The 118,962-nt window shown below is 38.3% G+C and overlaps 1 protein-coding gene across 3 annotated transcripts; it reads left to right on the forward strand.

Annotated features, from left to right (window-relative positions):
* Positions 1 to 244: 244 nt before the first annotated feature.
* Positions 245 to 66,140, forward strand: GNAT3 (G protein subunit alpha transducin 3). Of its 3 annotated transcripts, none has more exons than XM_070264317.1 (8): positions 245 to 571; positions 35,685 to 35,727; positions 41,213 to 41,354; positions 47,631 to 47,788; positions 52,022 to 52,150; positions 61,673 to 61,802; positions 61,991 to 62,144; positions 64,007 to 66,140. In XM_070264317.1, exons 2-8 carry the CDS (start codon positions 35,723 to 35,725, stop codon positions 64,195 to 64,197), a joined length of 909 nt encoding a protein of 302 aa, XP_070120418.1. In that variant the 5' UTR covers positions 245 to 571; positions 35,685 to 35,722; the 3' UTR covers positions 64,198 to 66,140. The 3 variants fall into 3 exon arrangements, with proteins under 3 accessions (XP_070120418.1, XP_001487984.3, XP_070120419.1); XM_001487934.6 differs by lacking the exon at positions 245 to 571 and adding an exon at positions 17,632 to 17,883; XM_070264318.1 differs by lacking the exons at positions 245 to 571; positions 35,685 to 35,727 and adding an exon at positions 40,881 to 40,918 and having other exon boundaries at positions 64,007 to 65,096.
* The last annotated feature ends 52,822 nt before the right edge of the window (positions 66,141 to 118,962 follow it).

Here is a 118,962-nt window from a genome sequence, read left to right on the forward strand (position 1 = left end):
AGTGCAGGTTTGCTGGAGATTGTGTTGCAGATTGGGGGGGGCATTCCATTTTCTCATGAGGCATCTCACTTTATGTGATTTCCTGGGAAGCCAACTGTGAAAAAGCCTTTTGTAAAGAAAGCTCAATAGGGTGTGCTCTCAGGATCAACTTCTGCGGGGGAAGTAAAACTAGCAGAATGAGGCCGAGGGAGAGGCTGGGCTGCAAGGCAGTAAATAAAACATCTCAGCCGACCTCGCGGGGAGCGCTGAAGCTGGGGTAGCCCCTCAGATTGGTCCTGACTTGAGGCACCAGTCACTGGATGCAGTCCAGCCCCCTTGGAGATGTGTGACCTTGGGTGAGGTAGATGTTTTCGACTGAGGGAAATTTCTCGAGGGAACTGACAGCTGAGCTGTGAGGCAGCAACATTCTTGCAAGTCAGGAGGTAGGTCCTTCAGTCCTGGCGGAGGATGTGGGTGGCTAGACCCAGCATCCACACAGGATATGCATGGAAAATCCTGGTAAACACGTCCGTGAGGCCACCCACAGGATAAAGAATTGTGGCGGAGATATAGTCATCTCTGGTTACCTTAGGTGAGTGCTGTCAGAACGTCTCTTTTTGTCGCAAGACCGGGAAGAATATCATTTTTTTTAAACCGCCATATGCAAGGTACTGTTCTAATATTCTCTCATGTGTTAGTTCCTTTGTTTTTGACAATAGACTGATTTTAATATCTTGACTTTTAGAGAAGAAGACTCAAGCTCAGGGATATCTGCCTGACTTTCCATTCCCCTGTGTTGCTTCCTGAGGCAGCTTTGATAGCTTGATCTTTAGAGGGGAGAATGGGTCTGAATTATAAGATTCTTTTCACTGAGAGAGATTGGGAAAAGTGTGCCATTTGGAAAACGGGAAGTTCTAGGGGCCCTCTAAGCTTTTAAGGAAGAATGTACCAAGAGATAGAAGAGAAAAACTCTCAAAATGGTGGTAGAATGGTGAAAATAATGATTTCACTCACTTCATATCAAGATAAGAATTGGTCTCAGGTCAAATAAAATTAAGCCAATGATTATTCAGTAATGTTGACCGCCCAGTCTAGGTAAATGTCATGGTGGATAATAAAGTCCTTTCTACATTCCTCCAGTGGTCCACTACTGAGAGATGTTAGGGTTTGCATTACTTTTTAAATCTAAGAAAGAGGAAGGACAACCTGATTCTTAGTTATTTTGCATCTGACACAAATTGTTTGAGTCAACACATATAATACAAATGCAATCCCCTGAATGCTAGATCTGTGTTCCCTAGAAGAAATTTTCTAATTTACATAGCACATATTTCTGATTTTAAAATGAATACAACCAAGATATCCTGGACATGTGTGGGATTCATGATGAAAAATCACATAGAAATAATTTCAGGGAACAGTGAGATCAAAGAAAGAGTTTGTTTTAAGGAACATTGAAAAGTCCTGAGAGATTCTGCCTTGAACAGCAAACCTACAGAAATGTGGTGAGATATGAGACTAAACAGAAATATTGAAGCCATATAACAGAGAGATGAGAATAACAAGCCTTCAAAATCAATGGGGATTTTCAAATGGGGCTTTGGAAAATATTCTGAGCAGCACTGTGGAGAATGAAAGGGAGAGGTGAGAATGGCTGGCTGGGAAACTTGTTACCATGGTCTAAATAAGATGCCATCAGGGTCTGGACTCAGGGATGGAGAGGGGTATGCTCATAAGCCACACAATTGTGTATCACCACAGACCTAGATTTCATCCTATAGTTCTAAAATATCCTCCATTTTCAAAGTAAAATAATAGTCTCTTTCTTGATTATTGGTCATGAATTTTCAAATGCCTGTTACAGGTGGCCTCCAAGAGGTCCCTGGGTTTAATGCCAAATTAAATGAATAAAATGTTAGTCATATTATTTTCTATTTCAAATATGCTGTCATTTTTTCCAGATTCTGTTCATTTATATTATCATCCCAATTCAGAATAAAAAATGTCTTATTATTCCATCATATTATAACCACAGAGCAAATTCACTGCTATCATTACTTTTATTTCACAGATGAGCTAAGTGAGGCTCAGAGAGATTGGGTGTATAATTCAATTCACAAAAAGAGTGAAGGCAGGATCTTGAGCCCAGCCAACATGGTGCTGGTAGGTTTCTGCTTGTAAAATGCCACTTCCCCTTGGCTACTCCCTTCCTTAAGAATATTTATTGGCTCCTTCCACTCGATACAGTAAACTCCTTACCTTGGAATGCAATGCTCTTCACAATCTTGTCTCAATCTATCTTTCTAAACGTGTCTCCTATTGCTCCCAGACGCACAGAGTCCTTGAGCCACACTGATCTGTTCCTGGTAACTCACCAGCCCGCATCTTAAGCTCACCTGTGTCTGCGGGGGTTCCTGCCTCTCAGGACATGCCATGTCCTTCATCAGGGAAAGTCATATATGCTGCTCTGTATTGAACTCCAACGATCCTCCAGGCACTATGTTGGGAGTTTTACAGACATTATTTCTAATCTTCAAAAGAATGTTGTAAGTCTCTCATTTTACAAGCGAAGAAAATAAGTCCCTAGGGCCCACCAGGTGGGGTCTGCGTAAGTTCATGTGCTCTGCTTTGGTGGCCTGGGGTTCTCAACCCGGATCCTGGGCGAGGACCCACACACGGCTCATCAAGCCATGCCATGGCGGCATCCCACGTACAAAATAGAAGAAGATGAGCACAGATGTTAGCTCAGGGATGACCTTCCTCACCAAAAGAAAAAAGAAGAAAGAAAATAAGTCCCTAAATATTAAGAAATTTGCACAAGGTGACACAACCACCAAGAAAATGCTATGTCTGCCTATAAATTCCATGTCTTTTTAGTATTCTATACTGTGTTCTGAAAGCCTTTTCTTTTATCAATTTGAAATTTTACCCCTAAGTCAAAGCATAGCTAAAATCATAATTGCTTCGTATAAATTTTTTTATGTATAAAAGCATACAAAAGCCACAGGTCTCTCTGAATTCCTTGAATCTCATTTGTGTGTGTGTGTGTATGCAATTCTTTTGACATTAAGTGTAACCTCTTGTACCACAGTTGTCTTTTCGTGTATACTTGCATTGTTGCCCTAACCGTATTTTATATTCTTCAAGGGTGTCAGTCTTTTGTATGACTATAGTTCAGAACTTCAGAGGAGATATAAGTAGGGTTGAATAGGCAGACAAATCATTTGAGGATTTCCTAGGGAAAAGATCCTTCAATGGACACATGAAATTATTCTTCAGCTAGAACAATGAAAGGAGAGAAAAATGCACAGTGATTAAAACAGATTAATTTCCCTTTCTGCTGCCATCAAGCAGCTATCGTGTAATATCTAAGAGCCACTAGCTACTTGTAGCTATTTAAATTTAAATTCAAAATAATTAAAATCAAATAAAATTTAAAATGTACTTTCTCGGTTGTACTAGCCACATTTCAAGTGCTGAATGGCCATGTGTAGCTAGTGGACACTGTATTCCACTGGGCAGAAACAGAACATTTCCATTCATTGCAGAAGATTCTACTGAACAGTGCTGATTACAGCAAAAATAACATATAGTATTTTTTTAGATTTCTCTGTCTCCAAAGCCTATAGCTTATCAATTTGTATGGGCAACAAATCAGATATATAAATAATTTAAATAAACAGCAGTAAGTTCAATGAGTATTGCAAAAGTGGTCTCAGTAAAATTTTATATTTTTCAGAGAATATATAAACAGCTTTCAGGTTTGGGTGGCATTGGAAGTAGCAGATGCAGTGACATTTGAATTGGGCATTAATAAATATTTTGAGCTGAGAAAGTGCATTGCAGCAACAAAAGCAGCAAGAGGTTAATGATGAAAATCACGAAGGCTGGCAAAATGTGTGGAAAATAGTGATTCATTTCAAGTAGGATTTAGAACAAATATAGGAAAGAAACGTAAAATTCAGGAGAAAAGTGGATTGAGATCAACTAGCGTAGGTTTAAAAGTCTGTTTTTAATTTAAACAAGGGACGGGTTATAGGGGTGTTGCCATTTGTTCCTTGGGAAGATGAACCTTCCATTGCTATGATGCCAGATGGAAGACGAGTGTAGTTGAAAGAAAAGAGGAAGTAGTATTCTTCAGAAGAATCAGGGTGGGGGAAGCCTGAGCCTGGATAAAGGAGTTGTCAATGGAAGCAGAAAACCAGGGAAGGGCTAGGAAGCACTTTTGAGTGCCACCGAACCTATGCTAGGTGTAGAAAGAGAGGGAGAGCCAGAAGAGACTCAGATGTCAAGTGAGGCACAGAGAGAATTATGCTGCACAGGGAATGGGGAGGGCTCGGGAGGAAATGCAGTGGGTTTGGTTCCATTCACGTTAATTTTGAAGTGATACAGGACTAACCACAAGCTGAGGGTGGTCTAGGTGGAGGTAAGCGTTTGGGGTTCATCGTGAACCCTCAAGAGGAAATGAGATGGCCTGGGGAAGGAGCATGGGGTTTAGAAGACCGAAGCATGAAAGAATCTGGCTTCAGAAAAGAGGCACAGGGAAAGAGTTTAGTGAGGACGGAAGACAAGATGTGAAGGCAGAAAAGGATGATAGCCAAAGCGGGAATGCCCCGTGAGAGAGAAGCTTCAGAGAGATGAGTGGTTGGCAATCTCCAAGTTCACAAAGAATTCAACCCCTGAGGGAAGAAGGACTTGGTGATCTGGAGAACCTGAGTGACTGTTAAGACGTCTTCAGGAGAGTGGATGGGTGGGGTTATATGACGATATAAATGATTATGTAGATAGGAGTTGGTAAGGAAGTAGGTAACCTTTCATTCTTTCTCTTTTCTTATCATATCTCCAACACTTCTTCTCACTCTTGCTTCTTATTTCCCTGAGAAAATGGAAGCAATCACAAGAGACTTTTAGATGCTTCCACAACCACACCTAACAGCTGTCTGCTTCTGTGTCAATTTACTTTTCCTTCTCTCTTGTTACCACGGATGTATTTTCTGGTCTTCTACTCACAGACAAATGTCCACTTGTGCACTGCATCCCCCTCCTTCTCCCCTACTCAAGGACATCACTGCAACTGTAAAGTCCCTTCTCTATTACACTTTATCAAACTGTACATGTTTCCTCTCCACTGTATCTTTCTCATCAGTATATACAAAAGCATCCTCTTTGATCAACTTCCCCTACCAGTTACCCTACCAGCCTCTCCCTTCCTTTACAAGAAAGACTCTTGGCAGCAATGTCCACTGCCATGTCTAATTCCTCTCCTTCCTACTTTTTCACTTTTAATGCTGCCTTATAACTACTTTTATCAAGATCGACATTTCAGAATTCTGTGCCACCTCTAGATTCAGTCGAGGGCAGACTCTTCCCTGGGCCCCACAACTTAGAAATCCGTGCTCTGGCCCTTTACTGGCTAAGCTCCTCCCCTATTGAGCAAGGAGTTCATGAGGCCAGGGAGAAACACCAGCCGATGCTCCCCTCCCAGACCACATTCCGGAAACCAGGACCCCCTGGCTTCCTGCTAAAGTCACTTAAACACACTTCAGGATCTGCATGGGCTTCTTTCCTGAGTCTAACTCCTCGAGAGTAGTTCCCAGCACTGGTATGGTTAACCCTAGTCCAGAGGCATTGACAAAAAGCAGCTGTGTGTAGGGGTGTTAACGGAGCTTGGCCAGAGCTTGCCATGCAGGAGTTCTGTCATGTCAGAGCACAGAGCTGATAGTGGGAAGAGAAGAGAGCAGGATCCTTCCACTGTGAGACTTCAATATTGAAAAGGAGTCAGGGTGCACTGAATCTGAACATATCTTTTCATTGCATGATGAATTTACTTTTCTTTTTAAAGGAAAGAACATTTTTTTTTAACTGTGCTAGCTTGATCTATAACATAAATATTTACATGTGTACTATGTGACTTCCTCATGCAAAACTCCGTCTTAGATTCTGTTCTCAGGAAACTTAATCTCAGAGAGTTGGTCCCAGGAGTGGTCCTAAGAAGCAGACTCTAAAATGGGATGTTAGAACTAGATGCCTACCCTCTACCTTCAACTTCTAGCCAGCTGGATGGTTAGAATCCCACTACAGGTAGTAGGTATGTTACTGATAGCCCCTGGCTTGCAGTAGCACTTTAGTTCTTAAAGCTTTCACTGGTAGTGACCTGAGATGGGAGATGGGATATCACTGAGAGGCAAAGTTCAGGTGGGCAAAATCTCGGTGTTTGAGTCACAGAAATGAGAAATTGTAAAGACTGTGGCTGGGAGCTCTCACTTCCACAGAGAAAGACGGTGGCAGGCCAAGAGTGATTAATCACCAATTTAACGCAAAGTACGAAAGCCAGAGCTTTTCCCTGTGCTGTGTGAGAAGAGACTTTCATGTCCTGCCGTGGAGATGAGAGCAGAAAAAGTGATGATCAGGTTCAGGACTTAGTTACAAGGAGAGGAGAGTTCTAGGGAAGATTGAATGTTTAACCTTGGCAAAACTACTACATCAAAGTCAAGGTCACCATCAGAAAAAAGTGGGACCCAAAGTCAGAATAGTAATGCCTGGGTTGATGCATCAAAAAATCCTGAATCCTTAGATTCCACTTGGACCCTCTGGGTCGGGCAAAAGTGGTACACTTACCCCTTTGGAAGGCTGGCCCTGCCCCTTCTTGAAGACAATGCAGAGCCTTTGTCTTGTAAGATAACATTCAACCTAGTGAGGATCTATACCCACTGCTCCTGGAGAGCAGGTCAATAACTATAATCTACTGATGACATAATCTGGCCAGAGAAGTTCTGGATCTGTTACAAGAAAGAGCCCACGTACCAAAACAGCTCCAGAAACTGACACGTACTTGCAGGAGCTGGAAGAGTATGTACATACACACACACACACACACACACACACACACACACATACATGAGTATAAATAAATAAAATTGGAGTGAGAGTGCTAGGCCAAAGGAAGGTGCAACATAAAGTTGCATAGAGGAGAGGCTTATGAAAGCCTTTCCTATGATACAGGGTGCCAACACCCCTGGAGGTGATATTTACATGTTTTATAGGATGGCTCTTGGCAAACTGGATATAGTGTTGCCGCATGGCAAATGGCAGAGGAAGGCAACAAAAGGCTCAGAGAAGTTGGCATCCCAGATTGGGAAACATCAGACTTTAGGAAATCACCAAATAGCTTTCCATGTGTTAAAATAATCAAGTAGGCACTACTAAGGGGATTTCAGCTTTATTGAGGCAATTCTTTATAGGCAGAGGTTGATGATAGAGAATGCAATTACATACCTAGGCTTCCTCAAGGCAATGGGAATAATAAGATCCCAAAATAATAGAGACCAGGTGCCAGCATTTAATTATGAAAATCAACATAGCTGTAATATTGTAATGAGAGTAAAGGGCAAAGTGACAGCAGGAGATTCTGATGCACAGAGACCTGTGGAAAGAATTAATAGAAGAGAGGATCTTAAAGCCAAAAAAGGAGCAGGTAATATGAGTATTGCTCAGTTTAAACAACCACAAGAGTCAAGGGTGCTCATTGGGAAGATGAGGGTGGTCATCCTTGAAAAATGTTATGATCCCCTGTCCTATTTCCAGACCTCAGCTCTTTCTCAGAGCCAGAACTTAATTACTGAAAGGTCCTCATGAGGGAGAAACTTTTAACACCATGACAAATGCTTAGTGCGAAGATTCACTAAAAACATCCTATGAGTGGATCTTGATACCCAAGGACCAGCAGTAATATCACAACCCTCATGCTAGAGTGGAGACATATGGGAACTTGGTAATAAATGGCATCCTGGACCATATCAAGGTGACAGTGGATCAAGGTGATTCATAGCCCCAGCCAGTAGTCATTTCTCAAGTTCCTGAATGTAGAATTGGAATTAATATATGTGGCAGTTGGCGGAATCCTCATATCACGTTTTGGGCTGTACAGTAAGAGTTAGCATAGCGAAGAATATCAGATGGAAGCCTCTGTTACTGCCCCATCCAGTCCCCAGCTGTTGTGGTCCTTAAATGGGGGTATACTGATTCAGTCTTTGTTCTTCATTTCAGTATAAATCTGAAAGACTATCTAAGCTTTGGGGCTCCCCATAGGATTGGCTGAGTCCTCTGTTACAACTGCATTGCAATACAATTTCTCCTTCTGCCAATATTGCTTCCTTCACTCACTTACATGAATTGTTCCAAAGGACACTTTCTAGTAAACTTCCTCCATGCGTTTTTTATAATAAAGTCAGTTTTCATGGAACTTTATCCAAAACAATTGCCTTTTCAGTTAGGTCTTCCCTGGACACATTATACAAAATTGTAGGGAGTTTGATCAAGATGTCAGCATAGGTGAACTCTGAACTACCTCCTCCCACAGATACAACAAATTTAGAAATACTGTTGGAACAATTACCCCTGAGAGAGACCTGAAAACGGAGTAAAAAGAACCCCCACAACAAGGGACAGCCCTGACTGAGGTGGAAGAGACAGAAATTCCTTCTGGAGAGAAAAAAGCCACCTTTGCGAGCTGTGGCACTTCACAGCCAGCTGGGAGCAATCCTAAGGTTCTCAGCCTTCCTTGGATGAGTGGGGTAGCCAAGCAGGGGAGCATTACCATTGTAAGTATCCTTTGGACTCAGCACACCCAATACAAGGGTCATAATATCTGGCTGTGCTGTCTACTAACAACAGGGAATACCCCTAGAAAAACCACCAGACATAAGGAAAAAAAAGCCTGCTCTTAAAGGGCTCACACACAAACTCACCTGTTTCAGAAAGCAATCTAAAATCTCAAGAAAGAAAGGTGCCCAGTCCTTTGGTGAAAAAAGACTCACCGGATAGGCTCTGGGTGCATCTCACTGAGAGGTGAGACCTCTCTAGGGACTGAGACATTGGCAGCTGCCATTACTGTGACCTAGTACAGGGGTGCTGACACAGATGTTGGCAGATGCTATTGGAATTCTTCTCCTGGCCTGTTAGCCCAGAGTCTGCCCCACCCACTAGAGCACTGATATAATCCAGCTAAGTCAGAACTGGCAGCCCACCCTAGGGACTGACCCATCCAACATCAAGCCCTCAGGCAACACGTGGACCCACATAAGCAGGGTGCCTGGAACCTCTGCAGCCCAGTGAGCCCACCTCTGTGGAGCAGGGTGTATGTGAGGAGCAGATGGAGTGTGTGGGACCACTGCAGTAGGGTGACTGGGTTTGCTTCAGTGTGTTGGGGCATACACACAGGGCAGGACCGGTTTGATGGGTGTGTGGCCCTGTAGGGGGTGGGGTGAGCAAGAGAAGAAGAAAGGAACAGAGCAGAACTACTGAACACCTAGAAAAAAATTTAAAAAATAGCAGTAAGTACATTCTTATCAATAGCTACTTTAAATGTCAGTGGACTAAATGTTCAAATCAAAAGGCGTATGGTGGCCAATTGGATAAAAAACCAAGATCCATATATTCTGCATACAAAAGACACACTTCAGACCTAAAGACACTCATAAACTGAAAGTGAAGGGATGGAAAAAGATGCTTCATGCAAATGACAAAGAAAAGAAAGCTGAGGTAGCAATATTTATATCAGAAAAAATAGACTTTCAAACAAAAACTGTAACAAGAGACAAAGAAAAGCACTGCACAATTACAAACAGAACAATCCAACAAGAGGACATAACACTTGTAATATCTATGCACCCAACACAGGAGCACCTAAATACATAAAGCAATTATTAGCAGACATCAAAGGAGAAGCAGACAGTAACACAGTAATAGTGGGGGACTTTGACACTCCACTTCTATCAATGGATAGATCATCCAAACAGAAGATCGATAGCAAAACATTGGCCTTAAACGACACATTAGATCAGATGGACTTAGTAGACATATATAGAACATTCCATCCAAAAACCACAGAATACACATCCTTTTCAAATGCTCATGGAGAATTCTCCAGGATAGATCACATATTAGGCTGCAAAACAAGTCTCAATAAATTTAAGAAGATTAAAATAATACTGTGCACCTTTTCTGACTATAACAATATGAAAGTACAATGATATGAAAGTAGAATTTAACTACAGTAAGAAAATCAGAAATCGACAAATATGTGGAGATTAAACAAAATGCTACTGAACAACGATATAGTCAAGGAAGAAATCAAAAGAGAAAACAAAAAAATACCTGGAGACAAAGGAAAATGAGAATATGACATGGTAAAATCTATGGGATACAGCAAAAGCGGTTGGAAGAGGGAAGTTCATAGCAATTCAGGGCTACCTCAACAAACAGGAAAAGTCCCAAATAAACAATCTAACAGTGCACCTAAAAGAACTGGAAAAACAAGAGCGAAGTCCAAAATCAGCAGAAGGAAGGAAATAATAAAAATCAGAGCAGAAATAAATGAAATAGAGACTAAAAAATAAAATACAAAAAGAATCAATGAAACTAACAGCTGGTTCTTTGAAAACAAGCAAAATTTACAAACTTCTAGCTAGACTCACCAAGAAAAAAAGAGAGAAGTCTCAAATAAATAAAATCAGAAATGAAAGAGGAGAAATTATAACACACATCTCAGAAATACAAAAGAATATAAGAGAATACTATGAAAAGATATATGTCAACAAATTGCATAATCTAGAAGAAACCACTAAATTCTTAGAATCACACAATCTTCCAAAACTGAATCAAGAATAAATAGAGAACTTGAATAGCCCAATCACCAGTAAGGAAATCAAACCAGTAATCAAAAATGAAAGTCCACGACCAGACGACTTCCCTGGAGAATTCTACCAAGCATTCAAAGTAGAATTAATATCTATCCTTCTCAAACTCTTCCAAAACATTGAAGAGGAGAGGAAGCTTCCTAACTTATTCTATGAGGTTAACATTACCCTGATACCAAAACCAGATAAGGACAACACAAAAAAAGAAAATTACAGGCCAACATCACTCATGAACATTGATGCAAAAATCTTCAACAAAATACTAGCAAATCAAATACAGCAATACATTAAAATAATCATACATCATGATCAAGTAGGATTTATTCCAGGGACACAGGGATAGTTCAACATCCACAAATTAATCAATGTGACACACCACATTAACAAAATGAAGAATAAAAACCACATGATCGTCTCAATAGTTGCAGAGAAAGCATTTGACAAGATACAGCATCCATTTATGATAAAAACTCTAAATAAAATGGATATAGAAGGAAAATATCTCAAAATAATAAAGGCCATATATGACAAACCCACAGTTAACATCATTCTCAATGGAGAAAAACTGAAAGCTATCCCTCTAAGAACGGGAACCAGACAAGGATGCCTATTTTCACCACTCTTACTTAACATAGTATTGGAAGTCCTAGCCAGAGCAATCAGGCAAGAAAAAGACTTAAAAGGGATCCAAATTGGAAAGAAAGCAGTGAAACTAGCATTATTTGCAGATGACATGATTTTATATATAGAAAACCCTAAAGAATTCACCAAAACAATTTTAGACATAATAAATGAATACAGTAAAGTTGCAGGATACAAAATCAACATACAAAAATCAGTTGTGTTTCTGTACACTAACCACAAAGTAGCAGAAAGAGAAATTAAAAATACAATCCCATTTACAACTGCAACAAAAAGAATAAAATAACTAGGAATAAATTTAACCGAAGAGGTGAAAGATCTGTACACTGAAAACTATAAAACATTGTTGAAAGAAATCGAAGAAGACAAAGAAATGGAAAGATATTCTGTGCTCTTAGATTGGAAGCATCAACATGGTTAAAATGGCCATACTTACTAAAGCAATCTACAGATTCAATGCAATCCCTATCAAAGTTCCAACACATTTCTCACAGAAACAGAACAAAGAATCCTAAGTTTATATGGAACAACAAAAGACTCCTAGCAGACAAAAGAATTCTGAGAACAAAGAACAAAGCTGGAGCTATCACACTCCCTGATTTCAAAATGTACTAAAAAGCTATGATAAGCAAAACAGTATGGTACTGGCACAAAAACAGACACACAGATCAATGGAACAGATTTGAGAGCCCTGAAATAAACCCATGCATATATGGTCAATTAATTTATGACAAAGGAGCCAAGAATATGTAATGAGGAAAGAATAGTCTCTTCAATAAATGGTGTTGGGAGAACTGGACAGCCACAGGCAAACGAATGAAAGTAGATCATTATCATTCACAAAAATTAACTCAAAATAGATTAAAGACTTGAATGTAAGACCTGAAACCATAAAAATTTTAGAAGAAAACATAGGCAGTACACTCTTCTACATCAGTCTTAGCAGCATATTTTAAAGTACCATGTCTGACCGGGCAAGGGAAACAATAGAAAAAAACAAGCAAATGGGATTACATCAAACTAAAAAGCTTCTGCACAGCAAAGGAAACCATCAACAAAATGAAAAGACAAGCTAACAATTGGGAGAAGATATTTGCAAACCATATATTAGATAAGGGGTTAATATCCAAAATAGGTAAAGAACTCATACATCTCAACAAACAAAAAACTAACAACCCAATTAAAAAATGGGCAAAAGATCTCAACAGACATTTCTCCAAAGAACATATACAGACAGCAACAGGTACATGAAAAGATGTTCAAAATCACTAACTGTCAGGGAAATGCAAATCAAAACTACAGTGAGATATCACCTCACGCCGTCAGAATGGCTGTAATTAACAAGACAGGAAACAACAAGTGTTGGAGAGGATGTGGAGAGAAGGGAACACTTGTACACTGCTGGTGGGAGTGCAAACTGACACAGCCACTGTGGAAAACAGTATGGAGATTCTTCAAAAAGTTAAGAATAGGACTACCATATGATCCAGCTATTCCACTACTGGGTATTTATCCAAAGAACATGAAAACATAAATGTATACAGACATATGCACCCCTATGTTCATTAGAGCATTATTCACAATAGCCAAGACTTGGAAGCAACCCAGGTGCCCATCAAGGGATGAATGGATAAACAAGATGTGGTGCATATATGCACAATGGAATACTACTCAGCCACAAGAAATGATGAAATCCGGCCATTTGTGACGACGTGGATGGACCTTGAGGGTATTATGCTAAGTGAAATAAGTCAGAGGGAGAAAGTCAAATACCATATGATCTCACTCATAAGTAGAAAATAAAATCAATGACAAATAAACACATAGAGACAGAGAATGGATTGGTGGTTATCAGAGGGGATGGGGGGGGCGAAAGTGGTGATTAGGCACGTGTGTGTGGTGATGGATGGTAATCAGTCTTTGACTGGGGAACACGATGTAGTCTACACAGAAATCAAAATATAATGATGTACACCTGAAATTTATATAATGTTATAAACCACTGTTACCACAATAAAAAATAAATAATTTTTGAAAATTCTAATCTCTCATCCTCACTACCATCCCCATACTCGTTATGTCCAGTCTGCTTTTTTTCTTAACACTTACCACCATCTGTAATTCTATATGCTTTAAACATTTACCATGTTTATTGTCTCTGTGAACCCCCCACACACTCACCGGCCAGAATTTAAACTCTTTGTGGGGAGGTGTCCGACTAATTTGTTTACTGCTGAATCTCCCATGCCTGGTACATAACAAATGCTGAATATATCAGTTGTTGAATAAACGAATTCCTGCAATTCTAGAGGTAATATTTCACACTTGGAATCATTTGGGAAGGAGAATCGTGCATTTCCAAGATGGAGAAAAGAGCTTCAATCACCATATATCTATCAATCACCCAATTATTTCAGTCAACGGGATTTTCTTCCATGTCATCCCAGTTTAGAGCCTGCAAACAGGAGAGAACCAGAGGGTGTGGTCACCAGAAAGTATCTTGCCTAGTTAATGAGGAAGGACAAACTGATCAGCCACTAATTCCTCTTAGGAATTTGGAAAGTAAAGAATCACCCAATGGATGGCAGTCGATGTGAAACATAGTGGAGAACGTACATGTTAGGCTCTTTCTTAAAGATTAGGCATATGGAAAAAAGCTGTGGAAGAGCAAGATATTCCCAGTGAAGAGTGAAAGCGTGAGTGAAAGCTAAGTCGGGAACCTAATTACAAAAGAGAGAAACACCCAGCCATAACAGAGAATGTGTTATAAGAAGTAATGGGAAATATATTTGGATGGTTGGGAGGTACTATCTAGATTATTGAGTGTCTAGTGGCAAGACTAAGATAGGAGGCATAACAAGGTGTTCTTTGTGTTTTCAACAAGAAAAGCATCATAATGAAAGTTGGGTTTGACAGGTTAGATTGGAAAAGGGCAGAAACTAGAATCAGGAGAGCTGAGGAGGAGGCGGTTGCAATAATCAGGACTGAAGTTACCAAGGAATAAGTTAAGGGAGTAAGTGGAAACTTTGTGTTAAGGAGACACATTAAAAATTATCTTAAAGAAAAGAGGATTTGGGACAGGAAGGGTCTCTTGGGAAATAATTATGACTCATCTTCTTTGTCATTTAGGATTGTGATATCTTTTATTTCCAATAATTATTCTATATAATCATATCCTAATCTGTAAAAAAATTATGTAGAATAAGTAAGGGTAGAAATCAACTCCAATGAATAAAAATACGTATTTGTATTACCTCAAGACATAAGAGCTGTTCAGTACTGGCATCGTAAACTTATTGCACCATCCGACTGTACGTGAAACAGCGTGTTGTGCCCTATTCCCCAAGATCAAAAGACTGGCCTCAGGAAGTCTCCGGAGACAGGAGCTCTCTGGAGGAAACACCACGCACAGAGCTCCCACAAGTGCACACTGGAGCACCATTAGTAAAGGAAGGATGATTTGCCTCAAACTTCATGGGAATATGCAAGGATAAAGGTCATTGCTAAGGCAGCCAGGACTCAAACCCCCCAGGGACCCCATGCCTGAAGTCAACACCTCGTGCAAGATATGGAAACAAAATAAAGACCAGTACAGTTGGCAGCCATACAGATGACAGTTTCCAGAAGGAGCTGAGCCACTGAAGTCAGCCACGTGTCACATTCTCAGGGGAAATCCACCTTGATGACTGCAGAAGCCCAGGTAATACTGGCAAAAGGGACGCCTCCAAAAACGTAGGTTGAAATCTCAACATTAAAAGCAGGTGGGAAACAATTGCATGTCATCTCAAGCTAGATGTTGAATTATAACTGTAAAATGTCATTACTCAAACTTTTTAAAGGCCATTGGCCCCTTCTGACGATTCCACAGAGACCCTGACAAAGATTAGCAAGAGGAAGAATTATTCACACCATGCCATCTGGTGGCATTTCAGTGACCTTTACGGCTCGCTCTGGAGCAAGGTTTAACAAAAGAAGGGAGTGTGCTGTGTTATTTTTAAGGCTGAGAAAACAAAAGTGTAACTGTTGGGCTAACAGTTGTAATTACATATATCAACACTATTTCAGACTAAAACTGGGCTTTTTCATTGAATTTTTTAAGTCACTCTAAAATTTCTAGGGTGTTGAGATAGACCCACTATGACAATGAACCTTGGAAAGAAACCCTATTTATATTATCACCTCAGCAGGACACAAGAAAAAAGACTAGGTCTCTATCAATTTATTAACAAGAAATAATTTTTCAATACTTCCTATGGCCAGCCCTGTCCCAAATACTGTGGAAGACATCCAAGCTAATAATACATTGTCTCCATGCCAGTGAAATTTACTATTTCATTTTCTGCACTTTCTTAGGTCCAAAAAGCTATAATCCTAAGTGAGGCAACATGGAGCTGTGTTAATAACCACAGCTCATTAGTGACTCTGTGTCCCAGGGACCCAGGGGAGAGGGCTCTCCCCAGCTGGCCTCCCCTAAATACAGACACACCTTGAATTTTATGTCAAGACTATTTTAGTCGCTGATGAAAAAGTCACTAATCTCACAAAGCTGATGACAAAACATTCTGGGTTACACAGAAAAGTGGAAGCTCATCATTCTATGCAGGGCAGAAAATGCACCCTTCTACTCCTGAAAGAGCTGGTCAGTTTTAGTCAGTCACCTGACTTAGGAAGTCTAAGGGAAACACACACCCTTTCAAATCCACGGTATGTCCCCACCCAAAAGCTATGGGGTACATTTACTTGAATGGGAATTATACCAAAGTATCTTGTCAATTCATAATTGCTATGGGACATACAAGAATCTTGTGTATTCGGGGTACTGTGTATATTCAATTTTGATATGAAAACAATAGGCAAACAGAGATTTATTTTAATGTTTGTGTTCTTTTGTGTTTTGGGGTGAGTGTAAATAAACCAGGCAGTGCAAATCTTGTTCCTTTGGGCAGGCCCTTTGCATTGTAAAAGCAATACCACGTGATTTGCATGAACCTTGCATGTCGACCTTTCCACGTCTTATACTGTCATAGCACGGCTTTGGAGGGTTGAAATCCAGAAAGTTTTGACAATGCTTACATATCTACAGCCTCATATTTTATGTGCAAAAGTAAACAAAGCAGGAATATGTATTTAATTTGGCAGCCTATTTCCTTGCTGTATGAATATGCAAAACCCCACCTGTTCAGACTTTGCACACAATCCCACAAGAACAGCACTGAAGTGTTGAAGGACTGAGTGTATGCCAGCATTTCCTGGTCAGGCACATTCACAAATCCCAAAATTCGTGTTGAAAGATTTGCTTGAAGCCACAGGTAGCCAACTCTGTTTATAAGGAAAATATTGATCGACCAACTCACAAGTGTTTTATGCTTCATATAAACAATAGATGTACAACATAATCTCTGTCCCCAAGCTGGCAGATCTTCAAGAAATCAAGATATCTGTGGAGGCAGTTGAAAGGCATGAAACACATTTAGATGCATTTACTCTTCGTACTTTTCAGGAAGAACCAAATTACCAACTGTTTCAAAGAAGATTGCTTTTTATTCCCTTGGCACCAAATCAATAAAAGTCCTTCCAGCACAGCAGCTGTTGCTTAATGGCCCCAAAGAGTTAATGCATTGTCTCAGGTCAACACAGTGCAGTGTCTACACTGAGTGGGCCATCAGTTAATGTTGATGGATTCACTTTCTCACAAGCAGTAAAAGCTCAATTTATAGAGATGGATCCTCTGAGACTAAAATCAGTAATTTAAGAGCCTAGTGTGTTGAATTCTATGTTTGTGGCAATACCGTATGCATAAATATAAGAACTACATTCATGTTTCCATTTTTTAAAAAAAGACGTTTTCTAGTTAACTGACAGATAATAGGAGATTCTCAATAATTTTGAGTCATAATCTAAGCATAGCGAGGCTATGCATTTGGATGATTCATTATAAATATTCTGATAGTGACATTGGAGTGATTATGAAGAATTTGGAGACTCAAATATCTGAAGGTAACATGCAAACTTGTTGATTAGTAATCATAACTTTAAATCACAGTAATAGAGATTGACTACCAGTGAGAAACATTCCATTTGAGCTGTTCATTGTAGACGATCTTTGGTGTATAGATTGTGACAAGTTTCTACGGTTTTGCATGCTATTCTTTAAGGAAGAAGAGCAGGTTTTGGAAGATGTGTCTAAAGGGGCCATCTAATTTGAAAGCAAGATGAGTTTCCTCTTTAGCTTCCAACCATACAACCGTAGGGTGGTGTGGTTTACCCTTTGATCAGGTGACAGCTCAGAAAGCATCCCCTTAGTCAAAGCAGCATCTTAGCGAGGGAGGGAGTAGGGTGTTGGTACTTCAGCAGAGCATTGCTCCTGCATCCCACGTCCAAACCAGAGCTGTGCTCCACGTTTGAAAAACTCTGAGCAAATAAACTGACGGGTATCTGACACACAAGATGGGGAGCGGAATTAGTTCCGAGAGCAAGGAGTCCGCCAAAAGATCAAAAGAACTGGAGAAGAAGCTTCAGGAAGATGCGGAGCGAGATGCAAGAACTGTCAAGTTGCTGTTATTAGGTAACATTTATTCCCCCACTACTTTCAAAAGACTGATTTTTTTTTCGGTCGTGGTATATTTACTTTTCTCAACCTTTAATTTCAAGTGGAATACCATGCGAGAGATTTATTGTAAAAATGTGTTTGGAAACTTAAATAGACTTTATGTGCGCTCTATAAATACTCACCAATATCTTTTTTGTTTAGTATTTTATTATGTGTTTTTTGGTTAAACAGAGAGACAGATATTTATTAGACGATTCAATTTCTCTGTCAATAATACGAGTTACTATTATTAAAAGAAAAGTCATATACATTTCTTATTTTATTGCATCCTAATCATTTCCTGAATGTGGCTTTTTAGTACTGAAAACAATCCTTGAATTACAAGTTATAAAGATTTGTGTTATTTTGTTTGAACAGAAATATGTTGAGCTGTTTGATATCAAAGTTAATGTTAGTTAATTACTTGTGCTGTTAAAATTAATTAGTCTCAACTTATTTAGAGAGTAATGATAAGGTACTTTAAATTATATTAACAATATTATTCAGGTTTCTGAAGACTGCCTGTAATATTGTCTGAATACTTGAAAAATACTTCACTTAAATCCCTTTAGGCTATTTGTATTCATTCTGGTCAAGAACTATGTCTCTGCTCTCTTTTCATTCCCGCAAAACTCAGCACAATGTTCTACCAAGACTATAAATTCAATAAATATTCAATGAATTGAAAATAATCTATATATCACACATTTTTCTAAACATAAACAATTTAACATGTAGTGGTCTCTGGAAGATAAATATGTTTTTGAAATAAAAACCTATAAAAAGAAAACAAAACAAAAACTTTAATGGCAGTTGTGTGTTCCTCCTGCTCTTAGTAATACACAAAAGGACTTCATTTTATTTCAGAATCTTCCACGCAACAAAATGCCCTCATTTTTTTTTTTTTTTGATGAGGAAGATTGTTGCTGAGCTAACATCCATGCCAACCTTCCTCTATTTTGTATGTGGGTCGCTACCACAGCATGGCTTGATGAGCGGTATGTGGGTCTCTGCCCAGGATCCGAGCCTGTGAACCCTGGACCTCCAAAGCAGAGCGCACGAACTTAACCACTATGCCACTGGGTTGGCCCTGTCCTCATTTTCTTAAGTGCCCCTTTACTGTGCCTAATTTGCTCCCAGAGGCAAGTGTGTCTCAGAAACCAGCTGTGGGATTCCCAGCACCTGCTCCTCAAAGGGAAGGAGATGCGCTTTCCCTCTGCGCACAGGCTCTGTGGCGCATACCTGCCCACAGCACAGGCAAGTACCCACCTGGACAGAGGCAGGTGACTCAGAAAGACGTGGGCCAGCTGTTATGAAACCAGCAAACACTCTTTCCCCAACACTCTAGAGCATTCTCTGAGGCTTTGATCAAGAGCGAAAGTAATGTGGACATAGAAAAAGCAAATAAAAGGCAAGAAGGAAGGCCAAACACTCCTATAAATGCATTCTCTGTCCCTCTTGTGCTAAAAACAACCGTACAGGAGAACAAAAAAGCACATTAAAAATCCCATGTTTGAATAAAATTCCAAAAGAATAGACATATTTTCAATACACTAATTATTTTTAGGTTAAAGTGGTGGGTTAGATCAAGAAGAAAGCGTTACTTTTTGTACCAGAGATATAAAACAATCATTCGTGGCACTGTTACGTCTTCTACTTTCCAAGACAATCACAATTACACAAATTCAGTCCCCAAGTTACCATATCATACGCTTGGATTTATTTGGTTCCAACAATATATGCACCTAACTTCTCAGTCACATCGTATTTATACAAAATAAATCAAATTCTCTTAAGCTCTTCCTATCTCAATTATGTTCCAAACACTTGCGTAAGGCTTCCCTTCTGGACGCTGAGCTCTGTGCTTGATGACCCGATCGTCGAGTTTAAATCAGCAAAGTCTTGTAACAACTCTGCTTTGATTCTCGTCTTTGAATTGAACTCCAGTTCTCTAAACTGTAATTTTTATATTCAACTTGGCCTCATTAAGACATAAAAGTATTCACTGGACCTAAACTAAACCTCCCCATCCAATGAAGAAATTGATTTGATTTCTCTTATCTTTGAAACAATGATTCTCATTCATTAGTGTGGTCTGAACAAGAGTTTGTATCAACAAGCACGTGTCATGTTAAACCCTAGCAATGATCAGACCCTGAGTCTAATTCTATTTTTATAAAAGTTAGAAATCAAAAAAACATTTGTGGCAGAATTCACTCTTTATGCTTATCCTCTTATTATCTGACGGATTTCTAGGTGCTAAACATAACACGACTTTCCAAATTTCACGTGTACTGTAAGTAGATGGACCATTTGGTATCATTGGACACAAGATTTCACCGAATCTGAAGAGCTGATGAAGTGCTACTTTGCAGAAAAAGGATCACCTTGCAGACATGGTCCTCCTTTTTATGGCTTTCAGACATTTAGTAAAATCACAGAAGAGATGCTCAATCTTTTTCTTTACCAAAAAGCTGGCTTCTAAGAAATGTTGGCGATGGCTCACGTACTCCTGGGACATTTGATAACTGCCATCAAGACAATAATGTCATGTGCTTAAAAAAAAAAATACCCCGTAAAGATGCCCTGGAAAGAGTACATTTAATAAGAAAAACAAATTCTAATGAATAAGATGTTCTTTTGCAGACTTCCTAAGTTAGTTTTTTGACGTCTTAAGTTACAAATGTTTGGTTAAACTTTCATTCTATTCAAAAGAAACGTCTGCCATCAAATTGTGGGATCAGTATGATAGTGTTTCCATGTTTCCCACATCTCCTCTTTTTATATTTATTTCAAATTTCAGTTTGAATTTATTTATCTTACCACATTACTTTCTTTTTTTATCTTTGACAAATTTCCATCACCTAAGCTGGCTCGGTTCAAAGCTTTACGGGAGGCATAGGGAAAAACTTAGCTTTGTTTGTTCTTCGTGTTGGAAACATTGCCACTCGCTCCACAGCTCTCAGGGACGATGTTGTAATCAGCTGCCGCCGGTGGTTTCCAGCCATGTCACAGATTGTTAGTCGTCGGTGCTCTTTTCCTTTAGTTCTGAAATTTTTATTCTTTATTTTTCTGTGTGCTATATTGTAAACATCACACTGTTATTTTTTTAATGGTGCCATCTGAGTTTCATTGTCTTAAAGTATTATTCTAATCATCTGACTCTTAAAAAGATGAACTTGGATGGAGCCTAAAGATAAAAGAATATCTACTTTAAATGTTTTTATTTTTATTTACTCAGCTAATCATCATTTTCAGATGTCGTAAATGGTCCCACTTACTCAACAAATGGATTTTTGAAGCTGTGTCTTTTTCTACTATGACAGTAGGAGAATTATAATGATTCTGACACTATCTAAAAGCTTGTTACAAAATAACCGGTAAAATAAAACTTGCACAGAATTAGCTAAATAGGTTTATCCACCTGGCAGACTGGGGAGAAGACAATTTAATAGTCGTGGAGTAGAATGTGTTTTTAAGCCCTTTGAGGTAAAAATTAGTTTGCTAATACTTTCAACAAATGTTATGCTTTTTTCACTTCTCTGAGTGAAACGAGAGATGAGAAGAGTAACCACAAAAAGATTGAGTACCAAATGATGGGGCTAGCCATGTGGCCTCAGAGAAACCACGGGTGTCAGAGTGTTGTGTGAGCTGTAAAAATCCAGATGGATGTGGTTTATTCTCGTTGTGTAATAGATTCCTAAATCTGAAATAAATCAAAAGTCAATAAGGTATACAATTTTTCTTCCTTTTATGTACACCTAAGAGAAAAGAGGACATAAGACTGAGGTTAAATCAAAGTTCTTATTTTTATTCTGTTTTTAAAAAATAGGTCTTTATTTTTTAGTTTTAGAAAGAATCTCTAGATATGAGTAGAAGAGAATGCAGAGAACTGGAGATGGCCCTGATTCGCTGCCTAGATTATAAATTCATCAAGTGTAAGAAATTCTATTTTGAATTTCCATTACACCAATAGAGTCAGAGCTTATCTATGGATGTGATCAGATAAACAGATCCCCCGGAATAACTACATTAAGATTAACCAATACATTGCTTTCTGATCAACTAGTGATAGAAGAATCTTGTGGAAAACATGTAGGACATATTCCTAAGCAATGTTTCCAATTTTTTATTTTGCTTTATTCATCCAAACTAAAGCCTTTCTTTCCTTCTTCTAATAATAACACATTTTCGTTTTAAAATATTATAAAATAATTTATTTTATTTTCTGTTTGTAAAAATATCCCGTCTTGGGGAGACATGAATACATTTAATACAAATGTTTAAAATTGCTTTTCAGTAAAGTGGAGAGAAAACAGGCAAAAAGTTCTTCCTGGAGAGTTTCAAATTGTCTGCAAAGTGCAATGGACTGTTTGCGCTGTAACAATTTAACAGTTCCAGAGACAAAGACAGATATTTATAATGGCCCATTTATTTATAAAGAATGTCAGAGGGCAGCATCCAATAGCTTTGCTGTTTAGTACTTTTAACACGTCTTTCTAAAGTCCCTTTTTTCCAACAGGCAAAAGCGTGTACACAAATGCTTTCCATGTGTTTGGTTGTCTTATCTCAAATAATCAGCACATCTTAAAAATAGACTCCAAGTCTCTTATGTGAAAGATGCAAACCGTTTATTGAGGTACATTCCCTAGTCTGCCAGATGATGTTACTTGTTATAATGAGATTAAAGTTCCTGTCTTGCTGAGGTGACTCTTGTCAACCGTAATTTAACAGAACCTCTCTAGTAATATCACAGAATATTTTAATATTCACTTTTTCATTCATACCCTGAATTATCAATTCAGGAACAGTACTGCACCTTTAAAGACATTTATATAAGCAACGTGAGCAGTTAATACAAAGCTGTTTGCCCCTCGGTGCTGTTAGAAAGGAAGAGGGCGGTGAAACATTGGATAGTGTAGACTCCATGATGTTTCATATAAAATGTAGCTCCAATTAAGATTTTAGGCTCCGATTCAGAATCCAGCTCCCTACTGGAGTTCCCTGCAAACACTGATGTGTAAATACATCAATGTGGAATTTGAACCGGAAGAAGTAGGATTCAAGATGAGACTGAGGGTGAGACTCATCCAGAGATAAAAAATACCCATTCAGGGGCCAGCCTCGTGGCTGGGTGGTTAAGTGCACACACTCCACTTCTGCGGCCCAGGGTTTCACTGCTTCGGATCCTGGAGGCGGACATGGCACCGCTCATCAGGCCATGCTGAGGCGGCGTCCCACATGCCACAACCAGAAGGACCTACAACTAGAATATACAGCTATGTACCAGGGGGCTTTGAGGAGAAGAAGGAAAGGAAATGAAAGGAGATGAGCAACAGATACTAGCTCAGGTGCCAATCTTTTAAAAAAACCCCAAATACCCATTCAGTTTATTAGCTCCTGATGCTTATAAAGTAGAAGACGTGAGTTTAATTCCTGCCTCAATATTTTATGTTTAAATAGAATAAATTTGCTACTTTGAATTGTTCCTTTTTTTAATCATGGTAACATTGGTTTACAACATTATATAAATTTCCAGTGTACATCATTGCATTTTGAAAAATATGCCCACTACCAGGGTCCTAACCCCAGAGATTGATTTATTTGACCAGAATCAGATGCAGGTGTGATATATATATATATGCATATATATATAAATTTTTTTTTTTTTTTTTTTTTTGGTGAGGAAGATTGGTCGTGAGCTAACATCTGTTGCCAGTCGTCCTCTTTTTGCTTGAGGAAGATTGGCCCTCAGCTAACATCTGTGCCAGTCTTCCTCTATTTTATGTGGTACACCACCACAGCATGGCTTGATGAGCAGTGTGTAGGTCTGCGCCTGGGATCCGAACCCAGAACCCCAGGCCACCGAAGCAGAGTGCGTGAACTTAACCATTATGCCACTGGGCTGGCGCTGTTTCATTTTAGCTCTGTTTCTGATAGAATGAATCTCATATTTCTCTCCACTGCTTCTGTTATTGTTTTCAATCTACAAAAAAAATTGTATGAAATAGATATCGTTATTTTCATTATGGAGAAGAAGAAAATGAGAACTTAAGATTAATTCTGTTTCTAAGACCACAAATTAGTTTACAGGAAAACAAAGCCTCATGTTTTTATCTGTGTCAGTTTTAAATTAGCATCTGCATTTGAAGCTCTATGAAACAGAGAACACATCTGCTTTGCTTTTCACTGAATTGCCCTGGCTTAGCAGGAAAGCGTGCCTCGTGCACGGAGCAAAGACAGAATCAGAATCTAAAAGGTTTCTGAGAGTCGTTCATGGTAACTAAAGCACAGACGTACATTTGGCTCGTGGAAATAGAGCTAGAAAACAGCCATATGTGCGATTCCATAAGGAGTTTGTTTTTTAAGTCACCAGGAACACATTGATGGGTTTTAAGAATCTAAGTGAGAATGAGAATACTTGGATTTCTTTGTCAAAGACCATCCTGGCTACACTGTGAGACAAAGATCTCATGAGGATGTTTGAGGTAGCGAGGCCAGTTAGGAAATTGTCACTACTATGCAAATATTTGATAAGATTGTAAATGAAGACAGAAATTACGAGTTTGGAAGTAAGATTTGAGGGACATTAGGAAACAAAATCCACAGACCTTGATGGCTGACTGCATGTGGGTGTCAAGTGAGAGGAATGATGATGGGCAGAATTGGGTATAGTGATTATGTTATTCATCGGTGTGTGAAACTCAGGACAAAGTTTAGGTTGGGGAAGAAACGAAAGGAGTAACAATTTGGGACATCCAAATTTGTGATATTTGTGGCACAATCAAAAGGAGATATCCATTAAATAGATAAACATATGGGTCTGGAAATTAGGAAGGATAACTTGAGTGAGAGCCATAGATCTGATATAGTCTATCCTCTGTGTTCCTTTTCATCCAGTGTGTGTGGGCTGAACATGTAATCAACAAAGGCCTTTATTCGAACCTTAATTTATATAAAACATTGTGTACATAGCTGCTCCCACAGTTATGAACACTTAGACAAATATCAGTTTATCATCTATGTTTCTATCTAAAATAGGCCTATGTGAGAAAAATCACAAAATTCTGTATTTATTTTCCTCCCTTTTTAGGTTAAAAGGTATATTCATAAGCTAAGAAAGATGACAAATTTGTTAAAATACTCCAAAATCCAAGAAGACTTACATGACGTATTCAATATTATCAGATTTTTTAAAACAAGTATAAAATTGGAAATATTCAGATGAAATTTCATTAGGAAAGAGTTCATAGCCACAACATTCTTTCCCACAAGTGAAGCATGCTGGTTTGGCTGATGAGGAATTTTATGGATTCACGATGCTTATTATTACTGTGTCGCAGAAGGAGGTACCCAAACATACTAATAGTCGTAGAAATATATCTGACACCACATGCCTACTGATGTGATACACTGAAAAAAACCAGTATTATTTATACCATATTTATGCTAAAATATTTAATTGAATCTAATCATCAAACATATACAGAATTGGACATTATGTAATAAATTGTCCTAGACCTTAGAAAAATGTCATGAAAACAAAATAGCAACAACAACAACATGACAAGGGAAATGTTCTAAATTAAAAGAGTTTAAATAGCATTATAACCAAAGGAAATGTATAAACTTTGGTTGGATCTTGGATCCAAGAAATATAAACGGTATGAAAAGCATATTTTGGAACAATCAGACAAATATGAATATGGAGTGTATATTAGATAACATTTTGGATTAATATAAATTTTCTTAAGCCTGAAAATAGTATTGTGGTTTAGTATTGAAAAATAGCCTTATTCTTAGAAGACATATTCTGAAATATTTATGAGTGAAGTGTCTGATTGCTTTCAAAGTGTCAGCAGAACAAAGCATATGAATATATACATGCATGTGTGTGCAAGTTTATATCTATATAAAACCTGTATAATACATGTATAGGAAAGAAGGCAAACACAACAAAGCACCAATAACTGGTAACGGTGAACGTTATAAAATGCAAGTTTCTAATGTACTATTTTCTCAAACTTCTGTAGGTTTTAAGACTATCAAAATAAAAAGTTTGGGGAAAAGGAGTGAACATTAGGATATTAATTATTTTTCTGGTAAAAGAAAGTATACAAATTTATCTGCAAATTCATCCATTTAGCTTTACAAATGAATTCTACCAAATAGCTCATGAATAGATCATTTAAAAATTACATAAGCTTTTTTTAGGAAATTCTTCTCAGTGTATTAACTGACAACCTTGACAACAAATTTTGAAAAGACGATAATCACAGGCCAATCTCCCTCGCAAACATAGATACAAAAACCAAAGCAAAATGTTAGCAAACTGATTCCAGCAATGTATAAAATGTAAACATAAATTAATTAAATAGTGTGGGGGGGTATCCCAAGAATGGCTGGTTGAAATACTAGTAGAACGTTAATTAATGTTATTCACCAAGTTATCAAAATAAAGGAAAAAAGCATCACGACTATGTCAGGACACGCACACACAATGTAGATAAACTTCTTTCATCCGTTCACGCCATTGTTGGTGGCGAGCGTTTAGCGTTGTTGACTACAGACAGTAACAAGGACTTAGAATGATGGATGGGAGTGACGCACTTTCCTGCCCTTGACCTTCTCCTCTTCAATGCTCTTCTCAGCGGTTTGGGTGAAGGTGGATAAGGCAGCATTTCACACGAGTAAGATTCAGGGTTTGGAAGGATATAGTAACAGATAAAGTTAAAATTCCAAGTGATCTCAACTAGCAGAAACGCTTTGCCCGAATAAGTAAGATGGAATTTAATAGATACTGTTAATTGAGGTTCAAAATCAATTATACACACGTATGTGGGAGAATCTGTTTGCTAAGTGGTGATGTGGAAAAGAGTAGAAAAAATTTAACTACTGCAAGCCCAATATATGATAAAGCTACAAAGAATAAAAGAAAGCAGACAAACTAATCATGGTCCTTATTAAGAAAAGTGTTCTACGTATTTAAAAACAAGTACCAGGCCTGAGGCCAACCTAGGTTGCATTTCTATCCTGCTCCATCAGAAAATCAGTGCTGTTGATAAAAGACCTGGTATATGGCACAATTTTCAGTTCCAGAGTTCCAGAAGGGCATCGGCTCTTGCATGGAGTGTGGTTCAGAGGGTAAGGGTCAAAAAACCACGTTCCATGAGAAAGGATTAAAGGAATGGAACACATTAATACTTAAAAAGTCTCTTAGAAAAGAGAGAGCGCACGCTTCAAATAACAGAAAACGTGGAGAGCTCACTGTATGTTAGAGTGTGTCCCAGGCATTTCACATCTGTCATTTAATCTGCCAAAACGCCAAGAGGTAGATATTAATAACCCAATTTTATAAAAGAGGAAACCGACTCTCAGAGAGATTAAATCTGATCAAGACACTCCAAGTCAGAAATGTGTGCCAGTTCATATTTATTTAATTCCAAAACATGAGAATGCCTACTGCATTTTCCTGCCTTCTGTCTAGACTGTTTGAAGTGCTGTCGGGAGGGAGAGACTGATAATCTTGTTGTTGCTCCATGAGAAAGAGGAATGGTGAGTGGAACAAAATGAAGTTGGTTCAAAAAGGGCTACTCTCAAACTATTACATGCCAACAGTCTCCCAACCGATGACAAGCAGACACTGCATCCCAACATGTCTACGAAAGCACAGTGCTTTCATATTAATTCAAAATAAGTGAATTTAAAATAATGTATAAGTGTTGCAATCATTTTGATGTTGACATTACTAGCGCATAGTTAAAAAGAAAGCAACAGCATAGCATTCACGTGGGAGTCAGGAGACAGTTTGTTTCAAGGTACATCTGGGACTTGGGTGACTATCATAATCTCTACTGGATATATTTTTCTTGTGTGTAGAAGGAAGAAATGTGCATAGCTGGTTGCTTTCTAAAGTTTCCTCCTTCTGTACAATTATGTGATTTTTAAGACCAACTCCAAAACACCTTCTGCATAACCGTTAGTCAAAGTGTTTATTCTCTTTTTGTTTGTTTTAACAAGTTGTACCAAATAAGCAATGAAGCCTTGAGTGTGTTCAGTTGAAGTTTAGTTATAGGTGTAGATATCATGTAGCTTTAAAATCGTTTTTAGTATTTGTAAATTAAAATGTGGACTAGAATCTCTAATTTATTCTTATTAAGAATGAAATAATTTGAGTGTTAAAGTATGAATTAAGCACAAATTTAAATATTTAACTACTTAAGGCACTATCTACTTCAAAGAAATAAATGCGTATCTTGGTAAAATTCCCTTGGTGCCCCTTGACCCAGATAATAACTTTAGTGATGGCCGCAGTCTTGAAGGAAAAGATTATTTGAGGACACCCACGGCCCGTGTGAACGTGCTGTTCGAGGTCTATATTTGACTCTGGAACATGATCTAATCTTACAAGAATGGAATGATTATTGTGAACTAAGACCTAGAAACATTGTGAGAATGGGCCTCAACGCTTTCTGAAATAACTTTGCAGTGGAGTTCCAAACAATAAACGAGATTTTTGGAGAGATTGCTTTTCTTCAGGAATTTTCCCGTTAGTGCTGTGTTTGACTATACTGGAGCTTCGTATAGAAAGACTGAAGTCGCTATGTAGAGCCAGGAGTGATCCAGAAACCTTTTTTAAAGGCTTCCAAGGGAAAGAAGTAATGTTTCATTATAGTTTTATAAAAATCTACATTTTTTAAAGCAGTTGATCATTCTGCTTATCTGAGACACATCCTTCATGACCAGCTGAGTTATAAAGACTCTTTATGTAATAACGTACCCACTGGCGTCAGAAATAACTTTGGAAACTTGCCATGTCGTAGTGTCATCTGTATGACTACCGGTTGGCCACATTTGTGAAGCCTGAAAGACGATTTTGAATGTACATTAACTCTCTGACGTTGTCTAAAAGTCACTTTTTTTCAGATTTATGATAAATTTTTTGCTAGTCAGTAATACAGAATGAATATAATGAAATTGGATTATGATTATTTAACAGTTTTAATGTATTCAATACCGGTTCTTAGTGGATACTGTATTCGTCCATGATGTATATGCTGATACAATTCGGAAAAATTCTTTACACATTTTTTTTCATTATTCTCAAGGTAGATAATTTATTTAAGTGAAAATTCTCTAAATTTCTTTCACTTCATGTAGAAGTCATAGATATTATAGAATTATTTAAAGAAATGTTTATTGATAGAAACGAGACATTCTTTTCTCGGTCTCAGATTTTCTCGGCAGTTTCTCTCCCCGATATTTCCACTCTGTTTGAACAAAATACAGCACTAAATACAGCGGAGCGGACAAGTACTGGGGTTCCTATTGGGCCCGTCGGTTTTCCTCCCACTTCCCCGTCACTCAGCGATTTTCCATATAGCAAAATTGAAAAAATATATTTGAAGAAGTGAGATATTCTCCAAATCCATCACCTGGCTAGGATGATGATATAATTTCTACCGTCCACGTCTATTGTTGGCGAGTTTAAAACAAAAACCATCAAGAGCAGTTTTATAATCTTGTTGGATAACTTTCCTTTCAAAGTGACACACATCCTGGAGCAAAATAGCTATTTTTCTAAAGCCAGCAAAGCAAGATATTGTGCAAAGCTCACTGATCTGCTCTTGCCACTCTTGCAAACAAGCAGTGCTCAGCTTTGTAAAATAATATAGCCAGTCGTCTTCTGAAAATGGGTGAGGTGATATTTTAGTGTGATTTTTATTTTATTCTCGAATGTTTCGTGATTGGACATGGCAGCCTCCATTCAACGAGGCACTCGTGCCCAATCTGTCACTTTGCGTTTATGTTAACAAAAGTCTGTGAAGAAAGGTTAGCAAATTGCTGGGGTTGATTTTGCGTTCATCAACTTTGTTCCAAATTTCACAGTGTGGTGTGGACCACACTAGCACAAAACCACAAAGCCAAGTGCGCTGGAGGTTTACCCAAGAGGAAGAATCCACACGTCACGACCAGGCAATACAGCATCGCTTCCCAGGGCCCCCCCACTCTGCTTTCCTCAGTGTCCTACAAGGCGGGCAGCTGTTTCAGGTAACGGCAGAAATAAGATCCATTTGGGTATGCCCGAGACAAGACAAGTTTGCCGTGAAATAGAACTAAATTGCAAACGTATATGACCTTGCAAATCAGGCAGAAATGTTTCAATGTGAAAAAAAAAGATACATAATACTGAGGACAAAATGTTATTTTTGGAGTGTCAGTTTTCTTCGTACTGTTCTCGGTGCAACGAATGAAGACCCCGGCCCTTGTGGTGTTTACCTTGCAGTGACGAAAGACAGACAGGAAAAATTGAAAACACCATGTGAATCGTTTGTAAGGTTGTAGAATAAGATAAGCGCTAGGAACAAAGTGGAGTAGGCAAAGGACGATAAAGTGGGTGACAGTGGGGTTAAATATCTACATAGGGTAGTCGGAGTCCTCTGGTTCAACATATATTTTGATGTAATTTGAATAAAATTCTGAGACTCGGGGTTACCAAAAGTCATATTACTTTTGCTTCCACAAAATCATACTAGTTTTGGTAAAACTAGGCACTTGACTACCAAGCTGAGGGATATGTCTATGTCTATTAGTTTTCATGAATTTAGGGTTTTCCCTGGGAAATTTTAAAATTGTCTTAGTTGTGCTACTTTGAAGTAGGTCCAAAATTTGCAGGCACACGGAGACTTCAAAGATATCCTATGACCCAGTTCCTGGAACTTCCAGTAAATACCGAGCCCTCTGCTTCTCTTAAAGCTACAGAAATTAGTATGAGACTGAAAATTTACTGCTGGGCATTTTATGCCAGACCCTTGGTCACTATCATTTTTCAATATCATATTTTTAATGATAAGTGTTCATTGTAACCTGAGGAAACATCCTAAAGGACATGATTTTGCATCGATTATAAAATACTGAGTTTTCCTCAGTACTTTAGAGATTTATTGGTGATTCTATCTAAACATTTTACAAACAAATTCATATTATCAAGTTTTATCAACTCTTGGTGACTCTGCTTTTCTCCCGTCTGTAAAACCAGAACTTTTAAACTTCAAGAAGCCCCCTGAATTTGCTCCTTCCCCACCCCCATCCCTCACATGTCGACTCATAAATAAGTAAAAACTAAAAAGTTTGTTCTTGTACTCTATCCATACCTTACATATTGTAGTAATTTTAAGGAAATTCTTTCATCTTTTTTGCTCTCGAGTCATATTCATTTTCAGTTTCTTTTCATGTGGCAGTCACCCTTACACCATTATCATTTTAAACATCCTTGTATGAATCCTCCTGAGTCCCACGGCATTTATTCTACTGCTGAGAATACAGCTATAAATATGTAATGCCCTACTTTATAAAGCAGACATAGATTCAAGTTATTATGGCAGCATAGTGTTGAAGTGTTTTGATTTACGTGCTGTATTCTTCCTAATAATGACATATAATGTTGTTGGTTTTCTAAATGTTGGTGGTTTATATTTTTTCAACAAGATTATCGAGACAAAATTTATATATAATAATTTACAGATACTTAAAGGGTCCAATTTGATGACCTCTGACAGATGTATACACCCACGAAACCATCACTATCATGGTCAAGATACTGATATTTTCATCACCTCCCCATTTTTCTCATGCCGCTTTGTGATCCATCCCTTCCTCCTCCCTCTTGTACAGGTAACCAGTGATGTGGATTCTGTCACTGTGCTGTGGTTTGTACTTTCTAGAATTTTTTTTTAATTTTTTTTTTTTCGGATGTACATCGTATTTCAAATTCTGGATACATTACATCATGTTCACCACCCGAACACTAATTATAGTGCATCCCCTCACATGTGAGCCTGATCACCCCTTGTGCCCTCCCCCCTCCCCCCTTCCCCAATGGTAACCACCAGTCCAATCTCCAATGCTATGTGCTTTTTTTTTTTGTCGTTTGTATCTTCTACTTATGAGTGAGCTCATATGGTATTTGACTTTCTCCCTCTGACTTATTTCACTCAGCATAATACCCTCAAGGTCCATCCATGTTGTCACAAATGGCCGGATTTCATCATTTCTTATGGCTGAGTAGTAGTCCGTCATGTACAAACACCACATCTTCTTTATCCATTCGTCCCTTGATGGGCACCAAGGTGCTTCCAAGTCTTGGCTATTGTGTATAATGCCGCAATGAACATAGGGGTGCAGGTATCTTTATGCCTTTGTGTTTTCAAGTTCTTTGGATAAATACCCAGCAGTGGAATAGCTGGATCATATGGTAGATCTATTCTTAATTTTCTGAGGATACTCCAAACTGTTTTCCATAGTGGCTGCACCAGTTTGCACTCCCACCAGCAGTATACAAGGGTTCCCTTCTCTTTACATCCTCTCCAACATTTGTTGTTTCCTGACTTGTTAATTATAGCCATTCTGACCAGAGTGAGGTGATACCTCATTGCAGTTTTGATTTGCATTTCCCTGATAGCTAACGATGTTGAGCATCTTTTCATATACCTGTTGGCCATCCGTATATCTTCTTTGGAGAAATCTCTGTTCAGATCTTTTTCCCATTTTTGAATTGGGTTGTTGGTTTTTTTGTTGTCAAGCTGTATGAGTTCTTTGTATATTTTGGATATTAACCCCTTATCTGATATATGGTTTGCAAATATCTTCTCCCAGTTAGGTTGTCTTTTCGTTTTGTTGATGGTTTCCTTTGCAGTGCAGAAGATTTTTAGTTTGATGTAGTCCCATTTGTTCATTTTTTCTTTTGTTTCCCTTGCCCGGTCAGACATGGGACTTGAAAATATGCTGCTCAGACCAATGTCATACAGCGTACTGCCTATGTTTTCTTCTAGAGGTCTCATGGTTTCAGGTCTTACATTCAAGTCTTTAATCCATTTTGAGTTGATTTTTGTGCACGGTGTAAGGTAATGGTCTACATTCATTCTTTTGCATAGCAATCTATAGATTCAATGCAATCCCTATCAAAGTTCCAACAGCATTTTTCACAGAAATAGAAGAAAGAATCCTAAAATTTATATGGAACAACAAAAGACCCCGAATAGCCAAAGGATTCCTGAGAAAAAAGAACAAAGCTGGAGGTATCACACTCCCTGATTTCAAATTATACTACAAAGCCATAGCAACCAAAACAGCATGGTACTGGCACAAAAACAGACACACAGATCAATGGAACAAAATTGAGAGCCCAGAAGTAAATCCACACGTTTATGGACAGCTAATATTCGACAAGGGAGCCAAGAGTATACCATGGAGAAAGGAGCGTCTCTTCAATAAATGGTGTTGGGAAAACTGTACTTTCTAGAATTTTATGTAAATAGAATAAATGTACTGTGGAGTATACAGAATAAATATACATACGGAATGTATAAAACAAATATACCCTTTTGTACCTTGCTTCTTTCACTGGGCATAATTATCTTGAGTTCACTGATGTTGTTGTGTGTGTCTATAGTTTGTTTCCTTTTATTGCTGGTTGCATTTTGTTGCAAAGATATGCTGCGTTTTGTTTATTTGTTTACCTGTTATTGGGCATTTGGGTGTCACTGCTTTGGGACTATTACGAGTAAAGCCGTTAGGAACATTCCTGTACAAATCCTAGAGAGGACACACATTTTCATTTCTTTGGAGTAGATACCTAGGAAGGTAATTGCTGGATTACACGATGCGTGTGTGCTTAACGTTTTAAGAGACTGCTACCTGTTTTCCAAAGTGACTGTACCATTTTCCTTCCAACCAGCAACGTCAGAGTATTTCAATTGCTCCACATCCTTGCCAATTCTTGGTATTGTGAACTTTTAAATTTTAGCCATTCTAACGGATATGTCATGCCATCTCTCTTTGGTTTAATTTGCATTTCCTTGATTACTAATGATATTGAACATTTTTTAATAAGATTATTGGTCACATATATCTTCCTTTGAGAAATATCAATTCAAATTTTTTTGTCTAATTTTATTGTTATGTCTTATTATGAACTTATCAGAATTTTTGTAAACCTAGCTACCAGTCTTTTGTTTGCTATATGTGATGTGAATATTTTCTCCTAGTCAGAGGCTTGTCATTTCATTTTCTTTTTCTTTTTTTTTTTTTGAGGAAGATTAGTCCTGAGCTAACTACTACCAATCCTCCTCTTTATGCTGAGGAAGACTGGCTCTGAGCTCACATCCATGCCCATCTTCCTCTGCTTTATATGTGTGATGACTGCCACAGCATGGCTTGCCAAGTGGTGCCGTGCCTGCACCTGGGATCTGAACTGGGGAACCCCAGGCCACCGAAGCAGAACATGCAAACTTAACCGCTGCACCACTGGGATGGCCCCAGTCATTTCATTTTCTTAATAATGTCTTTTGAAGAGCAAACATTTTTAACTTTGATTGGTCCAATTTATCAATTTTTTACTTTTTGCTTGTTTGTTTTTATGTCTTATCTCAGAAAATTTTGGCTACTGCAAGGTTACAAAGATTTTTCATCCACGTATCCCTCTCGAACTTTCATAGTTTTAGTATATATACGTATATTTATCAATCACTACAAATTATTTCTAGTGTGTTGTCATATAAGAGTTTTTCCACATCTGGTTGCTCCCACATCATTTGTTTAACATGTGAAGGGTATCTTTATACTGTTCTCCTTACAAAACGTTGCAAAATTTCTTACATCTTGGGATTTTCAGACTACCTTGCTTTATGTTTTATTTTGCACTAGAGATTGCAAAGAATTTCATGCTTATTATGTCATTGTAGTCTTCTAATAATCTTGTGAGTTAAGTATTCTCAATTTACAGATAAGGAAATTAAGGTGTTAAAGGACTTGTGAAGATATTTCACACACACACGCACACACATGGAGCCAAAACTCAAAGCCAGGTCATCACATTTTACTTCACTACTTCTCAGTTTTCATTTCCCAAGGAAATACTTCTTAATGGCAAAGGAGACTCAAGAAATATGTTCAAAAAGCCTTGAGACATAGCCTGAACAATGGTTGATTTTTTTCACTAAAAGTTCATGTTTTATATTCTAAAATTCATGTGACTTTTGTATTCCTCTACATGATGTTTGCAGAATGGACAAGACCAAAGTAAAGTTGTATGTTGTATGTCATCAATTAAACAAATGTTCCAGGTAAGTGCAGCAGGTTCCCTATGATGCTACTGCTGTCCGCCCCAGGAATGTGGAATCCATCCCCAGACACTCCCGTGTCATTCTCACCCCTTGGCTCTTGAGGTTTGTTTAGTGCTATTAGCAACTTTCCTTTGTTTAAACAGAAGAGAAATGTCTGTGTACTAATGGAATAGGCTGAGTGGTTCTGGAAATGAAAGATTACTGCTTAGTGGGGTTTTTCTTCTTGCTATTTAATCAAATAGGATATATAAGGAGACATTCTGGGAGAATGAGAGTGATACAGAGACCACGAAGCTGGGACCACTTTCCTTGGGTTGCAAATCCAGGAAATGCAAGCTTTCCAAATTATGTTCAAATGTGATAAGAGCATTTTTTCCTGCTGGTCTATGCATTTTGCTTTAGAAGATGCTCTCCACCTGGAACCAGACCCAAACCTGGGGCTAACATCAGTATAGAAGGGTTTGATCTTCTTCTGCTATCCTGGAAGGTAGACAGCTAACGCCTTCCAAGACCTGACTGAGAGATTCCTCTCCCTCTTTGTGTTGGAAAGGTATCTGCTAAAAATTCGCCCATGAGATAGCGATAGTCACAGGTTTAACATCTAGATGAATTTCGTGACTATTGGTTGGTAACACTTCCCTCTTTCTGTTGCAGGAGCAGGAGAATCTGGAAAGAGTACTATCGTTAAACAAATGAAGTAGGTACACAGTATTTTACATGTTGAATATTTGATGTCTGTCCATGTATTTGACTGTTCCTAAAATAAATACTTCTGGAAAATATGATTGGTAGTCGCTAAATCACAGGAAGTGGCAGAGCTGTCACGATTCCTCTGCTAATATTCTTCCTATCCTTTAGCAGAAAGCATAACAGATGAGTAATATTATAATTTCCATTTTTCTTTTAAATTTTGTCTCTCAGCAAGGTGAATAGTAAAAGCAGGTCTGTTTTAAATATGTTAATCTGCATATGATCTAGGGCTCTAATATTGTGGGTATCAGCCATAAACAATTCAAAATATGTCAATCAATGATCCCTGTGAATTTAGGAGAAAAGAATATTTTTAACCTAATTGGCATTTTGCCTACCTGGGAATTAAACGCATATTTAAAGTTATCCCAATCATACATTTCAATTTGTTCTGGTATTATTTTCCCTACTTTTTTTCTCTTTATAATGAAATAAGTAAACCTGAATTTCTTACTAAGGATATAATGAACACATAGGTGGTATATTCAAGAATGCAATGTCTAAATGAAAAAAATGGAAATCGTCAAGTGGCGATGAGTATGTGAAACTGCATGGCTCTGTGACTGATGGAGAATTTTAAAGGACAATTCTTGCTATAGGAGAAAATGACAATCATTTTTTAGCTCATTGGTAATTATATGTTTGAGGACCTTGTTTTTTGGAACTTATCATATGAAGGAATAAGCCCAGTCAATGAAATTGTCTATTTATAGTCTAAACCACTCTGTTTTCTTCTTTCTGGTTAATAATGCCATGTAAGTTCCATATCAACCAATATTTAAGCCCCACCTTTGAAACTCCTCTCCCCTATATCTGCAACCATGTTTTTGACCTTCTCTCCTGTCTTCGAAGAACAGACTTTCTTTGTCCTGAACACTGATCAGCTCCTTCCTTGCACCCACATCACCTGGCCTTGCCTTGTAACATCACACTGTGTCTGCCTGTTCTCGTCCAGCTCATAGTCATGCTCGAACCTCTCAGACCCTGTCCATTCTCTATGAGGTTAAGAGCAGTAAAAAAAAAAAAATGACCAATTTTCTGACTATATGACCATTAAAACTTTTAAATATATTAAACCATACATATTATTAAACAAAAAATAGAAAACTAGAAAAAAATCTATAATAAATATGACAGATAAATAATTGACTACCTCAATATATGAAGACATAGATTTTTAAGAAAAACAATAAGCTGCCCAATATCTATATAAATGGGAAGAGACTGTCAACGGACAGTTCACTACAGACAATATTCGAATATTAAATATAAGTATTTTAGTTTAACCCCACTAATATAAAATAAATAAAAATTAAAGCAAAAATGAGCTATTTTTCATCTTTGTAAATTAGCAAACAATATTTTTTTGGGTGGGGGGTGAGGAAGATCTTCCCTGAGCCAACATCTGTGCCTATCTTCCTCCACTTTGTATATGGGGTGCTGCCACAGCATGGCTTGATGAGCAGTACGTAGGTCTGTGCCTGGGATCCGAAACAACCAATCCTGGGCCACCAAAGCAGAGCATGCAACCTTAACCAGTACACCACCAGGCCAGCCCCAGAAAACAATGATTTTAAAACAATATTAGCCAATAAGGGTGAGGTAGTAAGAAGTGAATATTTCTCTTCACTACTTGTAAAATTATATGTTCTAGCAAATTTGTATAAATAATTTTTGCAATATACACAGTAAGCTGGGAAAATAATAACTATTGATCTTCTAAATACCTTTCTGAGAATTTTTAACAAAATGCTTTAAATTTGAAAAAGTATGAAAATAAAATAATGTAAATATGAAAAATTCATGTGTAAAGAGATGTATGTCAGTCTTACTTAAATAATGAAATATGAGCTAGAATGAAGTACCCTAAATTAAAATAAAACACAAGCAAATAGATTGTGAAACTATGGGACTATTCACCCTTCAACTGAAATATTTTACATCCATTACAAGTTTTATGGATACAAGAAAGTTTTAGTAGGAGAAAATACTTAATGTTAACTGAAAAACCAGACACGAAAATGCGTAAACATCTTTATCTCAACTGACAAACAGATAATTTTTTTAAATGGAAGGACGTATACCAATGTTCAAAGAAATTTGACTTCGGTAATGAGATTTAAAGTTACACTGCACCTTCGTTTTTAACATTGCTGGGCTTTTCACATTTTCAACAATGAACAAGTAATACTTCTATTATTAAAAACGAGTGAGTCCCCTCATTCTTCCTCATCCTCCCTTCCTTTTCTCGGTAGCGTCTCCAGGTCAAGACTAGCTCTCTTTACTCTTTCTCTTCCCGTTTAGTCTTCAGCCATTTCCATCACTCTTGAGTCTGGCAGGTCACAGAAACTGCCCTTGTCAACATCAATTATGATCTCCTAATTGCCATTTTTGATGAGCGTTCTTGAGTCCTTATTTTAATTCCATTTGGCCCCTTTGGGCTTTTCCTTCCTAAAACTTCTTCCTGGAGTCTGGGATAGCTGTCTTTCCTAGCTCACCTGCTTTAGTCCCTGATTCTCGCCTACGTCTTAAGTGTCTGTGTCTCTGATGTACAAGGTCCTCTTCTCTGCTTATTCTACACCTTCATCAAACGAAAACTGGTGGAGTCCAGTGATTCTCACTACCATCTTCAAGTGGATTGTCCCAGAACATTTCTTTCAAACTCAGACACTTTGTCTAAACCGGGAAAGAAGATACATCTACTTCTATATTGTATAAATAGGTCCAAATCAGAATAAATGACATTAAGATTATCTCCCCATCTGGCCTCTATCCCCCTAAAATGACTTACACCAACATCGGCCTCTGAAGCAATAAATCTAGGTACAGTTATGCTGACCCCTCACCGTCTCACCAAATTATGCCACATCTACGCAAGTTATGTCTCCAGACATGGCATTTCTCACTATTGTCACTACCTTAACTTCGAAACCTCAGTATTTCTAACCTAAATTAACAAAATATCTTGCTAAATAGTTTCTACCTCCCTCATCTTCCTTCCACTGCACCCGTTATCCATGCTGCCACCAACTGATCTCTTAAAAAAATTGTTGTGTCTCTTTCCTGAATCGAACACTTCACCTATGCCATCAAGATCAAACCGCTTGTCGTGGTACATAAGACACTTGAGGATCCAGCTCTTACCTGTCTCTCCATCCTAATGTGTCATAATCTCCCCCTTCCTATTTTCTGCTTCAGAAATGCTGAGCTTGTATATCCCACGGACTAGCATGCTGTGGAAGGCGGTACAGCTTGGGGGCTAAGACCATGGGCTCTAAAAGCAGACTGTGCTTGCTGCCCAGCTGCACCACGTTCTAACTGAGTGAGCCAGGGGCGTTGCTTAATACCTGTGCCTACGTTTCTTACCTGTAAAATAGAGATGAAAATTTTACCGACTTTAAAGGCCTTATTATGGGAAGTGAGAAGACAAGACATGCAAAGCTCTTAAATGGAGCTTGGTACATATGAATAGCTCGATGGTTGTAAGCATCTATTTGGTCAAACTGATCCTTCGGCCTGGAATGGTCTCCTTCCTTTTGACTCTGAACATGACTATTTATCCCTGAAAAATCAACTGATGATCACCGCTTCCAGGCAGTCTCCCCTGATCCCCTACACTCGCGTATCCAGTAGAGATTATCACTTTTTCTTTACTAGTTCGTCGTACCATGTGCAGACGTTGTTGCTGGACATCATCGACTGTACAAAACTGGATTATGTTCTCTATCTTCCCATGGTCCAGTCCTCCCCCATAGAACTTTCTGCCGTGTAGGAAGGTTCTCTATCCGCCCACTCCAATATGGTAGCTGCTAGCCTCGTGTGGCTATTACGTGGCTAGTGTGATTGAGGAACAGAATTTTTAACTTTATTTAAATCTAATTAATGTGTCTAGTGGGGACTGTATTGGACAGTGGAGCTCTACTCTATAGGTTTTGTGGAGGAAGGACTCATATAATTTATTCATTCTCTTCAGCACATAATGCAGTATGTTACAGAAAATGCCAGTAGTTATTACTTTGAACAGACCTAGGAATCAACTTGCAGGCAGAGAGTCTATTCACAGACATGTACTTGTGCAGCCCAGAGAAAAACAATGTTGTTTACACTCCCACTACAACGGGACATTTTTAAGTCTGCGTTGTGATAGATATTTCCTAGTCCTATGATGAAAGGATAGATTAAAACCTGTTCCAGTAAGAAAACCTAAATGCCCCCAGTTTATCTGTAATTGCCATTTTAATTTAACATTTAAAATACTTCTGCAGTTTCAATTTTTGACAGAGAACTGGAGATTCTTTAATGAACTTATTCATGACCTATCCGTAAAGACATTTTACTGCATTTTTTCTACAGCCTTTGTCTGTTTTATTTCTTTATTTAAGTTATTTAATTGTTTAATACAACACGACAAACATGGCCAGGTTTAAAGTAAAAAGACAGAAAACTGGCAATCAAATATCAAAAACAAGAAGTAATAGCTATAGGTACTGCCTTTATCCTCTCACTGCAGAACCCGTGTATTTGAAGGTTTTAACATCTCGAGAGGCATTTGTGTTCTCTTCCTCCTTTCCTACAGCCTCTGTGCCTATAGACACAACACAAATCCTCAGTGATATGACATCCAAAATGATGCCTAATGAACACAAATCACTTCAAAAACAATAAGAATAAAATGACAGGAAGGATCAAGAATGTATTATGCAAGAAAGATGCAATAAAGTAATTAGGATATGCAAAGAATCTAGTTCTTAACAGGCAGATCTATTTTAATGTATTATTTCAAAACTATTATTAAAACTTTGAGTTCTGATTGAATGAGTGGAAGGAAAAGAAGAGTTCAGCCAAACAGAGTGTCTGGGCTTTCCCACTTGGAGAGTTCAGTGGCACGCACACAGAGGCAAAGTGACACAGGATTTAACAGCAGGTAATTACCCACGTTGAGAAAAGACGCCTTTGTTAATCCTATAAATAGAAAGAGGCACTCTTATTTTCTAGCGTGTCTTAAGTGACAGGAAAAGACACTGATGTTCTACTAAATTACGTCACTTCCTCTAGACATCAGGTTATAAACACCACACGCATTTCCAGAACTCTGGGAATCTGAAAATATTTGTCTTGAACAGAAATAAACTTTCTAAGTAAAATGCTTATCATTTACTCATTTTAAATAGAGGTTTATCTACAGCAAATCCTAAGTCCTCCTTATATTTAGCCTGAGGAGCTCAGAAAAAAAAAATTGTATTAAACCCCAATGATAATAAAAATTCAAAGCCATAAAAATTGTTCAGATTTAGCATATACATATGGACAAAATTCTTCCTTTTTTAACAAATTATACCGTAATTTTATTCAAGCAAATTATTACCGATGTGTTCTGGTATTACAAGAGGTTGATTATTCAGCTCACAAAAGCTTTCCACGTTACGTTGTAGGATCATCCATAAGAACGGATACAGCGAGCAAGAATGCATGGAGTTCAAAGCAGTGATCCACAGCAATACGTTGCAGTCCATCCTCGCTATCGTGAAAGCCATGGGCACCCTCGGCATTGACTACGTGCATCCCAGAAGTGTCGTAAGTACGCTAGGGTGACCATCGTGGGTCCTAGAGTGGAGTTTGAGCCATAAAACAGTAGGACTTTTACTACATCTGTAGTACTAATCTGTACTGAAATTTTCAGGATATGAAAACAGAGAGGAACGTGGCTCCAGCCAGTTGCCTCCTTCTCTAGGTTACAATTTGCCTCCAGTAAAAAGCGGCTGCGGGAACTGACCGCCAACATCCTTTTGTTCTTCACCATGCTGTGACTTAGTGGTTATGTTTTCACTTGAGGGTAGTTCAGTTGTGGGTCCGACTCTGGCTTCTTCTAACAACCCAGCATTTAACCTAGCCCTTAAGACAACCTGGCCTAACTCCCGTATTGAAAGATGTGAAAAACAGGGGCCAAAGAGGATTAGAAATCTGGCCTGCCTTAAAATAGCTAGAGTTGAGGGCAAAACCCACTCCTCCTGGCTTCTGTCAGAGCGCTTTTCCTATGCAAGGATTTTTGTAAAAATACCTATAGTGATTAGGAATATTTCTTTTATTCTTTCCTTCTAAGCAATAGTAGTTCCTGAAACAGGGGTTCCTTCTGCATTCCTTTGAGGATGATTTAACAGTGCTTGAATTTGCATGTGTAATATTCCACATATTTGCATGGCAGAAGTTGGAAATCACCACCTTGCCTAGTGCTACTTATTTAAATACATCATGTACTTTGTATGGCCCAGTGTTTGCAAATCAGTGATGCCAGTCATCACCAAAGGCCTGAAATCTGTTGGTTAAGAGTGTAGATGGCCTGGCATGCAGGTGGAGTGAAAATAATAGATTCCGTACATTGCTGCCGTATACTGAGCTAAAAAATAAAAGTAAATGCAATTTATTCACATCGGACATTGAACGGTGTAAGCAGAGTAACTTAAGCAGCACCAAGCAATAGGTACAACTTCTCAGGAGTACCTATGTCTTCAAATATCAGTATCACCGTTGTCAGGCGCTGACTTGATGTAAACTACAGCAGTTTCAATCACATTCTTTATTATTTGATTTTCAGATTAATACAGCCTGCATCTGGCTTAAATGGTTTATTCAACAGATTAATTACTACACGCTTTACCTGCACGTGGTTTTCTGAGTTGTGATGTCCTATGGCTTTCTGTTACCTTTTGAGTTGTCTATTTATGCCAGTTTATGTGTTTTTACACATCCATCTGTACATCATCAAAGAGAGAAGATTCCTGATAGAAAATTTGCATCAGCTTTTTCAGTCACTAATTCTATAAGTTTGGACGAGTTACTTAATCTCTATGATTTTCAGTTTTTTCATCCACAAAATGTTAGTACTTTCCTCACTAAATTCCAAGGACTATTATAGGACAAAGCAGAAACACAAGAAATCCACTTAAATGCAAAGTTTTGCAGAATGTAAGCTCCCAGCAAATCATTCCTTTTCAATAATCACTTTGAATGTAGGCTCATTAAAATTTGTGTATCAAAGTCTACACATTGAACATCATTTGAAAGAAATATTTTTCATTAAACTATTATGATATGGCAGACATCTATCCGGACACTGGGGATATACCTAGGAATCAGCACTAAATGAGATGGAGATAGATTGGCCCTCGAGAGAGGAAAGACTAATGTTGGACAAGCAATTACAAAGCATCGGCTGTTACAAAAGGGCAGCACAGCTGGATGTGGGGCTGGATCCTACTCGCCCCTAGAATTACTGAGAAAGAGAGTTGTTTCACAAGAGGGGATGCAGGAGTACTCAATAGTTTTGTTTTGGAAATGTTGAGTTTGTAAGTGCTGTGGGATGTCCACATGCGTAAGCAGTTGAAGATGTACCTTTGAAGTTCAAAAGAGATATTTTGGTTAGAGATCTAAGTCTTGCCATCATTGGCATCCTGTTACCCTACGGCAGGCACGTGGTTTACGCTGAGGGAGTGGACGGGATGGCAGGGGACAAGCGCTCCGATTGAGAGGAGAAGGGGAATTTAGGTAACAATGTTGAAAGACTCCATCATTTCCTGGTCATTGAGAGGAAGAGGAAACGTTGGAAGAGAGGATGGAATACAAAAAGGAAAACTAGGAGTATGTGGAGTCACAGAATTCAAGAGAAATGTTCCAATGGGAGATTATCTAAGTTGAAAGGTCTTGAGAGGTCAAGGAAGAAGTATACTTAAAAGAATCTATTGGATTTAATAGTACAGAGGTCATTGGGGATCTAACAGAAGAAGCGTTAGAGGATTTGTGGATGAAGAATCCAGTGAACTGTGTTGAGAAATGAGACGAGAATATGGGAAGCATTTAAAGGTGATTTCAGGAACGAGAGTGAGGAGCAGGAGAGAGACGGCCTCTGCAGTTGAAGAAGGACGCAGCTAGAGGGGGCTTGTTCTCATTTTGGTTTAATATTTGACAGACTAAGTTCTCGAATATAGAACTTATAAAGAGAGTAAAGCTGAAGAGACAAGAGGGGCATAACAAAGGCATTTACTAAATTTCTGTTTATCCTCTCTGAATGTTATTCCATCCTATTTTAGAACATCTAAAACATTCACCAGACCAACATAAAAGAATGTTGAAAGTTCTCACACTTTTATCACATGATTTAGGTAGTTTTGCGACCGTCTTTGACACAGCTCCCTACAATATGAGCCAAAGAACATTGACTCCTCAAGACATTCTATGATAAAAGCTCTGGGATCAGATAAGTTTGGGATGCATACATGCTATAACAACTTCTTGGAAATTGGCAAACAAAATTAGTCTCCCAAGGCTCTGAAAACCTTGTAGCAACAAAACTCGGCATTTTTAAACTGACATTTTCCAAAATTACTAGGTTATGATAGCCTCTCCTTTCTTTGACATATCTTTTCTACAAGCTCTGGAAATGTGACTGTAGAGTTCAGAATGAGCTCCATGAGGTCCCACCTGAGGTTCCTAATATTGATCAGGAAGGTCTGGTAACCTGTAGAGAAAATACGTATTTTGCTTTCTATGCAAGATTGTTCCAGAACTGTACAAGCTTGAGAGAGCAAACCATTCTAGAACCACCACGATTCCCAACCTTTTCCAAATAAATCATAAGGAGATAAAATCTTCAGGAAGCCACTCAAACCCCCTTGGAGCTATTTGAAAAATGTTGGAAGTTATTGGAGATTTCTTATAGTTTCTCTAGATCATGAAGTTGGAGCTAATTAGCATATTCATTTAATTGATTCCTTCATTAAACAATATTTCAGGGACATGTACTATGTGTTAGGTTCTCTCCTCAGTCTTAAGGATGTAGAAATGAGCAAAACAATACAGACTGTTAGTCTTCATGGGGCTTATAGTCTAATATAAAAGATGCAAAGTAAATAAAGAAAAATGCACTATACAGATAGTAATAAGTGTCATGATGTAAAATTAAGGAGGTAAGGGACCAAAGAGTGATGAGAGGATGGAAGAAAGGTGGCCATAGAAGGCATTCTTCAGGGGATGGTATTTGGGAAGAGACGTGAAAAAACAGGAAGCAAGCCACAGGGAAGACGTGGAGGGAACAGGCCTTCAAATGCTCTGAAATGGGGGCTGGGCGAGTTCAAGTTGCAGGAAGGAGTTCAGTGCATCTTGAGGAAAGATGGGGAAGGATGGAGAGAGAAGGAAATAACATTGGAGAGACAGATGTGGGTCAAACCACGTGGAACCTCGTGAGCCATAAGGGCTTTCAGTTTTATTTTGAGTTTGTGGGGAAATTACTGGAGTTTTCTAAAGATAAGAGTAAGATAATCAGTTTTCAATCAATTTGGCTGTTATGTAGAAGGCAACTTCTCATAAGGCCGGTTAATTTTGGTGTCATATATTAAAAAAAATTCAGATTTGATCAGTGGGCCCAATCCCTTAAACAAGTGAATTTCGATTCTATAAATTACTGTGTCAGCTCTTTCATAACTGCAGAAGAACTTCAAGAATCAAAATACAGTGTGTTCCAATGAGATGTTGTGTATGGTTAATAAAACTGTATATTGCCAGATTCTCAGTTCGGGCTGCTCAGTTCGAACTTGGAGGTTTTTAACTTGGGAGGTTTTTAAAAATACCTTTGCAGAATCTGACACCCAGAGATTATGATTGATTTTATTTGGGTTGAGGTCCTGGTATCAGTATTTTTTTAAAGTGCGCCGCGTGCCTATAATGTGCAGCCTGGTTTGAAAATCACCACCACTGGCTTTACCAATGCATGCAATAAACTAAAAAAATTAAACTTCTCAAGAAACAAAAATGAAACTGACAGGATGGCCGGTCCCTAGGGGAGGTACTAGGGTTGAAATGGGGTCAGTCAGTCTTCAGGACATTTAAATGTTCAAGGTGAGCCTTTACTCATGATATCTATATAAGTAAAGAATATTTAAATTAAAAATGGAACATTTTAAAAAGAAATGGAAGAGTATATTAGCTTGGTTTATAAAGGTATGCTAAGAGGGCGTGTAACTTTCTCCCTTTAGGGACAAAACTGAGCAACTGTTTCATTGCATGATTTGTCCTAAATGGCACTGTAACAGTGAAAGGATGACGCCAGCAATGTGACTGGATCATATTTCGCTGGATTTGCAATTCTCCTTTACATCCAACTAATTGGGAAGAAGGATATTGAGATTTACCCCGTGCTGATGCAAGAAAATGGGGTCAAGCCTTTGATTTTGGCCATTTCTAATTTTTGGCCTCATGATCATCTGATCAGTTTGGTTTGGCAATTAAATCTGAATGTGAAGAAAGACGAAATAAGGTTTTTAGTCTTGACAGAGCCTCTCTTTAACAATGAGAGACATATCCTTAGTTTTGCATGCAAAGAGCAGATTTTTAATAAAACGGTGAAATAAACCTGTCATCAATTTAAAATAATAACAAACTGAACTGTATCAGAAAAGCAATGGGTCCTTAGTGGACATGCTTCATTGGTAGCCACCTGACATCGCACAAAATATGTGTGGATTTGGCTCTCTCAATGCTTATTGTCCTTATTGGTTTGCCAAATTGACCTCCCAGTTTTAGACTGCCCCTTTGTAAAATGGGAAAATACAGTATCTGTGTGGCTGTTATTGTGAGGACTGTGTGAGATGTTAAACGTGCTGTCATGAGTATAATAATATGTACTAGAAGGAGTATGAGCGAGAAGGAGTACAAGCTTTGGAGAAGCATGATTTGAGCCTAGTCTTCCTTTGCCTGGTCTTGAATCATGGTCAATACTTTAATTATTCTGAAACCCACATTCTTAATCTTAAAATTTTTTTTCATCATAAATGTCTTTGATGATTAGTTGAAATAAACCATGGACTGTATTATTTACTCAATAAACTGTTTTTGGGGCTGGCCCCGTGGCCGAGTGGTTAAGTTCGTGCGCTCCGCTGCAGGCGGCCCAGTGTTTCGTTGGTTTGAATCCTGGGTGTGGACATGGCACTGCTCATCAAACCACGCTGAGGCAGTGTCCCACATGCCACAACTAGAAGGACCCACAACGAAGAATATACAACTATGTACCAGGGGGCTTTGGGGAGAAAAAGGAAAAATAAAATCTTTAAAAAAATAAATAAATAAAATAAACTGTTTTTTTCCTTCTGCTCTTGTTACTCCAAATATCCTATTAGGACTACCACAATTCTTGCTTTCTATTTTTTTTCCTCTCCTCTCTTCCTTAATGAAGTCTCACCTGTGCCCTACTGATTTACTCTAAAGGCAAGCAATTAGCAACACCTGCAGGAATGTTCAAAAACAGTGCGTGAATCAAAATGTTGACCATTCCTTATTTATATGATTACAAAGAGGTCTGTGATGGCAAATAATATTGTATATCAATTTTTTTTTAACAAATACAATTTTAAAGATTTTTACTCCAATTCTTACTTGGTACTTTTATTTTCTGGAAGATATATGGCCATGATCAAAGGAAGACAATATGCCAGATTAGATCAGTTCCTTCCCGCTTCACCCCAGCATTCTGACCCTACGACAGCTCAACGGAATTACACCAAAGTTCTGTTAAACATTTTGACATCATAGTCAGAAGTTAGTGATATATACCAAAATATCCTATGTTCTCCCCATAATATTTCCTAGTTTTTGTAACGGAGAACTCTTCTGGACATCAGCCAACCATTATAAGAAACGTTAGTTCTGTTAACCTTAAGATATATTGAACAGATGTTCAATGGAACTATTACCTAAAGGAATAAGACAAAAATCATCAAATTGAAATGCTCTATTTAGAAAAAAAGAACATGTGATTCCAAATAACAACCCATTTTTATCCCTCTCACGAAAACATTCCCATAGGAAGACGAACGGCAACTTTGCGCGATGGCGAACACCCTGGAAGATGGCAGCATGACGCCGGAACTGGCTGAGCTGATAAAGCGGCTGTGGAGAGACCCAGGCATTCAGGCCTGCTTTGAGAGGGCGTCTGAATATCAGCTCAACGACTCAGCCGCTTAGTAAGTGCACGGGTTTTGATAGGAACAAGCTGAAACATTTAAACTGAAGAATTATAACTCTGTGTACTCTGTATTTATAGTCGCAAATGAAGAAAATAAAATGGCTTTACATTTTATTATACGAAAAAGTGGTAATTGAAGAGAAATAAAAATCACCAAGAGGATAGAATGAGATGTAAAAAATACAACAAAGGGAACATTTTAAATAGGTAATTTTGCAACCATTTGCCTGAGAAGATCCTTATCTTGTAAATATTTTCTCCCAATTAAAAAGAATTAATCATTGTGCATTGCGTTCAACATAAACACACACAGGGGATGTGCACACTGAGGTTTTGGGCTATCCATTTCATTACTAAAATTATCTTCTAAAATAATCTTATTAATGACATATGCTTTGGCTCCATTGGTTTGATGACCTTGATAAAGAATTCTGGAAGAAAGTAACACAATGATTTTCAAAATACTTACATATTGTGGCATTCTTTTTGAGTCTCAAGAAAGATTATATAACTTTCACAGCTAATATCATCCAGTTAGCAATTATCAGCCACCAGGAAATTAGGAGGTTGTGACACTATTTATAACTTCTCTGTAAAAACGAACTTGAATTTCCATTTTGGAAAGTGGTTCTTAACCTATCCCGTAGTTATATGCCTGCATGCATGCGTGCACAAGCATGTAAATACAATCTAAGTACTTGCTCTGTATTCCTGTCCATGCATATGAATGTGTACAAAGGTATACACAGAGTCCTTTTGATGAACTCCCAACAGATGATGCTAGCAGGACTTTGAAAAAAAACAGCAGTGCAAAAGAGAAACAAATGAAAAATTATCTGGGGACAGAACAATGAAACTTGAATGATACTTCAGATTTTTAATCATGATGGGCAGAAAGATTATGGAGAGAAAGCAAACCACGTAAATTCTAGGAAAACAAAACGACAGTCTTCTGTGAATACTCATTCATGCTCATTTTAAATTCCAAACTCCACGAACACACGCCCTGGGAGGAAGGTCCAGCTCTCCTCCCTCTGGAAGGAGAGAATGGATCTCATCCTGCGCTTACATAAACTTGAATAACTGTTTTCATACGTGTCCCACTGCCTGGCCACATTTTAAGACGAAGAGAGTTCTCTGTAGTACAGAAAACATTGATTTTCTGTATGAATCGTTGATAAAGGCAGTTAGAATTAATAAGAAACTTTTGTGGAATATTCTCATAAAATGTGGCTTAGCAAAGTTCTGGGGAGGGAGGAAGAGAATAGAGAAGTAAGATCGATAGATAGACGATAGCTGTAATTAATATATTTAGTTTTGGATACATATTTTTTATTAAACATGATTTTTCTCTTAAAATACTGTAAGAAATGTATTTGCAATTATATTATCATTATGTTTACCAAATTCTTTGCTCTTTGATAGCAAAAAATGTTTACATATTGTAGCGTCAAAATGGGCAGATAAAATGACATTTTATTGTGTTTTCTAGACTTTCTAATGTTAGTTTTAGCTTTCTCCTTTGTTTTGAAGCATAAAATGTATTTTACACTGGGACTATCCATCACATTATAAATTCAGGTTAAAAGCGTTTATCCGTTCTTCAAGTTAAACCCATCTACACAATATCCTCTTATACCCATTTTGTGAACGTCGCCTGTGTTGTAATGGTTTTTAACTACCCAGATTTGTTTGCAGAGCAAGAGAAAAACAACAAGAAAGCTGATATCCCCCTTGTGTCTAAGAAAGATTTCATGTAAAATAAAAGTTTAAAAGGTTAATGGTTTTTTGCCCATGGGAGTCCTTAAAAGGAAGATTAAGTAAAAGCTTGCTAAGAAAAAATGTTGAATGGCATTGCTTTCTTCCAAAAATTAACAGAGAATTTTTTTCAAACACTGAATTACATTCACACTTTAAAACTAAATGTCATAGCAGATGGGGACTTTATCCACGGCTACTTCATATGCATTACGTAGGGCAGTGGTCGCTTTCTCTCTCTCCCTCTTCCACTCCCTCTGTCTTCTTTCACTCCTTTCTTTCACTTTTTGGTGAAAGCGCGATATTTGTTCTCTCAAACTCAGAGACCCTTCAAGTTGGGGCTAAGGAAGAGGCGGGTGAGTCCACACAGCTGTGGTCCCGTCCCCAACACCCCCATCATTACTAGCAAACTGAAAGGGAAGCTTCCTAACAGTGGCAAACAGGGAAGATTTCAATTAATCCTTCACGGTTTACAGATCAAGGCTGTTTGGTGTGCTACTTAAATTCCATGTGCTTTAAGATTCAAGTAGACTTCACCAGGAAAAATACTATTTTTTCGTGATTAGAAAAAGAATCAGACTTTTTAAAGTGATTTGCGCTACATGTATTTAGGAACTCTGGTTTGCTTTAAGCTTTAGACCACAGGGTTGAGCACTCAAATCCTATATTTGTGTATTAAAACAAGCATTTTAAATGTAAATTTGTCCCTGGGCTAAGGCCTCTGCCTTGCCTGACATCATTTACACATGCAAATAAAAGTACATTCAAACGTGTCTTTACCAAGCATTCATTTAGCTGCATTAAAATGAGCTTTACCTCTCTGATGGCAGGTATGTTTCTGCTTTGTTCTGGCTCCTGCAAGAACCAGTTGACCAGTTGCACCCACCACACACGCAGACTTAGCCAACAGGAAATTCACAAAGGAACTCGCTTCACAAACTAGAAAGTAGATAAACCAGAAAAATCTTCCCATACTTCCTTCTGATATATTTATATCTTGATTTGTCTCTCTTTTTAAGAAAAAATAAACTTTATTACAATAAAACATGATGATAAATTTTCATGTTATATATATACACATATATGTGTTTCTGAAATGTGATTGTCTATTTGTCCGTGGGCCAAAATCCCTTTTGGGCATTTGCCTTTTCTTAGTTTGTTTCAGCTTAAAAGTGGAAAGATTCTCCAAGAAAAAATTATCTATATTGCTGTTAATTTATTGTTTAAAAATGATTAAATAGCTTTGTTTTTTAAAGGCATTTGTGCTAGGTGCTAAGGCATTAACAGCTCAACTTAGTCCCTGAAAACTTCAGCTTTTGAATAATGACTAATATTCAGCTGGACTCTACCTCTCAAATTCTGTCTGGATGGCTGTATGCCCATCATGGTCTTTCTATTTAAGCTATGCACGTAAACTTGGTTGAATGTGATGGCCAAATTTGTCATAAAAAGCTTACCAGGCTGTTACTACCTCTATTTAGCATTTTCGCAGAAATAGCCATATTGCTAAGCTATTAAAAAAACCTTAGTATCAAAAGTCTAAAACAATGGTTTTCAGCTGTTCTTAAAGCAATAAAACACTTTGGTTTAGTCTAAAGACATCACCTGGTTTCAAGGATGAAGCTAAGAGCAGGCTCTTCCCTCTAGTCTAACAGACTCTTAGCACACGCAGCTTAATCAGACAGTCCTGCCTCTCACCAGCCCCCTGGATCCCGTGGACAGAAAGATGACAGTGTGCAGCCTGGCGACAGTAGGGTTTTCAAATACTGCCTCCGGGTAAGAGTTAAGGACACACTGATGGAAGAGAAGAGCAGGAAGGAATGGTCTAATGTGTGACTTCAGCCTTCTGCCCCCAGAAGTGCTGGCTCAGGGATGGGTCAGCAATTTCGTGAGCTAGTTCCAGCATGAATCAGCAAGAAAGTCAAAAGCTGCTTTTATGGAGCTAACTGGATACAGTCACGGCACTTAAAGAAAATGCTTCTGAGTCCCAAGCTAGACCATCCATGGGGAAACAACACAACAACCTTCAAATTATATCATTAAAACCGATCATTCTCTTAAAATTCAAAGTGCTGGAAGTCAAACTGGAGCGTTTTGAGGATAATCCAGTGACTGGCATTAGAAGGTAGCATTTTTTTGGTCTAGATCAAACCCCATAAAGAAAACTTTTCTCTCAAACGCCTACCCATATTCCAGCAAATCTATCACTGACACCTTATAAAATGCAAACTAGGGCAGCACTGACGTGTCCACCTCTAAAGGAAGCCCCAACCATCAGCGTGGGCCACACTCAGGGCTCTGCAGCATCCCGGCCACGGCACTCTTGCAATTCCCATGAGCCAGAGTTTGAGAAGCACCACTCTGCAGTCGATAATGTTAATGGACCCTAGACTAAAAATTCGTTTGTACTGAATCCTAATATCTTCAAATGCAAAGTTACAAATCTACATGCTATTTCATTTCTTTTTATTAGCTATCTTAATGATTTGGACAGAATAACAGCTCCTGGATACGTCCCAAATGAGCAAGACGTTCTACACTCTCGAGTGAAAACGACGGGAATCATTGAAACTCAGTTCTCCTTTAAAGACTTGCATTTCAGGTATGATCAAATGTCTTTCCTAACTATCAAGAGAAATATGCCGCAGGCTCAGTGTCTCTTCACGGAGAACAGCTCTCACCCCTGGTCATGAGCCGTGAGTCTCGGGCGTGCTCACTAGACATGGTTAGCTCCCAACATGCTTAGCCCTCCTACAGCCCTGCACCCAACCCTCGTCCCAGCCTCATCCCTGTCTCCAAAAACAACGTTTCTTTCTCGAGCAGGTGGGAGCTCGATTTTATTTTCCTCATTCTTGAAACTGATATCCTACTCAAAAAAAAAAAAAGGGAATATAGCTAACATTTAAGCAACAGGTGCCAAGGATCCTATTTCCTTTGCTTTCCTATCTCCTATTTGCTTGAAATATTTTTATTAATTTTTCCTTAATTAAAAAATTGCAAATAAGAAGAGAATTATTTGAATGAGATACTATTTACTGGAATAACAAGGCCTATTTATAAGCATGATCTGGGTATGAAAATGAGGCCATTATTTTCATTGCTGTTGCATTATCAAGAACTTCCTAGAAGTTCCATTGCCAAATTACTCATTTACTGCACCAGGAAATGGAAATCTAAACACAGTGTTAGAAAATGCCCCCTTGGGGCTGGCCTGGTGGTGCAGCAGTTAAGTTTGCACGTTCTGCTTCTTGGCGGCCCGGGGTTCACTGGTTCGGATCCCGGGTGTGGACATGGAACCGCTTGGCAAGCCATGCTGTGGTAGTTGTCCCACATATAAAGCAGAGGAAAATGGGCACGGATGTTAGCTCAGGGCCAGGCTTCCTCAGCAAAAAGAGGAGGATTGGCAGCAGTTAGCTCACGGCTAATCTTCCTCAAAAAAAAAAGAAAAAGAAAATGTCCCCTGACACTTAAGCACCTCTCCCTATGGACTGTGGGTGAGATTGGCTATTTAAACATTAAAACCAGGCTTTAGATGGACCCTTTAGAAAAGAAAAAAAAATTAATAAAAATGTAATTAATAAAGTCATTCACATATGCAAAAATGGGAATATTTTTAAAAAGGAGAAAATCTGGAGAAAAGATGGCAAATATTTGTGAGGAAAAATTTGTTTCAGTGGGATAAAAGCTTTAACATTTTTTAAGTACTAAAGTTAGTGACACATAATATCTAATTAGAATGGCTATTACTTAGAGGGTCAGAATATTTTCCAGTTAATATACAAGAAAGCTCTTCAAAATAGATACCTAAATTTCAGGCCTCGCAAATAGTTGATTTTCTGAAAGATGAGCCCAGATCAAACCAGGATAAAGGGGCTTCGAAGACCAGGATCGACACCCACTCTCAGCAAATGTAAGCAGACCTCAGTTCTCTCCTCACCATGGTATAGCTCCTCTCTGACAACTGCTTTCTCCAGACTCCTGATCTTTGATCCAGGTTCTGGGGTTTCCCTTTGGGAGCCCACGTCCGGTTGCTTCTCCCCTCTGCCCCTCTAAAGCCCGCTGGGTTGTTGTTGACTCATTCCTTCTTCTCTCTTACTCTGTTTTCCTCTCCAACTTTCTCACCTAAAGACAGACCAGAAGCTGAGTGTAGTTCTTGAGTGTGGTCCTACACCCTGGGGCTGAGATCCAGGCCAGGGTCGTCATTAATCAGCAGTAGTCGTTGAGGAACAAAGAAACCTTTACTTGCCTAATGAGTTTGTTGTACAGATTAGATGTAGTTAAGTCACAGCGAAGAGCTCTATCTTGATGTCACCTTAGCTTCCATAAGCCAGTGGGATTGTCTGGATCCTCCACTGTCTGGATCATAAGCCAGTTTTGAAAATTAATGTTACATATTGAACATCTAGAAGCTCACAACCCTGGTCGTTCTCTACGACACCAGTCATTTTAGCATCTTCTCAGAGATGGTCAGCATCATGAACTACCCTTTTATCTATTTGTTCCTTGAAAGATTTCTCCAGGATCATATGTAGAAGTGCCAGAAATGTGATTAGAATTCACCTCTTTCTAACTTCAAACACCACACTCCTTCCCCTGTATAACACTGATGGGCTATTGGGTAAATTGGAGCGAAAACCATTCTTCTTCTGTGGAGTAAGTACTCTTTCCAGTGTTGTTGGTCCTCTACAATTCCTTTCAGACAGAAGCGGGAGGGGGAGTAAAATGGCGGCCTATTGGTGAGGTACCTTTGAGTTAGGGGGGCTCTGAGGTACTCACACGTCTGTGCTTCTAAAACCAGGGTGACACAAAGATTGCCAAAGAACACACAGAACCTCAGGAAGTCGTGTTCCTTTCCTGGAACATCTATTTCTCTTAGTACAAGTATTATGTATGTACTTAGTACATGTCTACTTAGTACGAGTATTTCACAAGTATTATCAATATTTATAAATTTTTTAAACAATTTTATTCTGAGTAGGATACAGCATTTGCATTAATCTTTTTAGGTAAAACATTATTTTAAAGATATGTTTCCCTCATAGTAGGCTTCTCCGGAGTAGACATCTTGACCCCATTGGCGCGTCATCGTTCTCCTGTCCTTTGTGGTTCTGCGGTTAATTTTGTGAAGTGGTGTCTTAAGCCCCATAGGGAGGCGATGTTCTGTTCTCCTTTGGAGCATCGCTGTGCCTTAGGAAGGAATGACTGCCCAACTACGATCTCTTTGCCATCCACTAAAACAGATTTTGAGCCCTTTTGTTTTCTTACTGGGTTTTGCCTGCCCTCTGGCTCAAGGCTGTGCTGTTAAAGCATCGTCTGTGAGGAAGAGAATGGAGATACTAGCTACTCACTCAAATGCAGGGAATTTCTCTAAAAGCAAGTTCTTAAACAATAAAAGTTTGGAAATATATTTAAATTTTACTACAGGATATAAAAAACAACTCTACTTTTTTCTTAAGGAACTATTTAAAATCATTTGAATATATTTTTAAGTTTGGTGACAGCAACCAAGATATGTTAATCCCTTAATAAATTCCCACCGTTAAATCCCTTTTTTTTGAAGTGCTGAATAGGATTATCCAAAAGTGCACAGGCTTTTGCAGTGTGATGTTTTGTAGTATTTCAAAATAGGAAGTATAAAAATAATGTATCTTCCAACTCCATTTCGGTAAGTGCCCAGGTATTAAAATATATTGCATTAGCATTAATTTGTATTCACATGGCATAAATCATCCTACAGCTGTTGAAAACTAAAGACCTAATTTACATATTAAATTAGAGAACTCTAGAATTTTAAACAGGAACATCAAAATGAAAAGTCCTGTCTGCCAATGTGGTGTATTGTCGTCATGTATTACCTAAATTAATGAAAATTACCTTGGAGTTCTTGTCAGACCAGAACTCCAACTGTCAAGCGACAAAATAAATTATCTTTACAGATGTTACTGTACTATGTAAATGAAAATGCAATGCAATGCAAATGTGAGCCCTTTTATTGTTATAAAATAATTCCTCAGGATAAAGAACTTATAGATTTACCAAGCCATTCTAGAGATGTCACTTTCTCCCTAATTGCTCCATGATTAAAAAACAGAATTGAAAGGACATAAAACCATATGGGAGCCAAGAAAAAAGTTCAGCAACTATTACAACATAGAGCTTTAGATTTCGTAAATTTAACATAACTATTTTCAACAATGTTTGAGTAGAGCTATGATATAAAATAAATTGTAATTTTCCTGAATTTGAAGTTGAATCGTGTGCACTCTGTTCATTTCTGTGGGGTACCATCATCGTAGCTCAGCAGTTAGTCTGGTTGTCTGCTCAGCAGCTGTATCAACTGAGCTTTGTCCCTCTCTAGTCGACCTCACAGAGCGATCACCCACATATGACTGTATATTTGTTTCAGGTATGTTTCTGGTTAATATGGCAAAACAATAAGCTATATAGCATGATGTCTAATTTATTCTAGTCATAGAATCTATTTTAATGACTGTATGAATTACATTATTTAATCATCAGAGAATTATCTATTGAACGTTTTGGGTTCTAAACACACACACACATTTAGTAGAAAGAATACAGGGGTGTTAATAATTGTGTGAGTTTAGAAACCCTGGCTCCTGTGTGGTTATAAGCCCTTTTAATTCTGGTTTTTAATCACAAGCAATTAAGGGATTTAGAGTGAGCTCTTCGCGTATCCTTTGTGTCTGCAAGCATCTCCCTGATCTGTTTCCAGAACCGGGCACAAGGGAAAGAGGGGGTTGGGCCATTTTGCTGTGGCTGTGTAGTGATGACACAGATCCGCCTGTTGGCCCTGCCATGTGAGGTCATCTTAGGAAGTTATACTAATTCTGATACAACCAAGTATCTTGAATAAATCCCATTCAACAGAATATTTCAAATAAATTCCTACTCAGATTAGATCTTTTCCTGTCGTCAAATATATAGATGTCAGAAATTGCGATTTTTTTCCAAGAGAGTTGCATGCTTATAGGATGAGCAAAGATGCCTAACAACTAAATTAGCTGCAGTAGCATTTTTAGCTATCCTAGATTTTTCAGCAACTATAACAGGCAGATTACTTCATAATAACCTATTCTGATAGGAAGTGTGAATAATCTTATGGTCAAACATTTAGCCTACTGTTAAACCTATGAAACTCAACAGCTTTCCCAACTGTTTAAAATAGACTATAAAACTCAACTCTTTAGTGGACTGTCCAACCTAAAGCCGTAAAACTCCGATGGCTTGCCCTATATTAATGCCATGCGCAGTTTAACAAATAATCAATGTTCAGCTGTTACTTAAAAGCGTGCCCTGTTAGCTTTTAGCTAAGTCATACATTTCAGGCATTTTAAAACTCTTTTTTTAAATTTAATAATCCTAATTTAAATATCAGACTTAATAAGGAATACGTATTACCGAAAAAACAAATAAATAAAACAAAAAAAACTTCACTCAAAATGAGGACTCCAAGTTCCATCGAATCTCTCTAAGGCTCTGGGTACCTTGACTATTCAGGTAATCAAGTGTATTCAAGCTGAGTCACGTACCCATTCACCTCATTGATTGTCCGTGTAGACTTGACCACCAAATGTTCAGTCAACAGGTATACGCGTTCCTCTCTGATTTCTATGTTGTTTTTCACAGAATGGTCATGATGGCATGTGAGTAGATATGCATGTACAGGAGAATACGTCTTCAATGAAATACATAATAAGTAAATGCCCCTCCTTGGGAATCTCCAAATTGTTTCAGTAGTTTATAAGGCTTTATTCCTCTAAAATAAGCCCCAAATTAAAATTTGGAGGACAAGCTAAAAGTGAAAAGAGATGCATGAAAAATAAACTACTACAACAGCAGCAAAACGAAGTGTAAGTCTTCTCAGAGCTAACGCAGTAACCAGGACAATCAACACGAAAGCAGAACTCCAGCCACGGCTCTGATTTGCTAAGGAGCCCTACGGTTCAGTAACAGCAGGTGGCTTTAGAGAAACGCTCAGTGCCCCCTGGACCTGTGTGTCTGATGTCCATCTGCACAGAAAAAAAATATTATTCATCAAGTGAGTCATAACGGGAGAAGATTGTTACCTGCGTTCTGACAGACTTTCAGCAGCCGTTTTGTCAATATAAGCAAAACTCTAAGACTGAGTAATGCTTGTCCTCCCTTCCTCGGGAGAAAGCTGAGTCTATTAGAACGTGTTTGCTGGATGCTGCGTGATATGCTGAAAGAACGCTGGGCTAGGGTCATATTACATAAGATACACCCCTTCCTAATTGCGTCTGTTGACCTGAAGGGGAGAAGAGCTCCCGTACGCACAGGTGCTGGTATCCATGGAAGGCTGCACAGGAGCTGAATCATCAGAGAAACTAAGGGGGTAGCCAGCAGAACTGCTGTCCTGCTTTCACTCTGACTTTCATCTCAAAGAGTTTTTAGATGTTCCATTTCTTGGAAAAGCCATTTGAGATCATTATGTTGTAGAAAAGAAATGTGTCGGAAATACATGAAATTTCCCTTTTTCCTTTTCCTAGGAAGTTTATATCCCGCCCCCCCCCCCCCCAGAGTCCATAAACTGGGAAAACCCATATCTTGATACTTCTTATTTCTGTTTCATTACTACGGACTCCCTGTAAAATTTTTTTAAAAAAATTTAAAATCTATTATCACCCGATGACTCTGTCCTGGTTCCGTGAGCAGTTAGCTCTCCGCTCTATGACACCGACTATGGAAGCAGACCCTGAGCGGAGGATCAGAGCAAAAGAGGAACCCAGAACTGTGGAGGTTCCCACTTGTTAAAATCTAGTGGGTGGGGATCCAAGGGGTGGCTTTAGTTTGAAAAGCCCACGAGAGTTTACCCCTAGAGATGAATACTCCATCCTCCACTCTCCAAAAGCCGTGAGTTAACGCATCCTTGTCCAATCACAGTATCACATTTCTCTGCCAACAAGTGATCCATCGTACATTTATATATGAGCAAATGGAGAAGATGTACACCACCTCGAATCTAGACTGTCTACACTATCTCCATTAAAAGAATGGCACACAACCCCTGTGAAGGGGAGAGTTTAACATTTTTGCCCAGTAACCTGTTTGACAACACACAGAACTACTGCCTGACCCGGGGCAAGGACGGACTCCACAGAAAAGATCATTCCAGTCCACTCGGGGAAAGTTTGAGAGCTCACTGTAGACATTATGTACTATTGGGGTCCCCTGATGCAAGTAAATAGATTTATACCTGATGAGCTTCACAACAAAGTTTGACAACTTTCACAGCGTAACTATCGTACCACTGACTTTGTTACGGCATCCGGTACTTAGCAGCCTCAACAAGTATTGGTTGAATTGATAAGCCTTGGGCAAGTTGCTTAAAGGGCTCATCTGAAAAATAGAAATAATAATTGTACCTACCTCCCAAGTTTATGGTGAAGTTGAAATGAGTTAATTATTATGGAATGCTTACATGCCTGGCCGATAGTAAACTCTTATAAGCTGTGTTAAATTAAGATTAAGACATTGTAATTGGCCATGTGGGAATTTATGGAGGAAATAAAAGTCACGATCTGAACTGGTTCCATTTCTCTCACATTTTAGAGTTTATTTTAATAAAGGTAATTTCAATAAAGCAATAGATAAAACTATTTTTCAATGTCTGAAAAAAAGACTAAGATTACTTTTATGGATTAACAAAACATTTGACTAAAACATTGAAAAAGAAAGGTCTGAATGCATGTTTACTGTCCTTGTTTTCATAAAAATGTTGACTGATTTTTGAAAATTAAATTTATTTGGTTAATTTTCACATAATATAACCTTAAAGTCAAAACTCTACTCTCTTCCTCCATTTATTTCGAGAGTCTGAAACTGCAGAGGGTTTGGCAACTAGTGGCACATATAATAGTCTTTGTCGACACTGAATTTCAATTTTCAAAGCACACAACTATTGAACTCTTAAGCATTATCTTCCATATTGTGAGCGTCTTCTTTTTCAATCTAGTACTGCATGGAATGATTTTTCATTGGTGCGTATTTATATTCGAGGAATTTGGGTTCTGTGTATATCTGTTTTCTACCTGGGTAATATGTGCAATATGAAGTACAACGTATAATACTTTCAATTATCTTCAATAAGTCAGCTGACTGCCATTTATACCCCAAGGATTGTTGTCACCTTTTCTATCTCTGTATAGCTTGGATGCTTCTTGGGCTTAAACTATTACAAAAGTCCCATAATTTCTTTCTTTGTCTCTACTCTCTTCCTCATCAAATCTACCTTCTGGACTCAGATCAAAGTGCCCTAACATGGCAACAAACAAACAACAAAATGTTAATTCTGTACCCAAAATCTCCATTAGTCCCTCACTGACCACAATATAATATCTGCTCTTCTCGTGTCACATAAAAGACACAGCAAGCCTATTTCTGGCCTGATGCCTCAGGCTCGCTCCTGGTTGCTCAGGTCCTTTGCTCTTGCTGTTCCTCTGTTGCTCTGTCTGGAACATTCCTCACCAGACATCCGCTGGGGTCTCCCTCATCTCCCTCGGTTTTTGCACAGTTGTCATCTTCTGCAGCTTCTGATCACGCCATTTCAAATTACCACCCATCCCCTATGCTCCCTATCGTGTACTGATGCCTGAGACTATTTACACACACACACACCCCAGATTACAAGATTCTCGAGACTGAATCTCTGGTACCTGGAATATCATAAATGAATAAATATTTGTTGAATAGATGAATAATTTTCTGGCCATATATCTCAATGTTTTTACCTTAATCTCTACATTCCCCAAAATATAAATTATTTGCTTATCCCCAATATGCCGTGTTCACTTATGCCTTGATGATTTGCATATCTGCTTTACATAAAAATCTACCTTCCATCCCGTTAACAAGGAATCTCTTCATTTATTAGCAACCATTTATTGCATTTGTATTGTGTGTCAGGCACGGTGCCTGGCACTGGGAGTACAGCAGTCACTAACACAGATAAGGTCTCTGCCGCCCAAGGCAGCTTTCCTAATAGGGAGGTGATAGCTATGAAACATGTAAGAAAAACAAACAAACCAGTTAGTTATTGACTGTGACAATTTCCGTAAAGGAAATAAGCAAGGTGGTGGGGTAGACAGTCAATGGGGGATGGAGAGAAACAGTTTATGTGGACATGCAAGGAGCCCTCTTTGTGATGGAGGTAATGACTGGAAATTGAGAAAGAAGAGTCTTACATGAGGAAAAAAGGAATTGTGTCACATGGAAAGGAGATAGGCTGTGCAAACGTCCTGAGGTAGCAAAAAGGTTGATATTAAAGGACCTGAAAGAGTAGTCTGTGATTGGACTGTAATGAAAAGAGGAAAGAGGTACAAGGGGTTTAACTCCTAGTTTCTTTATTGAGCTGCCTTGTCCACAATGGTGCCTTTTACCAAAATACCAAAACAGAGGGACGGCCGAATGTTCAAACACCTCCTCTGAGAGGGTTTCATGATCCCTCAGGCTGACATCAATCTTCCTCTTGGCTCACTTTTACCTTGTATGTTATAATATTTATTATATAGTATTATAATAACGTATTTGTTTTTCTCTCTACAAGACAGCAAGCTCTTTGCAGAGAGTGACCAAATCCTTCCACCTCTGTCCGTCCGCCCAGCACACTATCTAGTACATAGAATGCAGACAATAATTGTGTGAATGAATGAATGAATGAATGAATGCAGGAAGAGGTAGGAGAACAGGCTTCATAGAACCAGAACCATGGTAGCTTCCAATCTTCTTGAAGGTTCTGTTAATTTAAGACTATACGTAAACTTTGGTCAGAATCTCCTAAAGCTAATAAATTTCTCACTAAAATTCTAAACCGCTTCAAATTTTCCAGTTGCTCAAAGTCAGTATGTAAATTATTTTACTCTAGCATGAATACAAAAAAAAAAAAAGATGAACTTTCTCTTTTTTACTGTAGTTCTTGGGCTGCAAACTGGCCAAATAAGACTTATTTTATAAAGAATAAAGTCAAGAGAATACTTTTTTAAAATATGAAAACACCCATTTATAACTCTAAATGTTAATCTTGATATAAATTTTGGAGGATATTTGCAAGATTTGTTATTCAGTGATTTTTATCTTTTTAAAGAATGTTCGACGTGGGTGGACAGAGATCTGAGAGAAAGAAGTGGATCCACTGCTTTGAAGGGGTCACGTGCATTATATTTTGTGCTGCACTCAGTGCCTATGACATGGTCCTGGTGGAAGATGAAGAGGTGGTAAGTCCACAAGGAAAATAGGCCGGGGTGAGAAACAAGAGTTTGTGCTTTCCCGTATTCCTCCCACTTTTCCCAACTCAATTACAGCCTTCCAAAGATGGACGTACCTCTAGAGACTTATTTTCAGTGCCCAACAGTGCTATTTGCAGATAATAATTCTATGCATTCTCCTCTTTTACGCCTCACAGAACAGAATGCACGAAAGCCTGCACTTGTTCAACAGCATCTGTAATCACAAGTACTTTGCCACCACCTCCATCGTCCTGTTTCTTAATAAAAAAGATCTCTTTCAAGAAAAAGTAACCAAGGTGCACCTTAGTATCTGCTTCCCTGAGTACACTGGTGAGATTCTTTTCCTTTAGTTCCGTGGTAGTCAATTCTTACACAGACATGCATTTTCCTTTCTGAATCTTGACATGTGAGGTTTATGAGGCTGAGGCTTATAATAATTTCTTGAGTCCTGTGTATGATGCAAACTGGAAAGAATCGTGCAGAGGAAGAGGAAACCCTCCCTCCACCGTCTGCATTGAGGCGAAGCTCCAAGGAGTAAATGGGAGGCGGCTGGAGAGACAGGGTCCCTGCTCTGGATAATGTATCAGACTGTGTTATCTTAAACGTTGGAAGACGAACTTAAATTTTATTCCAAAATGACGTTTTTTATATATTTCCTTAGGAAATCTCGTAACATTGTTCTGGATCTCAGAGTGGCTCTTGAGAGTCTTGAGTTACGTTTCTGGAGTGACAGCTTGAAGGAATTTGAGAATAGTGACATCTTCTCTTCTTCCGGTTATCGCGTCTTCTGACTGACTTCTTTCACTTCTAAATTTTAAATGCAAAATGCATTTAATTTTCCTGAATGCCTTTTCATGGCTTAATGGCTTATTTCCTTTTATTGCTGAAAAATATTCCATTCTGTAAACGAACCACGTTCTTTATCCTTTCACCTATGAAAGGACATCTTGGTGCTTCCAATTTTGGGCAATTATGAATAAAGCTGCTATAAACACCCACATGCAGGTTCTTGTGCACACGTAGTATTTGTGTAAATACCTAGGATTGCCAACGCTGGATTATATGGTAAGATAGTATGTTTAGCTCAATAAGAAGCTGCTAAACTACCTTCAAAGCGGCTGTACATTTTGCGTTCCCACCAGCAATGAACGAGAGTTCCTGTGGCTGCACATACTTGTTAGCATTTGGTATTGTCAGTGTTCTGGATTTTAGCCACGTCACATTGTTTTAAAGATAGTCCCTCATGGAATTTTTCTCCTAGTTACAGTAAAGTGGGGGAGAAAATCTTATCTTCTTGGAAAATCTTTGTGTCACTGGCCTATCCTGTGTTAGGTCCCCACGAAGCACATTCTGTTATAAAGGCAATCAATGGGGCACTTTTAGCTGCCTGTGTTTGTTTAGCCCTCCTATTTTATGTCTGCCTTTTCCCGACTGATCGTTGTCTATCCTGCTATGAGACTAAACTTCCTCAAGAATGGCCTTCCTCAGCTTTTCATTTAGCTCTACCGTGCATGAGTCAAGACTCGCTCTCTATAGTCTTACACGTCTCATCTCAGCTACTTTGTTTAGTTCATAATCTGGCCCATACCTTCTATTCTGCAAGATTTCCTACAATTCCTCTATAAAATCTTTCATTTCTGCCTGACCAGATTCTCCAAAGTGCTTATTCGGGTCTCAGCCCTACCCCCAAGCCTAGTGGACAGGCCATTCTCACTCATCCTATTTTTCTTCTCTCTTCTATTTATCACTCAAGGTCCAGCTCAAATACCACTCATCCTGTGGTCCCCTCATCTATGATTTCTGTTCTTTTCTTCTTTTAGTTCCTATTAAAATGCACGCACACACTCACATGCACATATAGACGCGCAGCCTTTGACATATGTAAAGGCTTTATGAGTCGCTCACTTTGTTGCATAAATATGTTAGTATTTCTCCCGTATTCTGAGCTTCTTAATGCAGAGGTTAGATTTTAGCATCTGAAGCCCCCAGTGGGGAAGCATAGTTCCCAGCATAAAGTGGATGCTGTGTGAATCCCTGATAAATTAAGCAATTTGACTTTAATTTTTCAATACTGAGTACACTCAATAGCAGCACACAAAGGAAAATCCTAAAACTTACTAATGTTACTTATACCCTTTTAAAAATGCAATTAATGTTTACTTCTTTCATTTTTTTTTTTGTTGTTTAACAAGGGCCAAATACATTCGAAGATGCAGGGAACTACATCAAGAACCAGTTTCTGGACCTGAATTTAAAAAAGGAAGATAAGGAAATTTATTCCCACATGACCTGCGCTACAGACACCCAAAATGTCAAGTTCGTGTTCGACGCGGTTACAGACATCATAATCAAGGAGAATCTGAAGGACTGCGGGCTTTTCTGATCCATCCTTTTCTTCTTTCACTCTTGCCCATGTACGCTTTTCAAGATATAAAAGGAATGGTGCCGTGTGATGTCTTTAGTTTTAATAGATATTAACTTGTCTAGCAATATAACTAGCATTATAGAGCAAAACATTTTCACGCAAAAGTTTTAATGTATTGTCACCTGTATCTGAATAAGTTTTGATTTCTCTGGGACATGGAGGATGGGGGTATCTTTGAAGTTCTCAGGTGTGAAAACTGATAAATTTTGGTAACTCTGTAACAGTACACGTTAGTGACACTGAATTTGCTTGGAACTAAAACTTCTGCGTTGTGGCCTGTTTTTAATCACAGCAATGAAAAATGCAGGGCATTTCACATTACTTCCATTGACCAGATCTTGAGAGGCATTCGTTTTTGCTGATACTGTAGCTGTGCCTGTACTGGAGATACTATTCAAAGATGGTCCCTGGGGGTTTTTATTGGTGATTTACTCCTATTCAGCCAGCTGCAAGTGAAATGTTCACTACACGTGTGTTTGTTGATGGGAAATTACATATGCAGAAGAAAGGCAATTTTATCTGCTCCATGTTTTTTCCTTAGGAAAAATCATTAATGCCGAATTTACCCTTAGAATTTAGGATTTCAATAAAATATCTCTTTGCACCAAACTGATTGAAAACAGGCGAACTTGTATGGTCAAGAACACTGTGCAAGGTTGTTCAGGCTGAACAATAGTCCTCCATGGAGAACTTATTTCCCACATTTTATTCCAGGGTGGCATGGAACATTGTTAGAATTGATGGTTTGGGGTCAGGAATTCTAGACCACAGGAGAGAAAAATAATTCATGTCTTAGCACTAGTATGTTTTGGTTTTGTGAATAAGAAGTAGGGAGTAATTAAAAGATATTTTTAGAAGAGAAACGTTGAGCTGTGTGGTTCATTCTAAATGTTGTATGGTATGCTAATAGTCACAGCCTAATTTTACAGGCCAATTTGGTGTCTTACAAATCAAGTCATGTTATTTATGACCAGAAAAGATGACTTTTTTCTTCTTGAAAGTGTGTACCATTTTCCAGCTTGTCTCAGAGTCATGTACCCTCTATACTTGCAGAAGGTGACATACAGGTCAGAATAGAGGTCAGTGCATAAGACTTATAACTATTCTCAAAAGACAGCTAATTAGGTTTGCACAAGCTGGATGGGTTGGAGGGAACACAAATTAAGTAATTTGCCAATCTGTAGCTCAGGAGGAGTTTGGTAGCTCTGCTTCCGTGTCATTACTGTATTGTTCTCTGACACATTTCCATTCTAAACACATACGACTGCTCACTATTCAATAAGTAACTTCGAAGGCAGTCCCTGGCTTTATTTTCAAAAACACAAATGACTTATCAACAAATACAATCCAATAAAACGTGTTGTAGTAAGAAAAATTAATTTGAAGTTCCTTTGCAGAATATAAATTTTTAAGGAGCCTAAGATACCAAGGACAAAAAACCTAGAGAGAACATTTAATTCGGGCATTCAGTAAGATGTTCTGGATAAGTACCAACATCTATATGACGACAACCCAACATTTTGCCAGGAGATATTCAGAGCTTTGAGATTTAAGTTAAGATTACAAATGCTATCTTTTCATCCATTGCTCTGTCCTTTTTTTCCCCTTCTACTCTACTCTGTTTTTCTCCATCAGTGTGAAGATAATTTTCCAGAAAGGAATAAGATAATCTTTTGAAATATAACTATTATTAATATTTAGATTTTCACTCCAACTTATCTTTTGGGTTCCTCTTTTAGATAACATAGGTGGAAAGGGGGGGTTCAGAAATGGTTCAGTTTGCTGTTTAAAAATACATAACTCATTTCAATCTGTGCAAAAAATTGACAGGCATCAAGATTTATTTATGAAATTCTGTTCTCTGAGAAATTTAAAAAATATATTAATTGACTAAACCAAAATTAGAGGTCAGTTTGGATTATTAAAAAAAAACAGAGCCAGCCCTGATGGCCTAGCAGTTAAAGTTGGTGCATTCTGCTTCAGTGACCTGGGTTCGGTTCCTGGAGCAGAAACACGCCACTCGTCTGTCAGCAGCCATACTGTGGTGGCAGCTTACATGGAAGAACCAGAATAACTTACAACTATACACAATTATGTACTGGAGCTTTGGGGAGATAAAGGAAGGGAAAAAAAGGAGGAAGATTGTCAAAGATGTTAGCTTAGAGCCAGTCTTCCTCTGCAAAAAGAAAAAAAAAACCAAGTGAAATGCTTTCAAATCCTATGATTAAAATTTTAAAAACTTTTTTCACAATCACAATGAGTTGCTATTCTAAGCAATAAATTTTAATTAAGAAGAGACATTTTTAGTAGAGAAAATATAAAATAGATGCTTGCATTATTTCTTTAATGATTGCACTCCTTAAAATTGAGTCTAATTTCTGACTTGACTTTTTAAAATTTTTAATAAAAAAAGGTTGGAGTAGATGCACAGCATTTGGGGCTAATTAAAGAAAGTAACAAAGTGGCAAATATCAAAAGCTGTGCTTTAGGCAGAAGAAACTTGCACTGAGACCAGTAATGGTCAAGTTGGTTAGAATTGAAACACCTGCTTCAATCGAAAATTCAGCATTTTCCCTGGTAGTGTTCTTGCTTGTGTAGAGTCTCAGAGATGCCTGCTTAGCCATTGTCGTGCAAAGTTCCAGTGAGATTATGCTGATATTTTCCTTTTCTATTTGAGGTTTCTCTTCTACCTCAGAATGCTCCCTAATTCTGCTTCCCTTAGATTTTTGACACCCCCAACTGATTCATTTCTAAGAGTTGTCCAGTTGTAGACACACTGCTCCACCTCAGAGACCTGGCGTGGGGTTATATCTAATGGGATCACTAACAGCTAGTCCCTGCAGAGATTTTTCCAGAAGCATGAACTGGTCAATAGATAAGTCTTTGCCGCTTAGGACTAGTAACCGGAGATTTAAATGAAGAAGAGTGTTAACTGGGTAATATTTTCATATCAAAATATAAAGTTGGCAACTCTACCAAGAAGCTCAAAGGGATTTCAAATTCTGTGCGATCTGCCGTACACATTGTAGACACCCAATATTCTATTGATCAACCAAACTTACAGACAAATAACAGTCTTCGTGTGTATCACACAAATGGGCAGACTACTTTTTAGGCCATGGGCCTGTCCTAACATAAATTTTCTTACATGATCCATTACCCTATTTAATCCCCAAATGCATTTTAAGTTACCTGCAGAGAATTAATTGAACACTAAGTATATGAGGAGAAATAACTCTTTGTGTCGACTTATGTGTTTTTACTATGTTATACCACTTCAGAATCAGAGGTGGATGTGTTAGTCAACATGTATGGCTACGAAAAATAAAATATGTGTGGGGCCGGCCTGTTGGCATAGTAGTTAAGTTCATGCCCTCTGCTTCAGCAGCCTTGGGGGTCTTTGTGGGTTCAGATCCCAGGAGCAGACCTACACATCGCTCATCAGCTATGCTGTGGCAGGCATCCCACATACAAAAGAGAGGAAGATTGGCACAGATCTTAGCTCAGGGCCAATCTTCCTCACCAAAGAGATAAATAAAATAAAATTTTTTAATTTAAATTAAAAAAAATTTGTAAGAACTACAGGAAAAATTGTAAATCCTCTAACTTAGAATAACTTTAAAAATAAGAAAGACTACCCTTTGGCTGGGATGGTGTAAGCATCCTTCTGTTTAGCCGTTTTCTGTCTTTCTTTACAGACTAGACAACAGCCACAGGAGGGCACACTTACATCATGTGTTTTTCTACCCAATTGTTGCAAACAATAAATTTGGATTATGGATAACTTTAATGAAATAGATAATAAAATCCTATTAAAAACCATAGTTCATTTTGTGCTTCTTGCTCAGTAGTATATGATAATCTTCTGATCATAATATGCACTATTTTAGTCAAATTTGTGAATAACAAAGCTATTGAAACAGTTCCAAATTTGTTGTTTTACAGACATTTAGTCTCTTCTCATGCTTTTATTACTATTTTTTTGCCATTTTCAAACTGTTGTTTAAATGTCAGTAACCATTAATTTTGTAAAGTTTTTTTTTTCTTATTAATCTGCATTGTGTCTAAAATCTTAATTAGCTTACAGGGAAAGCTAGGAGAAAAATAATTTGATGCCTAACAACGATGTTTTGTGAATAGTAATCAATTGGCTGCTTATTAATATGTGCCTTTTCAGTAAATCAAAGTAAAATTCCATTTCCTACAACATTAACTGTTCCATTATTCTTTATTACAACCTTTTCCAGAGCCACCACTCCACCAGGTCAAGAGGAAAATGAATGCTCTGTGACATTTTGTTACCAGCACTCCTGCTGCCAACATATTTTTCATTACTAATAGTATTTCAAACCACATTTGTCACAGTAGTTAAGAAATAAAGAAAGTCACATAAAAAAAAAAGAAATAAAAAGACCCTAATTTACTTAACAGGAACAGTAATGGCCCTCTAATTATTATACCTTTCAGATAAAGAATAATATATGAAGACACATAAGCAAAGTGATTACTTTATTTGAAAGACATTCATATTTTCTAAATTGGTCAGATTGACACAAAACCTAGCAGACGTATTTGATTGAAAATCATTTTTTCAATATATATTGCTGTGCATTTTCTTTTCTGAAAAAGACAAATGGTCAAATATTAAATGCCATTATAATGTCAAAACCAATGGAGACTGTTTCTATTTTAACAGATTAAAAGCTTCACATTAGAGAAAATGGTAGACGATTGTACTTATAGTTAGCATAAGAAAGTTTAGCATAAAAAGCACCGTGTGCAGAATGTCAAAGAATTGACCATCTATGATGCGATTATCTTATCCAATTAGAATCTGAATATTTTATTACATGTTAAAGATATCAATTGATGTACAAGCGCACATTTATTTACAGCTAAAGCGATGTGAGATAATTTAGCAAAAGAAACAATTTTAGGAGGAGAGTAGTTCAAGATGGTGACATGGGAAGACCCTGAACTCACCTCCTCCCACAGACCACCAAATCTACAGCCGAATGCAGAGCAATTCCCTCTGAAAAAGACCTGAACGCTAGCTGAACAGCTTGTCCACAGGCAGGATAAAAGGGCCACATGGAGACAGGAAGGAGAGCCAGAGACAGAGTCTTGCCAAAAGCCCACCCCCACACTGTGACCCAAGATCAGGAGGGAACTCGCAGATATGGAGCTTTCCCAGAGGAGCGAGGGGTTCAAACCCTCAACAGGCACCCCAACGTTTGGGACGTGCGCCAGAGAGTCAAGCCCCCGAAACATCTGGCTTTGAAAACCGATGGGGCTCATGTTCAGGAGAGCTAAGGGATTCTAGGAAACTGAGATTCTCCTCCTAAAGGGCTCATGCACAGACTGACCCCGGGGACCCAGCACAAAAGCAGCAGTGTGAGAAATGCCCAGACCACACGTGAAGGGGACTCATCTGTTAACCTTAAAGCATCTGCCGGAGGGCAGGGGTCTCCAGAGGCAGGGGCAATGTCTGGTACCAGTTTTGCTCTCTCCACGCAGCTTGCTAGCCCTGGAGGGCTGACCCTGTGACTGCTGGTAGCCTGGCTAATGGTGGAGGGCATGAGCAGTCCACACAGAGGACGATGCTCAAATGCCTCCATCACTCTGGTGGCCCAGGAGTTCTCCTGAAGCCCATTTTCCTCCTGGAACAGGGGATGTGGGCTCTGGGGGGGCCCTGGACTCTGCTTGAGAGTTTCAGTTTAAACTTCAACGCTAGCACCAACCACCTCCCTGAGGGACCTGAACAATTCTTCGTTTATTCCAGGTGGCTATTTTTCTTTGTCATGCATGAACAGAGTAGATTAAAGATCACCACAGACCAGTACAGACTGAGTTCTGAGTCAGCAATTTCTTTTCAAAACTGATGCCAGAGCCAGTTTGTCTTAATTGAGTCATTAAAAGAAAACAGAAATAGGACGAGGAATGATAAGGATAGGATTTTTAATTAACATGTAAAATGTGACAACGCTTTATAAATTGTGATTTCCTTTTCTTTTTGATTTTAAATTGAGGGCTTAGAGGTGTTAATTATTCCTGGGAAGAAGAATAAAGAACCTAACAGGCCCCTAGGAGAGTCTTTACAGGGGGTAACATCTTATTCATCCCTTGCCATCCAAGGGAGGAAAAATGCACTGATTCGTGTCTAAAAATTTCCTTAAAGAATAATGTGACAACTTGGTAAAGTTACCAAACACTGAATTATACACTTAAAATAGGTGAATTTACGAATTATCCCGCAAATCGTCGTCGTCATAACGTTAAAGATGCTTTAAAAAAAATAATATGGCACTAACTCTTCCCCACAGGGTCTCACATATGTAATGCAATTAATAAATATTTAGTAAGTTAATAAACATTGAGTTCCTATTCCCCATAATAACCTCTCAACCTGAAACAGAAATTCTCTTAACTCCAACATCCTTGTCTATCCAGGTCCACCCTCCCTGCCGGGCTGGTTGCCTAAAAGTAGTGATTTAGTTTTAAAAACTCCTGGAAGCTGAGGTCATTCTTATGCTCCAATCTTGTTTCGGGATGACTCCTAGTGCCCAGGGCACGCGGCCACCTCTTTCACAGAGCAGGTCCTTTGCAGTTCTTGTTTCATTGCCAGGATGCCCTCTCCCATCCCAGGGCTCATTGGCTCCAGTGGATTCTTCAGCTCTGAAGTCAGAGGTCACCTCTGGAGACAAGGGTTTCCAGACCTCCCAGGTGGAAGTTCAATAATTTTACTCTTTACCACTTGTTGAAGTCTACAGTGAAATATTTGCGTGTGTGACTGTTTGATTTATATTTGTTTCTCTACTTTACTGAGAGCTCCCTGAGGAGAGAGTCCATGTGTGGATTGTCCATGGTTGTGCTTGGGGCAAAGCTGGAACTGCATGAATATTTGTGAATTAATGAACCAATGGTTGTTGACCAAGTCCTCCTGGAATGTCATACTACCTTGAGTTTTCTGCTCTCTCTCTGACTTCTCAGACTCCTCTGACCATCCTGTAAATGTTAGTATTACTAAAAATACCTATCTAGATCATCATCTCTTATTTCCCTCTCCATATTCCCCAAGGGAAATCTTAAGTACTTCCACGGCTGCATTTTTTTCCAGGAAAGATTAGTGTCCTGATCCTAGATGTCCATCTTAACTGCCTCTTGAGACATATCCAGCCAAATAAAACTCAACCTTCCCAAAAGTGAGCTCATGATTTAATGAGTTTAATTAAATTTAGACTCACCAAATCTATCCGTCCTCACATGATCTCTCAGTTGTTTAATCCAGACATTAGGTTTTGCTCTTCTTCTCTCTCACCTCTTCCCCATCTCAGATTACTCAACAAATTCTGTTTATTCTACATCCTAAGTATTTCTTTAATTATTTGCTTTTTTCCATCATCGCTGCCCCTTGTCTAGTTCCAGTCTCTCTCTGGCAGCGATTTCTGGAACAGCTCCTTAAGCTGCCCACTCGGCTTCCATTCTCTCCACTTCCAATCTGTTTTCCATCCAGCTGACAGGACGATCTTTCTAAACTGCAGAACAATTACGCTGCACGACTTCCAATGCCTCCGTGGTTCTCCAAAGTTATAGGAGAAAGTCCAACTGCCATGATGCTGAAACGTTCTCCATGGTCTCTGCCTTTCTACCTCTCTAGCTCAATCTTCTGCCATTCTTCTGTCGAAATCCACTCACAGTTGTGTTCCCTCCTAGAACATTCTTCCTTCTCCCCATTCGTTGACTGATTAACTCAACCTTTAGGTTTTTACTTTTTTCGGAAAGTCCTCTCCTCACCTGTCAGGTCTTGGCTATCTGCCTGTCCTATGTGCTCCCTGGCCACCTTGTGTCTCCTTTGCTGTAGGCCTTACATCATAACAAAGTCGGATAAATCCATTTCAGCCCCTGTTAAGGGTACACAAAGCAGACAAATCACTTTAAGATAAGAACAACTGTGTGTGTGTTCTGTTACTCTGTGTGTGTGCGTGTGTGTCTGTGTGTTTTAAAGTTCCCGACTCTGTGCTAATGTTCTCGGCAGAGTAGGGATGAAAATAAAAAGGTCTAAAGAAAATGATGGATCATGAGCAAAAAGACGTCATCAACTGCGTCTAATCAGTTCAGACTTGAAAAAAATCTTGGATGCATTTGGCAAAGTTTCCAATTGGTAAATCTTACATACGTATTTTATATTCCAAACGAGGCTTTGTAAATATGTCAGCAATCTGTTTTCCCAAAGCCATTTACCACATCCCATTGGTATCAACAGGAAGTAGACAAGCTTCTGGAGAAGTCAAACCCGTCATTATTTGGAGGAGTAATGGCACTGTCCTCAACACATTTGAAAGGAAGCAGCTCCACTCTTGCCTCTGCTGCTGGAACCTGCTCATACAGACACATCAAGACGTCTCAGAAGGGCTCACACGAGATGGCTGGTCCAGAGCAGACAAGTCAGACAAATGATGTTTCTGCCACTTTGGATAATGAACAGCAGCACCACAAAGGCCGGGAACAATTAGTCCATTGTATAAAAAACATGAACCTTAAATGTGAGCATTTCCTTTGTCTAACTGCTTGGGAAGGTGGAATTATGTCTTATGAGGCATTGTCTTTAGAACAGCAAACACAACAATAAAGGAGTCAACCGTTAGAATCCTCAAACATTTTGTTTCATAATTATTTATGATATTTTTATAATAATCAGAGAGTCTAGACTTACCACTATTTTTTATACTTTTTTAAACTGTCTTCAAGCCTTTCAAAAGCAACTTTTATTCCCTTAACCGAACAGACTCTGAACTGCATCTCTATGCAACCACTTTACACACGTAAATCATAACTTCCCAAGTATCAGTAACTTCTAAAGCTAGTGCCATCTGGGCTATAAATGACCCCTATATGGAGCATTCCAAAAGATGATAAATCAGACACCTGATCAAAGTTCCATTATAGAGCTTTGCAAAACACACTTCAAAACTTGCAATGTAACTTAGAGAATTATCAGACAGATTAACGATCCTTTAATGTCTACAAATATAAGTAGATAATAGTGGAACTCTTATTTGTATGTTTTCTATAATCTGAATATATTCTGTTTCCTTTTAAATTTCTCACATTTTAAAATATCTTTATATGAAAATATTTCCTTCACTGAGATAAAAATATATTCAGTTTTTGGTGATAGATTTCAGTTGAAAATCAATAAAGACTTATTCTTGAAGTCTAGCAGTTGTGACCTTTGATACAGATTTAGGTGTTTGGTCATTTCCATTAACTGTGTATATATATATATATATATATTATATTATTATATTATATTATAATATATATATTATAGGGAAATCATCATAAAATTTTTAGATTTCTTCTGTTGTCCTTCCTTAAATTTGTAAACTCATCAAGTCTGGCCAATCCCAGATCTTTGCCTTCTCGCTGTAATCTATAAAGTCAAGTTGCTGAATACAATTGCCTATAATTACCTCATGCTTCACATGACCCAAAACACCTTTGTTAAATATGGTTTAAAAAGTGTTCTTTAAAGGGAACCCTCATACACTGCGGGTCAGAGTGCAAACTGGTACAGCCACTATGGGAAACAGTGTGGAGATTCCTCAAACAACTAAAAATAGAAATACTATATGACCCAGCTATCCTACTACTGGGTATCTACTGAAACAACTTGAAATCAACAATCCAAAGTAACATTTGCACCCCTGTGTTCACTGCAGCATTATTCACAATAGCCAAGACGTGGAAGCAATCCAAGTGCCCATCGACTGATGATTGGATAAAGAAGATGTGGTATATTTATACCATGGAATATTACTCAGCCATAAAAAAGACAAAATCATCCCATTTGCAACAACATGGATAGACCTGGAGGGAATCATGCTAAGTGAGATAAGTATGACTGAGAAAGACAAACACCATATGATTTCACTCATATGTGGAATATAAACAAACACATGCACCAGTTTGCACTGCCACCCCCGGCCATTTGTGACACCATGGATGGACCTTGAGGGTATTATGCTGAGTGAAATAAGTCAGAGGGAGAAAGTCAAATACTATATGATCTCACTCGTAAGTAGAAGATAAAAACGACAGGAAAAAAAAAAAAACACACAGCATTGGAGATTGGACTGGTGGTTACGTTTGGGGAAGGGGGGGTTAGGGCAAAAGGAGTGATCAGGATCACATGTGAGGGGGTGCACTATAATTAGTGTTGGGGTGGTGAACATGATGTAATGTATACAGAATTCGAAATATGATCTACATCCGAAAAAAATAAAAAATAAAATTAAAATAAAAATTAAAAAAAACACATGGACAAAGAAAACAGTTCAGTGGTTCACTGTTCAGTGAACAGTGGGAGAGGGGTGTGGAGGGTGGGCACAGGGAGTGAAGGGGAGCACTTATGTGGTGACAGACAAGAAATAATGTACAACTGAAACTTCACAATGATGTAAACTACTATGAATGCAATTTAAAAAAAAGTGTCTTTAAGATAATGAAACCCGTCTGTTACTTAGTCCTTCTTGAACTCATAAATTTAAATCCAACCAGTTGGGGGTTGTAAATTTTTTCTATACAATTCATGGGACTTTTTTAATGAAAAATTAAATTTAAAAAACTTTTAGGGAAGAATCAACGAATTTCTACTGTCCAGGGACTCAGTCTGTGCTATCTCTCAGCTGTGTTTCAATTCTAAAAATATAACTAGCATCCGTTTCAATTTTTAAAGAGACTTGAAGAGGCAAATTTTCCCTTATGCATAATGACCAAACCAAATTACAACCAGCTTGCAATCTATTAAACTCACACAGTGTGAATGGATACAATTTGACTTTCTGATGGTCATACAACACTCTACAAAATATGTTGTATATTTACCTGCTGAAAACAATATTTTCACTTTGAAAGTCTTTTTTCTGTTTCAGGTTAAACCAAGCCTTGCTCCATAAGAGGCCTGTCTTCAAACCCCATCTCTCAGTGGCCGGGCAGGTGTCCCTCGATATCCCCTTTGTGAGCCATGACGACAGCAGGCCCAGGTGAGCGCATAGCGTCTGACAAGTGCTCCCAGCCCAGGAGGTTGGCGTATCAAACATCCACATGCTAATTATGACACTAATCTCCAACCATTTACGGATGTTTGAGCCGTATTGGAAACCTGTTGCAGCTTTAAATGACTCCATCAAGTAACTCAGGTAGGGCCATATTTTATTACTACTCTAACAAGAAGAGGCAAAAAGCAAGAATAGTATAACTGAGTATGAATTTTGAAACGAAAAAGCTGTTTAGATACATAAGTTGTGTAAGCAGAATATGATAAAACTGTGCCATCCAGAACTCAAAGGGCATTATTTATTTTGGATCACCTGTCTATATATGGGGGATTTCTTACTAAACAGAGTGTTTTCAAACTAGCATTTACTCCTTTCAAACCTTGGTATTTTAAACCATAATGAACAGTTCAACTGTATTATAGACTATTCTGTCCTCCGAGATAGAATATTTTCAACATATTTTATCCTTTCCTTAAGGCCCCATAATCATTATGAGGAACAATAATTACTATATTGTAGTGCAGTGATGCTCTGAGTTTCAATTAGGCGTGTGGGTTTCATTTTTCTCGTTATCCTAGGGACTCATGTGTGAGGAGCTAATATGAGTTACTGAGAGAAAAAGCCCTTGCCTTTAAAGACTAACAAGACAGAGAAAGCCCCTCTCTTGTGTGGAGAGAAATAGATAGAGGAGATCAGGGCCCAGTGAGGGCTCTTCAGCCTGACATCTGGGCTGACCACTCAGCTCTCTCACTGATCAGCTGCACAGCCCGGAGCAAGGTCCTCAGTCCTCAGTACACACATCCCTAAAATGGGGAAAATCGTAACAGCTATGGGTCAGAGCCCAGGAATAAAGGAGACAGTCTGTGTGGAGAGCTTGGTAGAGTGTCGGGTACTTGTTAGAGGTTGTTGGTTACTAGCGGAGGGGGCAGAAAACTGAAAGTGCACTTGTAATGTTGTGCGATAGAAATACAGACAGAGGACCTGCTGGGGCAGGAGGAAGGACGTGAGAAAGGCAGACGTGAAGGAAGAGAGCATTGGAGGAAGCAGCCTCTAAAAGGTTAACTCATTGATGGAAAGGATGATGTCAGAGAATTTTTCTTTATATATTGTAAATCTTAGTTCATCTTACTGGTAGCATCTGACTTTAGCAACCCTTACTTCCTCTTTACTATAACTACATTTAATAATTATATTCATTTTATTAGGCCCAAGGATTATTTTTATTCATTTATTTACTGGCTCATCCTTCCATCTGTCTATCCAGCTATCCATTCACTAACTCCCTCGTTTATTCACTCAGTTTTTCAACAAAGAAGTACTGTAAATAGACACTTTGAAAGCGACTGTGGAGTCATGAGAGTTCATGTCACCAAGATACTTTCAAATTAATAGAGCCGTTCCCCACATTGGACTACCTCAGAGAAAACGAGTTGAGGGATCAGCTTTGTCAAGTTTTTGACATAAAGGGTTAAATAAAGTTAAACACTTCTTTAATGCTATGTATCTTTGAGAAGGAGACACAGCGTAAGAACTCCTTCTTTTTGGAACCACTATTTTTTCAGCTAGTGTCTTGGGAAATATTAGATAATAAGTTAACAGCAATAACATTATTGCATGGACTTTGTGACAGGTTTTTTGGGCAAAGGCCTTTTCTACTTGCTTCCTGGTTTTCGGTTCTGTTCAGCATAAGGTGACACGGCCACACACAAAATTTCAATGAAGTAAGGAACTGGTGTCTTCCTTTAGACCATACACACGGGTCACAGGCTTCAACATGGCAAGTCTGGCTCTCAGGAGAGGGAGAAACGCCCTGAGCCTGGCAAGGCCATCTTGTGGATTATGGTTTTGTGCCAGGAGTCAGCACTGCCTTTTCCGAATGGAGCATAAATACAATTTTGCACAGCAATTTTCTTTTTTAAAAATGCCCTGGATAAGGGGAAAACCTTGATGCTCTCCAGGGACTTCACTCTGAGGCTGACTCACCAAGGCGAATTGAGCAGCCATCTTTAAGACACGAAATCATAATGCTTAGACCCAAATCCTACCCTAGCAGAAATCTTAATGGTTCCAAAATTGGAACCACGAGAATGTCATTCATCTGATTTATTACCATTTTAAAAGGCTGAACCAAAGACAAGATCCTCTCTCTCTTTCCCTAGGAAACCACTTGCCCCTTTCTATAAAATTCATACGAGGTCATTCATCTGAGTGCAACTCTCCCTTGACACTCTTAATTTTTCACTAAAATGCTACTGTAATGATCTTAACATGGTTTTCTCAGCCCAGCTATTTTCCAGACAATTTAACCCACACAGCTGAACCTAGAAAAATGTTAGCACTCAGGCTGAGATTTCCCAAAAGAACACGCAGTAGAATGTTTGAGACATAATGGCACCATTGTGGACTAGGATAAATCACACTTCGTTAGGCACAACCACACCATCAGCATCCAGCCTTAACTAGTGTATCGCCGGCCTTAGGACACAAGCAACAACCGATCACACAGCAGGACGAACACACTTCTGCCCTTAGCAAAGAACTGATCAGATGAAACCCAAAATGCACTTATGAATCAGGAAAAAAGGGGCAAGATTGTAAGTCTGTTGTAAATAAACTTGATTTTGATTTTGGACTACAATGTTAACATATGGATGGAAGAAAGAAAGGAAAGTAGGAAGAATAGAAGGAAGGATTTTTTTTTTTTTCCGTAAGATGTATAGATGTCACTGGATTTTCCTTTTCATGTCTGTTATAAACACAAATGTATCAACCATATTAAACTGACATTTCTCAAACTCACCTTGCTAACACCAGAGATGATGGTTTGAAAATGTAGATTCATGGCTTCCCACTCTAATTCTGTTTCTTTGAGGAACACCCCGAAATTTGTAATCTCCACTTATACTTTTTTAGTTTAAACGTTAACAAAGCACTAAGGATATTCCAATTTAGGCATCTGAGGAAAATGTGAGTGGATAGATTTGTGTCTACTTTAAATACAGACTATTCTAGGAAGGGAGATAAGCCATGTGTCTCAAGAGGAATTATATGAGAAGGATAATATCTCCAATCTTGCGTTTATTTAGTCATTCGCTTATTCATTCACTACTCAGTAAATATACATTATTCACCTATTAAAGATAGGCATTGTGTCAAATCAGGGGACTACAACAGTGAGCAAAAGCAAGCCCAAGTTCTACCTTCAAGGAACTTCTAGTCTAGGAGAGAGAAAGCCATTACGCAAATTAATAACACGAGACATATAAAATGCAGTGTCTGTTGTGAAAGCAGTGAGTGTGAGCCCATGAGCACACAGCATGCAAACAGTGAGCTCGTTAGAGGGGGAAGTTTTTTTCTGAGTTAATGAGCTTGAACTGAGGATGAGGATGCAGTAATAAGACAAAAGGAGAAAGGGAACATTCCAGGCCTCAGGATGTGCATGTGCAAAGGCCCTGAGGTGAGAGAAATCATGGTGCATGTGAGACTGCGGTGGCTGAAGCTGGAAGAGGAAGGGGGAGAATCGAGTGAGTCAAGCCTGAAAAGATCAGAGGACACAAGATCCTTTAAGACACAGTGAGGATTTTTGCCTTTATTTTACAAACAAGCCTTCAGAAATGGGATGGCATGATAAGATTTACAATCTGAAAAGATCATCTTGGCCGTGGTGTGGGAAAATGACTAAGGGAAGGAAGATTAGATCTGGACAGATGAGTGGGCAGCTATTCAAAATGTTCCAAGGAGATAATAATAACCTGACCTAGGATGATTGAGGTGGAGAATAAAATGACAGACAGACATACAATGTATTCTGGAGGCCAAACCAACAGACCCTGGTGATTAATTCCTGATGATCAGATTTGGGGGGTCTAGTGGGCACTCAGGGGGGCACATCTCAGGGTGGTGACTTACTGAGGTGGGGAATGGTGGAAGAGGCCCAGCTTGGAGGAAGGGAGAGGGAGTATGTGAGGATGGTTTCGAACATGATAAGTTTGAGGTGCCTTTGAGACATCCCACTAGACCTGAGTGGGTGGTTGGAAATTCTGATCCAGAGATTGGAGGAGAATCTGCATTGGAGACAGACACTTGTGAATCATCAAGAAATAGACGGTAACAGAAACTGTGGGTCAAATGAGATTGTCTAACGACCTAGAGCAGGAAGGAAAAAGAGCCTTGAAGAATTCTAACGGTTATTTGGCAAAGAGGAGGAGATTCCAAAGGAGCCTGAAAAGGACAGGATTCAGACCAGAGAGTGCGCAGGAACAAAACCACACAGGAGAATTTTCAAAAACGGAGAAAAGCAATCAATGGTGTAAGTACGGAAAAAGGAACAAAGATGAGGCCTGAAGATATCCATTGGATTCAGGGACACTGATGTCACTGGTGACATTTTGGCAAACTGGCATGGCTGGAAGTCAGACAGTCATGGGTCGAGGAATAAGAGGATGACAGGGATAGCCTCTTTGCTTTTTTAGAAGTTTGACTATAAAGAGGAGAGATAAGGCAGTGCTGATTTCAAACGCCAATGGACATCTCAAATCCAGTATTTCCCAGTTAAAAACGTCATCTTTACTTTCTTACTCACCCCTTTAGCTTCCTTTTACATTTCTTTTCTATTCCATACACATGGACCGCTCTGTCACTGAAGCTGGGAGTCTTGCTCCAAAGCACCCCCTTGACCAAGCCTTCAGGGGTCCCATCCCTCCCCGAGACCGTCCTCCAGACTCTGAACTCTCCCCTCTACACGATGAGCATGTGACTTGATCTCACCAGAATATCCACCCAGGTCTACCATTTAGTTAACAACGTAACCTTCAGGAAATAAGGAAACTTCCCCTAATCACAGTCTGCTCAACTAGAAGGAAAGAGCTATCCTTAATTCACGGGTTTCTGTGCAAGCTGAATGAGACAGTGAATCCAGAGCACTCGCTACATTTCCTGATCACTGTAGATCTCGGCGATTATCCGCCGAATTTGACGTGAGTCCTCCCTGCGTGATGAATAGGCCCCAAATGGAGTGGCCCGTGTTAAGCTCCACGTCACCAAACCGAGGCTTAGCTTAATTACAATGTGGCTCTCCCAGAAATGGAGTCTTACACCAGTCACCAGGAGACCCCTGGGCAGCACCGGTCAAATGAGCTGCCTGGTGACCCTGCCGTCCCCTAAGGGAAGCGACCTTGCAACAGCCAACCTGCCTCTGCCCAGGATAACTTCCTGTTCCCGCTCCCTTCTGCCTGTAACACCTTCCATTTTGCACAGCTCCTCTCTCTCTGCTAGACTGGATGTTGCCCGATTCATGAATTGTTGCATAAAGCCAATGAGATCTTTAAAATTTACTCAGGTGAATTTTGTTTTTTAATACCAGTTTCCACTCAGTAACTACATATAAAAATAAATAAGAATGCTATAAAATGCCGGTGAAAACATTAACATTTGAATAGCAATGCAGATTAGGTTGAATCATGAAGATACATTTATAGCTAAAGTTTATAATCATCATCACATTACTTTAAAATAGACACATAGTGTGCTATTTCAATCCCACCATTCAAAAAAACAAAACCACAAACTGAGAGCAGATTAGTTCAAGTAATGTACAATAACATTCCTACCACTGTTTACTAAAAAATTAAGAGCTTTGCTTTAAAATAATTTATTTGATAATTTAGTTCATAATCTTTTTCACTTAAGGAGAATTTCTTTACAAATTTTCAAACAGATGTGAAAAAAATGAAAGTTTATAATTTGCTTTCCTCACTTTTATCTTTAATATTAGGGATGGGCAAAAATGTTCTACACATAGGAGTAGAGATATAATTTCTACTCACTCCTTTGAGTTTGCGAATTAAAAAGGGAAAACAAGCATGTAAATGGAGACCCAGATGAATGGCAGAAGAGAAAAATCCAAGAGTCATTTTACCAAAGGATGGTGGAAAATCATGCGTTAATTTCTTTAAATGTCCACACTTCCCTTTGTGTGAGTGACACGTCTTCGAGATCTCAAACAGAACTAAACCAGGAGCAGGTGATCTAACGAGGTGGATGGGAGCGAAAGGAATGTCTCGTCACGCTGTCATTTACTCTTTGATATAAAGATGGAAAGTTTCTAAGATGGAAGCAATGATTCCAGAAGGAAAACATTGAGACAGATGAGCGGTTGCCTGGGGACAGGAACGGAACAACATCTGGATTGCAAGGGTATAAAGAAAAGCACCTCGGTTTTCTGTCTACTCACTCCTCTGTTACTACTCTCAGTATTTCACTCTGACACCAAGTATGTAGGGGTTTTTTGCCACACCAAGCAATTCTCTAATTCTCCAGACACCAGCTGGTGTGTGCTATAATTTAACTAAATTCTGACAATATCCATCTGAAGGTAGTGGTGGATCCCACAGGTTAAGGGCTCAGTCCCACAAGACTTCTCCCAATTCAGATGTCAATCAAAACTCCAGGTTGTCACCTATGCTTCTGACCAACCCACTATGAATCAGGGATTCCTGATCTCCTACTCCAGTTCTACCATTTTCCAGAATGGCTCTGAAAACTCAGGAAAACAGTTTATGTATTAGATTATCAGTTTGTTATAATAGGATACCACTCGGGAACGGCCATAAGGAAGAGATGCTTAGGAAAGGTGTGTGGGAAGGGGCACAGAGCTTCCGTACCCTCTACAAGCAAGCCACTCTCCTAGGACTGCCACCTCTGTACCACCCAGAAGTTCCTGGAACCCATCCTTTTGGGTTTTTACGAAGGCTGCTTTACATAGGCATAACTGATTAAATCACTGCCCCTTGGTGATTAATTCAAATTTCAGTCCCTCTTCCCAGCCCAAAGGTCTGAGATAGAGCTGAAAGCTTTGACCCTCTCTGTAATTACACGGTTGGTCCCCTTGGTAACCAGTCCCCAACCTGTAGTTATCCAGGGTCTTTACAAACATCATCTCATTGACAGAAATTCAGGGGGTTGAAAGGGCTTGTTACGAATAACAAAAGACATCTTTATCGCTCTTCATATTTCAATATTTCTTCATATTTCAATATTTCTTATTATAAATTACAATATCATAAATGGGCACAAGGAAACTTTTTGGAGTTACAGAAGTATTTGTTACCCTCATTAAAATGATGGTGTTACAGGTATATATAAATATGAAAACTAGCCCAATTGCATACTTTAAATGTGCCATTGATTGTATCCCAATTATGCCTCAATTAAGTTGTAAAGAATGGAAAAACTGTATTGCAAGGTGCAGCTATTATTAAATGTCCTTCACAGATAGGTTGCACTGTGAAGGTATACAGCTTGTCCAAAAGGTTAGGAATGGCCTACAAGTCAGAGAAGGAAGCTCGGCAGGGTGGACCACAGGGAGGGATCCAGGAGAAGAGGATGGGAAGCAAACGGGCCACCTGAGGAGGAGGACAGTGTTCCAGGAAAAAGAATCGGGACCAAAGGAGGAGGCAGTCCCTTCAGGACAAGGCTTTTCATGGTTTTCTGGGTGATGGACTCTGTCTGTTTCTAGAGATCCTCCACCCTCACCCTCATCCTCATGGTCCTGCTCAGGCAACGTCTTCTGAAGGACGCTGAAGAACAGCAGAGGAGGACGCTGTGGGAGGTTGTCTGCTTTGTTACTGGTGCTGCTGAGCCATCTTGGTCTCAATCCTTCTCAGGTTTCTTAACTCACCAGGAGGCATCCTACAGGGAGGATTCAAACACTTATATCATGATCGTGGGAATGAGGTGGCATGGTTTTTGGAAAGATCATGAGATCTGGAGTCAGGCCTGTGTTTGAATCTAACTTCGCCAGCTATGTGATAACAGGTAATGTACAAAATCTACTTAAGCCTCTTTTCAGCTGTAAAATAATGTATTAATTAAGCGATATAAGATACACAAAGCTCCTGTTAGGTTGCTTGGCAAATCTAAGTTTATTTTAAGTAGGTAACTCTGAACTCTCTGAAGCTAGGATTAATGAACTTTTAAATTTTATGTTTATTAAGGAAAATATTCAAGATGGCCTTGGAACATAATGTCGCTTCATCTTTGGCCAAAAAGCTTAATGACAAGATGGTTTGAAATTCTCTTGTGGTATTTCTAAAATTTCTAGTCTGTGTCCTCAGTCAACAGCCATGATTTTTCTTCTGTACATTTAATAATATCATCAAACTGAAGGAATACTTTTTTAAAAACAAAGTATCTGATGCAATAGCAGTGATTGGAACCCAATTAATAAAACAGCAAACATAGGACGTGCCATATTCATAACAGAAATCTGAAATAACCGAGTGGCCTTCTAAATACAAAATTAAATTCCATCCTGTGGTAGTATCACGTTCTCTGTAATGTAGCTAATAACCAACATTACTTTCTTACTCATACTTCAAATTTTCAGTTGCTAGAAAATCTTAAATGCGCCAATTTCCAAGCATTAATGTTGCAAAATTCCTCTTATTATTCTGAAGAATTATTCTTATGTTTGATATTAAATTAAATTTTGTTTGATCTTGAGATTAAACATTTCATTCTCTAAGAAGCTCCCTTAAGACTCTCAAACAGAATTGACAACATAGCTCTTCCAACTAATGAATATTTAATAAGGAGCAAAACTCTAATCTGTGTATTTCACAAAATGCTTTCTCAAGGCAGGACCCCATTCCTGCAGGTTCAGTTCCTTCACTGCCTTCATGCAGTGGACTCGTCAGAGGTCTGTCTGTCTTACTTGTGCTGTTTGCAGGTCCAGCGAATGGCTGTGTGTGTCGGGGTGCACTGCTCCCCACTGCAGAAGGGCGAAGCTACGTATCCATGAGGAGGGCATGGGCTCAACACGCCTTCCCATCCTAGTTTTCTCAGCTCTGTTACAGACAGACACTTAGGAATGAGAAATACTTAACTCAAGCTTTCATATTTCATGTATACCCTAGATTTACATTCTAGACATGAAAACAGGTCAGAAATCTAACCCAACATATATCATACTCCAAATGTCAGCAATTGATATCTTCTCCTAATTTATGAAAAGATTAAGGCCAACATAATAGAGAGACTAATATATCGAATAAAAGCAGATTCATACAGGCCTGGGTTTAAAATCACACCTTCGTTGTTCTGTGATCTTGGGTAAATTGCCTAAACGTTAAGCCTTAGTTTTATCATCCGTAAATTGTGATTAATAATCTTACCCCAGAAATCGCCGTGAGAATTAAATTCACACAGGAAGCACTTAACACAGTTTCTGGAATAAAATATGTGCTTAATAAACGTCAAAGAAATAATGATCATTGAGTGAAAATTTCTCCACTTCCTGGTCACCTCAACCTGTACCTGTCAGAAAGGTGTTCCCTCCTCGTGAGGCTCCGCCCTGCGCTAGGATTCTTCCTCTTAGATTACATCGCCTCACTTGCTACTTTTCTCAGTCCACGGTTCCCTCTCTCTTAGGTTCCTTTTCTTTGTACTGACTTCTCCTTCAGGTTACAAACATGCTTTCCTCCTTGGAGCTGTAGCCCTGTCACAGTCTATCCTTTCAAAATCAGAATTCCTGAATCTTGCCCTAAGTTGGTCCCCTCCCCAACTCTTCCTCCTCAAATCTTTGTTCCATAGTTCCACTTCTTTCAATCTACCAAAACTTTCTCTCCCAGGTCACCGATGTTTGATCTCCTTTTTCCACCTTTCGTATCCACATCTCTATGCTTGTTCCTCATGAACCATTTGTAGCTTTGACGTGGTTTTCTTCTTCGCTTCAGAACACAGCTCTGTTTTCCTCCCTTCTTCAATATCACCCTCCCATCGACTGCTTCAATATGTATATACCCTTGACTCCACATTTTTCCTTGTTCCTTTTTGCTCTGTAGCGTTCGTGACCTTACCTTTATTTTCGTGTTATCTTATTGCTCATCACCCCTCTATGAATGAGTGTCGAATCCACCATTCCCATACAGATACCTTACAACCCAGCAATTCCACTCATTTATAAACCCGAGAGAAGAGAAAACATACATCTACACAAAAAGTGGAACATAAATGTTCCTGGCAGCATTACTCACAATAGCCAAAAAGTGGAAACAACTCAAAGGTCCGTCAACTGATGAATGGATAAAGAAGATATAGCATATCTATACGACGGAGTATTATTTCACAATAAAAAGAAGTGAGATATAGATACATACAGCAACAGAGATGAAGTTTGAAAACATTAAGAAGGCAATTACAAAAGTCCATGTATTATGTGATTCCTTATATATGAAGTATTTAGACTATGCAAATCTATGCAGACAGAATGTAGATTAAGAGTTGATCAGAGGCGTAGGGTGGGAGAGGGTGGGAATGCTGACTGCTAACGAGTGCATAGTTTCTTTCAGGAGAGAAGAAATGTGCTAAAATTGGATTATGCTGATATTTGCAAAATCTTGTCAATATACTAAAATATTGAGTTGTACACTTCAAATGAGTGAATCATGGCATGTGAATTATCTCAACAAAGCCATTGAAATGAAATAAATAAATGCATACACAAGTAAATCACTTATAAGCATCCAAGGAACCTTTTAGGAAATGATTTTTCCTTAAAATAAAGTGCTTTCATTTTGAAAATGTTTCTGGTTTACCCCTTTTTCATTTCTAAAGCTCAACTTAGTGACTTTCACATCTTCCTCTGTTTTATGTAACTATGCATTTCTTGTCTAGTTCATCAGGCAGTCTGAACCTAGAGAACCAGAGACAGAATTCTACCTTTATTTACTTTTCTCTAAGAGAGCACAGACTAAGGAAACCAACAGAATACCAAATTTATTTTTTACTTAATGTGGAAACAGTACATACTTGTTTTTTAATCTGCAGTGACAACTCAAATCCTTTAACCTTGAGTTTCCTTTATGGCAAATTTTCTATCCTCCTAATGTTCAAATGGAAAATATGAAGTTTTAGATGTCTATGACAATATACATACCAAGGGCAGGCTTATTGTTAGCTCGGAATGCCAGTTATTGCATAGAATACTTGTGCTCTAAGGAAGCAATGTCAGAGGTTTGTTTTTTTTTTTTAAAGATTTTTTTTTTCCTTTTTCTCCCCAAAGCCCCCGGTACATAGTCGTATATTCTTCGTTGTGGGTCCTTCTAGTTGTGGCATGTGGGACGCTGCCTCAGCATGGTTTGATGAGCAGTGCCATGTCCGCGCCCAGGATTCAAACCAACGAAACACTGGGCTGCCTGCAGCGGAGCGCGCGAACTTAACCACTCGGCCACGGAGCCAGCCCCTCAGAGGTTTTTTTTTTTGTTTTTTTTTTTTTTAAATGCCATATATGACCTTTGTTTCTCCGAGCTTTTGCTCCTACAGTATAACAAAGGTAAGCGACAGGAAAACGGGAGCATGTTTTCAGAGAGAATGTTCATCAAACTTAGCTTGTTTTTACCATCTGACTGCACACATTGCTGAAGTTAATGCCTCATCACTAAAGACACAGAAGACAGGTGTGGGTTTGTCTTTTTTAACAGCACGTATTATTTTTCATAGGAAAATTCAGAGTATTGTTTTCTGTCGATAGGTCTTACTGAGCTGCTGAAAGCGGTGAGGAGCCACAGATCTTGACTAATCTACTCTGATCAGAAGAATGTTAATACTATTTTCTGAAATACACATTCAAAGAGTGAAATGCAGAGAAATTGGAGAGGAAAAAATAAGGTAAGCTTAGCAGACAGAGACTACCTGAATAACACTTGAAAAAAAAGATAAGAACCGTATCACTGGAAATATCTGACATCTGAGAACAATAGGAAAGTGCTGTTTGTTCTCAGACACGGTTGGCGATGTTCACAGTTTCAATTTTCACTCCCTTTGCTATGGATGAAGAATTTTTTTAAAGCATCTTTGTGTGTTGCTGATTCTGAAACTTCTCAGGTCTAAATATTTTTTCTCTTTCCTTTATTCATAAATATGTTTTCTTAACATATTTAATGACAAAGTTACTTATGATATAGTATATATATGAAAACAACTTGTATGGTTTCTACAAGTTTTCTTATGCTTTATCTCAGTTTCCCCCTTACAAAATTCCCAGATCTTAGGTAGGTCAAATATTGTTATGCACAATTTACAAATGTAAGATTGAGCTTTAGAAAGCTTGAATAAGTTGTCTAAGGTATGTGGTTAATAAGTAACATGATCAAGTAACATTATCGGTCCTTTCAGCCCTAAATTCAAGTGTTCTTTCTAAAATTTTAATTCTGATTTGCTTTTTAAATAAAAGTATCATTTTTTCTTTTCTCAAATCAGAAGGATATTACATACACATTAGAAAATATTCCTATAATGTAGAAATTTATGGAGCAAAACGTGAGAAGCCCCGAATTTTAAATTCCAGCGCTAACCACTGTTAAGTGTTTGGTATTCACTCTTCCTTTTTCTTCCCTTAATATACACACATTAGGATTTTTAACAAAATAGGTTTATATAAACCTCTTAGTCAGCTAGGGCTCCCATAACAAATACCATAGCCTGAGTGGCTTAAGCAACACAAGTTTGTTTCCCTCGGTTCTGGAGGATGGGCAGTCTAAGGTCAAGATGCTGTCCAGGTAGGTCTTTTGTTCTGAGGGCTCTTCTCTTTGATGGTGGGCAGCCAGCATCTTGCTAGGTGCTCACGTGACCTCTTCTTGGGCACCCATGGGGAGGAGAGAGAGAGCAAGCCCTCTGGTGTCGCTCCTTGTGAGGGCTCTAACCCCATCAGGAGAGCCCCACCCATGACCTCATCTAACCCAACTTACTTCGCAAAGGCCCCTCTGCCGACACCGTCACATGGGGCATTAGGGCTTCAACAGACGAATTCTGGGGGCACACAAACATTCAGTCCATAACAACAACACAGGCTTTTCTGCAAACTATTTTCATGAACTATATTTGTAAAAGACCCCCGTTAGTACAAACATGTTGTATCATTAATTGAATGGCCATATATTAATCTACCACATGGACTCAGTAAAACATAGTTTATATTTTGAAGTGTTGCTAAAACGAATATTCTTCTATGTACCATTGTGTACTTGATGGGCAGTTCCTATAGATAGAAATAACTATATTGGCAAGTATGAACATATATCAATTTAAATAGTATCACTATTAATATTTGTTTCTTGAGAGAAATTCTATGAAGAAATGAAAACTTTGGGCTTAAATAATTTAATAGCATGAAGACATTTCACATCTATTATGCTATTTGATTCTCCCAAGGACCATGTACAACAAGCAGTAAACACATTTAATTCTACTTTTACACATTAAGAAATCAAGAACAGGATTTGGAGACAAAGTACCTAACCAATTATATTGTGTGCCCTAGAAGTCCTTAAATACGCCCTCCCACCTACTAAGTTTTTTCACAGTCCCTGATATTTTCTTCCCGGTTTCCATTTTCTCACAGTGACTGAATTATCATCAATTGAATATTTATTAAGGTTAAAATGTCTTATTTTAAAATGCAAATTTTTCTCGAAAGGTTTGGAAGTGGGTGTGGGTTATCAGCTATTCGTACTTCTGGTATCAATTAGTATAATCTAATCGCTTTCCTTTTAGATGCAGCTGGCATCCAGGTCTGAGTGGAGATACACAGAGTGCTGTAAAGGCAGCAGAGAAGGTGGGCCTCTGTGGATCTCTAGTGCATCAGGAGGCTTTTTTTTTTTTTAGTGAGAGGACACTGAGCCCAAGGGGAGGGCAGAGGAGAGAGCTCTCAGCTCACCCAGGCCTGAGAAAAGCAGGGATGAAGCCAGAGCCAAACTCTGTCCCCAGTGATGTCTCTCTGGGGGACTGTCCTTGAGGGGACAAGTAAGGCATAAAATAAGCGTCTTAATCTACAATCTTTCGACGTCTATAGAACAGTATTGAGATTTGCCGGTCACCAGTTCTTGCTGTGCTGGTCTCATCTTTCGGGCATCTTCCCTTCAGTACCCTTCATTGCAGCCCGAGCTTCTTCCCCTGTGATCCACCTGCTGTTGCCCTCGGCGTCTCTCTGGTTTCAACGCCCCTTTGTGTGGACAGACTAACATACGCATCAACAGCTCACGCAGACTCATTGTCGTCCGACTCCAGGCCCTTTGCCATATCACTCTCCACCACTGCGCCCCAACAAAAGCAAGGCTAAATACAGAATTCAAAAGTGAGTGAGCAGGTCTATGCACTCTTGATCCAGAGAAGGACCTCACACCAACATCAAGGCCAGACAGACTTTAACAGGCCACGGCTTAATACAGCTGCTCAGCTGTCTGATTCACGGAGTCCGTTATTCTGGTTCTTGAAGATTATTCTTGGCTTCCAAGATAAATTCTTAAAGAAATATGCTCAAACTGAGATAGTTTGTCTTGAGTGGACAATCACACATAGGCACCTCAGCTTATGCAGAAGTGGAACTGCTTCCCTTCCACCCAGCACAAACAGTCCACAACGTTTTTTTCCACATGGTCCGAAATGCTAATCCTTCAAATATCAACAGACGAGTGTATTCACATAGTTACAGACTAGTTTCTTCTTTCACAGGATTATTAATTTCTGCTATGAAGAATTCTTTGATCGCCCTACTGAACCCATGCCATTGTCTTGTAGATCCATATCTGAACACTCTCACGGCCTCACCCTTCTTGACAGACTCCAGATTCACATCTTGATGTGTTTTTATTTCTTTTACTGTCTTGATTTGTGACATTTCAATTGTTTTTTCTATAACTTTTAAATTTTATTATCTGTCTAATCGTTAACTTTTTTCCTTTTAGTTTTTCTTGGTCCTGTTTATTGTCATTGTTTTTGTATTGTAATTAACACAATTCTTTTAATTCTTAATTCTTACTCATATTCCACAATCTTACCTATCTAAATGTTTGTAACAATGTATGAGATATTTTATGTGTGTTTTTATGTTTTATAAACTTTTTATCTCTTCACATTTTATCTAACATACTGTATCTAATAAATGTTATCCATGCTTTTTTGGTTTTTATTTTTCTGATTTCTAATTCCTTCATTTTTTAAATCACATATTACTTCTTTAAATACTTTTATTTGTACCTCTTTTATTTTTTTCTTAGTTTTAATCCCTTAACTTCTGTTTTCCATTTATTAATTTAGTTTAATTTTCCTTATTTTTTCCTCCCATTTTATATATATATATATATTTTTTTTTTTTTTTTTTTTTTTTTTGAGGAAGATTAGCCCTGAGCTAACATCTGTCACCAATCGTCCTCTTTTTGCTAAGGAAGACTGGCCCTGAGCTAACATCCGTATCTATCTTCCTCCACTTTATACGTGGGATGCCTGCCACACGGCGGCTTGTCAAGAGGTACCATGTCAGCACCCAGGATCCGAACCGGCGAACCCCGGGCCACTGAAGCATGTGAACTTAAGTACAATGCCACCGGGCCCTCCCATTATAATTTTTTTAATAAATTGTTTTATGATAATCACAATAATTATGGCTGTGGGCTAGGCATGTGTATAAAGCTGCATCACAAATCAGGGCATTGGGAAGCCGTCTCTGCCTCGACGGCCCATGTGGCTACTGTCTATCCTTTCAAGGAACGCTTCCCATACGTCCTTATCATAACCGGCCCCCAGGAATAACAGGTTATTTGCACAGGGAAAATCACTCCCTCGGCATAAAGGTTAAGCTTAAAATACTGCTATTGGTGCAATACATTTAGCTCCTTCCATCATGAGCCTGTGTCAGTATTTGTTTGTTTAATGTCTGTTCTGTGAAGTACATTAACATTAGACCTGGAGAAGATGTGGCAACAGCCTGTTTAGGCTGAGAAACCGATGTCTGGATAATGAGGGCCAGGGGGTGCTGCTCTTCTCCGTGACATCCAGGGCAGGAAGCGTCGGAAGGTGCTGTCATTTCAACCTGTGCTTCCTGCTAAGGTGTTTATCAGCCCTCCTCCCTGTTCCTTAGGTACGCGGAAGAGTTTGCCACCCTGAAATTATGGTCATTCTCAGAGGATAAATCAGAAAGACTCAATATGCAAAGAGTAAGGTTAGCCCTTTGCAAGAGATGACACAAGCACTCAGTCAAAGTAACCCTGAGTATAAGCTCGAGGATGCAAGACTGGAAAGTGACTATAAGTGAGGACGCTCGCAACTCAGTAAATTCTTTTTCTCTGTCTGACATTAAAAAAAAAAAGTTTTCAGGAGAAGAAAATGGCCTAAACATCATCTACAAAAGAGAAAGGAGAGAGAAAACTGCCTGGTATCTTCAGCATTAGCCAGGGGTGCCTTGACCCACAGACACATGTTCCATGAGGCGGGTATATGCACCCACGGTGAAAGTGTAGCATACAGAGCTGTGGTTTAGAGAAGCATTAAGACCATCCAATGATATCCCCATATTCTCATTATTTGCATGCCTATCGTCAACTTCATCATCTGAGACATGGGCAAAGTAAGAGTATCTACCTTATACTATGAAGTTTAAATAATATAACTTAAGAGTATCTGCCTTATACTATGAGGTTTAAATAATGTAACTATGTGTCCTAGGAGATAAGTGCTCAATAAACATAAGGTATCTTTGTTATTATTATATAATTATCAGACTTCAGGATTTGTAACTGCTGTTGCAAATATGTTGTTGACACACATATAATAAGCATACTATTTTAGAGTCTTTGCTAAATACAGCAGTGACATTGTGAGGGAGATTTTTCATCCTACAGTTGGAAGGGAAAGTATTGCTTTTTGCCTGTGGCTATTGTCCAATTAAGTACAATTCATAATTAGTTTGTTTTAAAATCTGTGATGCATCTTGTTCAGTGTGCCAGCAGACCGTCCATCAAAGCTCACTAATTATACACTGCTGTCTGAGTCAGCTCAGGCTGCCATGGTAAGACACCACAGACTGAGTGGCTTAAACCACAGAAATTTGTTTTCTCACCCTTCTGGAGGCTGGAAAGCCCAAGATCAAGATGTGGCAGGTTCAGTGCCTGCAGAGAGCTCTCTTCCTGGCTTGCAGGGGCCCACCTTCCAGATGTGACCTCAGAGGACAGACAGAGATCTCTTCCCCTTCTCTGAAGGCCACAGTTCCATCAGATTATGGCCCCACCCTTATGACCTCCTTTAACTTGAATCAGCTCCCACAGACCCTTTCTCCAGATACAGCCGTGTCAGGGCTTGGGACTCCAACATAGGAATTCTGTGGGGACACAATCAGTCCACAGCAACCGCACAGTCCAATTAGGGAGAACTGTCATGTTTTGAAGACAGGCAGCCAGCTTCCAGAGTACTCAAGATAGCAGAAGTCTAGAAATAACACGTACAGCGTGTTCTTCTCCTTGATGAGAGGAGTCAGATCCTTATATTAGCAAGAGAAAACATTCACTTACATAGACCAGGATATTTGTTTTCAAACTATGAGAAGAAATAGATTAGGGGAGGTAGGCTATTTGTTATACTGGAATGTTTACCATTGGGGATCTGCTTAGGACATTTATAGGGAAAGTTTCTTAATTCTTTAAAATAATTGCAATAAGCCCAGTTTGTTTACAGACACTATCCAAAGACAGGCGGGAACCAGGAAGACGAGTTAAATATATTTCATCCCTAAAGGATGATGCTAATCCTTTATAAAGTAATCATATCTCCATTTTAGTCAGGGTGTTTATGCTTCAAATGAGGTGCGTTAATTGAAGTTAGGTTTCCACTTGGTCACTGAGTCGCAAAAGGCGTGCCGGATGTCACTGTTCCTTTGCAGAGCAATATTACCACCACCAATAGCTGCGTCATCCTCATCTATCAACAAAGAAGCTGATAATAATAATAACAAATTGACTCACTTATAATCTCATCATTCCATATGCATGGAGCAATCTATCAACTCATAAAACTCAATATTTGGTCAATATCATATGCCATGTAAGAAAAGGTCCATAACGTGTATAAAACATGCATAAATCCCGTAGAAAAAAAGCAGAATCTGTTTCCAAGAAACCCAGGCCTTTCTAGCATTAGTGTCTTTGTAAGAGAAGATTTTGTATTAACACAGGATAGAAAAGATCAAATGATAATACAGAATTTAGAGGGAATTAGAGAACTGTTGTGTTCACGTCATCTGTAAATTCTCGGGTTTCTGAGAAGAGAGGATAATGTTCCAATCTGTGAGGATCGGCGTTTCCCAGGATGAGAGGAGCTGAGCTGTTTCCACAAGTAAGGCATGACGGCTTCGGTCAGCCACACATTCGGTCAGAACAAAGCACTGGTCACACAGCGAGGGCTTCTGCTCTGGGACGTGGGGGCAGCGCTGGGTCTGGCCTTCCATCTGACCTTCTCTGGACTGTTGTAAAGGTCAGTTCACAGGCTAACTGATTTTGTTTCTGTTTCACATATACGGATACTTAGAAATAAAACTTCTATAGAGCAATCACATTTTGTCTAGGATGGTTGTTGGTATTGTTGTTGCATGGTTTGTGATTTTCCTTTATGTGTTCTTACTGCAATCATATTGTGTTTACTGTACTTCACCCTTTTTTCGAGCATTTGGAATCACTGTATAAAATAATAATTTCTCTTAAACAACTCACATCGGTCACGACCCAGGTCATAATCATTTGTAGAGTTTTATACATTTGTCCACATCTTACTTCTGCTTCATGCATCAAAGGGAGGCTGGCCGCGAGAGACATACAACAACATGATTTTGCCCTGGGTGTTCTTTTCTGTTACATAGAAACAGCCATTTAAAAAATCTTAAAAACTTAATTCTTAGAACACAACACTTACCCTTTTTATAAGATAAGCTAAAAAAAAAAATTAGAAACAGTTTTGGTGACTTGAAAACTAATTTGCCAAGCTCCAGATGTCAAGCACAACTGGGTTTTTGTATATTAAAAACAAATAAGGGGATTTACCCCACCAGTCTCTCTGGAAGTAGAACATCTGAGAGTCAGTCACATGGCGCAGCTGGAACTAATAACGGACCCTTAGGATGATCTGACTAAGAAGCTCAGCTGGGACCAAGACAAGCAGTTCCTAATTCTAGTCTCCTGGGCCATCATTCAAACATATTATTATTCAAATAGCTAATGAGACAGGAAGAGCTGGAAGCGTAATTGACTTGTATTCTCTCGGGAAGTCAGCTCTGAGAGTAGATCTACATAAATTCCCCAAGTGTATTGTAGACAGAAAGTACTGTAATTAATTTACTCGTCAGGCCCCAAGCACCAGGAAGGAGATCATTGCCCAGTTCCTCCTTTCCCAACTCCTACACTCCAACTTCTCCAGGAAAAAAATGAAAACCTACTTCCACATCTTCTGAAATGGATACAGATGTGGTGTGAAACATGAAATGTGTGATGTATAACATAGGCATTCCCCTACTTTTCCGGGGAATATGGTGCAAAGAAAATAAAAGCACACACGCATGGCACTGTGCAGTTCCGGGCATCACAGATCTCCAGTAATATTGAGTGTTGTGGTATCATTATTATATGAATAAAGACAATCATCATATGACTGCTATATATACATGCCCTTTGTCCTAAAAACTAATTTACTTACAAATTTTTAAAAATTAATTGTAAAATCGTAGTTAAACATGGCTAGAACTATTTCTTCCCAAACAACAGTAAGAGTAAAAATATTTTAAAAAGATATTTATAAAACCACGATCACAAAGATGAAAGAAAACGAGACAACACAGATGAGAAATTTCACACATTTTGGAAGGCTGAAAGCACACAGATGAGTGGTAAGTGGCTTTTTAAAGTGGAAAAAGCTAAAAGCTGGTGTCTGTAGAGGAACGTCCTGGTGGAAAAAAAGGCATAATTTCTTCACAGAGCTTGGGAGTGCAAAAGGCTATTGAAAAAGGGAACGTGAAATATAGAGCAGATGCAAGGAGGTTTATTGACAGTCCACACTGACTATAGACGGGATCCTCAGATGACTTCATTCCTCCACTGACCCCAACAGAGCCTGAAGTTCCATTGTTCCGAATAATTGAATCAGAGAGTTTCTAGACCAGCATAGGAAAAAGAAGAGGGAAGCAGGAGGTCAGAGGCTAAGATTAGGGCAACTAATTGAATGAGGAGATGCTCAGGGCCCCGTTCCCATACAGTTTCTCATATGAGCTTCAGGAAAGTGGACACTATACCAACCTTTTCTACAGGCAGGAGATCATAGATTCTTCTAGAGGAAAATGGCATGGCCCCAGAGAACTTCATATATAAATGTTGGGAATAGATGACACCCAAAAAGAACGTTATCTAACGTGAAACACAGGAATCAGCAAACCCTAATCACACACACGTAGCTTCCAGTTAACTCAAATATGAGCAGATAGCCAAGGATCACCAGGAATCTGAGGAATGCTTCCAACATTGAAGGAAAGGCCAGACTGAACAAGAGGAAGAAAAGGAACTAGAGAAGCCAGACATAATGTGAAAACTCTAAAATTAATATCCTCAGAGTAGAAATATAGACTATTGCATGCATGCCAAAAAATAGGATACAATAAAAATACAGCAGAGAACAGGAAGAAAACCTATTACAAATTAATAATAGGATAGCAGGTATTTTTAGAGTACAACAAAAATATTTGAAAAATCGAAGGAAAATCTCTCCCCTATGAACACACACACACACACGAGAAAGAACAACAACAAAAAAGACAAAATAACAGATCATGAGAGAAAAAAGGTAAGAAAATTAGGGGATCATTCTAGGTAGGCCAATATCCAACTAAAAAAAGTTTCAGAAAGAAGAGGGGGAGGAAATTATTCTTCTTCAGAATTCAAAAGCTTGTGTTCTGGTTATTATTGACAACTAACAAAACACCCTAAAATTCAGCTGCTTTAAACAATCATTTAATCATGAGCATGGCTTCAAGGGTTAAGAATTCTGACAGGGAACAGTGAGAATGGCTCATCTCTGCTCAACAATTTCTGCGCCCTCACCTGGAGCACTAGGTGGATAGGGGTGACTGAATGATGGGCGCCGGGATCATTCGAAGCCATCTTTACTCATATCTGGCAATTGATGCTAGCTGGCACCTGTAACCTCAGCTGACTGCAGGTGAACTACATGTGGCCTCTCCATGTGCCCTGGCCTTCCACGCAGAATGGAAGTTACAAGTAGTCACGATTCTTACACGATGGCTCAAGTCACCCATGAGCGCTTCAGCAAGAAATACAGAAGATGAATCACCTCCTGTGACCTAGCCCTGGAGGGTCACACAGCATCATTGCCATTGCAACTGTGGGTTGTGAACAAGTCGTAATTCCAGCCCAGATTCAAGGAAGTGGGACATAGACCCAACTCCCTATAAGAGGAGTGTCAGAGATATGCAGATATGATATAAAACTGCCACAGCTTGAATATTAGAATAAAGGCCCAGCATAAGGAGCACAAAACTTCCTATACCAAAGCATTGATAGTAAAATTTCAAAACATTTAAAATTAATAGATCTTTCTAGAAGTTTCCAGAAAGAGAAAAATAACCAAATACAAAGAATAGACTATAAAAATGATGTGGGATTTCTGAAGGTTTATACTAGAATCTAGAATACTATATCCATGCCTCCAAGTTTCTACACACTCAATTTTTGACAAAGAGGCCAAGAAAATTAAATGTGGAAAAATAATCTTTTCAACAAATGATCTAGGACAATGAGGTAGCAACAAGCCAAAGAATAAAGTTGTACCCCTGCCTCGTATCATATGTGAAAACTAACTCAAAATGGATCAAATACCCAAATATGAGTTCTTATTACCTCTTCTAAACTCTTAGAAAAACATAGGTATAAATCTTTCTGAGCTTGAATTAGACAATGGGTTTTTTTCTTTTTTTTTTTTTTAAAAAAAGTTGTTATTCTTTTTGTGTGTGTGTGTGAGGAAGAGTCACCCCAAGCTAACATCCGTTGCCAATCCTGCTCTTTTTTTTTTTTTGAGGAAGATTGGCCCTGAGCTAACTTCTGTGCCAATCTTCCTCTACTTTGTATGTGGGATGTGTCCACAGCATGGCTAATGAATGAAGCAGGTCCCCACTCAGGATCCAAACCCGTGAACCTGGGCTACTGAAGCAGAGCATGTGGAAAACCACTCAGCTACAGGGCCAGCCCCTGTGATGATTTCTTACATATGGTTCCTAAAGCTCAAGCAACCAAATAAAAATTAAATGATCCTTCATCAAAATTAAAAAATTTTGTGCATGAAAAGAAACTATCACAAAAGTGAAAAGACAAACCACAAAATAGAAGAAAATATCTGTACATCATATATCTGATATGGGTCTAGTATCCAGTATATATAAAAAGTTCTTATAACACAACAAGAAGGAAATAATTTCATTTTTAAAATGAGCAAAGAAATTGAATAGATGTTTCTCCAAAGAAGAGGTACATACAAATGACAAGCTCATGAAAAAAGCGCTTAACATCATTAGTCATCATGGAAACACAAATCAAAATTACCATGAGATCTCATTTTATATTTACTAGTATGGCTAGAATCAAACAACAGAAAATAACAAGCAGGAGCTCTCCCACCTTAAACAAAATGGCAGGAGTATACTAAGCTTTATGCAAGGTGATAAACAGAGAGACGAAATTAGAAAATTGCAATTCTATATCAGAATAGGTTAGTAAACAGTTAATTATAACATAAGGGTTAAAAGGGAAAGGAAGCATTAAAAACAACTATAACCACTTCAATTTGGTCATGAGCTCACTATATGAAAAGAGACAATTTTTGACAAGAAAACATGGAAAAGGAAGAGGAAAAGGACAGAACCTGCACAGAAAAATGAAGATAAAATGTTATCAGCAAAAAAAGGACTATCTCATCTATGAGACCTTTCATATAAACCTCATGGTAACCACAAAGGAATTCAGTGCAGATTCATGAAACATAAAAAGAAGGAAACTGAGAAACACATCACAGAAAACAACAAACTGAAATGGCAAATAAAAACACAGGGAAAATGAAACCATGGAAATACAGAGCAATCAGAAAACAAAAGACAAATGACAGTGCAGTCCTCGTATATCAATAATCACCCTAAGTGTAAATGGATTGAATTCACCAAAAGATACAGAGTGCCAAGATGGACTAAAAAACAAGAGCAAACACTATGCTGCCTCCAGGAAACACATTTCAGCTCTAAAGACCAACACAGTCTCAGAGGGAAGGGATGGAAGATGATAAACCATGTAAATGACAATCAAAAACAGCAGGTGTAGCCATACTTAGATTAGAGAAAATAGACTTCAAGCCAAAAATAATAATAAGAGACAAAGATGGACATTATATGATGATAAAGAGGACAATCTATCAAGGAGACATAATATTTATTAATATATATGCATCTCACATGAGAGCACCAAAGTGCAAGAAGCAATTATTAACAGACCTAAAGGGAGAAATCGACAGCAATACAACAATAGTAGGTGGTTTAATATGCCACTTACTTATATCAATGCATAGATCATCCAGACAGAAAGTCAACAAGGAAACTTTGGCCTTAAATGAAACATTAGACCAGATGGAGATATATATATATATATATATATATATATATATATAACATTCCACTCAAAAGTAGCAGAGTACACATTCTTCTCAAGTGCACATGGGATATTCTCAAAGACAGACCATATGTTGGGAAACAAGTCTCAATAAATTTAAGAAGACTGAAATTATATCAAGCAACTTTTCCAACCACAATGGTTGAAACTAGAAATCAACTACTACAAGAAAGCTAGAAAAGTCACAAATATTTGGAGACCAAATATCATGCTACTGAACAAATATTGGGTCAACAAATAAATCAAAGGAAAAATTAAAAACAAACTGGAGACAAACAAAAACCTCAAGAAACAGGAAAAATCTCAAACAATCCAACATTACATGTAAAGGAACTAGAAAAAGAAAACCAGAAGCCCAAAGTCAGTAGAAGGAAGAAAACAATGAAAATCAGAGTGGAAATGAATGAAATGGAGACTAAATAGATAATAGAAAAGATGAAACTAAGAGCTGGTTCTTTGGGAAGATAAACAAAATTGACAAACCTTTAGCTAGACTCACTAAGAAAAAAGGAGAGAAGGCTCAAATAAATAAAATCAGAAATAAAAGAGGAGAAATTACAACAGATACCATAGAAATACAAAGCATTTTAAGAGAACACAATGGAAAGCTATCTGCCAATAAATTGAATAACATGAAAGAAATAGATAAATTCTTAGAATTATACAACCTTCAAAAACTGAACCAAGAAGAAATACGGGCCAACCCAGTGGTGTAGTGGTTAAGTTTCAGTGCTCCGCTTCAGCAGCCTGGGGTTCATGGGTTCAGATCCCAGGCATGGACCTACACACCACTTGTCAAGCCATGCTGTGGTGGTGTCACACATACAAAACAGAGGAAGATTGGCACAGATGTTAGCTCAGGACCAGTCTTCCTCACCACCCCCTCCAAAAAAGCCCTGAATCAAGAAGAAATAGAGAATCTGAACAAACTGATCACTAGTAAGAAGATTGAATTAGTAATCAAAAACCTCCCCAAAAACTGAAAGCCCAGAACCAGACGACTTCTTCAGTGAATTCTACCTAACAGTCAAAGAAAATTTAATACCTATCCTTCTCGAAAAATTCCAAAAAATTGAAGAGGGAGTGCTTCCTATCAAATTATTGGAGGTCAATATTACCCTGATACCAAAACCAGATAAAGATAACATAAAAAATAAAATTACAGGCCAATATTGCTGATGAACATAGAAGCAAAAAGTCTCAACAAAATACCAGCAAATCAAATGCAATACAGTAAAAGGATCATACAGCATGATCAAGTGGGATTTATTCCAGGGATGCAGGGATGGTTCAACATCCGCAAAACTATCAACATGATACACCACATTAACAAAATGAAAGATAAAATCACATGATCATCTCAATAGATTCAGGAAAAGCATTCAACAAGACACAGCATCCATTTATGATGAAACCTCTCAGTAAAATGGGTATAATAGAAAAGTTCCACAACATAATAAAGGCTATATATGACAGACCCACAGCTAACATCATACCTAAGAAAAAACTATTAGAAATAATAAATGGATACAGTAATGTTGCAGGGTACAAAATCAAAATACAAAAATCAGTTGCATTCCTATATACTAACAATGAACTAGCAGAAACAGAAATCAAGAATATAATCCCACCCACTTACAGTTGCAAGAAAAAGAACAAAATACTCAGAATAAATTTAACCAAGGAGGTGAAAGACCTATATGCTGAAAACTATAAAACATTGCTGAAAGAAATCAAAGATATAAAGAAATAGAAAGATATTCTGTGCTCATGGATTGGAAGAATTAACAGTTAAAATGTCCATTCTTCCTAATGCAATCTACAGATTCAATGCAATCCCTATTTAAGTCCCAATGACATTTTTCACAGAAATAGAGCAAAGAATCCTAAAATTTATATGGAACAATAAAAGACCCCAAATAGCCAAAGCAATCATGAGAGAAAAAAACAAAGCTGGAGGTATCACACTCCTTCATTTCAAAACATACTACAAAGCCATAGTAACCAAAACAGTATGGTACTGGCACAAAAACAGACACACAGATCAATGGAACAGAACTGAGAGCCCATAAATAAACTCACACATCTATGGAGAGCTAATTTTCAACAAAAGAGTGAAGAACATACAATGGAGAAAGGAAAGTCTCAACAATAAATGGTGCTGGGAAAACTGGACAGCCAGATGCAGAAAAAAAAAAAAGAAAGATGACCATTATCTTACACCATACGCAAAAATTAACTCAAATGGATCAAAGACTTGAATGTAAGACATGAAACTATAAAATCCCCTAGAAGAAAACACAGGCAGCACACCCTTTGACATGGGTCGTAGCAATACCTTTGTGAATATCATGTCCCCCCAGGCAAGGGAAACAATAGAAAAAATAAACAAATGGGACTACATCAGACTAAAAAGCTTCCTCATGGCAAAAGAAACCATCACAAAATGGAAGGACAACTTACTGATTAGAAGACGATATTTGCAAATCATATGCCTGATAAGGGGTTAATATTCAAAATAAAGAACTCACACAACTTTACAACAAAAAAAAAATCAAACAACCTGATTGAAAAATAGGCAGAAGATCTGAACAGACACATAGAAATCTAATGCACAATATAAAGAACATAGACAATAATACTGTACAACAATTATGTAACGTGATAAATATTACTACTTTGGCAATGATATTACAATATATAAATGTGTCAAAGTGACATGCTGTACACTTTAAACTTACACAATGTTACATTTCAAATTTATTAAGTGAAAAGTGAAAAAAGCGTATGAAATATCATTAATAATTTTATGTTGATTATATGTTGAAATTATAATATTTGGGATTAAATAAAACATGACAAGATTCAAAAGAGAATTGGGACAGATTAGAAAGTGATTATAGAATCCTCAAATTATTAAGAAAAATACGATTTTTTAAAAAAATCATAAACGCCTATTCTACATAATAGCTACCAATATATATTTTTTACTTTAATTTCCCATGAAACATATTTTCCATTCAATGTCTCTGGTTAATTACGTAAGTCAATACCTAAGGAATTATGAATATAGTTTTATGTATTCTATCATATAAGCATGTAAAATATCAAAGAGGAACTTTGTATGTTTGCTTGGCATAGCAGTAAACCAATAAAGACTGTCAAAACATTACAATCCATCAAAATGACTCAAAGCAGAACAGGTTTTATTAGGATTCCTTTGTAATTTAATGAATGCATTTGCCTTTAGATTTGTAAAGCTTTCATTAGAAGACTGAAAAATAAGTTATAAAATATTGTCAAGCAAATATGAAAAATTCCATATTGATTGGAGGTAATGTTACAGAGAAGAAAGAATATTGACATGGAAGTTGTTAAATATGAATGGAATCTAGTCTTAATTTTTCTTATTATCTGGAAAATTTCAAATACGCCTCAGGGTTTTAATGTATTTATCTGTATAAAGGTCGTTTTGAAGTTAAATTCGATTATCTGTAAGGTGCAAGGACATTTCATAATTTGGCCTACTTTTGTCGTTCTCAATCATCGTTTGGTGATAAACATATAATTAAGTTAACTTTACAGCCAAATATTCAAAATATAACTGCTTCATTGAGTAGTAAACCCAGGTTATTAGAAAATGATGCCACCCTTGAAGGACCCTATCAAGAACAACGGGCATGTCTTCTGTACAAAACTAAGGTTGCAAGTAGAAACTGTATAATTTACTAGGCAACTAGAGGAAATGAAATGGTTACAATTTTGAGCCATCAGGATGATGAATGACTGAGTGAGATGTCTCTCGTCTGCCTTTGTCTGGTACTTGAATAGAAGTAATTAAAGCGCATGTTTATTCCAAGAGTAGCTGGTGTGTGTAAGAAAGACAAAGAGAAGCTTTCAATTCTTACCATTGATAAAATCAGTACCGATTTATCATACTTTTCATCAAAAACAATTATGGTTTTATGATTATAATAGTTACTACATGTTAATCAATAAACTTTCAGCCAAGATATGAAGCAAGAAGAAAAAGTTAGAAGCAACCATCACTGCGTATGAAGAGATTACAGTCACTAATACTTTAGTGACTTGCGGGGGAGGCAGTGTTGGGTGGTGGCTAACAGCACCCCCCTGGAGCCAGGCTGTCTGAGTCCCAGCTCTATAAAACACTATTTCAGGTTCCTTCTTTCGTGACTTAGTGTCAGCAATATTATAGCCAGCCCTGGTGCTCTCCCCACCACGGCCCACGTTCGTTTCCCGGTCAGGGAGCCACACCACCCATCTGCCGGTTGTCATACTGTGGAGGCTGCGTGTTGCTGTGATGCTGAAAGCTATGCCACCAGGATTTCAAATACCAGCAGGGTCACCACGGTGCGCAGGTTTCAGCAGAGCTTCCAGACTAGACAGTCTGGGAAGAAGGACCTGGCCACCCACTGCAGAGAAAACTGGCCATGAAAACCCTACGAAGAGCGGTGGAGCACGTCTGATAGAGGACCAGAAGGTGGGGATGGCGCCCAAAGACCAGAGAGGGTTCTGCTCTGCTGGACACAGAGTCACTAGGAGTTGGAATTGACTCGACTGCACTTACAACAACCAAAAAATATATATAAACATACATTTTTTTTTTACAAACTTCAGAACTGCATCATTCAGTTATCACACTTCAAATTTTAATCCTGACCATTTTCTCAAAAAATATTATTAAAAATCAGCTATTTCATGTTTTTAAATTCTGACATTATAAAGTTATTACAGAATCTTCAAATTAAGAAGAAATGTATACATTTTTTCAGAAACCATAATTGCCTACTCTATGTAACAGCTACAAGTTTGCATTTTTTATTTTGATATATTATAAAATATATTCTTCACTCAATATCGCCAGTTAATGGACTTACACAGACTACAGAGTATTTGCAACTTACAGGTATACCTTAATTGATTTAGTATATTCCACTATTAGTCAGTATTTAGGTTGGTTTTAGTATTTTACTGTTGTAAATAAGTCTTGCAAGTCTAAAATAGACTTGTTTTTAGTCCTATATGCAGTAAGATTTACAATTATGTGATAGTATGATCTGTAAAATTTTTGTCATATTCTCCATATTCATCTAAATAAAATTCTAAAAAATACACCTCTAAATTTTTGAAACACTAAAATATTCATGTGTTTCCATGTAAAAAATATCAATTTTATAGTGACAAAGCTTGAGGAGAGAATGTAAGATTCATGAATTCTCATCTGCTTCCTTAGCCTCACACATATTCCTGCATATGTATATACCATTTATAATTGACTGTTGCTTTAAAATATTGGATCCAAAATAGATAGGTAACATGTTTAAAGATTAAGTTTTAAAATAAATTCATGCTTATTGTAGCTATTACTCCAGTGAGGGGAGAAAGAAAGCTAAGTGGGTCATTGGACATGTTATGTTGTGTTAGTCAACTTTTATTCTTCTATATTCTATTATTTAAATATTAGATTGTCATGTAGAGTTCTTTGTTTTACTGAGGTAAAATTGGGATATAAGTTTAACCCACCAAATCTATCTAATTAGTAAAATGTCTATTGTCTTCATTCAAGACTCAGCTCCTTTTTTTGGTCCTGTCAGTCTTTCTTCATTCTCATTCTCAAGAAAAAGGTCATCCTTTGTGATTGTACCAAACCTTCGAAATATCTGTCATATTGTTCTTATCGTGCTGAATAAACTCTCTCTCTTATATTTCTCTGAAATATATTTGCTCCTTAAAGGCGGAATCCGTGTTGAATGGTTACATGTATCATCCAAGGACTTAGCACCTTATTATCTTCGTATACTTAGCACCCAGCACATCTCCTGGCTTAGGGCTAACAATGAGTGAATGAATGAACAGATATTCTGGGGGAATTTAATTCAGGATCATATGTGAAATCTCTTGTGCCCTTTTAATTTCAAGTTCTAAGAAAATTTTGCTACACAGAGAATATCATTTAAGACGTAGTTGTTTCCTTATCTTTTCTATTTTATAGAACTAGTTCTCAAAAATATATTAAGGAACAAATATAAAATGATGATTGGCAATCTTGCAGAAATGGTATTTTTATAAATTCATCCTTGGCACAGAGAAAATTGTGATCACAACCTGTCACCATCTCAAACATCATTTTTACGGTTGTGAACAAAATATATTTGGTGGGGAATAATTTTAGAAAGAAAAAAAATATCACCCTGATTTCTTAAATGGGAATGGAAAATTTCCTGTGCTATCACCAACATATTAAGGTCACCCACAGACATGTTTTTAGACGTATTGTATGTGCTAGAGATGTTTTTATTTATAAGGTTACCACAGTGATAATTGCATATGTAAATTCACAAAATTCTTTTTAAAAACAAATTCAAACTTAGGGGAAGCCTAGAAAATACTGAAGGAAAACAAGCTTGAGTATTTATATCCCTGGTGAATATTTATTGCATTTTAGTGAAGCCATGTACTTCTTTAAAAAAAAAAAGAAGAAAGAATCATGCAAATAGAGTTTAGCCTAAGGAAAACCCACTGAGGAGGTGAAGGTGGATGCTTTGGTTTCCCTGCTCCTCTTCCCGTCCACAGATGTTGGCCCCTGACCAGAAGACCCTCCCCCATTTCTGGCAAGATGCTTTTGATAAAGAGCAGTGCTGGCCCCCTGTAGAGTGTCTTCACTTTGATGGGACTTTTTGAAGATCCCAGAGCAATGCGTCTTCCACTGAGTTTGGCAGCAGACCTTGGAAGGCCCCTTCTTATTCTCCTGCAATCTCACCCTGCAGCGGCCCGTCCACTTAGGGTATGTCCTAAACTGACTCTCTGTGGAAAGGTCCTCTCTCAAACAATGTTCTCTTTTCTCTATGAAACACTATTTTCTCCTCTTTTATAAACTGGCTGGAACCAGGGATAGAAAGAAGTAAATAAATTGGAGAAATGCTAAGATCTAATTGTATTACAGATAATATTAAATTATATTACAGATATATTATGATATAATATAATGTATATATATAAATTATACATTATATAATGTATAATATAATACACAGATATATTATAATAAATTATATTACATATCTTTAATAAACAATATAATTATTGATCATTGAAAAAACTTCTGCTGCAGGTGGGGGTATGTGTGGTCATCGTCCCCATTTTACAGATGGATCTATTGAGACCAGAATTATCCAGTCAGTCAGCAAAAAGAGCTAGGACTGGAATCCAGATAGTTTGCTTCAAAATCCCATGTCATTGTGGCAACAAAATAGAAAAAAACCTAGAGACTTTAAAGGGAAGAGCAAATAAAACTCGAGTTAATGTTGAAAATGTGCTTATCTATGCTGAACCACCCTTCTTGCCCACGCAGCTGCCAAGGCTTAAACAAAGAAATGAGCCACATGGCACCAACCCATTCCAAGAGGAAGAACTCCCCACAGTGTTGAAAGTCCTCTCTGGCAGCCGCAGGACAGTAGGGGCTTCTGAGAAGAGTGAGAGGAAGAACTCCCCACAGTGTTGAAAGTCCTCTCTGGCAGCCACAGGACAGTAGGGGCTTCTGAGAAGAGTGAGATGTTTTAAGGGCAGTCGTGACCCCAGAGTCAAGGTCTTCAAGGAAGTAAACAATTAGGTTTGACCCTGAGCCTAGGGAGAAGGGACCCTTATTTGAGCCTATACCTTGGACGTCTTACATTTGGTTCCACTGTAAGGACGTAAATGTCTGTTCTCTCGCATCCTCCGTTCTCCTGCTATACTCATTCAAGCCACATCACATACTTTGCACGATGGGGAAGATGTATGATAAACCGGATGTTGCAGAAGGGAGCAGAGGACCACAAGCTCACAAACCAATCGAATGATCATTTGACTTCGACTCCACTGACAACTGCACCTTGCTTTTGCATTTTGCATTTAGTTTTACTTGCCCATTCTTAAAAAGATAATAATCAAAATTAATCATTTATTTTAAAACTAAATTTTAAAATTCTTTGGCATTCTAAAAATGCCCTGAGTTGAAGAAAGTGAAGAAAAATACGTCTAGAGCATGTTGAAATGAAAAGGAAAAAGCGTCATTCCAAAGCAACACCATTAATAGAACTTAACATATTAAAACACATATTTGTGTGCAAATAATTTAATAAATATGTCATCATACATTTTGATTGAAGAATTCAGAAAAGGAAAACATGTTCAGTTTTTTTCCATGTGAAATACACGGAAATGCATGCCAGTCTCAGTTATGGTAAATTATTCTGTGGGAGGCAATGTATATTGATATGTGTGTAACCAGAATTAATATAGCTTCACAGACGGCGAGAACATGAATGTTTTCCACCAGCAGATGGCAGAAATAAAGCTACAGGACTTTAGAATCTGAAGGTTCAGATTATACCCAGAAACTGTAATGCAGTGCCTGTCTTGATTCTATTTTTATTTGAATAAACATAATACATTGGTGCAAAATTCTGCAGTGTGTTAAGTAGAAAAAAATTATTTTGATTAACAGCAGCTTTCCATTTGAATGGGCTGCGAACTCATTATTTTTCCATCAGTTAGATTACGGAGCCTTTTAGAAGAATCATTGTTAAAGAGAAGCTACAACCAGATCTGGACTATAAAAGAATTACCCATTCAATTAGCATCTCCTTCTGGAAGGCATTCTAAATCAATTCCACCTGTTTCCAGCCATGCACACTCTCCTCATTTTACTTCTCAACCTTTTATCCTTCTCATTTTTCAAAAGCGATCAGGTGTCCACACCTCTGAACTGCTCTGGATGGCTGGGTTTGCTTACATCACTCTATCATAGGCACTTGTGTGTTTTCTTGTGATCTCCAGTACTGACAATATGGGTTTAAATTTGGTTTGTTACACTAATATTTCACAGCCACGTAATATATAAAGTTAACCATGAAAATAACAACAATGAAGAGAAAATGTCCCTTTAACACATATATAAACAAACTTTCATTCTAGGAATCTGGAATTTCCTCATTCCATGGTGTAAATAGTGATATTTCAATATTTCTCTTACCTTCTATAAGAGATACTAGGAAAGAGTTACCTAGTTGATCAAATTAAATGGCTTCTATGAGATGTAATATTTGGTCTTCCTTAAATTAGCTAGAATTTTAAATATCTTAATGTAACATTATTTTATTAATGTAAATTAACAACAGTAGCAACAATATTAAGTGTTTACTGAGTGCTAGAAAGTGCTTTCAGCATTATAAAGGGATTCAACATTTAAACTTTATAACCACCCATGAGGTAAGTACAGCAAATGTCCCCATCTTACACATTGGGATGCTGAGCATTTAGGGTACACCGCTTCCCCAAATCCCACAGATAATATGTAGCTGAGCCCTGATTTACATCCCAATAGTTGGATTCTTCAGTTTCTGCCCTTAACCATCTCTCCATTCTACCTGAACTGCACTATAAAAAAAAAAAATGTATTCAGTGTTTGTCTTGCCCCTTTATTCAACAAGTATTTATTGAGGGCTTGCTCTGTACCAAGGATTAAATAGTCAGAGGAAAATTTAAAACTGGTTCCCCGCCTGGAAGGTGTACAGTCTGGTGGAGAATGGAGACATGATTAATGAGCACCCTAAGGTTTCATGGGTGCCATGACAGTTACGTATAAGGTGTAAGAATAAAAAAAGAGCGGACACATTTCCCAGAAGGTACTTTGGGCCAAGTATCTTCTGACAGGTGACAGGAGAAGGACGTGCTGTAGGTCAAGGGGAAAAAGGCAGACGCATGGCAGAAATACCAAAGAGTCATGCATATCTGAAGAAAGGCAAGTAGCTCATCATTCTAGGACCTGAAGTTCAAAAACAGCGACCCACGGGTGTACGTATATGTTTATCAAAACACGTTGAATGGTAATTAACAACTGTGCATTTCACTGCATGTAAATATCTCAAAAAGAACCAGTTGTCAATTTTAAAAAGACAAGTTTGGAGAGTCAGGAAGAGGCCATAGCATAATTGGCTTTGTACGGTCTGCTAAGGAGGGTGCATTTTATCTTATATACATTCAGGGGCTTCCAAAAGGATTTTAAGCAAAGGAGCCACATGACCCAAAATGTGTTCTAGGAAATCATTCTGGTGGCAGTGTGAGGGTATATTGGAGTGACATAAGGCAAGACAAACAGACCACATAGGAGACTGTCGCTGTAGTGAAACACCGGATGATGAGGACCAGACTAAGGCAGCTGCAAATGAATTAAAGAGTAAGCAATGAGCTTGAAGCTCTTTGGATATGCAATTTACGGACCTGCTGAGGCTATGTGTTAGAGCCAAGGGGGTAGCATCATGTTGTACCAGATGAGCATGCTTGTCTGTGGGACTAGAGGGAAGGTGGGGAGTTGGTTACCACACACCCTGATCGCCTTGACTTTCTGCATGTGGTAATGTTTAAGTCCTAAGCTATCTCTAGAGAGAGGAGGCTGTGACCAGGAAGCTGCAGACAATAAAACAGTGAACCTACCAGAGCCCTGTGAATTGATGTCCTCTTCTGATGGGGAGCTTAGGGATGAAGTAGTGACAGGGACAGAGAAAACTAGACGGAGAGAGAAGGAATGAATCCTTAACTCCTAGGGGGACAAAATATCATAGGAAAAAAAGCGATATAAGCATAGTATATCACGTGAGTCAGCTGTGAATAATCATCCGTAATCACAGTCATAAATACTTAATCTTGATTTAAAGATTAAGTACTGCATAACTATACCTATATTTGGAGCTGAAGGAGAGGGGAGGTGCAGGAGGAGAGAGGGAGGTGGAGGAAGTTAGGGAGGAGGACAGAGAGGAGGAGGAAAGGGAGGTGGAAGAAGGTAGGGAGGAGGAGGAGAGGGAGGAGGAGGAAAGGGAGGTGGGGATAAGTGAGCAATAAGAGAAGTCCTCCTCTCCCTCTACGGGAAGTCAGTAGCTAACATCCAAAACTAAAAAAATCTCTGTATACAACTTATTTCTAAACCTGAGAGCAAATTCCCAAAGAAATAGCTAAAAATTGAAAGTGTTGCCTCTAGGACGGGTCTTGGTGTTTTGGACACGGCTGAATTTTTGTGATGAGCTTTGTAGAACTATTTAAATTTTTAAGGATATCCATGTGTCACTTTGATAAAACTATTAAATGAAAAATATGCTTTTAAAAGAAATCATGAAAAGTAGTGTTTCGGAAGCCATCTCCGGGAATTAGGAGATGCCACCTTTGTTTCGAGATCCTGGGGCCCACGGAACGTGGGAGAAGCGTTCTCTAGAAGCTGAGCGTCTGAGGAGCTGGTGTGATCAAGCAGAAGATGAGTTTTGGCCAATGTGAGGTGTAAGGTGCTCCAAGACATAGGGAAATGTGTTCAAAGGCATTTTATGATTCCAGAGTGCGAAATGAAAGATGCGTCTGGAAGGAAGTCTCACACAATAGTATGGGGATTGAAAACAGTTACAAAAAATAGCAGATCAATAAAAATTCACAGAGAATTGGGACTTTCAGGTAGATGAACGATCAATGGGAAAAAATACAACGTCTTGGTACAGTTCAGGGACCATATCTGATGTGGACCTCAGAGACATTTTTAAGTCCAAATTCTTAACAAGAAAATCTTGAGGGTCTTATGGCTCTGGTGACCATCCTACCCCTGTTTAGAAAGATGGATACTTACTAAAGACAAAGGAAGACGAGAGAAGTTTATCAAAAAAACAGCTGGATTCCCTTTCTCTTTAGAAGGTGATGGTGTTCACAGAAGGCCAGAGGCTGAGAAGGACGCAGAATAGTTCCTGAACCTTCCATCCTAACAAACACACACACACAAGCTGACAATTGAAGTAGCACAATTCATGCCTTGAAGCCAGAATAATATTACAATCAAACATTTCTAGGATTACATTTTCCTAACTCAGAAAACCTGCGGCAAGCCAGGCAGAGCCTGCAGCGAGGGTCAGGAAGGAAAGGGAATTGCTTGCCTCGGGCAAAACGCGTTTGCCCCGCAGAGCCCAGCCAGCACTCTGGCTGAAACACACTGGTCTGTGGGTGGTGTTCTTGTTTTTTCTTCTTCTTCTGACCTTCACATAATTCAAGACAGGAATACCTCCAAAGCAGGTCAGCTGCAGTCCACACTTTGGAACGCAGGCGTCAAGCCTCGCTTTACTGCGCAGATATCGCATTTTTCACAGGACCCTCAACGAGCAGAAAGGGTACGACTCGCTGAAAGCTCAGAGGACGGTTAGCATTTTTTATCAATATTGTATTTTTTAATTAGGGTATGCACCTGTTTTTAGACATAATGCTACTGCGCGCTTCATAGACTATAGAGTAAACAACTTTTATAAGGGCTGGGAAACCGAAAAATTCCCGTGACTCGCTTTATGGCGACATTCGCTTTGGGAACTGAACCCGCGCTATCTCCAACGTCTGTCTCTCCACATCTAAAGGTTTCTTAGTGACCAGGAGGCAGAAATAGCAGTTTCACAAATTTACACGGGCCCTAATTGTTGCACTGCAGGCATTACCTTCTGCCTGATCCCACTTTGTTTAGGGATTTAAGAATCCTAAGACCTTGAGAAGAGACACTCCGACCCGAGATTTCTCCTCTATTTCTGTTCTGTTCTTGGTGATGTGGTTCCATTGCTGAACTATTAGCTGCAGGAAACTTTACTATATGTATGGTTTAAAAAAAATCTGACTTCTTGTTTTTTTTATCTGATTCTGCAGTGTGGAAACATACAAAAGTATTTTCAACTGAATAAATTCTCTCTCTAGCCTGTCCTGTGTTCTGTGCCTTCTAAAGAACTTCCAGTTCCCTAAATGTGACATCGTGATGTATGTCCCATCCTCGCCTTGTTCTTCTGGGCAAAACCTCATTTTTTTCAAACTAAGTTGATCTATTTTGTATTGCTTCTCAGATTAATGACAAATCACCAGCTCAAAAGTCGCGGCTATCTCAAAATTCCCTCCACCACAGGAGATAGGACTCTTCCCTGCTTCCTCCCATCATTGCAACCGCATTTTGTTTTTCTTTATTCGTACTCTTCCTGCCTTGGTTCTCCCAGTGCAGCAGCTCTAAGAATCACCCAGAGGACTGGTCCACACACACGTCGCTGAGCCTCGTCCACAGGGCTCCTGATTCAGTAGGTCTGGGGTGGGGCCCAAGATTAGGCACTTCTAACAAGTTTCCAGGTGACGAGGATGCTGCAGTTAGGGACCACACTCTGAGAACCCGTGGTCTAATGTTCTCCATCTGTTTCTTACAAATGTTAGTCTACATGTCTGACGCCGCTTCTGAGATCAATCATATTTAATGCCCGTTTTGCACACGACAACACAGACGCTATGAGATTAAGTGATATACCCAAGGTCACTGAAACAGGAGAGGCATAACCTAGATTCAAACTAAATTCTGAAATTATCCTCGGTAAATATCTGGTGTTTGGCACATCGCTAAATATCACGACATTTTTGTTTGGAAAAAAACCTGATGTAGGAGATGAGAAAACATTAAGTTTTCTTCTTGACCCCTCTCATCCTTGCTCCTCCCCTGGAGTTAGAGATAACTAGCTTCACCTCCTCAGATTAACGAGAATTTATCAGATCAAAAGTAGAGGCTGAGAAATAATTGTTCAGAAATTTCCAGAAATCAGAAACACTAATTTATTAGGTTTTTTGATCTAAAAGTTCTCTTGCTGGTCAGCAAACTGCTTGGAAAAAGAGTGAAAGCAGATAAGAGTTAGTGTATAATTCCAGCTAAAGATAGTTTGCACTACTCTGTAATTAAGCCAACAAGGACCTCAAGTCAAGCTTACCTACAATGAATATAATTCAACTGTTGATGGCCAGGAATTAAACATTTTATGATTACTGTTTTGTAGGCAAGCAGCAAAAAAGCAGACTTCCCCCTGAGGGTACAAGAGGTCAGGAACAGGTTAAAAAAACAGTTCTCTGACTTCCCTTGCTCAGATTAGAGAGTTAAACATTGTGTGCAGACCGGAGCACTCGCGAAGAAAACCTAAAAGGCCGATATTCTACTCTGCCTGTTTTCTGGGGAAAAAAAATCATAAAATTATTGTGTCGAGTAAAAATCCATTTTAAATTCCCTTTTACTGTCAAGTCATGATGACGGTGAATTTAATGAATATGTTTCTTGGAGGGTTAATAGGACAATGATGATAAACACACAGAAAAAATAAACATCATTTTGAAGAGAGCTATAAACGTCAGGTTCAGAACTTGAAGGCACCTAGTGGAAGATGTTTTAGTAAGAGTGAAATATTGCCAGAGCTCTGTTGGAGAAAGGCTGATTTTCCAGTGTGTAGATTACATTTGGGCTGTCTATGTGAAGAGCAGAAATAGAATGAAAGGCAGGTTTGAATCTTAATATTCAATTAAGGGATTAGGGATTGAAAACAAGAAATAAAATAGACAAGAAGGTACTGTGGATCTTTGGACTTCTTATCTGAAGGGAATGAAAGAAGGCCACTTGTCTGTGAGCTGTCCCCAAGGTAGTCATGTATCTTAGTTATCGTTTTATCTTCAGTGTCTAGCCTGGTATCGTAGTCTACAGACTGAATTGTTTTTTCCATGAGGTCAAAAGTGACCTCAAGGTTTTGAGCCTGGTAACTGGGGGAAGTACTCTGGGATTCCTGCACATGTGTGAACATCAGAAAGGACGACTGATTTGGAGGGGGGAAAAAATGTAGGTTGGCTCTTGGACAAGTCTACTTGAAGATGCTGCATGTGCCCTATGGGGAGCAGAGTGTGGGGAAAGAGTTTACAGTTAAAAGAGATATAGTGGCAAAAGTTGAAATAAGAGAGTAGTGGAAATACGGAGAGAGAAAGTATAAAGAAAGAGAGAGTCTACATTTAAGAGGCGGAAAAATGAGGACTTGGGAAGAAGGCAGAGAAAGAACCACCAGGGACAAAAAGGGAGAGGACCAGAAACACACAGGTGGCAGAAGAGGAGAGATTGTCACGAATACGGAGATGTACACTTCCAGCTGTCATAAAATTGACCTATGCTTATGTTTTAGGTCACTTGGCAAGAACTTGATGCTAATAAAGCTGAATTTGGGGAAAAGAAAGAATTTCTGATTGCTGCCACAGAATACAATCTATCATATTTGGCTTCAAAGTCTGTCTTTCCATATTTATTTCTGCAAGATTTTTGGGCACAGCTAACCAGGGTTCACTATAAACTAAACTCAGATAGATCAGGAAAAAGTAAGGATATTCCATCTCAAAAATTCTGCTAAGCATTTTCCTCAGGCATCTTGCCAACTCAGTAAGGCAATAAAAAGAAATAAGTATCAGAATGCAAGAACCAAAATTGATATTATTTGCAGATGATGTTATTGTCTATATTTTAAAAAGAGCAACAAATAGACAAATATTAATAATGAGGCAGGTACTAATTTCTACTTGCCAGCAAAAATAAAGTTAGAAATTGTAATTTTGGAGGGAGCATAACTCCCCATGCCTGAAGCATGGGTTGTGTGTAGTGACTCACCTCCAGAAGCACAGAATGGAAAGGGAGGGAAATAAAATAGGACCACTTCAGAGTGGTGGAGAATCTGGATAAACATGACTCCCTCTGCCAGGTGGTCAAGGTCAACATCCACAGTCATAAATCATGCAGGGACTAAGTATCCTTGATAGGATGCGATGAAAAAGCTACTTTACCTCTGTGGCTCTCCTTCCCCAAATCTATAACCCCCGTCTAATCATGAGAAAAACATCAGATAAATCCCACCTGACAGATGTTCTTCAAAATACCTGAAGAGTAAGCAATCCTCAGAACAGGGCAGATTATCAAAAACAAAGGAAGTCTGAGAAACCGTCACAGCAAAAAGGAGCCTAAAGAGGTAGATGACTAAATGTAATGTGGGATCCTGGGAGGGATCCTGGAACAGAAAAGGACATCAGGTAAAAATTAAGGAAATCTGGATAGATTATGGACTTTAGTCAATATTACTCTATCAATATCAGCTCATTAATTGTAAGAAATGTACCATACTACTACGTTCATAAGGGAAACTGTAGAGTGGGGTGGGGTATATGAAACTCTCCGCTCAGTTGTGCTGTATGTCTAGAACTATTTTTAAAATAAAGTCTATTAATTTAAATGTGCAATTTTTCAAAGATATCACTTATAATATTATTGAAAATGTAGAGTACATAGTAAAAATTTAACAAAGATTACAAGATCTTTATAGATATACAATCCACTGGAAGACATTTTTAAAAAACAAAATAAATGTAGACAATATGCCATGAACAATGAATCCAGAGTCTCAATATTGTAGGAATATTACTTATTCCAAAATTGATCAATAATTTGACAATATCAGTTAATATTCTAAACTATTATTTTTGTGGAATTTGAAAAGCTACATCAAAAATGTGCATGGAAGTACAAAGACCTAAGAATAGGTAAGATACTCTTGGTGAAGGTAAAAATGTGGGAAGAATCACCTTACCAAATTCAAGAAGTATTAGAAAGTTACAATACTTGAGATAATCTGGCATTGGTTGAGGGATAAACCACCCGAACAGTCCTCTCCTCCTCCCACCTCAACAAAAAGCCAACAGCATATTTGGAAATTTGATTTATGATAGAATTGGCTTTACAGGTCAGTGAAGAAAGCATAGAGTTTTCAATAAATGGTACTGAGACTACTGTTTAACATTGCAAAATCATGAAATTGAACTCTTCCCTCATATCATATACAAAAAGTTAGTTGAATAAGATTTAAAGTGAAATGTAATCAATAAAACTTTTAACAGACAATCTAGAAGGTTATCTTTATGTTGTCAGTTAGAGAAGGATAGCTTAAATAAGACATAAAGTTAAACATACAAAGAAAATGATTAATAAAGTTTTATAGTATTAAAGGATATCGTAAGGAAAGTAAAACACAAGGCAAAAACTTGGAGAAGATAGGGTAGTCTCCAAAACATATAAAGAAGTCCTGAACGTCTATGAAAACACACTGAGTCCCATGGCAAAAGCCATATATATACATCACAGAAGAGGAGTCATAAAAAACAAACACACACATGAAATTAAGCTCAACCTCAAAATTAGTCATAGGAATGAAAATTAAAATCACCATGAAATACATTTTCTTCCCCACAGAAACAGCAACTATAAGTCTGACAATTTCAAGTACTGGTAAAACTTGAAGCAAATGGAACTTTTATAAAATGACATGAGTGCCGATTGCTTCAAGCATTTGGGAAAACAAATTGTTGTTCTCTGACAAAGCTGAACCTGGACCCCAGTAATTCAACGCGTGAGCTTTTAGCAGTAAGCATGAATGTATTCCATCCTTAACAATAAAAATAATTTTCTGCAACATAATGTTTAATAAAATTAAAAGGAAAATCATAGGAGATTTCATGCAATTTGATTGCTATTTAGAACCACATAAACATTAAACATTATGTTGTTTTGGCATTCAAAGCTATATGTAAGAGTCAAAAACCAAGGCACAGGAACCTTAAGCAGAAAATATATTTAATTTTCTCTGAGCAGAAAGAGAATGGAATTCAGAAGGATTACAAAAGAGCTTTCAAAGGGAATGATAACCATTTTCTTAAACCAAGAGTTGGATGGGATATGCATTTGAATCTTCATTCCTTATACCTCACACATTTTTTGTGTGTATTTTAGTTTACTCCGTATTTTAAAACACTATTTTAAAGCATAGCCAATAACAGCATGTCACTCACCCCAGACGGTTACAACAAAGTCGTTTCAACATAACTATAAAACATCTCAGAGTAAACTTAAGTAGATTGGATTATTTCTCTAATGATTTTTACCCATTTTTCTGATACCATGGTAAGAACGTAAGAAGAAAAAAAACTAAAGCCCCAACTGTTGAAGATCTGAATCGTTTCTGCTTGATTTCTGAACCCTAAGAATGGTAGGCAAAACCAGAGAACTTGAGGGTATGAGAGCTGTGTAGGACAAGCATGAGTTTTAGCAGGCATTTATGGTAAGGTCTGTTTTTACACAGACTGTATTCGTTCACATCACATGATCTACTGCAATACTCGGCAAATCAGTGTTCTGATTATTTTTTCTACTAATGAAGATTAAACCTCTGTTAATTAGGAAATCCTGTTTGCTTTGAAAAGAAAGCTAAAGACAACAGAAGTGGTAGACACTGGAAATTTAAGGTCATCAACCTGGGCCACTACAGATGTGGCCCAACCTCTCATTTATGAACTAATACAGACCTTTGGAGCTAAAAGCTCCTTAGAGATGTCTTATTTCTACCCCTCGTTTTGCAGCGTTCACACTGAATCTGAATCTGCTCCTTAGGAACAGAGCTGGTACCATGAAACGCTTCTACTTCTCTGACCTGTAGCATGATATTTGAGCCTTATAGCAAAGCTTCGAAGCACACTGTGATGTCTGGCCGAAGACAGGTCCCCCCACCTTTCATTAGGAGCAGGAATGAGCACTGACTGGTGTGCTTTAGAAGATATTTTCACAACGGCAAAAATAAAAGGATTGTCTGCTTTACGAAAGTTTAATAATGTTTGCTAGAACAGGTAAATAATGGAATAGCAATGGTTTGCCATAGAAAGAGCTGCAATTTCAATTCAGCATGAGAATAAATAATTACTATTATAAACACATCATTCTTTAAGGACTTATAATGCTGTTCTACTAAAAGCACTTAGAGCTGAATTGGGAACCATATAAGGTTTCAGAGTGCTTATTATGATCATTGAGGTATAGGGTAAAAACGGATATCAACAGGCAGAAATTAAGATCATTATAGATTTTAGCTTTTATTTTAATGCATGGTTCTTCGGAGACCAAAAAAAATATAAGGTATGATAGGGGCCTTTGTCATGATTTATGATTCATGTAATGGCTCCTCTAGTCGAACCTATTGACTTGGCAAGAGTTTAGCATCATTGTAGCTTTACAGCAGCATAAAAAGTGATTGCTTATGTCTTAGGAGTGTTGTATTAGGGAACAAGTGAATATATTTTTAGAACATAGTGCTGCATTTCAATGTCATTTGAAAATCCAGCTTATAAAACCACAAAGCTGAAAGTTGAAGGAAAATATCATGTTGAGTTTCTTAGAGGCATATGGAAAAGCAAACTGTTATTATAAAATGCATGTTATTGACAGAAATATGCCTTGTTCTTGTCACAAGTATTACATGTATTAGCATGGCCTCAAATTATGACAGCAAATCTCAAGGAAAGATATAATTTACTCAGAATCTGGTCCAACAGCATCTAAGATAGAAGCAGAAAAGTTCATTCCTAGTAGAGACTTATCACATGAATTCACAGAAACCCATACACTTTCCACTCTTTTAAATAATTCCTGGAGTTATTTATATAGGAAATTCTCTATTTTGTTCATGGAAGTTCTCTGAGTTGGGAGTTAAGAGTCTTAAAATCATCTCAGATCCTCTATGTTATTTCGGGAAGCCACTTTCCTCCTGTGACCCGCTGCAGTCTATGGGTCTGTAAACTGGAAAGAATGGATTTATTCTTTCAAAACTGGCTTCCATCAGCATTTCTAATGAATTTCTTAAAAGTCTTGATCCTCAGGTTTTAACTGAACCGAGGTAAGTCCTAGAGATCTGCATTCTTTATATAAACTTCCCCAGATGAAGCTGATGCCTAAATAGGTTTGTAAATTAGTAAGTGACATGATTTCAAAGGTCTTTTTTGGCTCTGTGATTAATGAAATATACTTGGTGAAGGTTGTAATTCAGAGGACACTCATTTTAGAATTATAAGAGACATTGATTACAATCAAATCAACCTTAACATTGAAAGTATCCTGAAGAAAATGCTTTGAAAATCTAGGGATGTTCGGTTTTATGATATGGCTTAAGGTCTTTTTTAGTATTATGTACTAGAAGTACACACATAGGGCCAATTAGTAGACATATTTATGATATGAAGCATTGAATCCACACGTGAACTAAAGAAATAAAACCATGTTTTTTTTATATACTACTTATAGGATCAGTCTCAGTTTATAAAGACATTTTATTTTATTGAGACAATATATTTTTGTGACCATTTTCTAAAACGTAAGATTCTCAATGACCACCTAGTTTGTATCAAAGTGGCTTTCCCATGGCCCCCCA

This window comes from Equus caballus, chromosome 4 (genome assembly GCF_041296265.1).
Source record: "Equus caballus isolate H_3958 breed thoroughbred chromosome 4, TB-T2T, whole genome shotgun sequence".
Taxonomy (NCBI): Eukaryota; Metazoa; Chordata; class Mammalia; order Perissodactyla; family Equidae; genus Equus; species Equus caballus.

What these genes read in the sequence shown, in the direction of transcription:
- GNAT3 (XM_001487934.6), top strand. Translation starts at nt 17,766, where the DNA reads ATGGGGAGCGGAATTAGTTCCGAGAGCAAGGAGTCCGCCAAAAGATCA. An exon ending in ACGTGCATCCCAGAAGTGTC is followed by an intron (nt 41,355 to 47,630) that starts GTAAGTACGCTA and finishes ACATTCCCATAG; the next exon opens with GAAGACGAACGGCAACTTTG. An exon ending in TGGTGGAAGATGAAGAGGTG is followed by an intron (nt 61,803 to 61,990) that starts GTAAGTCCACAA and finishes TACGCCTCACAG; the next exon opens with AACAGAATGCACGAAAGCCT.